General features: G+C 40.3%; 2 protein-coding genes across 11 annotated transcripts; one reads left to right on the forward strand and one right to left on the reverse strand.

The window, feature by feature from the left end:
* Positions 1-43861: 43861 nt before the first annotated feature.
* METTL4 (methyltransferase 4, N6-adenosine) lies at positions 43862-69932 on the reverse strand. Of its 7 annotated transcripts, none has more exons than XM_038390110.2 (9): positions 69882-69932; positions 68347-68841; positions 65771-65836; positions 61143-61509; positions 59629-59698; positions 55880-56054; positions 55523-55629; positions 54358-54449; positions 43862-44925 (listed from the first exon to the last, which is right to left on the reverse strand). In XM_038390110.2, the coding sequence occupies exons 2-9, from the start codon at positions 68761-68763 to the stop codon at positions 44756-44758; spliced, it is 1464 nt and encodes a 487-aa protein (XP_038246038.1). In that variant the 5' UTR covers positions 68764-68841; positions 69882-69932; the 3' UTR covers positions 43862-44755. The 7 variants fall into 7 exon arrangements, with proteins under 7 accessions (XP_038246038.1, XP_043363965.1, XP_038246034.1 ...); XM_043508030.1 differs by lacking the exon at positions 69882-69932 and adding an exon at positions 69705-69842; XM_038390106.2 differs by lacking the exon at positions 69882-69932 and adding an exon at positions 69666-69801.
* On the forward strand, positions 69823-98187 carry NDC80 (NDC80 kinetochore complex component). Of its 4 annotated transcripts, none has more exons than XM_038390103.2 (17): positions 69823-69962; positions 73168-73278; positions 74786-74872; positions 76900-77023; positions 77165-77334; positions 79128-79230; positions 80123-80209; positions 84464-84557; positions 85959-86065; positions 89523-89667; positions 90775-90980; positions 92204-92356; positions 92893-92982; positions 94668-94760; positions 96261-96391; positions 97017-97119; positions 97540-98187. In XM_038390103.2, the coding sequence occupies exons 1-17, from the start codon at positions 69958-69960 to the stop codon at positions 97660-97662; spliced, it is 1932 nt and encodes a 643-aa protein (XP_038246031.1). In that variant the 5' UTR covers positions 69823-69957; the 3' UTR covers positions 97663-98187. The 4 variants fall into 4 exon arrangements, with proteins under 4 accessions (XP_038246031.1, XP_043363963.1, XP_038246032.1 ...); XM_043508028.1 differs by having other exon boundaries at positions 69851-69988; XM_038390104.2 differs by having other exon boundaries at positions 69940-70073.
* Positions 98188-121896: the final 23709 nt, after the last annotated feature.

A 121896-nucleotide genomic window follows, 5' to 3' on the forward strand; every position in this document is an offset into this window, starting at 1 on the left:
GACCTTGGGGATTTTTTGCCTTCTGCAGCATGTGGGTGTGGGTCACTTGCCACAATTATCTGGGTGTATCTGACTAAATTATTTCTCTGCCATTGCAGGACCCTCAAGCACTGGTGCATGTTGGTCCCTCCTTTTCTCTACCCGAAACACATCATAGTCTACTCTCCTGTGGCCTGTAATACTTTGGTCTCATTTCAGTGGTTGGGTTAGTGTGCAGGTCCTGGGTGGTGCTGATGTCCTGCAATATATAGGAGGTCAGACTAGATGATCTGAGAGGGAAGGGGTCCCTTCGTTACCGTTCTGACTCTTCTTGTGATTATTGATAGTTGTCACATGACAGGATGTTCTTGTGGCTAAGGCACAGGACTGGGAGCTGGCAGATTTGGGTTCTATTCTTCACTCTTTACATGGATTTTCTGTGTCACCTTCAGTGAGCCATTCAATATCTCTATGGTTGTAAATGCACACCTAATGAAGGATTCACTGTGCACACAGGCATGGTGGCACAGTGACAAATGTGGAGCCAGGGGATTGAGGCAGGGTTTCTGATACCACTGCATCTATACCAAGTGCATAAAAGCCCTCTCCCAGTATCCACACACTTTGCTTCTACCCCTGCACACCTAACACAGAGCTTAGGTTTCCTGGACAATTCATAAAGCACACAGAAAGGAGCCTCCCTCTGATATACTTTGTGAGCTCCACTGCTGGAGAGAGTGCAAAGAAGTCGTGGAACAAGATCATGACTTAACACTGTGGGAAGAGAAGGCTGAAGGTGGAAAAGACAGAAGGTATTTGCCAATGTGAAGTGACTGTCCCAATGGGAGAGATGTGACCATTCAAGGACTGCCTCAGGCTTCAGCCAGCAGTAGGCCAAGGGAGGGACTGAAGAGGGTAAAAGAGTGAAATACAAACAAGAGTTGGAGCTGCTGAGGACATGTGGAAATCCCTACACTTGGGATTCAAAACCTCCAGCAGATTTAGCTTTTCTCCCTTGCCATCTTTTCTCTCTATCCCACCATTTCCCCCCAAGCATGAGGGTTCTGAGTGTTCTGACTGCCCGTAGTTCTTTGCTGGGAGTTTGCCCCTCTCCCCTTTGCAGACCTAAGCAGCCTAACAACATCCTTATCCTCGCTATACGTTCCTGGGTTTTCACTCAGATTCATGGGTCAGAGCACTTGCACTTCCATAATTCACCATTGCTCCTGTCCCTCTTCCCTCCCCACTTTATCCACCCTCAAAAACAAAAACTTTTGGAAATAACCAGAGCAAAAGAGTGACCAGACAGTCTCCTCGGACACAGTGAGAGTTAAGCCCAAACAAATTCCCTACCAAATGACAGAGACAAGAATCACATCCCATCGTGACTCAGACTCAGGGTCGTGGTGGGAAGGGACGTGGGAGGCGTGCCCCCTCCAATAACAGAAGAAGAGATTCACTGTAAGCTCATGCTCTCTTTGCAACTCTTAAAAAGGAAAATAAAACTGTCTACAGCTGGGTAAGAATCACAACATCAAATCAAACTTTGCATGCACACACGCTGCTACAGATCCTGTACACACCACATGCTAGCTTCTTCATGCTGCTTGTTTAGGCCAGTAGTTCAAAACAAGAGACCCTACAACTTCGGTTCTAAAATACCCTGGCCACTGGTGTGTTTTTAACCATTTCATTCTCAGATTCCTGCTTTTAACGATTTCATCCCTGGTCACAGTATTAAATTCTAATCATGCATACATAGTCCAGCTCTGGCCAGTCATTTTAGACTGAATAATGCAGGTTTCAAAAATTCATCTACATTTCTTTTCATAGGTATTTTGTGGAGCAGGCACCTCATTAGAGGAATCAGGTAACTTTGTTTTCTACCTGCAGCCAGCAGAAGTTGTTCCAGTTGCTCATCTGTGAATTCACATCAGAGGGCTTTCTATGGCATGGCACCCTTGAAGTTTTGATCAATAAATCAACTAGATGCTAGTTTGGGAGTGGAGTCTCTCTTTATTTTTTCTTACTTTTTCTTACCTGTTGAGTTATAGGTAAAAGAAAAGTCTTTCATCCAGTAGTAAACCAAGGAACTCAGGGACTACAGTGAGTAAGAACCTAGACAGATAGGTTAGACTAGTAATATAAAAGCATGTGATTTTGTAGCAGTGGGGCTCAAACTATGACTATTTAAATTCATTAGGTTTCACACACACTGGTTTTCTAGCTTGCTAAGCCTCTGTTCAGACTCCTATTTAAATTCTACTTGAGAGCTAGAAATGGTGTGCCATTTACCAAACACATTATCAGAAACAAAGTATAAGCAGGGGCAATCATGTGGAAGTCAATAGTATACTCTGAATGTGGCTCATTCCTTGTTTAGTATAAGGGCTAGTACAGATTATAACTATAATTTAAAAAAAAATACAGTAATTAAAATGAACCAGTACAAGAAAAATCCCCACTAACATAACATGCATCCTGAATCCCTTTTCTTAGAAGCTACTCTTTGATTACTGAATGAAGTAATGTTGGCAAGAAAATAAATCATAATTGTCTCAAGTTCTGTTTAATTCTTGCTGGTAAATACTGTGCTCTTAAGATGGTTAATAATTCAACTTTAGTACTTTGAAATAATTTCATTAGTGTATAAAAGGTTACCTTCGGGTCATATTCTAACTACAGACTACATCCTGCATAAAAATATGCAAAATTATTTCAAAATGTTTACTATCCAAAGCCCCAAAGCTGTTGCTCATTTTGCAAGAATGGTTTAATTGCAACGTATTCATCTACCCTTGTTTAGTTTTCAGATGTTGACATTAAGTTATTTCATCTGTGGATTTTCTAGAAAGGAGGTCCCTACCAGGTGGCTGTTAGACTAAGTTCTGCTTGAGAGGACAGTATTAATCAGTATATTGCAAAACACTTAAGAACTGAGTCCCACATTAAATCCATGCTTAGTCTCATAAGACACTCATTATGAAAATGCATTCATATATTTCAATGATATTAGTTACACATCCAGATCTGCCTCAAATGAAACAAATGAAACATTAAAAGAAGTCTTTACTGAAAGACAATCAAAGATGCATGTTAAATCTATAGCTTCTGCTGGTTTGTGAAATAGATGCAACATTGCAGGCTTGCAATAAATATAATGGATAGTTATAATAAAACCATAATTTTCCTGCAGCTGATCCACAAGAATGCAAACAGATACTAGCCAGGTTTCAGCAGTAGTTCTCAAGGAAAATAATCTCGCTAACAGTATTTTTTCAGATGATTTTTACCCTATTTAGAGTTTTACAGTAGACCCACCATTGTCCTAGCTGCTGTTTGTTTTTGTGATTAACAGTTCACTGGCAAGCACAGTTCACTGGCAAAATAAAAATACTTAAAATTCAATTATAACATTTCTTTATATTATATAAGTAGATCCTATTATATATCATTAGCATACCTACAATATATCATTCTCTTTGTATAGATTTGAAGTCACTTGCCGATTTAGTGAAGAATCAGGTAAGTTAATAAATTATGGCATAGTTAGTTTGATGATGATCAGCAGAATCTTCTGGAGCCCTGCCTCATCTATATACACCTTCCCTTATCATAGTCACTTGTTAAAGGGTCAGTTTGATACCCAGTACAGTCAGTGGAAAGACCCACATTGATTTTAATTGGTATTGGATCAGGTCCAGAAAATGAAATTCCACTCAATTAATATGCTCAGAGAATGCTGGCAGATCATTAGTTTAAAAGAAGAAAAATGTGCTATATTGCAGATTATTATATTGTTGCTATTATTATAGGGGGTTGATATGAAAACATTTAGCACAAAATTGAGATACTCAGAAAAAAAATTAAAGAAGCAAAGAAGGTGAAGAGAAGAAATTTTGTAATTGCGTATACACCAATGCTGGGGAGCATGGGTAACAAACAAGAGGAATTGGAATTGCTTATTTATGAGCATAAATTCAATCTAGTTGGTATTACTGAAACCTGGTCAGATGAGCAGCATGACTGTAATGTTAAAATCAATAGTTATAACCTACTGTATTTAGGAAGGAAAAAGTGGGCAAAAGAGGAGCAGGAATGCCACTCTGCCAAAAATGGTATTACTATTTCTGAGTCACTGATAACTCACAAAAATATGGTCTTAAATTCTTATGAATCAATGTGCTAACAGGTAAAGCACAAGATGGGGTGTTATTCATTGGTGTGTGCTACAAACCACCAGATCACACTAAGGAACAGGATGACCGACTCCTTGAGCCCCTATCTGTAATGTGTAGGGGAAAAAAGCTATGTGATCATGGGGGACTTCAACCGAAGTGACATATGCTGAAGGTCTCCTGCTTCCATACTAAAACATCCTTGGAATTTCTAAATGTTGTAAATGACAATTTCGTAAATTATAAAGTGTTGTATCCAACATGGGGGAATTCTATAGACTCTGTCTTGACAGATAAAGAGGAACTGATCACAGAACGAAAATGTAATGGTAGCTTAGGTACAAGTGATCATGACCTGATCACATTTGTTATGTGCAAACAGAATAAACTCCAAACCAGTAGCATATTTACTTACTTTAAAAAGGCCAATTTCACAATGCTGAAAACAATTATGAACTAGAAGGAAGAATTTAATCAGAAAAATGTGAACGATAATTATAAATTGTTTAACACTTTACTGGGTGTCCAAAAAGCAGCAATTGAAGAAGGACATATTGGTTAAAAAACTGACCTGGTTTAAAAGGTGACGGCACCTGTAAAAAATAATATATATAACAAATGAAAGAAAGGAGAATTTGATAGTAATGAATATAAATTGGAAGCTAGGAATTGTAGAAAATTAATGAGGAAAGCAAAGGGACAAAAGGAGAAATCTATGGCCAACAGCGTTAAGGACAATAAGGGATTTTTGTTAAGTAATTAGGAACAAAAAGTATCCTGACAATGGTACTGGTCTATTACTACATGGAAATAATACAATTCTGGACCACTAATGTTGATTTTCAGAAAGTCTTTGGAAAACCGGAAAAAAGCTAATGTGCCAATAGTTTAAAAGGATAAAAGAGATGATCCGGGTAACTATAGGCCTGTCAATGTGATATTGATCCTAGGCAAAATGAGGGAGTGGCTTTATTCGATGAATAAAGAATGAAAGGAAGGTACAATATAATGCCAACTGATGTGTTTATGGAAAATAAACCCTATCAAACTAACTTAGTTTTTTAAATGAGATTACAAGTTCATCTGATCACAGTGATAGTGTTGATGTGCTATACTTAGACTTCTGTGAGGCATTTGAGCTTGTACTGCCCTGAACTTTGATTAAAAAACTATAATGATATTAAATTAATATGGCACACAAGCGGAGTAACTGATAGGTCTCGAAATGTAAATGCAAGCTTGGAATCATCGTCATCAAGCAAATGTGTTATACAGGAAATTATTAGACTAGATGATCAGTCCCTTCTGGCCTGGGAATATATGAAAAATTGCTGAGGTGCTACAACTATTTTAAATTAAAGAGGCAATTTATTTTTTTTTAATAACAAAAGAGGTTTTGTCTGTTTGTTTGTTTCTTCAGATTTCAAAATGTCTGATTCACTTTTGCTCAAACCTAAAAAAAAAAGTCATCTTGACTGAGATCAAGTGTGTTCAATTTCAGCCTGAAAGGTAAATGTTTGACAAAGTTGTAAGCAACTGAGAGAGACCCTTTCAAATGACATTGCTATGCCTGTAATTACTTTACATCCACCCAGTTGTTTAGCCTCATTAGCAGGAGTGAACCAGAGGCTGTGGAGCATGGGCAAGGGTCTGATCTGCAACTAATATCAGAATTTTCAGGCCTAAAAGATATTTGTAACAAAGACAGAAGGAGTTCAAATGTATAAACTAGAATGGAATCAGCTTGTTCAACCTTACCATTGTCATGACTTTCTAATAAGACACATACTATGTCAGGAGCTGTGGAGCTTTTCCCTGGTCCAAACTGTGCCAGCACAGTGAGAGCTATTCCACCTTCATCAATCTGTTGTTATGCTGAAGGTCACTTGTTCTTGCCTGGTAATTGACCCTAAAGTTGTGGTGCACAGTCTGCAGCCCACTACTGTCTCCTGTGGTCTACTCATAATGACAGGTTTCAGAGTAGCAGCCGTGTTAGTCTGTATCCGCAAAAAGAAAAGGAGGACTTGTGGCACCTTAGACACTAACAAATTTATTTGAGCATAAGCTTTCGTGAGCTACAGCTCACTTCATCAGATGCATGCAGTGGAAAATACAGTGGGGAGATTTTATATACACAAAGAACATGAAACAATGGGTGTTACCATACACACTGTAATGAGAGTGATCAGGTAAGGTAGCTTTCTGGGCCTTAATCCCCATGTCAGTGGAGCATCTGAGAAGATAATGGAAAATCCAATCAGCAGGACGTTGACACCTAGCAACCAATGACCCAGAGGGATAGGGACTTCCCTGCCTCTCCTTAGGGAAGCTGAACAATAATTCCCCAGCTCCACATCAAAGGACTGGGAACATGGGAGGTGGGGGATAAGAGTTGGCTGCTGGAAGAAGTCAGGGCTCTCAGATGGAGACAAAGGAGGTCAGATAGAGAGAGAGAGAGACAGAACTTTGAACTAGAGGGTTCACTGCAGCTTGGCTAGGCTATGGGCTAACCAGAATTGATGCTTTAACCTTCATTTCTCCAGACCACCCTATGGACTTTGTATGCTGTGTTCCAGTTAACAAATAAACCCTACTGTTTTAACAATGCTGTGTGAGTGTCATTGCAAATGCTTGGTGAGGTGCATTGATCCCTGAAGAGTCTCCATCAGGGTTCTGTCTCAGTTGGACTCGCTGAATGCAGCTTATGATGTGAAGGAGGAGTGCTGCAGGCCCAGAGGGCAAGTCTAAAGAGGCAGTGAAGCTGCATGATTTACCCTGGAGGAAAAGTGAGACCTCAAGAGTCCGGCACACACCATGCCAAAGCTTGGACCAGAGCACTAATCCTGTGGCTCTGTGACAAACACATTATTTCAGATACATAAATTTCCATTGTTCTGCTGGGGTTAAATCCTAATTAAAAATATAGGGGGACAGATTCATTTTGGGGAAATCTTTTTCAATAATCCAATGTCCTAAATTCAGAAGTACTAAATATTTAGCCCCACTTATAAGGGGTATATTTATTTCTAATTTTTATTTTGTGAAGTTTACTTTATAGGTTGGTGTCTTGCTGCCTGATGGGTGCCATATTAATAACAAAATATTAATAATTATTAGTATAAATTATATTTTATGCACGTGTATGTCCCATTCTCAGGAGCCCAATTCTCCCTCACTTACACAAGAGTTACTACATTAATTTCAGTTGATTTACTCATAATGCTATTGTAAAGGAGTGGAGAATCAGACATAGAGATGTTTGTAAGTTTACTGTAAGCCAATTCTTTATTTCCTTATTAAATATTGTAAACAACTTGGAATGCTGGGACTTGAATTGCAGTGTCCAGACTGGTTATGTGGTGGTTTTTATCTGACAGTTTAGTCTTCACTTGGGCATTTAATTACACCTGTCAATGGACTGGAAAAGAACTTCTCCATCCAGCCTTATCTTTTAACACAATATCAGTTTGCTTTCAACTATAGTCTGTCCATGTTCCCAGTGTCTGACCCTCATGTTCTTTCTCTCCCTATTTCTTATGTGACCATTACTGTGGTATGTGAGCACCTTTGCAGGAGGAAAAATAACTTTGAATATTTTGAACAAGAAAATACATATTACTGTTTCTTTAACCTTACATAAAATTTGTGATTCTATGGATGTTGGTAAGGGCATGGAGGCCGTGTCTTTAAAATATTCACTCTGGGCATGCTCTAAAGCTCACTGAAATCAATGGAAAGACTCCCACTGACTTTCCTGAGGTTTAGATGAGGCCCTAGATTAAGGGTTGCCAACCCTTCAGGATGGTATTGGAGTGTCCAGGAATTAAAGATTAATCTTTAATTAAAGATTATGTCATGTGATGAAACCTCCAGGAATACGTCCAACCAAAATTGGCAACCCTACCTAATGCCTTCCAGCCATCATTTTCCATCATGTTTTTGTACTTTCATGCTAACTGGAGATGTGTGCTTACCAGAGGAATATAAGTGTGTGTCAGTGTAGAGCAGGAAAAAAAATACATTTTCAAAGAATAGCTTCTACTAAAAAAAAAAAAAAAAAAGTGTTCTATTAATATTTTACCATTAAACTGCGACACTGTAGAAAACAGCTTATGGAAACCTTGAACAGTGACATAAGAAATCTATTAATTATATCTATCCTAATTAAAGTGCATTTTGCATTATAGCAAGCCTTGGTGATGGAAGTAATCTACCCAATACTATTAAATGCATTTGAGAATTGAGAGGTAAATTTGTAGTCCTTAAAAAAAAAAATCAGGATATAATTTAATTCATGCGGGAAAGAAAATTAACAGCATTTGACTCACCCAATATTTTAAGTTTGCCCGAAATTATTCATTAGTTATGTAAGCAGATGCTTACTACAATTATTATTTCTACTGTAATAGTGCCCAAAGTCACCAATAAGGCTTGGAGCCACAGTGTGCTCAGCACTGTACAAACATATGGAAAGACATGATCCCTTCCTTGAAGAGCTTACAGTCTAAGGCCCTGAACCTGAAAGCCCAAGCCCTGGTCTACACTTGTGGGGGTTGGGGAAATCGATCTAACTTACACAACTTCTGCTACGTGAATAACGTAGCTGAAGTCGACGTACTTAGATCGACTTACCGTGGTGTCTTCACCACAGTGAGTTGACTGCTGCCACTCCCCCGTCAACTCTACCTGCGCCTCTCACGGCAGTGGAGTACAGGAGTTGATTTATCATGTCTAGACTAGATGTGATAAATAGATCCCTGATCAAATCCAATATATTGGATTCAATGGGACTTCTCATATATAGAGACAAAGGGTGGGCAAAAGGGGTAAAACAGAAGCAAAGTCATCAGAGTGATTATAAGAATTAATGGGACATGTGCCTTTTAAAAAAATATATAAACTAGACACAGTTACTCATATATTAAGTTATTGTTAGTTAATTTTTTTTAATGTATCTGCTTTACTTTCCCTGTTTTTAAAAAACAGATTCCAAACATTACACATCTGCCTTTTTGTTTATTTTTGGAGGTTTGACAGGGGTTTTTTTTAAATAGAAAAAATAGTAAATTTCCTTCCAATGCCAAGGTCTCCTCTCTCAAGACTCTGCTCAATGTCCATTGAGGCAGCAAATCTTCTCCTCTCTAAGGGTCCTTCATAAGCCTCCATGTCAGCAGCAATGCCATTCCCTCCACATAATGGCCTGGGCATTCCTGATGTCCAAGGGGGAACTCCGAGGATTATGACAGCGTATTCTGCTCCTCATCCTGCTTCTCTAGCAACCACCTGAGTCAATCTCTGGCTTGCCAGGGGGTCTGGGCTTCAGCGCAGAGGGCTGGTGGGAATTTTTAGTGTACATGGCTATCCTGGAGGAGATTGGGCATCTAAGGTCTATGTCTAGGATTCATGAATGGCTTAGAAAACTTCTCATACCTGAGCTAGCACATCACAGTCACACATAGACAAAAGAGAACACTGTTTACTTCTTTTTATAAAGGGTTACTGTATCCTTGTGAAGAAACGTTATGAACAAGGAGATTTGTAAGTACTCTGCCAGAGTCAACACTTTTTTCTAAATCTTGAGCCTTTGAAGATAGCAAGAGTCATAAATATAAAGGGAAAGATAACCACCTTTAAATCCCTCCTAGCCAGAGGCAAAACCTCTGGTTAAGGGGTTAAGAAGCTAAGATAACCTCGCTGGCACCTGACCAAAATGACCAATGAGGAGACAAGATACTTTCAAAGCTGGAGGTGGGGGAACAAAGGGTCTGTCTGTCTGTGTGATGACTCAGACTCAGAACTCCTGTAAAAAGTTAGTAAGTAATCTAGCTAGAAATGCATTAGATTTCCTTTTGTTTAATGGCTGGTAAAATAGGCTGTGCTGAATGGAATGGATATTCCTGTTTTTGTGTCTTTTTGTAACTTAAGGTTTTGCCTAGAGGAATTCTCTATGTTTTGAATCTGATTACGCTGTAAGGTATTTACCATTCTAATTTTACAGAGGTAATTCTTTTACTTTTTCTGTAATTAAAATTCTTCTTTTAAGAACCTGATTGATTTTTCATTGTTCTTAAGATCCAAGGGTTTGGGTCTGTGTTCACCTATGCAAATTGGTGAGGATTTTTATCAAGCCTTCCCCAAGAAAGGGGGTGTAGGGTTGGGGGGAAGACATCTCCAAGTGGGCTCTTTTCCTATTCTTTGTTTAACACGCTTGGTGATGGCAGCATAGGGTTCAAGGACAAGGCAAAGTTTGTACCTTGAGGAAGTTTTTAACCTAAGCTGGAAAGAATAAGCTTAGGGGGTCTTTCATGCAGGTCCCCACATCTGTACCCTAGAGTTCAGAATGGGGAAGGAACCTTGACAGCAAGCATGATCATAATTTTCCTTTGGCTATAAAAATCAATGCACTTAGGGGGTGGCAAAATAGCATGCCACATATCATAGCTAGAGAAGAATTTCTTTATTTCAAAACATTCATCCTCTGAAGAGGGTAAAACAGATAACCTAGACAGTCAAACCTTTGACAAGCTGAGAAAGAACAGCTTCCAGAATGGCTGTGAATTCAGCAAATTATCCCGAGCCCAAGAAGAAGAGAGCTGAAAAAGACATCAGCAGGATTTCATGACAGTGCTAACTTTAAGGCCCGCATTTTCAAAAGTTTCAATGTACATCCATAAACACTGGTGCACAGGCTAAAATCTGCCTGTGCACTTGTCAAGGTTCCTTCCCCGCTCTGAACTCTAGGGTACAGATAGGTACAGGTAGGTACAGATAGGGTACAGGTACAGTGGGGACCTGCATGAAAACCTCCTAAGCTTACTTTTAGCAGCTTAGGTTAAAACTTCCCCAAGGTACAAACTATTTTACCCTTTGCCTTTGGACTTCCACTGCCACCACCAAATGTCTGGGTTTATTTTTTGAGAAAGAGTTGTTTGGAAACGTCTTTCCCCCCAAAATCCTCACCAAAACCTTGCACCCCCCTGCCTGGGGAAGGCTTGATAAAAATCCCCACCAATTTGCATAGGTGACCACAGACCCAAACCCTTGGATCTGAAGAACAATGAAAAAAAGCATTCAACTTCTTACAAGAAGAATTTTAATATAAGAAAAGGTAAAAAGAATCACCTCTGTAAAATCAGGATGGTAAATACCTTACTGGGTAATTAGATTCAAAACATAGAGAATCCTCTAGGCAAAACCTTAAGTTACAAGAAAGACACAAAGAAAAGAATATTCATTCTATTCAGCACAGTCTAATTTCTCAGTCATTTAAAGAAATCATAATCTAACCCGTATCTAGCTAGATTACTTACTAAGTTCTAAGACTCTATTCCTGATCTGTCCCTGGCAAAAGCATCACACAGACAGACCCTTTGTTTTTCCCTCCCTCCAGCTTTGAAAGTATCTTGTCTCCTCATTGGTCTTTTGAGCAGGTGCCAGTGAGGTTCTCCTAGCTTCTTAACCCTTTACAGGTGAAAGGATTTTTCCTCTGGCCAGGAGGGATTTTAAAAGTGTTTACCCTTCCCTTTATATTTATGACAGAACTTATTAACCGATCAAGGGGGGAGGGGTTCAAAAAGTTGGAGTGTGAAAACATTTAATAGTTAGAGAAAATACAGCCATAGGAAAAATGGGAAGGCCTCCTTTTACTTGATTAGGCACCTGCCCAAGTGACATAGCTGGCCTGACACAGTCATATTTGAAAACACCCTGTGGAATTGCAAAATATACCTTTAAGTGGGTTTTCTTCTCAGACAGAAATCTGGGGGAGGGGTGCTACAGAAGCCCCTTGGGCTCAAAGTGGTTACTGACCACGACACCCCAGGTAACTTGAAATGGTGGAACAAGGGAAAAGGCCATAGAAGTTTCAATTCAGAGCAGCAGAGTTAGGTTATTCAATACTATTAAATACCTATACTGTGGTGCTCCCAGGTGGTGTCACTCAGATGCTTTCGGATTCAACCCAGACCAGTAAGGAGTACACTTCCTGTACTGTAGCTCTGGACATTTTTATTGCTCTGCTGCTGTTGATTATAGCCTTGACATCAACAGCAAACAAGTGTGCAGATCACATCCTGCCTTCAACTGCCCAGTTACTTTATGTAGGGAAACCCCAACATTCTCTGTCCCAAGTTTCCCCCAAACTGCCTGCCTTCTCGTTGAACACTTAGACAAGTTATAAAGTTTGCTGCTCCCCTTCAGAGACAGTACCCAGCAGCTTATTACCTTAACTGGGATTAACACTCAGTTTCTTTCAAAGCACTTAATTGGTTTACAGTAAAAGAAGAACAACTTTATTTAATAAAGAGTCACATTCTATCAAACAGAAAAGGAGTACTTGTGGCACCTTAGAGACTAACAAATTTATTTGAGCATAAGCTTTCGTGAGCTACAGCTCACTTCATCGGATGCATTTGGTGGAAAATACAGAGGGGAGATTGATATACACACACAGAGAACATGAAACAATGGGTTTTATCATACACACTGTAAGGAGAGTGATCACTTAAGATGAGCCATCACCAGCAGCAGGGGGGGAGGGAGGAAAACCTTTCATGGTGACAAGCAAGGTAGGCTATTTCCTGCAGTTAACAAGAACATCTGAGGAACAGTGGGGGGGGGGGAGAAATAACATGGGGAAATAGTTTTACTTTGTGTAATGACTCATCCATTCCCAGTCTATATTCAAGCCTAAGTTAATTGTATCCAGTTTGCAAATTAATTCCAATTCCACAGTCTCTCGTTGGAGTCTGTTTTTGAAGCTTTTTTGTTGAAGAATAGCCATCCTCAGGTCTGTAATTGAGTGACCGTAGAGATTGAAGTGTTCTCCAATTGGTTTTTGAATGTTATAATTCTTGACGTCTGATTTGTGTCCATTTATTCTTTTACGTAGAGACTGTCCAGTTTGATCAATGTACATGGCAGAGGGGCATTGCTGGCACATGATGGCATATATCACATTGGTAGATGCGCAGGTGAACGAGCCTCTGATAGTGTGGCTGATGTGATTAGGCCCTATGATGGTGTCCCCTGAATAGATATGTGGACAGAGTTGGCAACGGGCTTTGTTGCAAGGATAGGTTCCTGGGTTAGTGGTTCTGTTGTGTGGTGTGTGGTTGCTGGTGAGTATTTGCTTCAGATTGGGGAGCTGTCTGTAAGCAAGGACTGGCCTGTCTCCCAAGATCTGTGAGAGTGATGGGTCATCCTTCAGGATGGGTTGTAGATCCTTGATGATGAGTTGGAGAGGTTTTAGTTGGGGGCTGAAGTTGATGGCTAGTGGCGTTCTTTTATTTTCTTTGTTGGGCCTGTCCTGTAGTAGGTGACTTCTGGGTATTCTTCTGGCTCTGTCAATCTGTTTCTTCACTTCAGCAGGTGGGTATTGTAGTTGTAGGAATGCATGATAGAGATCTTGTAGGTGTTTGTCTCTGTCTGAGGGGTTGGAGCAAATGCGGTTCTATCATAGAGCTTGACTGTAGACAATGGATCGTGTGGTATGATCTGGATGAAAGCTAGAGGCATGTAGGTAGGAATAGCAGTCAGTAGGTTTCCGATATAGGGTGGTGTTTTTGTGACCATCACTTATTAGCTGATTTAAGAAACCAGAGTCTTTTGTTCAAAGAAGAGTTTCTCACCAAGTCTCTTTTCCAGCATGGCTGGCCAGGCACTCTGGCCAGGACCCTTCACAGAGCTCAAAGTGCTCAGGTCCTTTGTCTCCTCAGGTGAAGGATAATTGTGGGGTTCTCTCCCTGTAAAACTTAGAAATGTATTCTTTGAAAAATAAGCCCAAAGCTTCTTTCTTTGTTTATTTGATATGTAAAGTGACCTTCGTTGTCTCTGAAGACCAGGCTGCTCAGACAAGCAAATACATATTCCTTTAGCTAGGGCAGAGTGTCTTTATGCATTGTTTGCCAAACACATCAAGAACCTAATTTCAGCACGTTTATAATTCTTTGTACACTACCCATATATACATCATGCAAGAATATTAATGATCAGTGAGTTATTAGTTTTCTAATAATATATTACATGCCACCTTTTGGGTATATCATGACAACAGTGTGTCAGATGTAGTGAGTTTGTCAGGCCTGACAGAAGTTGCTGACACAGAATAGTGAACTATCAATGGGCCTCTGTGTTACAGTCACCCAATGCATGATCAAGTAATAATTTCCAACCAAGATCTTATTTTCTGCTGCTTTCTCTCAAGTGTTGTCATTGGCACCTGTGCAAAGTTAGAGTAAAATGTCACCAACTCAGAATTGTTATGGTGATGAGGGCTATATAAGTACCTAGACTGATTCCAGGCACCTGAACCAATCGCTGAAAGGCCAAAAATATCTACTGTAGACCAGCCCCTATATTAGTTTCTGGGTTAACAGGGAACTGAGTAATGTTGAAAAAAAAAAACACAAGAAGGTAGGATTAAATGAGGTAGGTAGATAAATTAGTTAAGTGTGGACATCTTGGATTTGATATACTGTGGTCTTATTAAATAATGTATATTCGGGATCTGAACTGCTTTCTACTTTACTTTTCAGACTCTTTCTACAGATCCCCATCTCAATTCTACTTCATGATTGTTCTACTTCATGATGATTCATATTCTGTGGTGGCGGTATAAAAGTTTTTATACCGCCACCACAGAATATACCTCTCTAAAGGAGGCTCTCTAGCCAGTGAGGAGATAGCATAATAACTCAATATCCACCACCCTCCCAGTTCCATGAGCCTGTCAGGACTAGCTGGAACCAGAACTAGGAGGGGGGGACCAAGGGACCATGCCCCCCCCCATATTTTAACATGGGTGTAGCGTGGAGGTGGTAGAGCGACACTGGGGAGAAGGGGCACAGAAATCCACTTTGGCCTTGGCCCTCCCCACCCCACATCTACAAAGGTTCCAGCAATCTTGAGGAAGCGTGGTCAGCTAGCAGCACGCTCCAGCTATTCTGCACCAGCATAATGTGCTATGGTGGGCTCTAAAAAGCCAGCACAATTTAGAACAGCCCCAGACATGGTGCAGAATTAGGTTTGCTCATTTTGTGCACCTCAATATCTTTCAAAAGATATTGGGGTGGGTTTCCTGTTAAGGTCTTTTTTTAACCATTACACAATAATCTAGCTGAAAGAGTACATACATTTCAATACATCCTTTGGTTTTCTCCAGATGCTCTTCACACAGATGGCAATGTTTTATCTATTTTTATACATGTATTTTACTTTGAAGTGGTAAGAAATTGTCACTAATACTATAAAAATATTTATTTTGGTATGCAAAGTTATTTTTAATCCTCTGATTGGTTTGGATGCTTACATATGTCTTCTTAGAGCATTGTTTTTGCAGACCTAATGGAGAAAAGATATGCATTTGGGCAAACTAATTGGATTCTAGCTAAGAAGCAACATTTCTGAATACAATCAGTAAAGATTTTTGTCATCTAATATTTTAAGTTTTGTATATTGTGCATACTGTAAGTCAGTGTACAATTATTAAAAGTTGATAGAATGCCTCTTGAATGCCTTGGGATATCGTGGAATGACATGAAAGACATTGCCTAGGAAACCAGAGATGAACCTTTCAGCATCTTTAAGTGTTTTAAATTAATAGCTATGTTCTATTGAGATTATCAGACATTATAATACAAGAAGTAGTCATGGAAATGAAGTTCAGTAAGTAGTTAGTGAATAGCCAAGTTAGACAATTACTGGAAGTGGCAATGTCAAAACCAGTACAGAATTAAATAACCCTGAAAAATTTCAACCCAAAACTGTGTGGTGTTTTTCCCCCTATGCAAGAAGGATCACTGCATGGTAACAGACGTCTTAGGAAAACAGTCAATAAATACATTTCTTTTTAATCTGGATGATAATTTTCCTGCACCAAAACTCCTTGACTGACACCTGGAAACTGCTCTATAGCCAGAACCCTGTTTTGATTATTTCAGGTTCTAAATATACCTCTGTTCTGTTATTGCTGTTATATTGAGCACAATGTTTGGTATGTGATATTTTTAAAACTAGATTTCTTGTCTTGATTGGTCTCTTCTATCTGCCAAAGTTTGTTTTGTTGTTGTTGGGGTTTGGTAATTCCCTGTGTCCCCTCGCCCCTTAATCATGTTTTCCTGTTGCAGTTACTTTAATCCCTGTAGCTCCTGTGGCAGAGCATATTGATTGCTTCCCATCACCACCCTGCATAGGGAGTTAGCATTTTATCTCCCTTTGTTGTTGTATTTGAATGCCTCCATTTCTCTTTGCATCTTTTCCTCCCTCTTTATTAGGAAACATCTGTTTCTTAGGTTTACTCACACTGCTATGAGGCTCTGTTATAACTCAATACTTTTATAATTGTAGCGATCAAATTCAAAAAATCTGCAATCTCTCTTCTTCATAATTTAAATGAATCCTTGGCATTGACACACTCAGGGAGGCTGGCTGACATAAATACCACAGCTGTAGGGGTACAGAGCACACATTAATTCTGTCAGAGACAAATAGGGTAACATTTCCACTTGGAAATTCTTTTCCCAAAGCTGCTCATGATTTACAGTAATTTTTGTTTCTCAACAAACAAAATAAATTAATCTCTTCTTTAGCTCTAATATTAGTCTGCTAGCAAGTTTTCCTCTCAGATCAACTGTTTCAGAAAGACACAGTATCCCAGTTTCCATAAAAAATGCTGATTGCTACCTTTTAGAACTAGCACTGTTATGTTAGTTGACAAATACAACAATTTACTGAAAAAAAAGTTCGTTATTTTCATGTGTCTACTAATACCAATAATTTTAATTCACTTATATTTAAAACCGTACACTCTTTTCCCTTGACCTTGGAGGCTCCAGGCAAGACTCATCCCTGCACGGGGATGGAGGAGGCACAGTTTACTATATAGAGGGCTGCAAGAGACCCTACAGGGTGTTAATGGGTAAAGGTTTTCCCTGACCATGCTTCCACCCCCACCACAGAACGCTGCTGTGCTGCCGAAGAAATAGCTCAGAGTTGGTGGAGCTTCACCTGCACCTCTTAGGGAGCCAGACTAGGCCATCTGGCCCCTTTGGCGATACTGCACCAGCTAAATTGATGCAAGCTAAGCTGGTGCAAAGTGACCACAAAGCAGAGGTGAATTCCTCCCTCCCTGTATCCCACCTATCCATTGCATTCACAGCCTCCTGTCCATTCCCTCATCCTACCTTTCACTGATCAGAAGATGTGCTAATGTAAAACTGGTCTATTAAAGTAGAGAATCAGGTCCAAAGATTGCAAAATGTTTTAACAAGACAGGGTGTGGTTCTCCAGCCATGTGTATTCTTTTACACCTGTGTAAAATGCTAGGAAATTAGTTGCAGCTTTCTACACCCTCTTCACACTCACTTTGCACAGGTGTAAAAAAGGCTACACAATTGTAAGGCATCCCCAGTGTTGGCAACTCTGGTTATATTTAGTCTTTCCTCAGCTCCTGGAATCATATTACTTCATAAGGCCTGGTCTACACTACGAGTTTGTCAGATTTAGTAATCGAATTAACCCTGCACCTATCCATACAACAAAGCCGGTTTTTTCGACATAAAGGGCTTTTAAAACCGATTTCTGTACTCCTCCCCAATGAGGGGATTAGTGCTGAAATCGACATCGCCATTTCGAATTAGGGTTAGTGTGGACGCAATTTGAAGGTATTGGCCTCCAGGAGCTATCCCACAGTGCACCGTTATGACTGCTCTGGACAGCACTCTGAACTCAGATGCACTGGCCAGGTGTACAGGAAAAGCCCCGAGAACTTTTGAATCTCATTTCTGTTTTGCCAGGCGAGCTCATCAGCACAGGTGACCATGCAGTCCCAGAATCAAAAAAGAGCTCCAACATGGACTGAACGGGAGGTACTGGATCTGATCGCTGTATGGGGAGAGGAATCCGTGCTATGTTCCAAAAGACAAAATGCCAAAACATTTAAAAAAATCTCCAAGACCATGAGGGACAGAGGCTACAGCAGAGATGCAACACAGTGCCGTGTGAAACTTAAGGAGCTCAGACAAGCGTACCAGAAAACCAAAGAATCAAAAGGACGTTCCGGGACAGAGCCCCAGATATGCCGTTTCTACGCTGAGCTGTATGCAATTCTAGGGGGCTGCCACCACTACCCCGCCCCTGTCCATGGACTCCAATGATGGGGTACTCTCCACCATGCCTGAGGATTTTGCGGACGGGGAAGATGAGGAGGAGGAGGATGAGCTTGAGGAGCACACACAGCACACCATTCTCCCTGACAGCCGGGATCTTTTTATCACCCTGACTGAAATACTCTCCCAACCCAACGAAGCCAGAGAAGGGACCTCTGGTGAGTGTACCTTTTTAAATATAATACATGTTATAAAAGCAAGCATTTTTAATGATTAAGTAGCCCTGAGGACTTGGGATGCATTCATGGCAGTACAGTTACTGTAAAAGTCTGTTAACATGTCTGAGGATGGAGCGGAAATCCTCCAGGGACATCTCCATGAAGCTCTCCTGGAGGTACTCTAAAAGCCTTTGCAGAAGGTTTCTGGAGAGAGCAGCCTTATTCCGTCCTCTATGGTAGGACACTTTACCATGCCATGCTAGTAGCAAGTAATCTGGTATCATTGCATGACAAAGCCTGGCAGCATATGGTCCCTGTGTTTGCTGGCATTCAAGCAACATCCGTTCTTTATCTCTCTGTGTTATCCTCAGGAGAGTGATATTGTTCATGGTAACCTGGTTGAAATAGGGGAATTTAATTAAGGGGAGATTCAGAGGTGGCCATTCCTACTGGGCTGTTTACCTGTGGCTGAAAAGAAATCCTCCCCGCAGTTAGCCGTGCGCTGGGACATGGGGGGCCATTGGCACTGAGCTGTTCACATTTGGCTAGCAGAGATCTTCCCTGATACTAGCCACATGGTGGGGTGAGGTGTAAAGCAATCATCCCAGAGAATTGGATGGGGGGGTGAAGGTTAGTTTGGTTTCTGCTGCTGCACGTTAACAGCACTAAAAAACCGCAGCACTAAATGGCCAACTCAACATGCTTTGCTTGGTATGTGAGAGGAGGGGGATGCTGTTATGAAGGTTGCAGAAGCCAAAAGACTATGGCTTACCATGGCCACCTGCAAGCTGAAATCTGTTGCCCAGCACTGCATGTGTGATCTCTTAATACCAAAGCCGCAGGCACTCAATATAAGATGCAAAATGCAACCTTGTACCAAAATCACATGTGCTATTTAATGTGAATAGTGTTGTTCACTGTGAAAGAGTATTGCCATTCTTCTGTAAAATGTATCTTTTTAAATACTTCACTCCTTTTTTTCCTCCAGCAGCTGCAAATGTTTCAAGCCTCCCTCCTCCGTCCCAAAGGCTATCTCAGATAAGGCAGCGAAAAAACCTACGCGCAATGAAATGTTCTCTGAGCTCATGCAGTCGTCCGGCACTGACAGAGCTCAGCAGAATGTGTGGAGGGACACAATAGCAAGAGTACAGGAAAGTGGCTGATGAACATGAGGAGAAGTGGCAGCAGGAAGATCAGAGGCTGCATGAGGCAATGCTGGGGATACTGCAGGATCAAATGGACATACTCCAGCATCTGGTGAAGATTCATGAATGACAGCAAGCTCACAGACTGCCACTGCAGCCCCTGTTTAACCGCACTCCCTCCTCCCCAAGTTCCATAGGCTCATCACCCAGACACCCAAGAACGCGGGGGGGAGGCTCCGAGCACCCAACCACTCCACCTCAGTGGACAGTCCAAGCAACAGAAGGCTGTCATTCAATAAGTTTTAAAGTGGCCTTTTCCTTCCCTCCTACCGTCCTCCCATACCCCATCTGGGCTACCTTGTGAGTTATCTCCCTATTTTTATAATCAATTAATAAAGAATACATTTTTTAAATGATAGTTACTTTATTTCCTTTGCAACCAAGCTGTGATCGATGGGGGAGGGTGGGTGGCTTACAGAGAATTTAGAGTCAACCAAGGGGGCAGGTTTTCATCAAGGAGAAACAAACAGAAGTGTCACACAGTACCCTGGCCAGTCATGAAACTGGTTTTAAAAGCTTCTCTGATGCACAGCACTTCCTGCTGTGCTCCTCTAACCGCCCTTGTGTCTGGCTGTGCGTATTTAATGGCCAGGTGATGGCTCAGAGGCTCAGCCTCCCACCCAGCCATACATGTCTCCCCCTTACTCTCACAGAGATTGAGGAGCACACAGCAAGCAGCAATAACAACGGAAATATTGGTTTCGCTGAGGTCTGAGTGAGTCAGTAAACTGCGCCAGCGATCCTTTAAACATCCAAATGCACACTCTACCACCATTCTGCACTTGCTCAGCCTATAGTTGAAAGCTCCTTACTACTGTCCAGGGTGCCTGTGTACGGCTTCATGAGCCATGGCATTAAGAGGTAGGCTGGGTCCCCAAGGATAACTATAGACATTTCAACATCCCCAACTGTTATTTTCTGCTCTGGGAAGTAAATCCCTTCCTGCAGCTGTTTAAACAGAACAGAGTTCCTGAAGACGTGAGCATCATGAACCTTTCCTGGCCATCCCACGCTGATGTTGGTGAAACATTCCTTGTGATCCACCAGTGCTTGCAGCACCGTTGAAAAGTAACTCTTGTGGTTTATGTACTGGCTGCCCTTGTGGTCCGGTCACAAGATAGGGATATGCGCTCCATCTATAGCCCCACCACAGGTAGGGAATCCCATTGCAGCAAAGCCATCCACTATGACCTGCACATTTCCCAGACTCAATGATTGCGCTGGCTACTTGCATCACAGCAACCCCCACAGTAGATTTGCCCACTCCAAATTGATTACCGACTGACCGGAAGCTGTTTGGCATTGCAAGCTTCCACAGGGCTATTGCCACTCGCCTGTGAACTGTGAGGGTTGCTCTCATCTTGGTATTCTTGTGCTTCAGGGCAGGGGAAAGCAAGTCACAAAGTTCCATGAAAATGCCCTTATGCATGCAAAAGTTTCAGAGCCACTGGGAATCATTCCAAACCTGCAACACTATGCGGTCCCACCACTCTGTGCTTGTTTTCCAGGTCCAGAATTGGCGTTCCACAGCATAAGCCTGCCCCAGTAACACCATGATCTCCAAATTGCTGGGGACCGCGGTTTTAGAGAAATCTGTGTCTTCATCACAGCGCTACGTCGCCTCCTCACCTGGTTTTGCAGGTGCTGGTTCTGCATAAACTGCACGATAATGCGTGAGGTGTTTACAATGGTCATAACTGCTGCGGTGAGCTGAACGGTCTCCATGCTTGCAGTGCTATGGCGTCTGCTCGGGCAATCCAGGGAAAAGGATGCAAAATGATTGTCTGCTGTTGCTTTCATGAAGGGAGGGCGGGAGGGTTGACTGACGACATTTACCCATAACCACCTGCGACAAATTTTTGGCCCCATCAGGCATTGGGAGCTCAGCCCAGAATTCCAATGGGCAGCGGGGACTGCACGATAGCTACCCACCGTGCACCACTCAGAATGTCGACACTTGCCATGGTACTGTGGACACACACTGCCGAATTAATGTGCTTAGTATTGACACCTGCATTCGACTTTATACTATCTGTTCCCAAAAATCGTAGTGTAGACATGGCCTAAGACTCTCAGCTTTCATTTCAAAAGTGTCTAGCCCACATAGTTGTGGAGAAAAGTTTAAGAACATGACCCAAATGCATCCTAAAGCTTCAAAATCCAGAAAGAAAAAGAAAAAATACAAAATGCATTATTTTTAAAAATATTCCATGATGTTGTGGGGGCCTGACTTATGATTTTTTGAATGGTTGGGTTTGGCAATTTTGAAAATCAGGCCTATAAATGTTGCACATTTTTGGCATGAATGCATGCACTTGGACAAGACACTTGACTTCCTTTTGCCTTGTTCATCCCAGCAGAAAAATTGAATAAAATGAGAACAATACTGAGTATCTGATGCCATATCTGTGCTGTGTAGGCTAAAATAAGCTAGAAAAAAAAAATCACTCATTGTCATTACAATGCCATGGTTAAGACTACCTTGTCATCTTGAATGTATTTTGCAACTTGCATAATTCTGTAATCGCACAGCTTTGTGTTAAGCATAATAGAACAACCTTGAATCATGATGTCTGACAACACAGTCAGTTTAACTATTTACATGTGAACAAATGCTTAACTATATTCTATTGCCTCTTGATGGAACCTTAAGCTCCTTTCGCACATTGCATTCAATGAATTCAAGGCTGTTGATTGTTCCAATGCATACATGAAGTTAAAGTACTCTTGAGGAAGGGCACTTGCCTCTTATGCATCAACATTTTCAAACTCTCTGACCCTGGATACTGTGGAGATTTACTTTTAACTTTAACTTTTAACATCACATTTAAAGCTAAGAAGCTTGGGGTTTTTTAAATGTTAAAGTTTAGTGTGAGACACTGAGGAAGGGCAGCAAACCAGTGTTCAGGATTCAAAGGAGGTTCACAGGTTTCAGAGTAGCAGCCGTGTTAGTCTGTATTCGCAAAAAGAAAAGAAGTACTTGTGGCACCTTAGAGACTAACAAATTTATTAGAGCATAAGCTTTCGTGAGCTACAGCTCACTTCATCGGATGCATTTGGTGGAAAAAACAGAGGAGAGATATATATACACACACACACAGAGAACATGAAACAATGGGTTTATCATACACACTGTAAGGAGAGTGATCACTTAAGATAAGCCATCACCAACAGCAGGGGGGGGAAAGGAGGAAAACCTTCCATGGTGACAAGCAGGTAGGCTAATTCCAGCAGTTAACAAGAATATCAGAGGAACAGTGGGGGGTGGGGTGGGGGGGAGAAATACCATGGGGAAATAGTTTTACTTTGTGTAATGACTCATCCATTCCCAGTCTCTATTCAAGCCTAAGTTAATTGTATCCAGTTTGCAAATTAATTCCAATTCAGCAGTCTCTCGTTGGAGTCTGTTTTTGAAGCTTTTTTGTTGAAGTATAGCCACTCTTAGGTCTGTGATCGAGTGACCAGAGAGATTGAAGTGTTCTCCAACTGGTTTTTGAATAGCCAGACAGAGACACATAAGCCTATGGACAAAAAAGGTTCAAATGGACTTTGAAGCTTTTTTGTTTGTTTTTACCTTGGAAACATCAGAACTGTTGGGTCTTCCTTGGTTTTGCTTGCATCTTACAAAGGTCCATTGTGAGCTTTCCATCCCCTTTAATTAAGGTCTCAAGATGTGCGGAATCTTAAACAAAGTGAGTCTTTCTCCACAGGGTTTCTAAGATGTTAAAATTAAATGGATGTTAACAAAAAGCAAAAGGTCTAGTTGGGAAAACTTTATTCACACTGGTGATGAGCACTTACACAAGCAAGGAGTCCTAATGATATCAATGACACTACTTACATGAGTAGCTGTTCACCAATGTGAGTAAAAGTTGCACAGCTTGGCCAAAGCATTCTTAAAACTGTATAAAAACCACTTTCCCTCTTAGTTATTAAGGTTTCAGTTCCTTGGTACTCATAATATAATTATGCTACCAGTTTCCAGTCATCACTATGGAGTCTTTTAGGGTAGATAAGGCCTGATTTTCTGTATAAAAAGAATGGGGGGGGGAATTCTTTAATAATAGGAAAATGGTTAGTCCTTCCTCATGTATCAGACAGAGACCAAAAAGGATACACCCCATTTCTTTCATATTTCTGGGTTACATTGAGCCCAGGGTTTGAGGTGCACAGGGTCTGTACATTGGGGTGAATTTCACCTTTAGGTTGTCTCTATTTCAGCTTGCAAAGCCTAAATAAGGAGGGGTGTTGAGGAAATTCTATTCATAGAATGTCTAAAGAGCTGCCAGTTTGGTTTCAGATTAATCAGCACAGTCTTTAGCTGAGAATCAGATATGGGGGTGGTTTTGGTTTTTAAATAAAATTCAAAGCACAATCCAAAGACACACACAGCTGCTTCTGCAACTTGAAAAATAAGCAAAGAAAACAATGCACGATCAGTTCCCCCATTCTCCACCCACCCTAAGGATATGATACATTCCATACCATACCAGTGAGCAGTGCAGAATTCACATTGATGCACTGTGTAATAATCAAAACAGACATTCAAATCATTTTGCTGTTAGCATTCAAATGGTTGCTTGCAGTAATGTGGAGGAGTTGTCCCTGTGCAGTCTGAATTTCAGAGTGAAATGAAAAGTCTCTAAGATGATTGATGTCTTGGTGACCTTTTCATAAGGATTCATTCTTGAGAACAGATTAACAGGACCAAAGGCTGTCTTCACTGCCCTTTGCAGGGACGTGGAATGCCTAAAAGGCAGCAGAATCACCAAGGTTCCATAGAATGAGGAAGCCCAATAGGAAGATTCTACATGTCCCTGTACCCAATACCTGGGTCTACCGCACAGGGCAGAGGCTGTCTGCACCTGCATGCAGGAAAGTTAGAAACAGGGTGAGGTGGTAGAGTAGACACAGTAATGCTACTCCAATGATCCTAGTTGCCAGAATTTCTACTTGGCGGTTGGGAAGTTCCCCTTCACAAGAGTCCCATGGTTAGACTGTCATGAAAAACTATGGAGAGACTACTCATAATCAAGTGAAATAGTTTTAATTGTTATTGCACAGGATTTTCTCAAGTGTCACAGAGATCTGCTAATTTCTATTAGATTAACATCACAGCTAGAGCAAATACTGAAAACAAAAATTGGAGCTATTCATTTGAATTTTTAATCCAGTTTGCTTTATCTTTGCTTGTATTAGTCACCGGGTAAGATGTCCCTTTAAGGTTTCAGAGCAGCAGCCGTGTTAGTCTGTATTCGCAAAAAGAAAAGGAGTACTTGTGGCACCTTAGAGACTAACAAATAAATGTGTTAGTCTCTAAGGTGCCACAAGTACTCCTTTCCTTTAAGGTTTAGGGCTCAGCTTTACCTGTAACAGGTTTGGCCAGCCTCCCCAGGTGAAGGGAATGGCACCAAGGGACATGTGATGGTAGCAGGTGACTAGAATCCAGGCTTGCTGGAGACTATAAGTGTGGCCTGCATTCCACTAGATAGGTTGAGGGTAGGGGCTTGGTGTGGCCAAGCTGGGAAGCAGATGTGCAAGGAAGCCTGTTGAGTGATAAGCCTTAGCTGAATAGCCTGCAGGGTGAGAAACTACAGATAGGAGGGCTCTAAAGGACCATGCACCTGGAGGGAGGACTATAATAAAGGGGAGGACTTTGTAAAGAATTGTCTAGTGTTTTGAACTAGGGGAACAACTATATGAATGCTGAAGGCAGTTGTTTCAATTTATAACAGACTGTGCTAGGGGAAGAGGTTTGGAAGGGTCTGAGTGTTCTATTATGGTAATAAACCAGACCTAGTGTTCTCCAAGTAAGAGTCCCCTCCTAAGTGTAGTGGTTTGTGTAATGTAAAATGGAAGGTAAACTGAGGCAGCAGCATGGCCTAAAGCCAGACTAAGTCCTGTGACAGTGCCCCTCTTGTGTTCATGTTCTATAAATATTCTAAGGAACAGACTTCACTTGTGTGAATACTCAGAAAAAGTGAATTTTAAATCTAAATGGCTGAATAATAATTGAAAGCAAATATCTGATTGTATAACTAAATGAGAAGAGTTCAAATTTTACTCTTGAATATGCATTTTAGAACTGCTACTATCATTGGTCTTTAGATAAATCATCCTGTCATGGAACTAGAAGTAATACCCTAGGCTTTGTGTAACTAACTAATACAGTATGAACTTCAGATTTTGAATATTCACAGTGAACTCTTTGCAAACTTCTGTGGGCCAAGAATTATTCACTGAAGAAATACATGAATAAATCTAAGAATATTGCAACTTGTTTGTGTACAAAAAGGCAAAATTCCTCAAATTATTCATTAGGAATTATCCATCCAGCTCTAATCAGGACAACTGAACGTTTAAAAAAATCAACAATGTAAATTTCAAAAAGAAAAGGAGTACTTGTGGCACCTTAGAGACTAACAAATTTATTAGAGCATAAGCTTTCGTGAGCTACAGCTCACTTCATCGGATTTGTTAGTCTCTAAGGTGCCACAAGTACTCCTTTTCTTTTTGCGAATACAGACTAACACGGCTGCTACTCTGAAACCAATGTAAATTTCAGTTAGCATAATTCTCCAAGTGCGATCATTCATGTGTTTTTATTCTTGACAAATAGTCTGAGTGTTCAGAACAGTGCTACCTTCCCAGGAGGTATGTATTAAATGATAAACATAAAACCAATCACTTCCAGGCTCTTCAAACCAGGAGCAAAATAGAGGAAACTTGCAGTTGCTAATCAGTACATTGGAATTGATGCTTCAGCCCATTAATATTCACTTGTGCAATTTCAAGTGTTTTGTTTTCTGTGTTATGTGTCATTCAAAGACTCCATAGAGGAGGAGAAGTCTAAAATAGTTCATATGTAACACCCCATTAGAAAGAGTAAGTTTAGACATTCAATCTTGGTAAATAAAAAAAGGAACATTAAGGTTGTGCACCAACTCATGAAAGAAGGAATTTTTCACAATGAAACAGGAATTTATCACACATTTCCACAACATAGAGGCAAATCTTACCATTACTTCCATACCCCTAGAAAAGCAGTGTGATTCTGCAGCAAAAGGGAAAGGTTTAGGTTTAGTGAGTAGGTGTGCAAATTATTGTACTCCTTGCATTGTGTGGAGCCCTGCTCTGCAGGAGATCTTTCTGCAAGGGGCTAGAAGAACCAAGCTCAGCAAAAGGTCTGGGTGGGGCCAGAAGATCTGCTGATAAGAAGATTCCTCCAGTCCTCCCCTGATTCTCCCTATAGGAAAGTCCTGTAAGAGGTGTCATAGGCTACCCCAGCCACTGGGTTACAGTAGGCTCCATTGTCACTCTACCCTCTGAACCACAAATTCCTCCCTGCTTCCTACTTGTTTCCTGTCTCATCAGCAAAGAAGGACATCCCTTGTGCCAGCTCAGCTGCATTGGCACAGTAGTTTGGGAGCAGGGCCACAGCTCTGTACATTCCCTCACCCACTTGCTCCAAAGTTAGTAAATAGGCATGTAGTGCCCGCTATCCAGAGTGCCTATATCCGAGGTCTGAGTAGCTCATCTAGTATGTTCTTATGGCTCTGCAAGAGCACATGGTCCATAATATAGGCCTAGCCATAAGCCATTTATCCAATGCCATCTGGTATCTAGGATTTGAAGAAGATATAGCTTGTTTTTCACTATGTGTTACTTACTTTTAATGGCTTGCATCAATACTGTTTCTTCCAATGTAGCACGTGTATGTGAATACTTTCAAGAGAGAGGTCTGTATTGAATTATATGATTCGTCTGGCTCACTGGGGCTATTTGAAAAATGTAGGCGGATGTAACGGGACACAGACTCACCCAGCGGCACCTCCTGCTGGCTGGCTGGGAATTAGCTCTTTTTACCAGCTCTGGAGCACCCTCTGCCGGTGTCTCGCTGTCGCTGGCCCCCGTGTCCCTCCCAGACCCCAATGCCCTTTTACCTGGGGTACTGCGCCTCCAGGTTATACCCCACAGATCTGGGTCTCCCCTCCCCAGGGAACCCCCCACCCTCTATCCCCACCTTGCCTCAGCCTATGGGCTACTGCCAGTCACCGTCTAGCCCCCTTTCATTGCGGCTGACTGCCGTCTGTATAAGCCAGACATCATAGGCAAGAGGGGTTTGGACCTGCTGCCTCTGCCTACCCTTGGGCTGCCCTGTTGCAATCCCAATGCCCTGTCTTAGGCCGTCTGCCAGGCCTGCAGCCTGGGGCTTTTCCAGGCCAGAGCCTCCCAGCCCTGCTTCACCTCAGGTACCCTGGTACACTCCCCAGCAGCCAGGCCCATCTCCCTCCACCACTAGAGGAGACTCAGTGTGCTCTTGGCCCACTGCCCTCTTATAAGGGCCAGATGGGCCCTGATTAAGCCAGCCACAGCCTGATTGGGGCATGGCCCCCAGCTGAGGCTGCTTCTCCCAATCAGCCCCGCTTTTCCTTCCCTCCACAGCCCTCTCCCCTGGATGTTTTAACCCTTTTAAGGCAGGAGCGGGTGACCAACCCACTACAGCGGGTAACAAGATAACTTCGTCTAGCTTGTCCCTGGAAAACTGCAGGTTTAATGTGCAGCATACAAATTTGGTGTACTACCATATTTTTATTGTTCTAATTTACAGTCTCTAGCATCAAAGGAGGGAAAGAGTGAAACAGAGAGAGGAGATGAAAAAAAGAGAAATGTGCATTTTCTTTCTTCCTCCTGATAATCCTTGTGTCAAAAAACACATGATATTTTTGGAGATGGATCAGCAGTTCACACATGAAATACAAGGTCCCTGTTTCTTGTACATGCCATACATGTTCAAGATTGTAGTTTTCAGCTAACCAGTTGACAGTGTTGGGTGGAGGGAACAGGACAGGGGGTGTCAAAATCACGCAGTTTGTTTATGAAGGAGAAAGTACTGGCCCTGTCCAAAGTCACTAATTATAATAATAACTTAAAGCAGGCTGAGGAGTGAGCTTGAGACACTTTTCTCAATTTCCTTTCCACTCTCTTCTCATTCCTCAGTGTCAGATTCTTTAACTTTTGCCACAACTTGCTGGTAACTAGTCTGGGCTGAAATTAGATGTTACCATCTGCTCTGTGTCACTAGTTCTTGATGGCCCAACAAAAGTTATTTTTGAGGCTGTTTGTTGATTTCCAGGGGATGAGGATGAAGGGCCTGCCGTGCCACCACCAATAGTTTTCAATATTTGCTACTTTTCTTAGGTTGACAGTGAGCATTGCCATAATGCTGTTTTTTACAAGAACAGTAGCCCAGCGACGCGCATCTCAAGCGCCAATAGTCAAAGAAGAGGCAGTAAAATACCAATCGAGTTTAGGTTTGTTTTATGACCAGTGTGTCTCCCTTCAATATAGCTGTGGATAATTTTCTCCTTTGTGATTCTTCCTTCTCTCTCTTTCATTATGTTTGGCACTTGAATCAGAGCGTGGCTGGTGAGATGAAATATCACTCAGACTGAAGCAAAATATATGCCAGTTGCAACTACAAACTTAGGCTGACAGCGAGTTGTTGATGTATGGTAGCCTAGGTAGCTTGTTGCATGCTAGAAAAGATAGCACATTCAAGCAAAATAATAGTTGTTCTGTTATATTAATTGTGAGGGTTCCTAGATCTTTTTTGTTCTGGTATTTTTATTGTTTAAATATAAAGAAATAAAATAAGTAAAGTATTCTTATTAACACAGACTGCATTTTCAAAGGAGTTTGAAGGAATTAGATGCCCAAATCCTATTGAAATTGAATGGGATTTAGACACTTAAATCCTTTATGCTCCTTTGAAAATCCCAGCCGCAGTGATTTGATCTCTAGCATGAAGTGGTAACGAGATCAGCTGCTATGCCCAGTGTAGCATGTTGCATGTTTTCGGAATGTTTCATTAATATCTAATGTAATGTAATCTCTTTCAGTTACTTTTAGGGTATCCATCATTGTAGCATCTAGGTACAATCATCCATGCTTTTTGTCATCCTCATGCTCACCAGCATTAAATTTAGGGTCACAGGATATCTTAATTGACATCTGACTTGGACGCTCTATTTTCATTCTCCCATAAAAAGCATCTCCAGCAAGGATGGAGCAGGTAAATCATATAAATTGCTCAGCATATCTGATTATAATCCAGCTAATTGGCTCTGATAATGTAGGAGGAATTCCCTTTAAAATGTCCTGAGCCCTGAGTTACCTTTCTGACATCTTCCATCACACATGGCTGAGCATGTTCTACCACACATGATTGAGTATGCTACCCACTTAAGCTGGTGATTCATTCATCTACAAATGAATTAAAATGGTATAAATTAGGGTAAAATTTTCATTAGAAGTGAAATGTATGAAAGGTTCACTAAGGTCAGCAATTAAACGAGTTGGGGAAAGTCTATATCTATTGTGTTACGATCAAACTTCCAGTTATTTAACTACCATTAAATTCAGGATTCTTGTCCATACCTTGAAGCCCTACGCAAGTCTGCCCCTCTTTATATGTCTTCTCACACAGCATCCCCCACACCTCTGCTCTGTGACTGATGCCTTCTTTGATTCCTCATTGGTCTGCTCCTCCTAAACCTACCTGTCTCCATGCTACACCTTATGGTTGGAATGATCTTCCTGGGCCTATCTGTAGGGCAAATACCCTCTCCTACAAAGTTCTCCAAAAGACTTCTTCCATTGCATCTACATGAAATATGCAGCTCATAAGGGACTGGTTGCAGGGGTAGTCAAGTACAGTTGTCTACAGTCTCTCCATTAATGACCCAGTGAAAAAGCTGTGATTCTCTTGGATACTGAAATTAACAGTGCCCTTCACAAAGAGATAAGGCATTCTAATACTATAGAGGACAACCTCCCAGAGCAGATAAGATTTAGCCCAAGCCTGACTGATTTCAGACCGTGCTGCTAAACTCAAATTCCTGAAACAGCAGAAGGCAAAGAATGGCAACAACACTAAATGTGAAAAACCAACTAAAATAATAAAAAGATACCAAACCAGGGAGAGGCAAAAAGGAAAGAGTCAACTATTGAGTCCTCTGTTAACACCTCTGTGCAAAGGTAAATTAATATGATACTTAGAGTATTATACTAATGGCTTCCCTAGGAACATCTAAGCTAGATATGAAATATCTGCAATCACAATAAACTTGTGTTTCAGATAGATAGGTAAGACACTTTTATTTATATGGATTTCTAAAAACTATGCTCATCCTTGAAAACTAGGCATACATACATTAAACGTGAATAAATCACATTAAGACAGATGAGATAAAATTAAGTGGAAACTGTTCATAGGCCATACAGCTGCAGTGAGAGACAGGTGGACATGTCCAGTCTATTCTGTAATTCACAGGCCTGCAACACTGGATGCTTTAGCCTTACACAAAAGGCCATCCTTTCTCAAGAATAGACTGGCCTGCTAAGGAGCTTTCCATAGCCTTCTACAGCCTGAATATCTCAGAAGGCCATAGAAGTGCATGGAAAAGGGAAACATTAGCATGTACCAAATTGGGGCCACATCCTCAACTGGTGCAAACCAGCATAGCATTATTAACTTAAATGGAGATCCCTTGATTTAAACAAACTCAGGATCTGGCCCCAAGAACTGTCACTACATTAAATCCAGAAAGACTAAGGGTGTCACAAAAGTGTAGTCTCTACATACAGTAGCTACTGAGAGAGAGGAAAATAACTACCCATACCCATCAGTCTCACATACACAAAGTAAGCAAAATGATAAGCTCTGTTTGCTAATCCCTGACTATTGCAAATGAAGCTAAGTAATCTTCTCTAATCAGATCTGTATGAGGTTTCTATTTTTTTCATAATAAAGCATTTATGTTACAGATGCCCTGACAGATTTACCATCTTGCCATTTTATTGATTCTTAAATAGGAAAGCTATCATAGTTCTGACTGCTTCTCATGAGGAGACTAATTAGATTATTTGATTGTCTGGTTCATCAAAGCAGGAAATACTTAAGTGTCACAGCTGGTCTCAGACTAAATAGCTTGTACCAAGATTTTAAATGAAAACAATTCTATCTTCACTGGATAAGCATTTCATAAATGACTAGACAGTAAAAATTATCAAGACAACAACAGATATCATCAGATGACTGCAAAGGAAGTCTAAACAGCACCAGAGCTCATGGATTTATTTTCACTTGCTCTTCTTATTACTATCATGCAAAAAGATTTTGTATAATAAACAGCCTTTAAAATATTCAGACAGCTATTTATGTTTCCAGTAAAGATTTAAGATTAACTTTTAAAGACTCAGAGGCAATTTTTACATTTTAATTGATTCACCAACTCCTGTTACTGTTGCAACCTTTGCAAATTGTGTCTATTACTACACAAGGCCCTGCTTTAATGAAAATGAAACAACCTCCACAGATTGAACCCAACTCCATCATCTCTGCTTCTCACCTCCCATCTTTCTCTCTCCAAATTTGTAGACCTGGACGGATCTGGTTCACTCTTTAGCATACACACATCTCTATTGGTTCACAGTATAAAAATCAAACCATGGTGAAAAGAAGAAAAATCTAGATACTTAAATTGTGCACCCTAACCCAGTTAAAACAGGCCTTGTCTTACACCTATACATGTGATGCCAATGGGAAATTTGTTCATTTAAAGGAAAAGTTGATCCCATTGGCTCATCTCAGCAATCGGCTCATCTCAGCATTTGCAACTTTTCCTTTAATATGGAATGAAATCCCCTCCCTCTTCTTCCCCCAGGGCCAACACAAAGTTTGTGCACTTATGATCCACTTTAGGCCTCAAAATAGCTGTGTGTGACCTTGGACACATCATTTCTCATTTCTATGCCTCATTTCCCCCCACATGGGGATAATGGTTTGCATCTTCCTTTGTAAAGTACTTTGAAATCCATAGACAAAAAGTGTGATGTAAGAGCTAAGTATTATTATTATGTAATAACTATGCTATGGAATGATGATACAACCCTAGTCTTTACAGTGCTGTAACATAGTTCTGTAATATGTTTACAGACAACATCAAATTATGTTGTAATGCTGTTCCCTCATGGTAAATGTTACTGTTCATATGGGCCCTGCAGCACTGTAAGAATTGAAAGGTTGCTCCATTGACCTTTTTTCTTTAACTTGTTGATTCTACCCTCTCTTAGTTGTTTTGGTTTTTGTTGTTTGCCTAGAGAAGAAAATATAATAAAGGCTCACCATGCAATGCAATTTATAGCTGTATTTAGATTGGTGTTCTGTTCTTCCTCTCTTTGTCCTTTTCAAAATCCAGACTTCCTTGTAACTTTGCTCATCAATTGGCACAAATTGCCCTTTCTAATCTAATCCAATCCAATTTATTTGTCTTTAATGAGTTTGGCTATAGGCCTCACAGCTTTTGGGATAGAAAGCTAGAGCTGGTCTCTTTGATGTGGGAAAGTGTCATTTTTTATTGCAGAATTGTCTCTTTGAAGTGAAAGGAATCAGTAGATGAGTTATGAACTATAAAAAACAGCTGTTTTCTTTCTGAATTTGGCCTAACTTCAGGAGTATTGTAGTGTAAAGCAGGTGTTCTCAAACTGGGGGTCATGAGGTTATTACATGGGGGTTGTGAGCTCTCAGCCTCCACCCCCAACCCCGCTTCACCTACAGCATTTATAATAGTGTTAAATATTTTAAAATGTGTTTTTCATTTATAAGGGGGCGAGGAGATCGCACTCAGAGGCTTGCTGTGTGAAAGGGGTCACCAATACAAAAGTTTGAGAAAGTTTGTACAGAATAACAAAGGATACAAAGTTACATGGAATACTTTGAGGGGATTAGCATTGTCATAATGTTATTTTCAATGAACTACCTCTTGCAATAATAGTAATTACTTAACCTAGTATATTTACTATGTATCTATTCAGCATCTCTGAAAATAAGCCAATTCTTAGATGCTTAAATAAAGACTTAAGTGGCTACCTTTAGACACCAATTTTTGAAAATTATGATCCATATGTCTGGCTGATTTTTTGTTAACCAATGGTTGTTATAAATAACACTTAACATGACTGTACCTGAAAGAGATTTGAGACAAAACACTTCATGATTCTGTTGTCATTTATTTCCTCGACATTTGAGAGTAGTTTGTCAGTTTCCTGTTTTGGCCACAATCCTACAATCACCTATGCAGTTCACATGAATAACATTACTCACACACATTAGTGTTTGCAGATTGAGACCTTTCTTTTATGTGGGCCTTTCACTGAACCAAATAGTTTTTTTAAAAAAAAAGGAGGTGGTGGAATATGATTGAAAAACCACACGAATTGCCAGGAGTACTCAGAGGTCAATTTGTACCTAAATCTTTTTTGACTAGATTTTCAAATTGAGAGTGTCCCTTGAATTGGCAGAATATTACAATGTGCCGGGATGGGTTGTTGGCATCAGTGACTGAACTTAGGATCCATGGATCTAAAAACATAAAGCTTTTGTTAAAAGACAAACCTCTGAAGTCTGTAGTGACTCAACCCTGCATGTGGTGCAGCCATTAGTGGGGGCTGGAGAGCCACACTCGGTAAATAGGTTGTAGTAGCACTTCCTGTATGCTGTATTGTAACCTTTGTTATTCCTCAGCATGCTGGACCTCTGCTTCCAGCTTCACCTTTCGTTTCCTGCTGTATATTCTCCTTTTCTTCTATATTCACTTTAATGAAAGAACTCCCTAGGCCAAAGGTGGGCAAACTACAGCCCATGGGACCATCCTGCCCAGCCCCTGAGCTCCTGGCCGGAGAGGCTCACCCCTGGTCCTTCCCCTGCTGTCCCCCCTCCCCCATAGCCATGCCGCCATGCAGGAAGCATGGCTTGCACCCGCCCACCTCCCAGGCTTTCCAATAAGCCTGTCCTGCCACTCTAAGTGGCATAGTAAGGGGGTGGGAGGAGTGGGGTTGGATAAGGAGCAGGAGATCCTGGGGGGCAGTCAGGGGACAAGGGGCAGTTGGATGGGGCGGAGGTTTGAGTGTGATGGCGTGTACAAATCATGCACTGGAAAGGGAAGAGTTAAAGAGCTATGTTGGTCCTTGGCAGTTCTCATGCTGCCGCACCTGCAGAGCATGCAGGACGAGCTTAAAAGGGAGCTGAGTAACCCAGTAATAGGCAGAAAGTGGAGATGAGTTCACGTATGCTCTGAGTTTCTGGGAAAGAGCACAGCACCAGCATGGCCCTACTGCCTGGCTGTGACAGCTTGGTCAAACTCATAGAGAAGGGACTTGAGACTCTCAGGTCTGAGACTTTACCTTTGATTTCAGTTATTTATAGTCTTTACTTTAGCCACTGGGAAAAGAGGGTACTGGCAGGAAGTGATCCAGGAGGCAGCAATATTGCACTTTGGGTGAGGGATTTAGTTGTTTTCCACTAGACCCTGGATTGGAAGGTGGAGAAGAGGGTGGGCCAGGTTCATTTACCAACCCCCAGGCGGTGTTGGAGACAGTAGCCTACCCCTGATATGGAGAATCCAGTTGAGACAAGATGCTGCAGGAAGAAGTATCAAGATCATGAGCTCTTGATCCACTGGCAACCCAGAACTCCTTGCTTAATCCAGAAGCCTAAGCACATTGCTGGACTCCTTATATATCCCCAAAAGGGATGGACATAAATATGTGGCCTGGCCAGATGAATGAGTCACAGAAGGGCAGACCACTGAAGGGTGCAAGTAGCTATGAACACGGGTACCCTAAGAGGCTCTGACCTTGCCTGACCAATAGGCAGTACCTGTGGTGAGTGATTCCATCCAAAGGAGATTCTTTTTGAATGTATGACACTGTCTCATAAATGGTCGGAATAGCCCATCAGTCCAGTGTGATTACAGAATTTGCCATTTCCACCAGCTTCATTGTGGTGCAAAAGAGAAATTGATTACAGCACAAAATAACTTTTCTTCCCTTCCCTCATCTGAAAATTCTCTCTCTTCTCGTGAAAAAGAGCTGAGGCAAAGGTGAATTATATTTTTACCAGTGGTGTAGATGGATTATTATTAGTATTATATTGGTTGGTTGTTTTTTTATGCACAACTGTAAGATGAGTTGCATAAAGAAAAATGAAAAGGAGTACTTGTGGCACCTTAGAGACTAACAAATTTATTAGAGCATAAGCTTTCGTGAGCTACAGCTCACTTCATCGGATGCATTATGTCACTAAAAATATCTACCTCTCACCATGGGTCTGAGTAACAATAGCAAGTTAAACATGAAGATCATGTTCTTAGATTTGAAATAAATGATCTGTTTGCAGTGTCTTGCTCATCATATTCCTTGTGGTCCCTGGATGATACCTTGCTTTGTTCTTCTGTTAGCACAGAGCATTGCTCCTGGTATTTCATAAATTAATTCCACCTCATTGCATGCATTCATGTCCTATTTCCATTGAAGTTTTTCTACTCATGTCTTAATTACTGGTGGTACTTTTCAATTTCTATTATTTCACTCACATGGAGATGGTAATACATAGCAAAAATTCAAAGGCCGAAGAAACATATGGCTCAAGTATTATTAAGCATTGTAGTAGTACTTAGAAGCCCAGAATTGAGACAGGTCCCACTGTGTTTTGGCACTGTATATCACAGAAAGAGACAGCTCTTTACTACCGTGAGTAGTCCAATTGAAATGGTAATAAAATTAATGTGGATATTTTCAGGATCCATGCCTTAATAACAGTTTTTCCTGTACAGGAGAGATTCTTACTTTCAAAGAAGGTACCTATCTGTCCTTGGAGCCTTTGAAAATCTCCCCCAGATAAACTCTTACAGTCCATACACTCCCTCAGTAACCCCTTAGGGCCAGGATTATACCCCAAGTGTGAAGTTAACAATATGTATAACTCAGTGGTTCTGAATACCTTTAAAATTATTTTCTATTACACAGATAAAAGTTGGGTGAGGAAAACTGCAGGGGGAAGGTGTTCATCTGGTTAAGGAGGAGGACGGAATGGAGGACAATGCTTATAGAAAGCTATAATTTATTTCCAGATCAAGTCCTTTTTGCACTACTCCAGTGGTGCAAAGGGGATTTAAATCTGCCTTAATGGGGTCATTGGGTATTCCCTTGATGGGGTTGGAAGGAAACCACCTCGTTGCCTAGTTACTTATATACCACCTGCTCTCCCATGGGAAAAGGGGACAATGGGGACAAGGCCACATGAAGGAACCACAATGCAATGATGGTGTCTGTGTTGCTCTTTACATTACAAAATATCAATACCAGAGAGATTAATAAGACTGGGAATTTTCAGCTTGGAAAAGAGATGACTATGGGGGGATATGATAGAGGTCTATAAAATCATGACCAGGATGCAGAAAGTAAATAAGGAAGTGTTATTTACGCCTTCTCATAAAACAAGAACTAGGGGGTCACCAAATTAAATTAAATTAATAGGCAGCAGGTATAAAACAAACAAAAGGAAGTATTTCTTCGCACAACCTGTGGAACTCTTTGCCAGAAGATGTGGTGAAGGCCAAGGCCAGCAGCCAGTGCAGCTCAAGCAGATCAGGCAGCCCCAGAGCCAGCCGCACCAGCTGGTGCTGGGGCAGTTTGAGTGTGGGAGGGGACAAAGGGCTAGGGCAGAGGATTGGGGTGTGGGGTGGCACTTACCTGGGTGGGTCTCCCCAGAAGTGGCAGGCATGACCCTGCAGCTCACAGGTGCCACTCCCACAGCTCCCATTGCTTCCCCAGAAGCAGCAGGCATGACCCTGCAGGGGAGCCAAGGAGCTTTGAGCACTGCCTCTGCCCACAGGTGCCACCCCCACAGCTCCCACTGGCTACAGTTCATGGCCAATAGGAGCTGTGGAGCCAAATCTTGTGGCAGGGACAGTGCGTGGAGCCCCCTTGGCCTTCCATCCCCCAGGAGCTATAGGGACATGAGGAACTGGGTAGGGAACCCGCCAGCCCCACCACTCCTCCCCCATCCCCCCCAGCACCGCAGAAGAACCAGGCCATCCCCCCAACCCCATCCCCTGAGCACCAATGGGGGTCCCCAGCCACGCACAGCCACCTGGCCCCTCCTCTCAGCACCAGCGGAGGTTCCGGGCCACCCCCTCAACACCCACGGTGCCCCTGAGTGCCACCCCAGAGCACCTGTAGCCCCCCAGACCAAGTTTTAGTTAGGCGTATATAATACAAGTCATGGACAGGTCATGGCCCAGGAATTTTTGTTTACTGCCCATGACCGATCCACCACTTTTACTAAAAATACCTGTGAGTAAAACATAGCCTTACCTTTGGGGCACCTGGCATTAGCTACTGGCAAAAGACAGTATCCTGAGATAGATGGACCTCTCGTCTGACCCAGTATAGCCGTTCTTATGTTACCATTGGTTTAAAAAAGTACAATGTGAAACATATACCCATATCTTATAGTCTAGTCAAGAATATAGACTAGGTTTGCTTTCAGGGTATGGCTAATCGAATAAATGCTTGTTTCCTTTCAAATGTTAACATTAAAAACATGCATCTGATGAAGTGAGCTGTAGCTCATGAAAGCTTATGCTCAAATAAATTTGTTAGTCTCTAAGATGCCACAAGTACTCTTTTTCTTTTTTGCGAATACAGACTAACACCGCTGCTATTCTGAAACCTGTTATTAAAAACACTGGAAAAAACACCTTCAAAAGGATGCAATTTTAAATAGTGCACAAGCACTTTTGGCTGCACCTGATTTAAACAATGTAAACTGAACTATAATGTTCCTCTCTGAACCCAGATTTTCACGCACAAATAATTCTCTGTATGTACAAAGCAGGGGTTATACACTGTCACAGATACAGGGCTAGCTAGAATCCTTCTCTGGATCCTTCAAGTGCACCCCTCCAGATGGCGGGGCCCCTGCCTTTGCCTCCCTCAGGGTGGAATCTCACAATTCGCCCACTCTTGTACAGGATTCCCAGGCTGCAGCCTCCTGCTTATTTCCTGCGATTACTCCACAGGCCTGACTCCTGGTTTCTCCTTTGGCACTATGACCAGCTGTTAACATGCAGTGCCCAGGCAGCCTTCTCCAAAACAAGGATTGCTTATTGCACAAGAGTGAGGAGTTTCATGTACTGTGCAGTACATACACACACCTAGCTTAGTCTTGCTCTCCTCTCCCCCCAATCCTCCATAGCAGCCATGAAGGCCCAAGTTAGCCAGATCCACCTCGAAATCTGTCTCTCTAGCAGATCACTTTTTAACTGTTTAGTGTCCATTTGATCTTTAGGTTCCATCCTTGGCAGGACATAGGGGTAGCTGTAAGTGGGCCATTTACAGTTAATTGCTCAGCCTTGTTTGTTGGGGAAGTAGTTTAGCTGCACCCAGTGTCTGGCATTCTTGGTTGTTTTTTCTAACCCTCTGCTTTTAAAGTAACCTAAGCATCTAGTTTCCACTCCTCCAATATAGCTACTTCCCCTACCCCAACTGGACCATCACAGAAAATATATAGTACTTAGGGCTGTCAATTAATTGCAGTTAACTCAACTCAAAAAAATTAATCACCATTAATCAGAGTTTTAATTGCACTGTTAAACAATAGAATACGAATTGAAATTTATTAAATAGTTGAGATGTTTTTCCATATTTTCATACACATTGATTTCAATTACAACATGTAATACAAAGTGTATATTATTACAAATATTTGCACTGTAAAAATGATAGAATAGTATTTTTCAATTCACCTCATACAAGTACTGTAGTGCAATCTCTTTGTTGTGAAAGTGCAATTTACAAATGCAGATTCTCGTTACATAACTGCACTCAAAAACAAAACAATGTAAAACTTCAGAGCCTACTTGTCCACTCAGACCTATTTCTTATTCTGCCAATCACTAAGACAAACAAGTTTGTTTACATTTACAGGAGATAATGCTGCCCTCTTATTTACAATATCAACAGAAACTGAGAACAGGCATTGGCATGGCATTTTTGTAGTTGGCACTGCAAGGTATTTACATGCCAGATATGCTGAACGATCATATGGCCCTTCATGCTTTGGCCACCATTCCAGAGGACAGCCTTCCATGCTGATGACACTCATTTAAAAAAAAAAAAGTGTTAATTAAATTTGTGACTGAACTCCTTAGGGGAGAACTGTATGTCCCCTGCTCTGTTTTACCTGCATTCTGCCACATATTTCATGTTATAGCAGTCTCGGATGATGACCCAGCACATGCTCATTTTAAGAACACTTTCACTGTAGATTTCACAAAATGCAAAGAAAATATCAATGTGAGATTTCTAACCGACCCAAGGTTTAAGAATCTGAAGTGCCTTCCAAAATCTGAGAGGGACAAGGTGTGGAGCATGTTTTCAGAAGTCTTAAAAGAGCAACACTCTGATGCAATTACAGAACCCAAACCACCAAAAAAGAAAAATTAATCTTCTGCTGATGGGATCTGACTCAGATGATTAAAAGGAACATGCATTGGTCTGCACTGCTTTGGATTGTTATGGAGCAGAACCCATCATCAGCATGGACATATGTCCACTGGAATGGCGGTTGAAGCATGAAGGGACATATGAATCTTTAGCGCATCTAGCGCATAAATATTTTGTGATGCTGGCTACAACAGTGCCATGTGAACACCTGTTCTCACTTTCAGGTGACATTGTAAACAAGAAGCAGGCAGCATTAGCTCCTGAAAATGTAAACAACCTTGTTTGTCTTAGTGATTGGCTGAATAAGAAGTACGACTAAGTGGACTTGCAGACTCTAAAATTTTATATTGTTTTATTTTTGAATACAGTTATTTTGTACATAATTCTACATTTGTAAGTTCAACTTTTATGATAAAGAGATTGCACTACAGTACACGTATTAGGTGAATTGAAAAATACTATTTCTTTTGTTTTTTTATAGAGCAAATACTTGTAATTCAAAAATAAATATAAAGTGAGCATTGTACACTTTTTTGTGTTGTAATTGAAATAAATATATTTGAAAATGTAGAAAACATCCAAAAATATTTAAATAAATGGTATTCTATTAACAGTGTGATTAATCAAAAAAAATGTTTAATTGCTTGACAGTCCTAATAGTACTCACAGATTAATGCAGAGCAGCTCCAAATCCCATACCCACCCACTTGCAATGGAGATGATGTACATGGAAAAATATAAAAGTAGCTTAATTTGGGAAATTTTGGTAATCAGAGCCCAGATATAACCTCCTGACACAAGGTCTTACAGAGAGTCAAGCAAGGCTCTGCCACTCAATAAAGATCTGCCAATTGAGTCATCATGACTCTTATAACAGTTTGATAAATATGATCTCAGATCTTGCCCACCTCTATCAATTTATATTTAAATTCAGGTGTAAAATAGTAAGTAGTCTCAAATGATGTGTTAAGGTTGATGAACACAATACCCAGAGCATATTTGCAGCTGTCATCCCTGTATCTCCTGAATTATCACAACGTCTTGGAAGTAATTTTTCATAGCTTGTTCTTTACTGTCCTTACCATCTACATAGACTGAAAACTTATGGAAAGAGAAAAGCACATTAGACTGCTACTTCACTTCTAAATAAAGTTTTATCTTCTCATAACAGAAGCTTTGTAGTGTTAGTGGATAATTTCAGAAAGAGCTCATATCACAATCAACACCTAGAAATACAACTATTCCAGAAAGTATCTTAACAGTGTAAAATATTTTTATTTATTAGATTTTAAAAATAAGTAAAGGTCATATGATAATTTGATGTTTCAAAATCATACTCAACCCTTCAGCTTCATAAAAATGGTTGATAACTCATTGATAAATTCTAAATAGGAAAATAGCTTTAAATGACTTAATATTGCCTTTATGAGCCAATATTTTAATGTAATTATATAATTCTCTAAGGATCTTAAGCATTGAGCGTCTACGATTCTTCATCCAATAAACCTTCATATTTTGATAAAAGGATATGCCAATTTAAAAATTTCACTTGTGTCTGAAAATGACCTATTGGACTTCTGAAGACCTCATATTGCAACAAGTGAAAATTAGAAACATTGAAGAATATTTTTCTATGTTTTGTTCATTAGACAGCACTCTGCATTAAGTCAATGTTCCTTGTTGCTGCATTAAGAGACCCACACAAACAACAAGAAAGAGGAAAACCTTTTTAAAATAGGAAAATGATGACAAAACAAGATTTGTCAGGAAAACCAAGGGGCACACACAATACATAGGCTGCTGCTGTGTATCACACTGATCTGAATTAAACTAAATATCATCTTGTGCTCCTTTATATATTTCCAACTGTTCTGTCATTTTATGTCTAAGATCTTTGGGCCAGGGATTGTCTTTTTATTCCATGTTTGTATAGGCCCTGGCACAATAGGCCAGGGAATCTTTCGTTATGACCACAATACATAATAGAACCTGTAATTTTTATTTTTTTTTAAAAAGAGATTAACTAGATTTCAGGTAGACAGGAGTCCACTTAAGTTCATTTGATTTTATTCTACCCTGAATTTTCAATGTGCATCAGATATTTGTAGGGACAACACAACAGGCATTATAGAAAGATTTAGCAGCTGGTAAAAGACAGATGGAAACTTTTTGCAGCCAGGAAAGTGTTGGAAGCAGTTGGGGATTATGGGACAGACATAATAGCTGGCTATTCTGCTAAAATAATCACTGACAATATCAGTGTCATTAGGTTTCAGAGTTAACTGTTCATTGAAAAAATGAGGGCAACTCATACCTTGTTAATGCCATTGTTTTAGATTGGTTGCAGACTCAGAGGACAATACATCTGTTTACACTGGTTCATGTTTGGAAGTATTTCTCCACAGCCATAGGGACCAGGAATATAGTAGTTTTTTAAATAAATTTTTGACTCTGCCACGTAAGACCTGATCATGGATAAATCACTTAAGCCTAATCTTTCAACTTTTGGCAGACCTGGTTTTCAAAGATGAGCTCATGGTGCATCTGCTGAGTTCAACTGGAACTCATCTTCTAAAGATCAGGTCCCAACTCTCTTCAGATGGAACCCTGAAATTGAGACACCTAAAACTAGTTGACATTTTAAAAATGAAGGTGCCAACTCTGTGCAGGTGGACTTAACAGGTTTCAGTGGTATCCCTGTTGGCCCAGAGCTCTGCCTGCCTGGAGCCAATAGGAGGATTAGGCCCTCAGACTGTAATCTCTATGGGTGAAAATATGTGCTGTGTCTACAAGAGGTGCAGCACAAAACTCAACCTCTGTGGGGCCTATGGTGGCTTTATGCTACTTCTGACTTCTCCATATTCCAGACTGCTATGGCACCCAGAATAAGTCACACAGCCCTGGAAAGCAGCCTAAATTATAGCAGCCAGTTGCCAGCTGCCTATGGGTGGTAGCGGCACCTCAAATCCCGAAAATACTAGGTGCTGTAGCCCTTCCCCCAACACACCCTTCTCCCCACTAACTCCATGGCACCACACCCCCTTGCTGGCACTTGCAGAGGAGGCTTTTTAGAGCAGCACAAGATGTGTTAAACAAAGCCCAGAATAAGTCACACAGCCCTGGTATTGTGAAGGTTATGTAATTACAAGTTTATAAAAAAAAAACAAACGTAGTGAGATCCTCAGTTTGGGAGCTGCTCTAGACGTTCTGAGTTTTATATGGTATTTATTTTCCTCTTGCAATCCATGACATTCAACTATCTTAAAACGATATTCTACACTTACTCTGTAAGCAAAACTCCCATGATATCAATAAAAGTTTTGCATAAACATTTTTCCCCCTTTATGATTGTTCTGTGTTAATGTTTTTTAACTACGAGTTTAGCTTCCTAAGGGAAGCCTAAACAAACCCAGGAAAAACGTAATATATACACCCAGACATATTAAATGCAAATTACATATATTGTACATACTTAGCTTTTCCCCCCTTACACTTTGGACAATTCAAAAACCCATAACTATTATTTAATACTATAGCCAACAGGAGGTTTTTGCCCATTGGTAGGATTATAACAGTTTGCACTTCATTGTTGAAATATTTGTGTACATTTTTTGTTTTGAAAATGACCTATCTAGCGTAAAAACCACCATTATTTCAGCTTTGATAACTCTGCTGCCCAAATAAAGAAAAAAAAAAAAAAGGTGAACCACAATATAAACTATAACAGAGAAATTAAAAACCCGTGCATAATACACTGACAAAACAAACTAAATTTAAAAAATTTGTGTTAAAGTTACAAAAGAGACAACTTGTGAACATCAGGCTTTGGTTAAAAACAATCAAAAGTTTATTTAATTTGAGGTGTACGATTTATTTTGCTTCTTATCAATAATGGCAATTTATCTTCTGAGGCTCTCGTTGCTTCCAATGTTGCATACAAATAGCAATGTTTTATTAAAAACAGTTATCTTTTTCATAGTAAAACCTAAGGGAAGCAAAGGACATATGCAGTATATCATTCTAAAAATAATTTAATTGCAGAAACAGTTATCAGTTCAAAAGAAAAGATATAAAACTTTAAATAAATATTTTCCAAGAACATTACAAGAAAGAGGAGCTAAAAAAGTTAGGTATAAATTGAAATATGAAGCATAGCTTAGTTTTTAAAATGTTTTCAAGAATGAGGAAAACAAAATGTAGAAGATATTTATATTCTGCTAAACTTTTACAATATACATATGCCTTAATATGCAGAATTTGTAAGATGCTGAGACCATACTCAAAGTATTAACAGCATTTAAAAAAAGATTGAATTGTTGACTATTTTAAAAGTGTAATTTTTAGAAATATAGAATATGTACCAGTCAACGTACCTTCTTCTCAGCGGATAGAAGGACACATGACTATGTGGCAAGATATGCTGTATTTATACTTATTTATTTCAGTTTTCCTTGTTTTCTGATTTGTCACAGATCCAAAGTAGTATTTTCTTTCAGAAAAATCAATCTGATTCAGAAGCATGTACTTCAAGTGATCTTCCCTACTTCTCAAGGGGAATCAAAATACAGGAACACCTTGTGAAACTGAAGACACCACCATAATCTAATCAGAAGGCTAATGACTACAGGGATTGCAATTTAAGTGACTGTTTCATTTACATTGCCTTCTGAGTGCACCCCTCATAATAAAATAGTGTTCTCTAGGGAGTGGGGGAGTTTTCAAGTTAAGCTAAAAGACCCTACTTCATTTTCGTTGTGCAGAGCAATGAAATAATCAATGTGTTGGAATTTAAGAACCTCATTTCCCCAACTGGTCCAACCAGGCTGCAGGCAGCGAGCAAACAACTCCAAACATTCTGCATCAGGTTTGATATATTCTGTCAGAATCTCTGTGCAAAAGAAAAAAAAAAGAAACAAAAGATGATGATGAAAAAGGAGAAAAAAAAATCAATTTCCTCTGAGCTGTTAGGAGATGAAAAAAGGAATGTTGCATTAAAAAAAAAGGCAGCAAATTAATTTCAAGGATTTCATCAACCAGCTTGACTATTTATAGTCAGAAAGTCATTTGAAATAAGTGCCCTTGAGATTTTGAACAATACTGTCAAAGCCTTCAATAGCCCTGATTTATTGGTTTTCATTTGGAATCAGGGAATGAGTATTTCACTGCCTACACTGGTGACTTTTCAATTTTTCAATATTGTCATCGTAACATCTCCCGAGTACTGACTTGACTCTCTTTTTAAATACATGGACATTTTAAAAAAAAAAAAAAAAAAGCAGTTTTCCTTGTTAAAGAGCAATTGCTTTTGATTATTTATTAGGGCTGCAGTACCCCCCACCTTTTGCAACACAAAAAGGATAGAGCAATTCATGATGACATCCTATAAAAAGGTGAAGGAGAAACACCAGTTCAAGCATCTAGTAGATAGTTAATACAGAGACTACTTCTTCATAACACTGGAACCATTCTATCCTGGAAGCATGAGGAGAAAGATATATTAAAGTGTTCTTTCCTTTAGTGATACAAATATAATCATATTTCTTCTACAATTTAGTATTTTTTTTAATGTTTAAATCTAAATAAATTGGTATTTTTACAGAAAATATCTATTACTTCACTGATTATGAGGAATATTTGGTAAGGGGGGCAGGGAAGGTATCTTGAGTCATTGATTTTATCTGAAAGGTATTATTGCAAATATTTCTTACATTTTTGAATGGGATACTTGTCAAACGGATCAATATAGCTCGCTGCTGGGTCAAAGGGATTCTTAATTGTTAGGTTTCAGGGAGAAGGTTTAAAGTACAAAAAAAGCTTACTAAATAAAAGGTTTTAAAAAGTGACACAGTATGTAGGAGTGGGAAAGCCTGAAAAATACCTCTAGAACAAAAATATGTCCCAGCAATGCAATTTTTACTTCTAACTATGACTGACTACAGAATTGAAAAAACTCCCCCTTTCTCAACTTTCCTCCAGAACTCATTCAGAATTTTCACTATTCCTCATGAAACATGAGGTATAGAAAACAGTTCATTATTATATCAGGCATTTTGTTACCTGAACTGATCTCTCCTCTCACTATCATTTCAGAAAGCAACATCTGATCAGCATACATCAGAGCAAGAGTGGGAACATTTATGGTTAGAATCCATTGTTTGATTTTCAGGTCAGAGTTGCCCATCAAAGAATTACACTGTTCAATCTCAACTGTTCAAACGCACATCATGAAATGCTCCTGCTGCTGGAAGATAAATATTCTCCCAAAGATCTACTGTGTGGCAATCTTACCACATGCTTTTTCTACCCAAACATTTTCCCTCCTCTGAAAGCTGCAACCCACTTTAAACTCATTCTAATATTGTATTTTAAAAGTTTTTTTTCCCCGTTAAAGTTTCCATACTTCCCACATTTTGGTACAAGCACAGGGCATGTAAACCTGCCTCAACTCTTTTAAAAACAAAAAATTCTATAGATGACTTATTCATATTGGGGTTTTTTGCCACATAATACTGCTATTACTAATAATCTCATATTGGAAAAATCTATTCCTTTTAATAAGCAGGCTAAAAAACCTAATCCAATCTAACATTTGCATAAGAGTCTGGCAGGTTTAGAACAAAATGTGCATTGTGACAGCAAGCCTGTAATACTGAACAGTGCTTTTTGGTCTCACAAGAATTTCCCTCTCTCCACCTAATTAGACAGCTAGATAGTACTCCTTGAAAAATGTGCCTGTACCATTTTGCAAAGCCATCACCTAACAAAAAACAAAAACAAACAAAGTAAAACCTGTCATTCTTTTCCATGCTTTCTTTAGTTAAGGATTGTTTGCGTACTGATATGCTGCCAGTATTCTAACAAACATCTCCCAAAAATCTATTCCCCCAATCTAAGAAAGAAAGCCCATCTAGTAGGGATATGTGCCCTTCCAAAAGAGGCAAACTCTAAAGCCCCAAGCTTTCAATAAATTCGCCCTGGGAAGAATTCTGCTCTTTTGATCTCAACAGGGACCAGCACATCCAGCGCTTATTGAAACATCAGAGCTTTAGTTTCTTCCTCTCCATTTAAAAATAAAACCCACTTTTCATAACCTAAAAATCCAATACCATTTGGCCAACAAGGTTTTATTAAATATAAATTTTGGAGTACTTGTATTTTGTTTTATATATTTATATAAATATATATATTAAAAAGAGAAAATATTGTTGCCGCAACAGGAAGTCCAGTGGCACTAGTATTACTAATTATTGAGCACCAAAATTTCCATCTTCTGAAAAGAATTTTAAAATACCTTCTATCTGACACAGCACAAGGGAGAAGTTACTTCTTATAGGGATTACTTAGCTGTAACCAGAGGTGTGACGCAAACCTTTCCATCAATTTTGGAAAATTTAACCAGGGGTTCCTAGGAGTCTTTCCCACTTTCTCTTCCCCTACAGCCCCTAAAGGTCCCACTCCAGTACATGATTACTGTGTGTACAGATGAAACCAGATTATATATTTATAATAATTCAAGCTATCACAATATAATTTTTCATAGCTTGGATTGGGTATTTACATAATCACATCAGGCAGTAACCCTCAGTGCAATGAAAATTAGCATATATAGAAGGCAATAACATGGCCATATTTTGTTGATATAAAATCTAATGCCACCAGTTTACTTGAACATTAACTTATAGCTTAAAATAGAATGTTATAGTAGTATCTTTGTTAGGGTCTTATGGCCTTCCTACCTTTACAAATATATGTTAACATACACTTGGGGACTGATCTTCAGACGTTAAGCAAAACTCTAAGTTTTTCAACTAAGTAAGGACTGAAGGGTCAGACCTTTGATACCAAAAGATAAAAATATTATTTTCTCTAACAGCCACACATTAAAAATACTTTTACTTTTTCAGTTCTATTTACTATAAACACAAATGTCACTGAAAATCAATATTATTTTAACTTAAAAAGCCACTATCAACTTGCACATTTTGGGCCAAGTGTATTTTAGAACAACACTTATTTTAAATAAGAATTCAAAGAAAGGGTCGGTTTTGAAACAAGCAACCATTCCCCCCGTAGTGTTTGAAACTCAAATATTGAAGTAGTAGGAACCTAAATAGGAAATGGTCTATATAAATGCAAGTGAAAAACTTCATTGATTCATGGTCTGAAATGTAAACATAAAACATAAATAGTGAAAGGAAATCAAATGACTGAAACTCTCTCATGTTTAGTAATAAATTAGGAATATTGTTCACAGATTGTTCACAGTAGGCCAGATTATCTGTGCAGACTGATTTTCGCTTAGCACAGGACCAGAAAAGGGTGACGAGGGAGTGTTGGAGGATGGGCAAAGGTGGCATTATGCCACTTAGCCTTTGTCTAAGCTCCAGTTGGCTGAGTTCTAATTTATGCCTGGCTGCCAACAGCCCCATAGACTACTGCATAGCACAGTACCACATGGGACATAAGGACAGGTTTCAGAGTAGCAGCCGTGTTAGTCTGTATTCGCAAAAAGAAAAAGAGTACTTGGGGCACCTTAGAGACTAACAAATTTATTAGAGCATAAGCTTTCGTGAGCTACAGCTCACTTCATCGGATGCATTTGGTGGAAAAAACAGAGGGGAGATTGATATACACACACAGAGAACATGAAACAATGGGTTTTATCATACACACTGTAAGGAGAGTGATCACTTAAGATAAGCCATCACCAGCAGCAGGGGGGTGAAAAGGAGGAAAACCTTTCATGGTGACAAGCAAGGTAGGCTATTTCCAGCAGTTAACAAGAATATCTGAGGAACAGTGGGGGGTGGGGTAGGGAAATAACATGGGGAAATAGTTTTACTTTGTGTAATGACTCATCCATTCCCAGTCTCTATTCAAGCCTAAGTTAATTGTATCCAGTTTGCAAATTAATTCCAATTCAGCAGTCTCTCATTGGAGTCTGGTTTTGAAGCTTTTTTGGCCCCAAAGTATGCCAACATTTTTATGGCTGACTTAGAACAACGCTTCCTCTGCTCTCGTCTCCTCTTGCCCCCACTCTACTTGCGCTACATTGATGACATCATCATCATCTGGACCCATGGAAAAGAAACCCTTGAGGAATTCCACCAGGATTTCAACAATTTCCATCCCACCATCAACCTCAGCCTGGACCAGTCCACACAAGAGATCCACTTCCTGGACACTACGGTGCTAATAAGCGATGGTCACAAACACCACCCTATATATCGGAAACCTACTGACCGCTATTCCTACCTACATGCCTCTAGCTTTCATCCAGATCATACCACACGATCCATTGTCTACAGCCAAGCTCTACGATATAACCGCATTTGCTCCAACCCCTCAGACAGAGACAAACACCTACAAGATCTCTATCATGCATTCCTACAACTACAATACCCACCTGCTGAAGTGAAGAAACAGACTGACAGAGCCAGAAGAGTACCCAGAAGTCACCTACTACAGGACAGGCCCAACAAAGAAAATAACAGAACGCCACTAGCCATAACCTTCAGCCCCAACTAAAACCTCTCCAATGCATCATCAAGGATCTACAACCTATCCTGAAGGATGACCCATCATTCTCACAGATCTTGGGAGACAGGCCAGTCCTTGCTTACAGACAGCCCCCCAATCTGAAGCAAATACTCACCAGCAACCACACACCACAAAACAGAACCACCAACCCAGGAACCTATCCTTGCAACAAAGCCCGTTGCCAACTCTGCCCACATATCTATTCAGGGGACGCCATCATAGGGCCTAATCACATGAGCCACACTATCAGAGGCTCGTTCACCTGCGCATCTACCAATGTGATATATGCCAACATGTGCCAGCAATGCCCCTCTGCCATGTACATTGGTCAAACTGGACAGTCTCTACATAAAAGAATGAATGGACACAAATCAGACGTCAAGAATTATAACATTCAAAAACCAGTTGGAGAACACTTCAATCTCTCCGGTCACTCGATTACAGACCTAAGAGTGGCTATCCTTCAACAAAAAAGCTTCAAAAACAGACTCCAACGAGAGACTGCTGAATTGGAATTAATTTGCAAACTGGATACAATTAACTTAGGCTTGAATAGAGACTGGGAATGGATGAGTCATTACACAAAGTAAAACTATTTCCCCATGGTATTTCTCCCCCCCACCCCACCCCACCCACCACTGTTCCTCAGATATTCTTGTTAACTGCTGGAAATAGTCTACCTTGCTTGTCACCATGAAAGGTTTTCCTCCTTTCCCCCTCCTGCTGCTGGTGATGGCTCATCTTAAGTGATCACTCTCCTTACAGTGTGTATGATAAACCCATTGTTTCATGTTCTCTGTGTGTGTATATCAATCTCCCCTCTGTTTTTTCCACCAAACACATCCGATGAAGTGAGCTGTAGCTCACGAAAGCTTATGCTCTAATAAATTTGTTAGTCTCTAAGGTGCCACAAGTACTCCTTTTCTTTTTATGGGACATAAGGACTCCCTGTACATGCCTTCTTTAATTCCCTCTCCGGTATGTCTCTACAACATGGCTCAAGGGGCACGGAGCTACTACAGGAAGCAGGTTTTCTCTGGGCTTCCAACTGTTTTGCTCTGCTAGAGCTGGGTAAAGTGGCTGGGGTAGACCCAGGAGGCCCAGGATTTTTAAGTTGGCCGTCTTTTCATAATTAATAGCTTCTTTACAAATTGAGGAAGAAATCTGAAATCAAGAGCCAGTATATGAACCCGTACAGAATAGTTAAAAAAAATTTACAAAAAATCACATTATTTGAAATTCAACTTTGCTCAGTGTCCTCCAAACCTAGCAGCAACAGTGAATTGGACTAGAAGGAAAACCTGCTGTTATTTGAATCAAAATCATAAGTGATAAAATTTCATTTTAAAGTATTTGCATAAAGCAGTTTAAGTACATTTATAATGACATATTAAAGCTGTGAGCACTAAACACAGAACATGTATCACCAGAAATCCCTACAGTCATGATTTAAAATAGTTAAATACACTGCAGGAACCTGAATGTCTCCTTTTGATGGCTTGCTTTAATTTGCATCTTCCTCTTCCCTCAGAGAAATAAATTGTTATAATCAGTCATTAAATGGCTACATATGTACCAACATAAAACTTTACAATAGTAACAAGAAATCAAGTGCCAGATAGTAGCAATAAATATACTTTTGAATAAAATAAATATTTTTGGCTTTGTTGCTACTTAAACAAAACCAGAGAGAGAGAGAGAGAGTGAGTGCGAGATCAAGTTTCCTTCTCCCCATCCCCAAACTTCAGCTTCTGTTCATGTTGTTCTAAATAATCTAGGAATGTAGATCAGCTGCTCTCTACTGGCAAATCTAGAATACTGACTTTAAAACAATAAAAACCAACCACCCTGTGTAATACTACTACTAAGAACATTTGCAATATTTTTAGACAGAAGCAACACCTTTATTCTTTAATTTTTGCTGTTCTAAGAGTAACCTTTACTTATTGAAAATATATATTTACATTAGAAAAAAAAGTGTAAATCACTGTCCAGATGATCTGTTCTCAGTGGCAAATTTCTTCTTCCAGCAATAAAAATGAATAAAGTACAACAGGCATGCAGCAATTCTCCAAAAGAATTTTTGGCATGTAATCTACTCATTCTACACACATCTACATCAGATATTATGTGAAAGCTTATTTTATGTACTGTTATAGGAATATGATGTGGAGCTGTCAAGTGGTGCGGTAAGGCTGAAGGACACAGTGAAGCAATGGTATCCAAAATGAGTGTGTCTTTTTTTGCAGTTCTGGAAACACTACATGACTGACTATAGTTTTTACAGTTCATGTTAATGTCAAAACTTAATGTGGTGTTTATTGATCAAAACTACCAAACATCAATGTATTAAAGTATTTTTAATGGTTTTGCATGGGCAAATATTTTTTACAGCAATGATTAAGCTATTTAGCACCTGGCAAAAATGGCAAATATCAATATTTTGCAATATACTAACGTGAAATGTTTTCACATCACATTCTTAATTGTCAAAGTATCTCATGAGTGATAAGTTTTCTATATTTTCAGTTGAAATTTGCTGAACTGATCAGTCTCACACTGAAGATAGTGCACCAGTAACAGTAGATTGTGTGCCTGTAGTTTGTACTACATAGTGGGCAGATATAAATGTACAATATGAATTAACATAATACTTCTCCATTTGTAAGCTTTTGTACATACAATGCCTCTAGTCTGCCTGGTAGACTGTTTTAATTTGTAATTGCCTATGCATGCACTACTAACCTTTGAAATATACTAGAAACTAGCTTTTTAATTCAGTGACATATATGCACAAGTGAGTGTTAGTGATCATAATACATACCTTCATATTATGAAAATGCAAAAGCTATGAGAGAAAGCAGCGGCCTAATGAAATAGTGAAAACAAAGTCCACAAACAAGTCCTTGCCTCTAAACTGCAGATGAAGAGCATCATACAAGAGTCTCGACTGAAAACAGCAGATGCTGAAGTACAAATGGAAAGATCTCTGTAAGGTGCACTTGATTTTCATGGGACATGAATTTAACTCAAATTTAACAGTAATTTAACTCAAGCTGATCTCGTTTATGGTGGTTCAAGGTGAGAGACGCAGTCTCTCCAACAGCCAAGACCCAAACCAGTTAGAGCTTTATAAAATCAGTCAGTGCCTGGATTTACAACAAAACCTAATATGGATTCAGTGCAGTGGCCAGAGAACAAGTCTAACGGGTTTCCTGTGGTTACTGGCACCTCCTGCAGATAGAACATGAAGAGTCTTCAAGTATAGCATATTTCAATGATACAATCTATAAGTTGATAGATTCCAAGGCCAGAAGGGCCACTGTGATCATCTAGTGCAGTAGTATAGGTCCACATTAGATTTGGGTGAACCACAGTTTTAAATTAAGTTGGGATATTAGCATGAGCAATGGGCTCAAAGCACGTGACCAAAAAGAATGAGTTCACGTGAAAGAAGAGTTGTTGTGTTAAACTTGTAGTGACCCTTCAAAATATCAGTGTTATCTTAAAGTATGGGCTGACGTGAGAGAAATAAAACACAGTTAATTGGATACCAAGTGCAGTAAGTAATTTGCTATACAAGAAACTGCTTCATCTGGCCTTAACTGAGGTCTGAGAATTGGCAATGCCATCGCTTGTTTGTTAAAAAGAGTATAAAGTCAACTCTCAAACAGTTCACGGCTAATACCTGCCTGACCAAGTTGAAGCCAACCAATATGGGTCTAAGCACTCCTGGAGTTTAGCCCATTTATAAGTATCTTGATCAAATGCTTAGAAGTGTTTTGTTACTGTTTGGATGTACTAAATTGCTTATTATTTAGGCACGTTTAGAGCAATTATAAATAGCATTTGGCCTTTCATTTTACCCGGCATAAATAATAATAATAATAATAATACTTCCAAAACACTTAGTCTGACCTCCTGTATAACACAGGCCATAGAACTTCCAAAAAATAAATTCCTAGAGCATATCTTTTTGAAAAGATCCAATCTTGATTTGAAAAATCATTGATCTGCCAGAGCCCCAGTTTGCAGACCCTTCTGGCATTGTGAAAGGTCAAGGGATTCTTCAGACCTAGCATGAGCAAGGGCTTGGGTGGGAGGCACCTTTAGTCTAACTGATTGGCTGGAGATCAACTCCTGTAATGTACAATGGCTATTAGTAATTAATATGGGTATGTTCTACTTGCTGTCAAGTACTGTCATTTTATTAAAAGTTATTTTAATTAAATCTGTGGTTTTAAAAAGATATACAACATACCCAAGGTTTTGTGCTATATATACACATATTCTGTGTATGAAAAAATAAATCAATCAATCTCTTCCACAATTAGGTGTCCCAGAAAGAAGAGACTGGTGGTTTTAATTAAGTAAGCAATAGTCAGTCTATTTTATGTATTCCCAGCCATGGAAATGCTGCTTAACACACAAAGGAAAGAACTCAGGTCATCTGGAACTATTTTATACAGAATGTAGGAACAGAGCAATTTTGAAGTAACTATAAAACAAATGCAACAATTTTTTTTTTTTAATTTAAGACCTCTGTCCAAAAATTTCAAAACAGAGATGCCCAAATTTTGGCGCCTAGCACCCATATTTAAGGAACTAAATGTTGAACATTTGTCATTCCTATTGACTGCATTTGCTTGACATCTCTGAAAATCAGGCCACTTATTTGGCACCTATATATGGATTTAGGTGCCTAACTTCAGACATTCAAGTTTGAAAAATCTTGGTCTATAAAAACACTATATTGTAGAGAGGTATTCAAAGAACATACCAGTAAGAGGAGGTTTGTGTGAATGAAGAGTGCAGGGTACGCTGACAATTAATTTGTGGTCTGGAATTGGAAGTACTTCCACGTCTGATTTCCTGTTATATAAAATCATAAGAAAATAAATGAGATTTCTCAATCAATACAGTGATACAGGTACACGTTTTCATGGGGTTTTGTCCCAAATGTGATATAAAAAATACAGAATACTCATTCACTATCAGACTTCACCGCAAGCCTTGGGGAAGCTAAATATCTAAATGTTGAGTATATTTGTTTTCTGAAAGATAAAGGGCAGTTTATGACATTTCAATGGCTTTGGAGAAAATATAGGTAATAAAGGGATAAAACAAGAGGGGGAAAAAATCCTAACTAATCAATAGCTCTGTCACTTTTCAACTGCAGAATATCACCAACTTTAACCAAAAGAATCCAAACCACACCCCTACATTATGTGCATACACAAATACATACACACTGGCCCTCTGCTATGGTGAGGAACGCACAGCACAACCCCACCTACTTTTTCCTCCGATTCTGGGCCACCTGTTCATTTGACTGGTCCCCCAGTGAGAGAGAGAACAGACAAAGGACTGCTCTAACTTCTGATGGCAGTCAACAGCCCCAGGCAGGTAGGACTGCAGCTGAGAAGTGCCAGCAAGGGGAAGTCATGTCCCCTTTCCCAGAGCCATGCTCCATACACTGGCAGCTGGGAGAGGCAGGAGTTGCTTTGGTCACTCTGTGCCACTGGAGAATTGCCCTTTCACTGGGATGATGCTCCCAAGGGTGACTGTGCCAACTTTAGGTGCAGTGTGCACCAGGTGAGGGGCAAAAGGTGACTGGCATGGCATAGATACATGCCTTAGTGTACAGGTACAGTACCACAAGTGTAATTTGTAGAGTCAAAATGACTAAGAACTTAAAAACTGGATTGTAACACATCACAAATCCCTCTGATGATTACACCCCTCGTGTTATTCTGAACAAAAAAGAGCTCTCAACCTTGCTTATAGCTGTTTCCATTGCTTCACACTGACTAAACAGAGATTCTAGGCTCCAGAGTGACACATAGTGACAACCCTGAAAGCTTATTATATAGCTTATATAAGAATGACACATGCAAAAAGAACAACCACTTAGAAAAATACTTACTAAAAATAGTCTCTCCTACCTTAATGGAAAATCTATAATTCCTTGAACTCTCCCCAACACAAGGACTTCATAGGGTTTCTTGTGGGAAGAATCTAATGGAAATACAAATTCTCCAGATCTGGTAATCTGACAAAAAGAAATGAGAAATACATTTTGCATGTGACTTGGTATACAACAGGTACATTTTTTCTATTAGTAATTATTAATCTCTTCTCCCCTCTCCCCAAAATGAAGATATAAAATTTCTGCATCCCAGTGAAGATGTAATGATCTTTAAACACAAAAAACACTAAGGGACAGAAAAATTACAGAAATATGCAGAAAAGCACCATGTTGCATGCCCCACCCACCAAAAGCAAACAGATTCAGAACTTACTTTCACCCAGTGCCACTCAGCAAGAGTCTTCACAGACCAATGAGGATAAAGTTCATCCTTAACAAAACGTAGGTGCTTCTGTCTATTGGTCACCCATGTGACCACAAGACAATTTTGAGTAGCTAGTGATGGTATGGGAATTTGCTTGATTTGCCAGGAAGACAAGTGGTTGTATCTGTACCTCGATATATTTCAGAAAGTGCATTAGCAAATACAAAACTAGTATAAAAAAACAACAGTGAAAATATATATATATAAAAGCCCCAACTCTGACATTCTTTAAGAAACATTTCCTGAAAACAAATAAAACCCCACATTTAAATAAACTTAAATACGAGTCAAGAGTGACATCCAGTGGCCAAATATGTTGGATGCTTTAGAAAAAAACCCACACATATGGATTTTATTTATTTATATATATATATTGTAATTTTTATCTAAATATTTCTCTCACTCCCAAAATAGATCAGGTCTGTAAGAATTTTACTTTTGAAAAAGGCTGAGTTCCAGTCTTAATTTTGATAAAGATTACTGCTTTTAATCCAACACTCTCATTTGTACACCAGAATAAACTATTTGATGACACAATAGTTTCTGTTTATACTGTAACTTCCACTCAAGTCAATACCATTCACTCTCGAATAAGAAATCTCCCATATGAACGAAAAGCAAATGGAGTAACCTACAAGCGCAAGAGCGATGCCAACTTGATTGTCAGGTTAAAAGGTCGAAACAGTAATCACTTCTCAAACCATATACAAAAGTAATTTATAATTTTAAATTAGTATTTCTGTTAGAGGTATAGTAGATTGCTCAAAAGAAATCTGAATACTGTAAAGTTAATTTTACTCCAGTGTGAAGAATATAGTGAGGTTTTCAGATCATGTCTCTAACTTATGGAGGTGGTTCTTTATTGTTTTGAATGCCATGCTATCTACACTAGTAACAGTAGTTTTCATGGAACTCATGAGTCACTTAGGATGCAGTCTTCCTATAAATGTTGCAGAATTATTTGTTTTCAGTTAAACACTAATCTCAATATGCACTTCTTCTCTAGCTTAATTATTTTTAATCATACAGACCAAGATCCTCATGTTGAATGGGATGCTAAACCCCATTAAACAAGATAATCCACTGATCTGCAATGAGTAAAAAACTTGAAAGGAATCTCCACTGAAGCCCTTGGCTGGCTTCCAGCTCAAATATTAAGCACTTACACTCATTGTGGAAGAGCATGCCTTTCTCAAAGGGGATAGAATAGAAAGGTGTGTCCTATTAAGAGTAGTGCAGCTATTTCAAAATACAAACCTGTATCACATTCAATAACAGAAATAACTGAGTTTTCTGCTTTGACAAAAAGTTGGATGTTTTATTTAAGGGGGAGGGGAGGGACGATGGGGATGTGTTTTTTCTTACTAAAGCCCTTAAAAAAAAAAAAAAAATACTGTAGATTACGTGTGACCCTGGTAAGCCAGGTGCCAGCTCTTGCCGAGGCAGTAAGCATCAAGTGACAAATTCATAGCTGGAAACCAGACCAGCTCACCTACATGTTACTATTGTTCAAGATAGGTGTTAGACTTTTAAGGATATTTAGAATGTATAAAATGCTGCAGGCATTAATCTTACTTGTAATGTCTGTATTCCATGCTGCAATGTAAAATATAAATAAAAATCCCTGCTCTGAATCTGTAAACTCAGACAGGAAAAGTGGCTACCTCTACCCAACCAGGAGGGCTATCAAAATTAAGTGGGCCATTGTAGGACATAAGCTTTGTTGATTGCCCCATGGAGAAGTATGTGCAGAAGACCTCGTCCCATTGTTTTGAAAGCTTGAAAAGGGAAATAAAGATAGCTGATATGAAGATTTTTCATCTCTTTACAGTTTGGACTCTTACTGGGGCTGGAGCTAAGAAACAAAGAGCACATATCCTCTGTGTCAACCTAACTTAAGCCCTGAAAAGACATTCAATGCTGACAGATTGCTACAACACTGTCACCTTTTGGAATCATAGACTGAACTCAATTGTGCATATATGTTGTGTGCTTTAACCTGTAAATAAGGATTTAATAACTAGAGAAAAAAGTTAATTAGTTTACTATAGGATTGGCTACCAGTCTTGGTTTTAGTGTGAGATAATTGATCTGGGGTAAGTGACTGGTCTATTGGGATTGGGAGCAACCTGAATATTTTGTGATCTTTGATGTAAGTAACTATTTATCACTAAGTCCAGCTTGCCTGGGTGGCAAGATAGACTGGAGAGGCTAAGGGGGACTGTTTGTGCTCCACAGTAAGACTGTTACAGTAATCCAGGAGTTCATACTTGTTACTGGGTTGGTGAAATCTAATTATTGAACATATTGCCAGTTTGGGGTGTCTGCCATGAGGTTGGCACTCATGGTTGTGAACCACTCCAGACAACGTGACATTACATACAATTTTTTTTATTTTATTTATTTATTTATTTATTGTAAAGAGAGTAGCTCCTGTTTCCCTCCATTTCCCAATGCTGCACAACCTTAACTGACTACACCAACATGTCTTACTGACAGACACAATTCACTTTAAAAGTTTGTAATATGTTATTACTATTTAAGAATACCTGAAGAGAGTTAATGTTGTGCATATGAGTGTGATTTTCAGGATTGCATTGGTATGTATTGTCTGTGACTGTATGCTAAAGCAGTTTATTTCAGAAGAGGTGTCTGGAACTCTATTTGGATTTTATGATTAAGAGACAAGGCATGGGGTGTGGATATTAATGTTCTAAGTAACAAAATTATTTTTTAAAAAAAATTGCACACAGACAGGATAGAGTTGAAGTTAAGTATTTCCTGAGTTGGCAAATATTTTGGTCTGGGTTTCAAAATTAAAAAACACCAGACTAATCCTGTGACATTAGAAGTCTGAATTTTTTTTTAATTGCAAGCTTCTAGAACTACAGGAGAGAAACTATATCAACATTCACTTTGGAAAGTTATTCTCCACCATTTTCACCACTTCTACATGGTGGTGAGTCTATGTAACAAACTGAGTCCTGGTGGAATAAAATTTATATAGCTCACTTAAGAAATAGGGCCATAAATTCTAATGTTATGACTTTACAAAGGAGAGTTCTCAGCAGCTGATCCCATTATCCTGAGAATTTCAGTACTGTATTATTAAATTTTCTACTTCTACCAATCAAGCAGAAAAATCAAACGGACAACAAAAAATTTTTGAAGTTTCCAAAATTAGGCCCCAGTCCCGCAAACACTTATGTATACACTTAACTTTGAAATCAACAGTAGTACTCAGGGTAGTAAAACTGAGCACATGCTAAATATTTGCAGGATTGGGGCTTTGCAATAAAGTTGGCTTCAAGCTCTCCTGGAAAGTAACTTAAGTGCCAATACTGTCAACCCTTTGGCACATGCTTAATTTGAAGCATTTGACTAGTCTCAATGAAATCCCCAAGATTACTCACATACAAATGTGCTTCACGTTAGGCAGATGTCAAAGTGTTTGCAAGATTGGGGCCTAAACTAGCAGTTATCAATGTGTTGGATTGCATTACCATATTATAATCAACTGTATCTGTGCGGAGGTAAAAAAAACAAAAATAAACACAATCAGAACTTTGCAGGAACACTGGAATAGCACATGAACAAAATTAATTGTGAGGTTTGGTGGGGTTTTTTTTGTTTTTTGTTTGTTTTTAAAAACAAACAAAACAAACAGTACATTATATATAAATTTACAAAAAAGTTACCGGTTACTTCTTTTAACAGACTTGTTCTGCCATGGTGGATCTATCACAATTACATCATATTTATTCTTATCTAGAAAGAAAGTAAAATTGAAAGACTAGTTTTAAAACAAAAGCTAAAATTGTTCCCCAAAGTTTAAGCAACCTAATTACAAAGGCCAGAAGATTAGACTGTGCAGAAGAGGGGCGATATTCTATTTTGCTTTTAAAAATAACTAAAATGCTTCTAACTACTTTAACTTACTACACTATAATTATCATTTTGAGGACATTGTGTCAGACTAAGATATTTTTCTGTTATGATGGTTCACTGGGTCAGATATTAATGATTTTTAAATGGCTGATCAGTTAGAGCTATGGTTTTAGGCCACGCTCAGACTCTGCTATGCTTTGTCATGTTGACTACTTATGTATTAATGTTTCAGCTATTATCTTGCCCGTACTGCAACCACCACTTTAATGGTCATAAGAGGAAAAAAACCCTTAAAATTCTTTATCTAAATTCAGATATCTTTCTGACAGAATTTGGCTTAGATTACAATTTTATTCAGTTAAAAATACTAAATGAGATACCCAGTGTATTTAAAAGGCACAAACTTTAATTATTCACCGTGGAAGGGTATGTGTAAAGAATGATGCAACAACCCATCATTCTAAGTTTTTAAGAACAGATTAGTCCAGGCATGGGTAGACTATGGCCAGCGAGCCTCGTATGGCCTTTCAGACCTTTTATTCCAGCCCTCAAGCTCCCAGTGATCTCGCCCCACTCCGATGCTCCAGCCAAGGAGTGGGATCCGGAGTTTGCCCTGCTCTGCGCCATGGCTTCCAGAAGCAGCGACATGTCCCTCACTCCAGCTCCTACACGTAGGGGCAGCCAAAGGGCTCTTGCATGTCTTTATCAAAACATGGATGATTTCTTTTTAATTTTAAGATGGAATACTGGAGAATGGGAAATAAAAGTAACTATCAAGTCACAGGTTATTGGTTACAGCCTAAGTAATTTATTCTTTTGGTAGTACACATGAAGGAATTCATGCTGGGGGAAAAAAAATTCTCTCTCTCTTCTTAAATACCTTGTCATATTGTAGTTATAAATTATTCAAATGAGTAAACAACACATTCATTTAATGGATTATTGGGGGAAGCACAGAAATAAAGTGCTTAGCTAATTAAAGCAGCATTAGTCTATTGAGTTTCACACAATACACTGCAGTTGAGATTTTCAAAGGAGCCTACGGGATTTTGACACCTCTCAAAAAATTGGGCAACTAACTTCCATATGCATCTTTGAAAATCCCAGCCAATCTCCATGAAGAATAGCTCATTCTCAAACTTCCAATGGTAGCAGCTTGCTAATATGTTCCCTACTACCAATACTTCAATCCACATTGAAGTCTAATGTCAAGATGATTACTTGAGAAGTGGCTCTGTGGCTTAACAGACAACATATTCCATCAGTGAGCAGATTGATGGGCTACTGACAAAAAGAGGAAATTTTAATGACTAAAGATACTTACAATTCATAAGTGGTTGCATGCAGGAAATATCAGATAAAAGGAAACGGCTTTTTGGCGGAACCAGGTACTTCTGCCCCATTAAATTTATTATCTTTGCATAGTCTGTATCGTTCTCTGTAACGCATGAAAGCAGATCCTGCTCTGGAATGGATGTTTCCTCATCTATAATTTGTGCAGATCGATGGTCATTTTCATTCACAGAAGGAAAATGTTTTGCCATTTCACATAATTCAGCCATCCCACAGCCAACATGTCTTGTAACAACATTCTTGATGCTACTTGGTTTTGCAGAAATGGGGTGAAGAAAACCACTTTTGAGTCCTTCTTCGATTAAACACCTGGTTCCTTCCAATATCAGCCCCCTAATCTGTACAGTAATAAGAGATACAAAGCAGAGGGAAAGGATCTTTGAAATGTCTGGTTGATATCTCTGGAGAATTAAACAGAAATTTCATACATATTTGCTACATTGCAAATCTGCAGATCATCATCAGGACCCATATTGAGACAAACAAATTTACAATCAGGAAAACTGAGGATGTCAGTACCCAGGAATTTTAATATGGTATCTTTCCAGAACCTTAAACACAACAGGTTTTATGCATTAAACTAAGAATGATAAAAAAAAAAAAAGTTAGTGAGTCAAATTATTATAACTTGTTTTTAGCAGCCATCTAAATGACACCCTCTTAGGCCCTGATCCTGGAAGTCATTCATGCAGGCAGATCCTTGAACTTGCACAGATCCCAGTGACTTTAATTGAGAATCTGGTTATGCACTTCTCATTGACGATTCCGAGCCTCAAATTACTCCCTGCATCCATCATCATCAAGACCGCACTATTTTCAATTACCGTATATACTCGTTCATTAGCCCATTTGTTTATAAGCCGACCCCCCAAGATGGATAGGTAAAAATAGTAAAAACTGTATGACTCTTTCCTAAATTGACCCTATATTTCAGGGATTGGCAAATTTTGGTGTCCAGCCAGTCAGAGTAAGCCACTGGCGGGTCGGGACGTTTTGTTTACCTGGAGCGTTCACAGGCACGGAGCCCCTCAGCTCCCTGTGGCTGCTGTTCGCTGCTCCCATGGGCTGGGAACGGCGAACCACGGCCACAGGGAACTGAGGGGCTCCGTGCCTGCAGACGCTCAGGTAAACAAAACGAGAATGTATTAGATATTCAATTCAATGATTTCAGAGTTTAAAATCATCAAATTTTGGTGTAGACCGTTTATAAGCCGACCCCCGCTCCTTGATGAGTCACTTTTTTACCAAAAATATTTGGCTTCTGAACAAGTATATATGGTATAAACCAAAGAATACTGTCCATTTATCATTGTTGCCAACTATCATGAATCTTACAGTATTTATTATTGTTTTTAAAGCCCCAGCTCCTGGAATAATGAGATTATGTGGGAATCTTAACTTTTAAGTAAATTTCTAGCCTTTATGGTTACAATGAACTTTTAAAGGATCAAACATGAGAAGGCAAATAACAAGAACCCCTTATTTATTATTTTTAAAATCTCACGAGTAAGCCAATCTCAATATTTTTGAATACTTGGGGTTGGCAATATTGGAATATAATTATAGTCTTAGCATACACACATTCAGGAATACCAATGAATGAATAAGGGGTTCCTAAAAAGCAAACAAACCAAATAAAGAACACCTTAAAAAAAAAATGCAGTTCCTCTGTTCCTACAACAGCTATGGATAAATGCTAAAACAATTTGAACTTACTTATCCTACGGAGAGGAACAACCTGGGGAGGTTAGCTTTTGCATTTAGAGCAGTAAAGTTTAATTTTCTAATGGGTTAAAAAGAGACTAGTAGAGGCTACTAGTGTTTCGTGAATAGCTACTCTTTGATTACACCTTCAATAAAAAAACCCCAAAGTTGGGCACATAGCTAGTATCGGCAACCAAGAGATTTTATCACTTGTCCGTCTTTCTCACTCCCTCATGCACTGTTTTTATTTAGCCCCAATCTTGCAAAGTGCTAAGCACACATTTAACTTCACAAACAGTGATCTCATTGAATTCAGTTCATGAAGTATGTGCATAAGTCTTTTCAGAATCAGGGTCTTAAACTGTAAGCAATTTGGAGCAATGCATTTGTATAGCACCTAGCATGCTGAACCCCTAATCGGACTCAGACCCCTGGATCACATTATATTATAAAGATAACCAAAGTTTAAAGCATTTTGAGATCTGTAGATAGGTGATGTTACCTGCATAAACAGGTCACAATGTTTGGTTGGAGTATACAATGAGAATCCTATACAAATATTGTGATGTAGTATAAAAATTATGCATCTTATTTTAAAATACAATTTCAAGAGAAAAATAAAAATTAATATATAGTGATTATTACCAATTTCAGGAGAAAGGAATGCAAATACACCTCTCAATTGAGGAAAGTATTACTATTCAGAAAACACATAAGCACGTGCATAAGTGCTTTCCTGAATTGATGCCTTAAAAATCTATTCCTTTATGCATCTGGTTTATTTTTTTTTTAAATTATGTCATATGAAAGCGCCAATGTTTAACCACAGAATCAGTGTATACTCGTTACAAATATAATCTAAAAAAACCCCCATGTATTTCTAGTAATGTGATTGTGTATAAGAAATATGTCACAATGGTGTTAATGAATCCATCTGACACCAAATATTAAATGTCTTCTCCCCATCAAAACTGTGTTCGATAATTCTTTCAATATACTTTATCTACTTTTAAAAACTACACAACTAATGTTCTACAACTCTGATGTATTTTTTTTGTTAGTAATAAATTATTTTGACGGTCTATATGTGATATAGATCGTTTGTAATCAAACAGAACTGAGGAAATTTTAAAATTTATATAACATTTTCTTGCTATTTATAATCAAATTTTTACATGAATTAGATTCAGTGTTGGATAGAATACAAACCATCACTTTACTGTGCATTTGTACTCTTATAAATGAAATGTCAAGACTAAAGATTCCTACTCAAAAAAGAAATTAAACTCTCTCACACACCCTCCCAAGTCAACTCACCTTGGAAGACTAGCAGAATTTTTTTTTTTAAAGCCACATTTAAGTAACTTCACATTTCTACAATAATAAATTTTCCATTTACCTGACTGACATGTTTAAGCTCAAATCATTTTACAAATGTTAAAAAAAAAAAATTAAATACAAACTATAAAGCTTCAAAAACTAAAGCAAGGAAAATTTTGGAAACATCATGGGCCAAATACTCAGGTGGCAGAAATCAGAAGTCAGGAAGGTAGAAATCTGAGAGTACCGGATTAAAGACGACTGTAAGCAGATCAGAGACAAAAGTCAATGGAGCAATGATGATTTACACCAGGGGCATATTACTTGCCATGATGGAGAAAGGCTGCTATCACGTAAAGCAGTGGAGGAATCAATTATCCCAACTTTATGGTAGTTTTGTGATATGAACAAATATGTACTAGAATAAGAATATTAAATTCTATTAATTAAAACATGCACAGAATTCACAAGAAGGGAAAGGCTAACATTGTAAGCCACTCCATCAGTGAACATCCAAAAAGGTGCCAGAGAGAGAGTTTTGAAATAAATGGGGATCTGGTCACTGAGCGATTATGAAGTTCTGAAATGTTTTGTCCTTTCTCCAACCTACACTGATTCTCCATTTCTGCCACTGTTAGTCCAGAAAGGACTAAAAAGGAAGAAAAATAAAATTTTATCACCAAACTAGTCACCAAAAAAATTAAAATTCCTGTTATCAACATCCCATCATGCTTCCATGCCAACCCTAATTAGTCACTTTTACATAAAACTATACAGCACAAAGGGGAGTTATTTGTATCAGACAAATGTTATCTTGTCTAAGACTTTCTTGCTACATTACATGACACATTTTCCAAAACAAATTGATAAACAGAAGTGTTCAAAAAGGCTCACTTGTCCAGAGATTCGATTTTTAGATTCCATTAGTATGTCTCAGCTGGTAGTAATCATATCTCTAAAGGTCATGGCTTCAAACCCACATCAAGACATGGGCTCTAACTCATTCCTAACACTTTACTGTAGCAAACAGGATACTATATAAGATGTTAAAGAATGGGTAATTCTGCCCCCTCCAGTGGATGTGACACATCAGAGCACCTTTGTAAAGGAGTTGGGGAATAATCTCAGTTCAGGATCCAATATACACATCATTAGAACTGTTTATACAGCCCAGGCTCAAAACCAGCATCTGTAGCATTTGCTTGCAGCTATTACCTAGCTAGCTAACTCAGTGCTTACTCCAGGAGATTCAGCTACCTAGAATATCGAAGGTATTATGTGAAACCAGTTTCTAGCTCTTTGAAATTTCTCAGCTGCAGTTTGATTTTTATACAAAAACAAAACACACACACACACACACACACACACACACACACACACACACTTAAAATAGTCCCAGTATTGAGTCCTCCACTTGCGGACTGATGAGACCAAATATTGCTTTAGCTGTAACAAACTGAAATTACAAGACTCATGCTCCATATATTTTGGAATAGTTTCAGAGGGTTTATATTAAATAAATTACCTACAGATACATACTGTACACTTGTCATTGTTACTATTGCTAAGGCTTACCTTTGTATGGTATTCTAAAGCATCCAGTTCACCTTGATTGAACACACTACACTTTCTTTTACGTTTCTGCAGTGAAAAAAATATGGCAAAAAAAAAAAAAAAAGTCAGCTGTGCTACTACATGGCAAAAATATGCTAGAGAAACATACATATGCCTTCAGAGCTTGTAACAATTTGCCATACCCTTCTTTATTATGAACTTAAGTCCTTTATCAGTCATCTTCTGTTGGTGCCAGAGTAATTTTAAAATAATCTAGGCTGATATAGGTTCTTACCTCATATGTTTGCCAGTGCTAACCTATGCCTATGATACCTATGCCACCTCACAGCTCATATTAACTCTAATCTTCACTGCTTAGTTTGTCTGTCTCCCTTGGGATAATACTATGATATCTTTGCTTATTTGCCAAACCCAGGCTACTGGCAACAAGAAAGCGTCACCTAACTCCAGAAAGCTACAATTATTGATTTACCCCATACATCATATATGCAAAATTTAAAGGGAAGACACACCTCATATTTCTGTATTTCAATGAACACTACATGAAGCACATCAGTAAAATTGTCATAAAAACTTCAAGCCCAGGCACAAAATATATTTATCCACCCTTACCATGATAATTAAAAAAAAAAAAAAACCACCCTCAAAATTACTTAATCATCCTTGGCAAATAAATTTTCTTTAAATACAGCCTTGCAAAAGTGTAAGTATAGTCCTGCAGTTGTAAAACAGTATTTGCAATTAAAGTAAAAAGAAAAAAAAAAGTTGGGTTTTGTTTGGTCAATAAACGAAGTGCAATAATTGGCAAAGTCCAGAGATCCATTGTTTTGCCCATCTTCATTAAATTTTCAATACAGCATGAAGAGTATTTAACATGCACAGTAGAACCTAGGAGTTACGAATACCTCAGGAACGGAGGTTGGTCGTAACTCTGAAATGTTCGTAACTATGAACAAAACATTAAAGGTTGTTCTTTCAAAAGTTTACAACTGAACATTGACTTAATACAGCTTTGAAACTTTACCATGCAGGAAAAAATTCTGGTTTTAACCATCTTAATTTAAATGAAACAGAACTTTCCTTTTTTTTTTTCCCCTTTTTTAGGAGTTTAGGTTTAACACAGTATGTATTGTTTTTGTCTTTTGTTTTTGGTCTCTGCTGCTGCCTGATTGCACACTTCTAGCTCCAAATGAGGTGTATAGTTGACTGGTCAGTTCATAACTCTAGTGTTCATAACTCAGATTCTACTGTATACACCCTAAACCTATTCAGTTACTCCAATGGACATACACTCTTCTGTGTGTGCTTGGATATGCAGTAACAGCTTCAATATAGAATAGCAAACATGCCAACAAATGCTGTAAAAGATGTAGTAGGGTCAGAAAACAGTGTGTAAATGAAAGGTGCCTTCTTAACAACATATCTGCACCAAGAGCATTTTCAGAGATGTAGCTGTTTCTTTGACTAACAATGAGTTGTTATTAATTTAAAATCAGTAGTGAGTTGCATTCTTTTCAGTCTTGCATATAAAATCAACAAAATTGTGAAGTTTCACTTGCAGCTTTGTTACTGATGGTTAGGCGTTAGCCAAAACACAAACAAACAAAACCAACAACTTGACTCTCAGATCTGAGACTGAGTTTTGTAAAATATAGTTGTTAAAAAAAAAAAAAGATATGCAAGTTATTTATAAATTGAGCAAGTTTACCAAGGAGTCATTCAAAATTATTTTTTTTACAAAATATAACTACTGTAAGGTTACCTAAGCATCTGAAGTTCCATTACAAATCTTTGTTTTCAGTCTCTCTTTCCTAACATTGCTCTTTTGGGCTGAAATGGTTGATGATGGATTTCAGCCAAAGGTACTCTTTTTAAACAGTTTGAGTAGAAACCACCTAGCCATTTTAGAAATGTTATTTACAAGAAAAAAAAATAGATGAGCATATCCTCAGATATCAACATAGTTCCATTGAAATCAGTGAATTTACACCATCTAAAGATCTGGCCACAGATTTATTTTAGAACGGAATAATTTTGGGGGGAGGGTTAAAATAATTTTAAAATAGCAGAACACAAAAATTCCAACTTTGTATGTGGATAGTTCTCCCTCAAGAAGTTAGAAAACATTAGAAATCAAAAACAACCAATTCACTTCTAAGCTTGCTGAGTAGGCATCTGCTAAGCAGATTTTCAGTGGGACTGAGCAACTCACACTGAAGTCAGCTCACCACTTCTGAAAATTCAGACTAAGTATTTAGCAGATGCATGCTAAATGATACAGGACCAATGGCTTGAAAATGGGGTCATGAGCTACAAGGCCCTGACATCATCTTGTTAAGGAGCTGGGTAAATCCCTGTGAGTATCTAGCAAAGGCTTCAGTTTCACACAATTTTTAAGTGCAGACCTCTTTCACATTTTGAAACCTGCTTTGGATATACTTCTCCCTCCTGCCCCCCAACAATTTGTGCTTTAAATTATTTCAGGAAGCAGCAAGACAATTTGAAAGAAGTTGTTATGGTAGACTGTTCAATGCATAGTTATTTTATTAATTGTTTGTTTTTTCTCTATACCATACCTTCCTAGCACTGGCAATGGAATCCCCATAACTGTTCTTGGCTCCTTCGTGCTGCTCTGTTCCATTGCCACTGTCTTTCCCCTTCCTTGGGCCGGCATCAGAGCTTCCTTGCTGGGGCTTCTGTTGGGAAGCTGAAACTATATGGGGCTTAAAAACATGAAAGAACTCTTCCCGAAACACATATTTTTTCTTTAGCGTTGCCTCTGCTCTCTGTACTGCAGCTCCAGTAGAGTAAGCAATATCAACGGTGGAAGGAGCAACAAGATCCTCCGTGGAAGGGGCGGAAGAAACAGGAGCAACACGAGAGGCTGAGGGAGCAGGGTATTGGTGAGAGGGGCAAAGCTGGTATCCAACCTTGTTGATGAAGGAAAGATGATCCAGTAGCCACCCAACTGACAGCTGATGCACCACAGACATCACATTCTCTCCTTTTCAAGGACAGTCTCGGAGAAATTGGAACTGAAATTCACACTCGCTTTCCAGTTTAGATGTTTCCTATAATTAATACAAAAGCAGGCTTTATTATTCAAGTGTATTAAAACAATGCCTAAAGTGTGCTAGGCATTTCAAATATACAGTCTGTTGCTGACCTCCACCAGGCACTGTTAATAATTCAGCAGAAACTCCAGCCTTTAAACTCCCTGGCCATAGTACTCGAACTGTATGTCTATTTCTCAGGCGTCTGTATAAAATACAGACTAAACGCCTGTTGTAACATGCCACAATTCCCTACTCCATGATTATCCCTTTAGCTTAGCAGCTCTGACAGCGTTTAGGTAAAATGAGAGCTTGTGCTGGACAACCCCCGACACAGGAATGCGCGACTCGCCCTTTGAAAATAACGCGCCACGAATTCACACGCAGCTTGGCCAGACTTCTGCAACTTTCCGCGTGGGCTGGGGAGGGGGCTGATCCTACAGCCCCCAGAGGGGGTGTCGGGTCACCTCACACCTCGAAGGGTCAGGCGGGGCTAGTCCTGGGCTGCAGCGCCAATCACAGCCCGCCCTACAGAAGCCCCGACTTTGTCCCGGGTCTTGACAGGGCCTCGGCCCCCCGCGGGCCTGGCGGCACCCGCCCGTTTCGCCAGCCCGTGACCGAGGCGAGGCGCCGCGACAGCGCTTCAGGCCGTAGCTCGCAGCCCGCCCGGCGCCACCTCACGGCAGCACCGTGACTAGGGCGTGCGCAGCTCGGGGCCGGGCAGCGCCTCTGGGGTGAGAGCGAGGCAGCTAGCGGGACCCCTGCTCCGGTCCCAGAGAAGCCCCATGGGGGGCCTGCCTGTGTGAACCCTCCCTACGAGCCCCGCATTCTCGGACACTGACAGGCGAACGTCCGGTTGTGGGAAGAGACGCTCCAGTCACCAGAGCGATTAGAGCCCACACTGAGCGCCGCCATCTTGTTGTACGGACACAACGGCTGTGCCAGGGGAACGTTCCCTAACTGCCGCTGAAGCGCCACAGCTAAGACTGCTCGTAGACCCGATGCTAATGAGGGATTTTTTTTTTTTTTTTAAACGCCGTAGCTATTAGAACAAATACCGTCCGGAGGAGAACGGAAGTGAGGTCACCTCTGTGAGACGGCGCTCCTCGCCAATGGCAGAGTCTCCCAGCTCGAATGACGTAAGACGCTCGGCGGCGCGCAGTGGGTAGGACGCCGAGAGACGCAGGTGGCGGGTGGATTTGAAATTGGGACGGGAGGAAGAAAAAGTTGCGGCGGCTGTAACGACAACAGTGAGTGGGGGTGGGGCGGCCCCGGCCAGCGGGTGGAAGGGAGCCTCTCGGGATTGCTGGGGCGGCCGGCTAGAGCCGGAGCCTCTCGCTCTGCAGGCGTCCTTGCTGGTGGCTCCCGCTCCCGCTCCCGGGCGGGGCCAGGGCAGAGTCCCTAGGGGCTGCCCGGTTCCTCAGGACTAGGGTTGCCAACCCTCCAGGGTTGGCCTGGAGTCTCCTGGAATGGGCATCGAACTGCCGGTGACTATGGAAAGCAAGCCAGGAGATTTAAGAGGGTATTTTAAGAAAATAGCATTGCGTCATGTTGGGGGGGACCTCCCAGAATAGCTTCAGTCAGAGTTGGCAACCCTACCCAGGAGCTCTCTGCCTGTGAGAGAAGGAGGTGGGGGCGTGTGTCACGTGGAGCCCCTGCCCTGCCCTGCCCTGCTAGAGGCATGGACAGGTCTTACTGCCAACTAGCTAATCCGAAGGCACCACTCCCACCTCCCCCCATACACACCCCAGTAGGGCAGGCCTGCCCTGCACTAGCTATGCAGGCCTTGGGGGGCTGGGGAGGGTGTTGGGGGTAAAACCAACACGTGCCTGGTTTGGCCTGGATTTTGCAGCTGTCTCTGTGCAAAGCACACCTGCTGCAGCAAAGAGATCGCACAGGGAAAGGGTTAATCTCAGTGCAATATATTAAAGTGGGGTGCACCTCCTCCACTGAGCCAAAAGGCTGGTGTGTACACTGTCTCTTTGGTGATAGAGGACTTGGTAATTTCTAGAAGTGTCCAATGACAGGGTCTGGATATTGCAAGGGAATGCTCTTAGAGGGGGTCTTGAAGGTTGGGGTGCACCAATGTTAACCTCTAAAGTAAGGATAGGATTACCAGAGTCCTGAGGAGAGTGCCTAAATTGTTGAAAGGCTGGTGTTGCAGTGGAGCTGTTGCCCATCTATAATCTCATCCCCTCACAAACCCACCCCAGGAAACTTCTACATACTTCCCAAGATACACAAGCAGGAAACCCAGGCAGATGCATCATATGTGGGGGTGATATTCCTTCTGAAGCAATATCAGGACTCCTAGAACCTGTCTTTAAACCATACAAAGGTCAAGTTTCCTCCAAGATTCAATGGACTTTCTCCAGGAACTTTGCAACTTTAACAGTTTCCCTCAGAACACCACCATGGATGTCACCTCCCTATACACCAACATCCCTCACCGTGAAGGCATTGCTGCCTGCCTCAAATATCTAAAAGACAGAGGGCAAAACACACACATCCATCCCATGGCAAAACTCATCCATTTCATTCCCCATAACATTACATTCGATGACACACACTTTGTCCAAACTATGGGAACAGACAGTGGCTCCCGAATATGTCGCCCATTTCATGGGCCACTTCAAGGAAGAATTTCTGGAAAAATGCATCATGAAATCAATGGTATACCTGAGATGTATCAATGATGTTTTCATCATCTAGATAGACAACCTAAATTCCCTCATAGATTTCCACCACAACTTCAACAGCCACCTCCCATACATCAAACTTTCTCTACAACACTCACATATCAGCATCAACTTCCTGGACGTCATAGTTAGCTCCATCAGTGGAGCTATATATAACTATATATAAGAAATCCATGGATCACCAGATTTAACTTCTCAGATCCGGTAGCTACCCCAGACATGCCAAAAAATCTTGTATCTACACCTAAGCAAGAATATGCTTGGAGGGGAAAAAGCTGGGATACACACCTTAACCCACTTAAAACCTCCTTCACCAAACAAAGACACTGCACCAGAGAAGTAGATCACATCATGGAATGGGCCACCCAAATAGCCTGAGAGAACCTGTTTCAATTCAGAAATAATAACCCAACTGACTGCACGTGCCTAGTTGTCACCTAGCATCCCACACTGGAGCCTGTATGAAACATCATCAAACAACTATAACCCATACTTGATGGGGACCACATCCTGAATGATTTCTTTCTGGAACTCCCTTTTCTGGTCTTCAAACAACTCCCCGCAACCTTGCCATGCTCATGAGAAGCAACCTCCCTACAGACTAGGACATACCAAGTCAAAGCAACCCAGACCCTGCCAGAATAACAGATAAAAAACTTGCAGACATACCTCTCCTACTACAATTATCAATCACCATTCTCACCCATAACACATCTTTCAAGATCCATATGTCCTACAGATGCCTATCACAATATGTGGTGTACTTCATCCAGTGCATCAAATGCCCCAGCAACAACTATGTGGGTGAAACTAGGCAATCGCTACTCTCAAATGAATTCTCACAGAAAAATACCCTATCACCCAGAGGTGAACACTTTTCACAAAGCTGTCAATCCATATCTGATCTCTCAGTCCTCATCCTCAGAGGAAACCTGTACAACACCTTAAAAAGATGAGCTTGGGAGTTTAAATTCATAACTCTGCTAATACCAAAAAAATCATAGATTCATTAGATACTGGGTTTTATGTTTCATTACAACATTCCGTAACCCAATAACCCTCTTTTGACTTATGGCTCAGAAGTGTTAACTGTCTACTTCATTTTAAATGGTCTCTTGCAACATGTGTTTAACTCCTCATGCTAAACAATCTATTCCTCCTTATATTCTACTGTGACACTCAGATTAATTTTCCCTGATCTGAAGAAGAGCTCTGGGTAGCTCAAAAACTTCTCTTTTTCACCAGCAGAAGTTGGTCTAATAAAAGATATCCTGGAACTAACACTGCATACAACACTGGTGAAATAGTTCCTTTAAATGTTTAATGCTGTTATTAGTGACCTTCAGAGTTAGAGCATCACTAAGGTGAATCAGGCAGGTCAAACCTTTCATAAAGCTTTAGTTTCAGTGTCTATTTGCAGTTCTCAGACAGTATACATTTGGGAGGTTTATTTACTATTTTTTTTTATTATACAAAACTTCAATTTCTTCAGGAATGATAAGGCCATCAGATAATTGCTGGTCCAAGATACCAACCCACCCTAGTTCAATCCAGCCTCTGCACATATTGGCTGTGATGTTACAAGAAGGATGATGTTCCTTGACGCTGTGACTTTCCTCTAATACCAACATAATTTGCCTTGTAGTTTAATCATAATGCGGCGCAGCTCGAGTACCACTGGTAGCAGTGGTCGACAATCCATGATGCCTCTGAGAGTGCAGGATACCAACAAGATGGGTCTTCAGACACCACAGGCGTAAGTGTCACTGATCAAGTCATTCAGAGTGGATTTTCACAAAGTTAATTGTTAATCCCAGTGAGTTAAGCATGTCTAAGTCTCTGTAGGGTCAGATCCATAAACAACAAGTTGTATGATGGTGTTAACTTTAATGCCATAATTTATGTGTGCATGCAAATATGGTCAATGTATGATTCTTTGGGAGCTAAAACTTTAATTTCCTGGCTTTCATGTGACTAAAATGTCATATTTTTACTTTTTGTTGTTGTTGTTGCATTATCAAGTACAGAACATCTGGCAGCAGTGATTTTATACAAGTGGCAGTCTCCAAAGAATATATTTAATTGGTCAGCAGCACCAAGAAGCTGTAATTCTAAAATGCTTAATCTAGCTCAGGGTGGATAAAAATGGGTGCTTTTTTTTTAAAAAAAAAAATCTGATTTTTTTAAATTTAAATACAGGTTTATTTTTTAAAAATAAACCAATTTAAAATTGTCAACCTGTGCTAATGCCTTAATTTATTATACTCTATTACAATCATTTAAATTAAATGCAAAAAATAATTCTAAACAATATGTGTTTGTTGCCAATTTTTAAAGAATGTTCCACCAGTTCTGTGGTTTGTCACTGGGTAAGTACCCGGAACCAGTGCTTGTTGAAGTAACAGTTGCCTTTTCTGCAGGTGCACTGTAGAGAGAATATTTTCTTCATTTCAGTTTATTCAACTAGTTCAGCATTAAGAAACCAGATGGGCACTCAACCCAGAAAGCTTGTCTTCCTTTCCCAATCTAAAAATAAAAGCTTGGTGTGAGAGAATATCTATTAGTTCTAAAATCTTGTAGGACACAGTGACCAGAAACAATCAATTCAATTCATTAACTACAGATATTTCCTTTTTTAATAAGTCAGTTTTAAACACAAATCATGTTAATATTTTTTGATAAATGTTTTTTTTTCTTGTGTACCCAGCATATTTAAAGTGGTTTTATTTAATAAAAAAGTGAATGCCGGTTTTGTGCATTTTAAACTGAATTTGAATTTACACCCAAGTAGACCTTGACATATATTGCAAGTACAAAGTTCATCTAATAAATATCATTCACCATTTCTAACACAATAAACAATGTCAAATTTAAGAATCTGAGCATCTAAAGCTATATAATTGCATAAATAAATGTATATAGGCATTTTTTATCCTCCTGGTAACAAAAAGCAGCAGCATATTTATTGTAAAGGTTATATTTAGTTATAAATCAGTATGTTTTAATGGTTACCAATCAATGAAAATCAGCCTTTCTTTAGGACAGTAATTAAAAAGTACAAATGCAAAACACAATTAAAATTGATGATTTAAACTGAGGTTTGCTGTTTAAAATCATGATTAAAATCGGTGACATAAATCCATATGCCTTGGTCTAACTTGCCTTCTGTTATGAATATGTGCTGTAGTTTTCTTAAGTGAGCATAAAGGTGAAATTATTGTAATATCAGTAACTTACACAAACTTTTTTTTTTTTTTATTTAGGCAAGACAGAACAACCTTTGGGAAGCTGAGTATGAGTAAACCTGCATCTGGTACCTTAGAAAGAAAAGTCAGCTTCTTTGGTAAAAGGTATTGATGACAGGGCTCTGTGCGGTAAATTTAAAAAGTAATTGAGCCGCTTTTTAAAGATCTCTGCAATTTGTTTTCCCTAGAAAGATTTCTATTGGGGAAGAATGGATTTGGGGCACTTTGGAGCAGGAGCAGCTTCATAGCTCTATCTCTCCTCACAAGGGTTGAGCAGTACAGAGATCATGTACCTGTGCAGATCACTGGCCTCCCCTCAGAAGCCACAGCAAGGGGAGAGGCAATGGGAAAAGTCTTTAGTGGGCTGTACTGCTCTGCTCCCACATGAATTTTTTTCTCAGTTAGACCTGAGTTGGGGTTAATAAGGTAGAGCAGGGGTCGGCAACCTTTTAGAAGTGCTGTGCCAAGTCTTCATTTATTCACTTTAATTTAAGTTTTCGCGTGCCAATAATACATTTTAATGTTTTTTAGAAGGTCTCTCTCTATAAGTCTATATATTTTATAACTAAACTATTGTCGTATGTAAACAAGGTTTTCAAAATGTTTAAGAAGCTCCATTTAAAATTAAATTTAAAATGCTGATCTTACACCACTGGCCTGCTCAGCCCCCTGCTGGCCTGGAGTTCTGTTCACCTAGGCTGGCAACAGGCTGAGTGGGGCCTGCAGCTGGGACCCCAGACCAGCAGTAGGCTGAGCGGCTCAGCCCGCTGCTGGTCTGGGGTACCATCTGCTGGCTCCTGCCAGCCAGGGTCCCAGCTGCCAGCCCTGCTCAGCCCGCAGCCGGTCTGGGGTCCCGGCACTGTCCACATAGAGTAGGTATCTATCTTCTCCCTGTTCTAGCCAGTCTCCTCCTCTCTCTGCACTGAGCTGAGGGTGGGAATGCGCTGAGAACAGGGCTGGGGGTGAAGGAGCAGGCTGAGGGTTGGGGTGCAGGGTCTGGCCAGGAACTAGAATGAGGGAGGGGGCTCAGGGTTGGGGCAGGAGGTTTGGGTGTGGAGCCTTACCTGGGCAGCTCCCATTTGGTGTGAGGGGTGCAGGTGGGAATGTGTGTGGGGGGGTGCAGGAGCTCCCATTTGGTGCTCAGGGTGGGGGTGGGGATGGGGATGTGGGGGATGCAAGAGTCAGGGCATGGGGTGTGGGGGGGTGCAGGAGTCAGGGTGGGGGCTGGGTATGTGTGGGGGGTCAGGGCTGGGGTTGTGGGGGGGCTGCAGGGGTCAGGGCAGAGGGCTGGGTGTGTGTGAGGAGGGGTCAGGGCAGAGGGCTGGGTGTGTGTGAGGGAGGTACAGGGGTAAGGGCAGAGGCCTGGGGGTGTGTGAGCAGGGGGCAGAGGGCTGGGCAGAGGGCTGGAGGGGTGCAGAGGTCAGGGCAGAGGGCTGGAGGTGTGGACTGGGGTTGTGGAGGTGCTCCCAGCCCCCTGCCCTGAGTGGCTGGCTGGGCAGGGGGCTGGAGGGGATATGCCGATTCCACCCCCTTTCCCAAGGTCCCCGGAGCAGAGAGCGCACAGGGAGGGAGAGAAGGAGGGGCAGGAACCCAGCACGCAGGGGGAAGAGCTTGCCTGCTCTGAAAGGAGAGAGCGGTGGCGGAGAAGAGCGGGCCGGGCAGGATTTTTAATGGCACACTGATCTCTGCCGGGGTGCCTGGCAGACAGCAGCATGACATTAAAAATTGGCTCGTGTGCCGTCGGTTGCCGACCCCTGAGCTAGAGGATGGGGACCACCAAAAATTTCCGTGACAGGATGAAGGTAAGGAAGATGAGAATTTATTTTTTAAATCTAAGGATAAGGTTTATATCTGTTTGTTTTGGCTATTAGTCCAATTAACTGTTGTTATTCAACTAGTATTAAAACTAAGGCTTTGTCTAAGTAGAGACATTGACTAGTATAGATAATGCAGAATAACTTATTCTGCAATAACTATTTCAGAATAACTCCCTGTGTGGATAATCTGTTCCGGAATACAAATGACATAGCAGAGTAATTATTCTTTAATAAAAGTGATTAAGTGAATAGAAGCAAATAAGCTTAAGAACACTACGATTATGGTCTACCGGTATCTAAACTTTTTGTTTCTAGAACTAGTGGTCCCGGAGGTTCACGTAACAGTCAGTATGGTGTGTTTGGTACAGAAAAGATCAAGGATCCCAGGCCACTTCATGACAAGGCATTCATCCAGCAGTGTATCCGACAGCTCTGTGAGGTATTTTGCTATTTTCTTTAAATGTTTGGTTTAAATCATAAATGGGGTTAATCAAAATCTACCTTTTTCCTTTGCCTCAAACCTAGCTTTTGTCTAGAATCTACCTACCCACACTAGTAATATGCATGTGTCTTTTCTCAGTTTCTTGTAGAGAATGGTTATGCCCATAATGTCTCCATGAAATCACTCCAATCTCCATCTGTTAAGGACTTCTTAAAGATCTTCACTTTTATCTATGGCTTTCTGTGCCCTTATGAGCTTCCTGATTCCAAGTTTGAAGAGGAAATCCCCAGAATCTTTAAAGAGCTTGGGTATGCATCAGGAATTCATTCTTGTCAATTTCTTATTGTAAAGGGAATGGTAAAACTTAAAATTGTGTAGTTTAAACTCCCTCCCCAGTATTGTTATTGGTCCTGTTTGTTTTGTTTAGGAGGTGGCTCGTTGAATGTAGAGGGTTTTTTGGGGTGCGTTTCACTCAAGCTGGACAATTAGCTATTGTAATAGTAATCTTAGGTGTTGCTTGGAAATAGTAGTAGGTCCAACATTTTCAAAAAATCTTAAATGTTGGTAGTCTCCGGATTTCCAACTTTATGGGGAAGTGTGAATTGCATTTAACTCATCCTGTGAGGTGCCTTGTGCTGGTAGTGAGGTGATGATTACCCTCAGCTCATATTGATATCTTTGAGTCAAGCATGCTCACCATGTCAAATACGCAAGGTTTTTGGTTTCTGTTATCTAGTGGAAATTTTGAAAAGAAGGGTGCTCTCTAATGGCCTTTCTTTGTGATACTGAGAAACTGACTATTTTACTACAGACCAGGTAACCAGAATACAATCCTGGGTAGCTGTCAAAACATGGCAATGATTCTCGTAATGAAAAGACTGTTTGAGAAACTTGTCTCCAGAGCTGGAAGATGGATTTAAATAATTCGTTTTTTAAAAAACTGAATATGGGTATTTTAAGAACATTTGCATTTAAAACACTTTGGCACACTTTATCAGCAAAACGTTTTTAGCTCATTGCCCTATAAATCTAAACTAATTTTGTGTACTGCCATCCAAAATCAGAACAAAATGTGCACTTTTCCACTCATTGAATTTCAGAAGATTTCCCAAGTGTGTCTATAGTTAGCAATGCAACATCCAGGTGTTATATATTTATGAACTTTCTCAGTAACTTGCATGTCAAATTTGGTCAGATTACAGATGTTTTATTTATTTAGCTCCCAGCACTGTAAGTTCAACCTAGGATCTGAAAACTATGCTATTTCTGCCTCATATCATATGATCTTAAGTTCACAACCACTTTTAAAAGCAGTCTTGAATTTAGAGAGTCCCAGAAGTGAGAATTTAATTTAGTGGGGATTTGGGTGCTCTTCCTCTGTGTCTCTTGGCCAGTTGGTTAGGAGCGGAGGGGCTTCAGACCTGCCTGCACCATTACCACATTCCACAGTGAGGGAGAAGATAGGTCAGTACTTCACATGTTGGAATTCTTTTTTCCTTCCTCACCTCATCACCCTCCCTTCCAGGCCTCTCTGTCTCCTTTCCTAGCACCTATTTAAATAGTTCCCTCTCCTGCCTTCTAGCACTGATGTGCATGTCCCTCTCCTCAAAATAGTCTAAAAAGGAGAAAGAGGAGAATCATTAGGAGTGGGGAGATGTCAGGTAGGGAGGCAGAGCAGCAGAGGAGAGTCAAGATCAAGAGTTGACCCTAGCACCAGACTAAAAAGAGGAAAAAGGGAGAGATGTGTCTTGCAATCTGTTGAGCAAATGGGAGTTGTGGGAATAGTTTGAAGACATCCCTTCTCACTCCAGCACTATCCTTGTCTATGCAACAAATCTCCACCTCCTCACTCCAAGAAGACATTAAACTCCTGTCATCACCAGCTGAAATATTCTGCTATTGGAACTTAGCTGATTTTTTTTTATGCATGATGTAACATAGAATCTATTCTTCTCTTCTGTAGCTGCTCCGTAGAAGCACATCCTTGCTTTTATTGGTAAGGTGCGCCTCAAAGTGTATGTAAGAATGCCATTTTGTGTAGTCAGGGAATTTTTACCAGAACAAAACTTTTGAGAAATGCTCTAATTCTTTTTCATTGTAGGTATCCCTTTGCATTGTCAAAAAGCTCTATATACACAGTGGGGGCTCCACACACCTGGCCTCAGATTGTAGCAGCTTTGGTTTGGCTAATCGATTGTGTCAAGGTACTATCTGACTTCACTGAGCAGAATAATGTTGTTTTCATGTATGGAGTGTTGTTGTCGGGTAGAATGTTAGAGGTATCTTAATAAGTGACTTTTGAAGTAGCCTAAACACTACAATAAGAAAGCAAAAAAAAAATTGCCAGATAACATTTTTAGTGATGATGTAATGTAAGAGCTAGACTTTAGCCTTATTTTTATAATGCTATATCATATGGCTTGATTTTAATTTTATATTTACACTTCTTGTTAAGCTAACTTGTGATGTTGATTAATACCTACACTAAAACAAGGTACCTACATGTAAGTAAAAATGAAATATATGAACACTTAAAAAAAATCTGGACTGAATTCAAAGAGGGTATGTAAGTTAGGGCTTGAAAAATCCACTTGCTTCTGAGGAACTTCCCTTTTGCTCCTGTTGACCTTGGCCATCTACTTCAGTTTATTAAATTTAAATGTAAGGGTGGGATTTTCAATATGCAGGACACCTGTCCCACAATGGGATGTGTGTGCCTGTGTCTTGAGCACTCTTAAAAAGCCAACCCTAAAACTTCCAGTATTTATGGCTGCAAAGATACATTTGGCTTACATTGGTTAAATGATACAATTTTGTTATATGGAGTCTCCAGACAGTTCTTTTGCCTCTCTTGCGAGACTTAGCTTGGCAAAACATAACAGCAGAATTAAACTAACAAAACTTGTTATTTTCACTGCTGCTATTTAGAAACCACCACCAAAAAAAGGAGATACTGGTCCAGTGATGCTAATTCTGCATCCATGGACTTTTTCTTAAAATTAATGTGATACTCTAATCCAGCAACTGGTAGAGGTCTTCACAGACTGCATTCTCTGGAGTACTATTAACTTCATATACCATTAATTCCCCTTCTAGTTGTATTCTGCCATGAGGGAAAACACACCCTTTGATGAAGGACAGACCTGGGAAGGAGAAACAGAAGATGGAATTGTACATCATAAGGTACCAAAATAATTTACCAGTGACTATAGTAACTGATCATCTAGAGCAGTGGTCCCCACAATTTTCAGGGTCGTGTCTCCCCTACCCCCTCGAGCCAGGGCCGGCATGGCTGTGGTTCCGGGGGGGGGCAACAGGGATAAAAGGAGCTGAGGCTGGAGGCAGCTCTGGGGCTGGGGCCAGGAACAGGACCGAGGCTGGGGGCAGGAGTGAGGACTGGGGCCGGGTGCAGAGGTACAGCTGGATTACGGTTGAGGGCTGAGGCTTGGGATGGGGCTGGAAGCCAGGGTCCTGGCTCGGGGCAGGGCCAGAGCAGAGCTAGAGTGGAACTGGACAGGGTGGCACTCCCTCTCTTCCCCCTGGCCCCACTGCGCTCCCTTGAATGTTTTTCCGCCCCAAAGGGGGCATGCCCCACAGTTTGGAGACCTCTGACCTAGATTCTGAAGTATCTGTCATAAATTTATGACATTGTTCTGTCATAAAACAATGTGTATAACTTAAGCTAGTTTAATTCGGCTTTCAGTTTTCTTGGTCAGTCTTACATCTTTAATGCTATTTTCACAAAATCATGAATACAATGTAAATTAGCTTAAGAATGCATCCGATGAAGTGAGATGTAGCTCACGAAAGCTTATGCTCAAATAAATTTGTTAGTCTCTAAGGTACCACAAGTACGCCTTTTCTTTTTGCAAATACAGACTAACACAGCTGCTACTTTGAAACCTAGCTTAAGAAAGTAACAGTTTGTACTAGTCTCCTTATTTTTTTAAAATTGTAAGATTGTACTATGTTATGTTTGCAGCATAAGCTTTATTGTATTTTCTCAGTTATTGGCTGGACTGTTTACCTCAACCCAAATTATTTTTTAAAATAAAATACATTTCTTAGGAAAGACACTCATCCTCCTTTTGTCTGGGCACTGGTAAATTACATCTAAAACTACTTCCCTGAATGTGGATCAACACCAGATTAATAGTCTCAAGTGTTCCACTTCAGGATGGAAACTGTTTGTTAAATTAAAATAGGAATCCTTTATTTTTATGATTCTGTCACACAGTGCTTCCGCTCCTCAGGAGGGGTGGGGAGGAGGGGAGTGTCATCCTGCTTTTCGTTTTCCTCTCTTGGCAAGGTCTAAAAGATTTCCTCTATTTGGAACTTGATTCTTTTCTTATTAAATTGCAATACTGTTCTGAACAGTAACTCCATTTAAAAAAGGTAGGGTTTCTTTCTTATGGGGGTGACGTTTCACAGAATCGTGTGGCACCTCACCACCATCTGCCCTTAGCATGACGTAGTCTTGTCTGTGCCTTATGTAGATCGGTTCCCTCACTCAGTCATCCTCTGGGAACACACAAACTGCTTTCCAGGCCTCCCTAGGCCTCAGTTTCTTTGCATAGATTAGCAATTGTCACATGCTAACCCCCAAGTCTTCCAAGCATCCCTCTGGAGTGTCCAGCCCCTGTTCCACTGAATACTCACAGAACTATGAGATTCACTGCTCCCAAGGGAATAGTATACACCATTTTACTAGTTTTAATTCAGGATTATCTGCCTTCCCACTTAACCCACAGCACTCAGATATATGTATAGGAAAAACAAGAATAAGTTTGTTCTCTGATCATAAAGATTCAAATGATAGTAAGAATATTGGAAATATGACAGGTTTCAGAGTAGCAGCCGTGTTAGTCTGTATTCGCAAAAAGAAAAGGAGTACTTGTGGCACCTTAGAGACTAACAAATTTATTAGAGCATAAGCTTTCGTGAGCTACAGCTCACTTCATCGGATGCATTTCCGATACACACAAAACAAAATCATAACAGGCTTTCTAGACCTAAACCTAACTCATAAGACAGTCTCTTTCTGCTGTGGGAGAGCTTACCCTAAGTCCTTTTAAGAATTTTCAGCCAGGATGGCTGAGATCTCCTTTTTATAAAATCAAGCCCACTAGCAGCTTGACTTCACAGATTAAAAGATGCCAGGGTGTGTGTCTACATCCCCAAATATACCAGACCAAACCTTTGATTTTTTCACCCGAAAAGAGGGTGCCTCATCCACCGTGCTTTTCCATTCCCCTCCTCCCCCCACACCTGTCCATCCCCATTAGGGTTGCCAACCCTTCAGGGTTGTCCTGGAGTCTTCGGGAATTAAAGATTAATCTTTAATTAAAGATTGTCAAGTGATGAAACCTCCCAGAATACATCCAATCAAAATTGGCAACCCTAATCCTCATTTACCTCTTCCTGTTAATTCTCTTCTAAAGTCTCCATAAGTTCTTCATTAGCATTTGAATCAGTATGCTAATAGACTTCTATTGTGAGATACTCGATACTGAATGGTCCACCAGGGAGATAAGTGTCTCCCATCTTCTATCTGGAGAACTTTGTCTCCAGGTACTGTATCCTTGAGTGATCTGCCTTTAACTACCAGACCTATTACAACATAATTTTCATCATATATTCATAATTCCTCACGTATATCTGTCAATGATTATGATGACCAGTGGACTGGCTTTCATTAGAGACCTTACATGACATTCTTTTGGTGAACCCCAGGGATCCCTTTATCCCAGGCCCTCTGCCAGTTGGCATCAAGAGATCCTTTAGTCACAAATGTTTCCAGTTCATATCTTCATTTTTACTTTAAAACTGACTAAAACTTTTTTCTAGCTGCTAGCCCTACAACCTAACCCTAGATCTAGAAGCCAAGCTTCATTCTTTCCTCCTCTTATCATCAGTAATAAAAGTTCTGCCCTGAGTTAAAGCTATGCAGTACCTTTCAGTGGGGTTGCACAGTTTGACAGAGGGCATAATTGGACCTATAGAATTGTTATTAGCAGTGATGTACAAGCAAGAAAGAACCTTGGATGAATTTTGGATCCTGGGGTGAGGTTGCAGGGCTCGCAGTTGCAATGGAAAAAACTGTTTTAAAAAAAATACCTCTATAAATGAACAAATATGAGCTGGAGTTAACATACAAACAAAAGACACACAATACCACTTTCAGTTGCTCTTGAGAGAACTGCAGTTTAAAATTGTTAACAGATTACAATCTTAGGGGATTCCTGGATTACATGGACACCCTCCCCAACAATATAGGCTACATCATCTGTCAGGAGACTATATCAGATCATCCCTCATACATCTTATTTTTAAAACAAACCACCACCAAAAAATAGACTCTTTTGACCGCACTTACCTCTGCAAATACCACTTCATCTTCTTCCCTTCTCCTTTGCATCTAAATTCAATTGAATACAGAATCTATTCTTTCTGTCTTTAATTCCCTTAAATCCAGTTCTGCCCCACCATTTAAATGTCTTATCAAGGTCACCAAAGACCTCATAGCAACACCAAAAAGCTGCTTGCCTAGACTCCTCTTTTGTTAATGCGGTTGATTACTCCTCTCACTTGGATTATTCACTCTTATATGTGTTTTCTCTTCATGCTTTGCTCTCCATGCTCACTTCTTGTTTTTTCCAAAATTTCTTGAGCATTTTGGTTGATGACTATTACTCCTGCTCCTCTCCCTCTTCCGCTCAAACTGAACTCATCCTTTTGCCTCTAATTTTTCCTCTTCCCCATTATGTACCATTGAATCCTCATCCATTCTGCCTCATTTACTGTACACCTTGCTGGTTTCTCTCTTTGTTCTCCTCCTGGCCATGCAGAATGCTGCTTCAAAAAAATTTCCCCTCAAGCCTCTTATGTACCATATAAGTCCCTATTTAAATCCTTTCATTTGCTATATGAAAGTCAAGTGTTTGGACCTTGCCTTCAAACTTCTGAACTCTGATCTGGCTTACATCACTTTATTTTCATCCTGTTCTTGTTTTCAATCCTTTGCCTCTCACCATTCTCTTTATATTCTTCTGCATTCTCATCTTTGTACCTTCTTTTTTATACTTAGAATACTCTCTTTCCTATGCACCATATAGTTATGCTATTTTCATTCAAACTATTTAAAAATAACCTAACAGGATTAAAACAAACAGTTCTAAGAGTTAATGGTCATCTGATCAGTTGATGTATAGTAAGTATGAACTGTATTCTGTTTTTTAATTTAGAATGTAAATCTCTTGGGCTGGACCCTGTTTGTCTGTATTGTAAAGAGTTGAGCACATGGACAGTGCTTAGTAAATAAACTGATAACAGATCTTTTTGGTTAAGATGTTCAGTTTAATTCCACTTGCGGGGATATCCAGATGCTTAGAAGCTTTTGGCTTTCCTTTATGCAAGTTTTTTAAATTGTATTTTCAGCTCTTTATGGACTACACGGTAAAGTGCTATGAGCACTTCATGAAGGGTGGAGACACTTTTGAGGAGTTTGATGCAGAAGTGCAGTCAAAACTAAGTAAGTTTTGTGGGGAAGGGAGGGGAGGAGGAAAGTTAGTCTATATTTGGCCATAAATTTTTTCAATTAAAAGTGAAATTCTTCTCTGTAAAGTGCCTAGTAGTAACTAAAAGGTTGATTCCATGTTTCTCTCTTGTTTGCAAATTTGATATGAAAATAAAAGGATGGATTTTTTCCCCCCTCCAAACTTCCAACCATGCAAACTCAGCCTGGGCTCTGAGAGTCAGATGAGGTTGTCTTCATCTTATGTATCATCCCCAGTAATACAGGCTGGTCACCCTATGCCCTCAGCAATACTCGTGCAATCCTATGTTATCAGTGGTGTTGTATGGGTGTAACTTATTGGAATGCATTATGCAATGCTGTTGATGCACAGATGAAATAGCATTTGCAGCTCATTCTTACCTCTGGCTCAGCAGGGCTGACAAATAAAAGGCAATACAAATTTCCTTTTCTCACTGAAAGGTGCAGATGTGACTGAATACATACAGACAGCAGATCAGATGAGTAAGAAGGTTCCACTTCTGCAGTCTCTTTTCAGGGCCTGTATGGTTCCACAGTGTATTGCAGAGCTTCTCAAACTGACCTGTGGCGTACTTGCTGATGGTCTGCAGAGTGTTGGCAAGTTGTACAGTGCAGCTCCTTGTTTTCACTTGCTTCTACAGGCAACCAAGAGAGAGCCTGTTGAAAAAGCTGAAAACAAGGAAACAACCCCACTCAGTCCCTCAGTGGCTGTTGTTTACATAGAGGCCACTCTCAGACTAGAGCCACCAATAGGACTGGAGTTGCCTGCTAATGGAGCCTAGGAGTTAGTAGGAGAGGAGACATGAGTTATCAGTGAGAGAGGAAATTTCAAAAGGAAAGAGAACCAGGCAGCTGTCCAGCATTTGCAAGGAGCAAGGGAAGGGACAAATCAAATTGTTGGGAGGCACCTAGGAGGAAAAGAAGAGTATCATTGTTAGAGGAGCAGAGTGAGTAAGTAACCATTTCCCCCCACATTTATCACAGTTTTTACATAAGTAACATATTGCACAGTCACAAATGGGGCTACACTTGAGAAGTTTTGTGGGACTTGGTTCATGAGGTGAACATTCTACTACAATTATGTGATCCACATATCAAAAAGTTTGCGAATCCCTGTTTATTGGAACTTGCCACATGGTAGAGCTTCTGCATATTCTGACATAGGCAAGAACTCACTTGGATTACTTTTATTTTTTTTTTTGTCTGTGTTCTAGATTGTGTGATGAGAATTGGATAAAAATTGTAACCTTTTGATAAGTGTGCCTATTCAAAGACTGGGTGTCTGGTGTGCTATAATAAAAGCAACTGCATTGGTATTATGCAGTATGGATGTTGATGTTTTACGAGAGCAGTCTAACCTTTTTTGTTTCCTTTCAGAGGACTTGTTTAATGTAGATGAATTCCAGGTGGAGGCTCTGGCAGCAGAAAATAAAAGGTTGCAAGAAGAGATTGCAAGACTAGAAAAAGAAAGGGAAAGTGAGCCGGTTAGTAAATATACCCATATACGTGAAGGAGAGCTGTTTTTGAACTTGATTTATATTGATATTCCGGGTGCTCTCTCGCATTCCTTGGAAATAATATTTCCATAGCAAGGCATTGATAACACAACAGTAAGACGGGCAAACTGATGTGGCTATTTCATGCTAGAATAAAATGTAAATATTCCTTCAGATGTTCCAAGCGACTCACGCTGGCCCTGGATATCATTTGCTCTATATCAATGCAATATAAAACATTTTATTGGGGAGGCTTGAGTCACAGTTGGGTATTGTGTAGATACTTTCAAATAATGGAAGACTTTGCAATGTTCACAGTTTAGCCAATGTAATTCTAAGCACTGTTTATCCAACAGGATTTCTCTCCAAGGACTTAATATCCAGAGGGTTTTGGGGGGAGAAGAGTATGGGACAAGTGGCAGCAACTTATCAAAATGTTTGTTTTGTAAGAAAGCATTACGTATTTGAAAAGTCAGTTTAAGTACTTTAAATTTATATATACTGAAATATAAATTGGCTCAGTAGCTAGGTAACTGGCAAACTGAGACTACAGTAACTCCTCACTTAATGTTGTATCAGAGGGGTATCCGTGTTAGTCTGGATCTGTTAAAGCGGCAAAGAGTCCTGTGGCACCTTATAGACTAACAGACATATTGGAGCATAAGCTTTCGAGGGTGAATACCTACTTTGTCGGATGCATGTAGTGGAAATTTTCAGAGGCAGGTATAAATATGCAAGCAAGCAAGAAACAGGCTAGGGAGAACGAGGTTAGTTCAGTCAGGGAGGATGAAGCCCTTTTCTAACAGTTGAGGTGTGAACACCAAGGGAGGAGAAACTGCTTTTGTAGTTGGCTAGCCATTGACAAAAAAGAAAAGGAGTACTTGTGGCACCTTAGAGACTAACAAATTTATTTGATACATGATGCATCCGATGAAGTGAGCTGTAGCTCACGAAAGCTTATGCTCAAATAAATTTGTTAGTCTCTAAGGTGCCACAAGTACTCCTTTTTCTTTTTTGCGAATACAGACTAACACGAGAGAATATGCTTCAGGTTGGCAGGTTGTCTGTGGGCGAGGCCTGGCCTGCCTCCCAAGGCCTGTGAAAGTGAGGGATCGTTGTCCAGGATGGGTTGTAGATCCAGGAACCAATCCATGCAACAAACCTCGATGCCAACTCTGCCCCCATATCTACACCAGCGACACCATCACAGGACCTAACCAGATCAGCCACATCATCACCGGTTCGTTCACCTGCACGTCCACCAATGTAATCTATGCCATCATATGCCAGCAATGCCCTTCTGCTATGTACGTCGACCAAACTGAATAGTCCCTACATAAAAGGATAAATTGATACAAATCAGAGATTAGGAATGGCAATATACAAAAAACTGTAGGAGAACACTTCAACCTCCCTGGACACACAATAGCAGACTTAAAGGTAGCCATCCTGCAGCAAAAAAAACTTCAGGACCAGACTTCAAAGAGAAACTGCTGAGCTTCAGTTCATTTGCAAATTTGACACCATCAGCTCAGGATTAAACAAAGTCAATGGCTTGCCAACTACAAAAGCAGTTTCTCCTCCCTTGGTGTTCACACCTCAACTGCTAAAAGAGGGCCTCATCCTCCCTGATTGAACTAATCTCGTTATCCCTAGCCTGATTCTTGCTTGCATATTTATACCTGCCTCTGGAAATTTCCACGACATTCATCCAACGAAGTGGGTATTCACTCACGAAAGCTTATGCTCCCATACGTCTGTTAGTCTATAAGGTGCCACAGGACTCTTTGCCGCTTTAACATTGTAGTTATGTTCCTGAAAAATGCTACTTTAAGCGAATCCAATTTCCCCATAAGAATTAATGTAAATAGGTTCCAGGGAAATTTTTTTCGCCAGACAAAAGACTATATATATATATATATATATATATATATATATATATATATATATATATATATATATATATATATATATACACACACACACACAATATAAGTTTTAAACAATTTAATACAATACACAGCAATGATGATTGTGAGGCTTGGTTGAGGTGGTGGAGTCAAAGGTTGGAAGAGGAATATTTCCCAGGGAACGCCTTACTGCTAAATGATGAACTAGCACTAGGCTGAGCCCTCAAGGGTTAACACGTTGTTAATGTAGCCTCACAATCTACAAGGCAGCACGAATGGAGGGAGGGGAGACAGAATGGAGGCAGACAGAGACACACACCATGTATGAGAGAGACATGTGCATTGCCCCTTTAAGTACGCTGACTCCACTCTAAGTACATTGCCTTTTTAAGTAGATCAGCAAGTTGAGACAGCAGCTGCTGCCAGCAAGCTCCTTGAGCCCTGTCCTATCGTGTCCCATCCCTTCTCCTCCCCTCCCCCACTGCACGATCTGTGGAGATGGCCCGATGGTGCCCGCCTCCCCCCACTGCTTTACCCCCTGACATTAGCACCCCACCCCCGCCCAGCAAGCAGTAGGCTCCTGGGAGCAGGAGACAGGGCAGGAGCAGCACATGGCAGTGGGGGGAGGGACAGTTGAACTGCATGGCAATTGACAGCCTGCTGGCGGCTGCCGCACAGGGAATTTAAGGGGGCTGCCGATCCACCCCGGTTCCAAGCCGCTGCCACTAGCTCCAACGGGCTACTCTTTCTGCAAGCAGTGGACAAAGCAGGCGGCCGCCAAACAACATTATAAGGGAGCATTGTGAAACTTTAAATGAGCATGTTCCCTAATTGATCTGCAACGTAATAAGGAAACAATGTTAACCGGGAGAACTTTAAGTGAGGAGTTTCTGTACTTTTCCTGTTCAAAATGTGCTTGTTTTACTGTTGTCCCCTCTCCCCTGTTTCCACCATCTGTTGTGTCTTGTCATAACCCTAAACTGCAAGTTCTCTGAAGTGGAACTAGCTTATTGTTTGTTGTTCAGTGCCTAGCACAACTGGGCCCTTATCCTTGATACAAGCTTCTAAGTAAAAAGAAAAGGAGTACTTGTGGCACCTTAGAGACTAACAAATTTATTAGAGCATAAGCTTTCGTGAGCTACAGCTCACTTCATCGGATGAAAGCTTATGCTCTAATAAATTTGTTAGTCTCTAAGGTGCCACAAGTACTCCTTTTCTTTTTGCGAATACAGACTAACACGGCTGCTACTCTGAAAGCTTCTAAGTGTTATTGTGATACAACAAAAGTATCAGAGGCTTTTGGATTGAAATGTTTGAGGTTAATAAAGCTGTTGGGAATGCCTAAGGCTTTAGGCAAGTTTAAGTCAACTGCTAAAAAGAGGGAGGGAGTATAAAGGAAAACTTCATCAGCCTAACAAAGCTTCTTGTTGTCACGGCACAGTCCTGCGTAGAAAGTAAAAATGATTTTATTTCTACAAATTCTCTAAGTAAGAGGTTGGTGTTTTTTTTCCCCTCCCCCCTTCTCCCCACAAAAGGACCGTTTAGTGTCATTGAAAAAACTGAAATCTTCTTTGCAAGCAGATGTTCAGAAATATCAGGCTTACATGGTTAATCTGGAGTCTCATGCAGCCATCCTTGACCAGAAAGTGAAAGGAATTAATGGGGAACTTGAAACAGCAGGTGAGGAAGAAGCACTGTTCACAAATGGTTGACCATGCTAAAAACAACTTAGTTCAGCTTTAAGAGTGTGAAATATTTATTGTGCGTATTCTGATCCTACAGAGAAACTTTCCTATATAGGTTCCTAACAAAACAGATTTTATTAGATTTGTAGCCACTCTATAGGCTCTGAAGAGGGTGTGGTGAGGAAATGGCAAGTGAGTGATTACTTCCCAGACCAATGTATATATCACTTTTAAAAAATGCATAGGCTGATAATTAAGAACCTATTAGTTGATCCTGATTTTTTTATTCATTTATTTTAACATCTAGAACACAGGTTCTCAAATTGGTGGTCATGAAGTTATTACATGCTTTAAATTTATAAGGATAGCTGCACTCAGAGGCTTGTTGTGTGACAGGAGACACCAGTACCAAAAGCTTGAGAACACTGGTCTAGAGCTAGGTTTACTTCAAAACTGAGTGAAAGCATCCCTATCTTGTTTGTAAAGCATTTTGGGATTCTTTTTATACAAAAATAATCCTTCTAAATGTAAGATTCTATTATTAATTTTAGTGTATACTTAGTGATTTCCTTTCCATATTTATATTTAATTGGCAAAACATCTGATTCTAACTTCTGAAACAATCACCTCTTTTTTTGCTAATAGTTATAATATTGCTAATTTAAGTCACATTAGAGATGTTAGCTCCAGGGCTCAGAAATGTATGTCAGGTATTAAATTAGGAAACTTTTAAGAAAGCAAAATATGAACTAAATATGGAGTAGTTATAATGCTTACACAGCCATTAACTAGTCTGAAGAAAAGGAGTACTTGTGGCACCTTAGAGACTAACAAATTTATTAGAGCATAAGCTTTCGTGAGCTACAGCTCACTTCATCGGATGCATTTGGTGGAAAATTTTTCCACCAAATGCATCCGATGAAGTGAGCTGTAGCTCACGAAAGCTTATGCTCTAATAAATTTGTTAGTCTCTAAGGTGCCACAAGTACTCCTTTTCTTTTTGCGAATACAGACTAACACAGCTGCTACTCTGAAACCTGTCATTATGCAAGTAACTAGTCTGAGTTTCTAATAGATCTAAAAAAAAATTTTGTAAATTCAGAAATGGAAGTTGAAGCGATGAAGCAGGAGAATGCACGCCTCCAGCACATCTTTGATAACCAGAAGTACTCAGTTGCAGACATTGAGAGAATAAATCATGAAAGGGATGAACTGCAGCAAACCATCAACAAGCTGACCAAGGAACTGGAGGCGGAAGAACACCAATTATGGAATGAAGAGATGAAATATGCTAAAGGGAAAGAGGCGGTATGTGAAAGCACTACTATCTGTGAGAGGCAATTGTCAGTTTGCATCCTTAAAACTTAATTCAAGTTTAGTCAAAAACTGAAATTTAAGACACTACTGCCAATTAGTTTCCTAAATTAATTTAACAATAGCAGTAATGTCTCTTATCATTTTTAATCTGTTAAAAGGGTATGTATTTATTCTTATCTTGAACAAACACTTTTTTTTCTTGCCTACCTCTCCTTTCAAGTGGAGTGGAAACGTCTTTGTGATGCACAATGATTTGTGCATCATCTATGGGATAGCAGGTATGCACCACTGTCAACCACTGATGTTGATGCAGAAAGGGAGTTTTCAGAGTTGCTGGCTGTCTAAATCACTTTCTTGGAATTAAATATCCCTAATGTAATTTATGCCATTTTAGCACTTTAATTTGCATCAATATTTCTCTGAGCTTTTAAGACCAAACTCGTCCCTCAATTCCACTGAATTCAGCCCTAATGAAAGTATGAGTTTGATCCTTAGTATTCTAATTTAAAATAGCAGTTTTTTAAAGTTGCTGCTTGTTGGGCAAAGCACACCAAAAAAAATAATTCTGCTCAAACACTGTATAACTTTACATGTCACTTGCTTATAGCTGTAAAATTCAGAGCTAATGCGAAATAAAAACAAAATAGATGTTGCACTGTTGCTAAGTAACACCAGGGGATCAGGAAACAGGCCAGTTTTGAAACTCTCTAGGTATGTAATATTAAAATAACTTGCTAGGTCATACAGTTGTGTATGTGCAGTGTCCATAACTCTTGCTCCCTACATTAGAAGCATTGCAGTTATGACAGATGTTTGCCTTTTTTTGGAGCCTTACAAACTACTCATAAGTATCCATCTCCTAGCTTTGAGAGTCAGTACCCAAATGAAAACTGGAGAGTAGTTATACTTCATGATGAGAAAATACAATAAGTCAAATAAGGAAACTGTTCAATCTCACCTGTATACATTATGAAACTTCTGAGAGCCAATCTACAAGACTCGCCGTGGTTAAACCAAAAACGCTAATTGGTAAGTTAACAATACCTAGAACTCTTGCATTTCCCAGAAGTGTGCGCGCTCGTGGAGCAACTGGGCACTCTTTTACTCATAGTAAGAACAATGAGCTTGCTGCAAGGCTTTGGAGTTGGATGCATGCTTGGAATTTCTGTTAATTTTTGGCTTTCCCCCCTTCTGTCTCCCCCGCAACCTAACAGATTGAAACACAACTGGCAGAGTATCACAAGTTGGCTCGAAAACTGAAACTAATCCCAATAAGTGCAGAGAATTCCAAAGGCCATGATTTTGAGATTAAGTTTAATCCTGAAGCAGGACCAAACTGTCTAGTCAAATACAGAACTCATATTCATGTAAGTGGACACCTTTTTATTTAAAAGACTAGTAATTTTATTGCTGCTTCACTCCTAGGAACAGAGTTAGTACTTCATTTATAAGCAACTGGGTTAGGAAGTTTTAAACTACCCTTTATGTAACATCAGTACAGTGCTTTGGGATGTACTGATGGGAATGGCAAAAGGAAATAAACGGTAAAGTATAGATGATCTAAGAAAAAAAATGTATAAGGGGCGGTGGGATTAGTAAGTCATTTTGGGAGGGAGGGGAGAATCAGACATCACTTTCAGGGTCTTTTTTTTTTTGGTCTCACACACCACCCCCAAGTCATCTTTTTTGCTTATAAAGTGGCTTGGTTGAAAGCTTGAGTCTTGCTGAAGAAGTTCCAGATGCCCATCCTTTGAAGTTTTAAATTGTGGTGGGGCTTTTCTCTGAGCAATAATGGTTTTGTTCAATTCTAAATTATTGTAATTCTGGAGGTTTCTGGGACAATTTCCTTATTGCAACAAGCACCCCTTCTTAAATGGCTATTTCTTTTGTATGTGCATTACAGGCTCCCCTTATGGAGCTCATAAATAGGACCGAAGAAGAAATTAGAAAAGCTACCCACAAGAAAATGGGTTTAGAGGATACATTGGAACAGGTGAGCTACACGTGCTTATGGTGTCTCGATATTAAGCTTTGCTAGACCATTACCAACACTTGATCACGTACATATTATAAAAACATTTTATTTTTATTTTTTTTATTCTGGGGTAGTGCTCAAAGGCCTTTGCCAGGGTCAGTCCATCCCCCACCCCCCATTGTACTAAGCACAGTACAAAACAAAGGTACCTATGGTCCATGCCTCAAAGACGCAAAAGTGATTAACAGAAGAGGAAGTTGGGTGGTCAAGGGTAACAAAAATAAGATGCAATCACATAAGTTTGCAGAAATAGTGGAAAGCTTTTTCTTGTTAGACAAACAAGTAAAATGAGCTTTCTCAGACTTCTGCCCAACCTAGCCATCACTACCTGGCTGATATCTTGTAGCTTTCAGAGTAGAACTGGGCCTAGCAGGTACCTGAAGATGGATTAGTGTGGGGAAGGTGTTCCGTGTTTAGAGGTTGTTGATTAATATTATAGCTAATTGATTTTGACTATATTTTCAGTTGGATATTAAAAATGCTCATGAGACCAAATAACCAAGCTCAGCCAATTTGTCTATATACAAAATAGCGTGCTACAATATGAAAGGAAGACATATATACACCTCCTGAGAACAGCTCTTTTTTTTTTTCCTCTCAGCATGACTATCATACAATAGGTGTGCTTCAAAGATGCCGCCCCAAGACCACTTACATTTATATCATGGCTGTTTACCAGTTAAAAAGTACGTTAGATGTCACCTAAGATCCAACCCACCAGTTCCTTAACTTCTTGTCCTATACCTCCCCTTATCTTTGTTTTGGATACTACATTCCAAGCCTGTGAAGGTACCTCTACTGGGACCTAGAACAAATGTATCTTGCCTTTAACAGGCTTCCTATTTTCTAATGAGTTTCTGAGCTCAACTTTACAAAGTGTTATGGGATACTTGACACGGGTGAACAGAATTGTGGAAAGAATAGTATAATACATTCAGTTACTATAACTTCCCAACACATATATATATATATATATATATATATATATATATATATAATGTATATGAATACTGAAGGCATAATATCCATTAATGTGGTGATACTACACATAATATATATGTATTAGCTAACAGGAGCAGCATTTAAAAAAAAAGTGCAGACATGTCTGGAGGAGGAGCCAACAAATGAGCATTCAAAACTGGTACCGCATCAAATAGAAGAATTGTTCTTGAAATTTCTGATGAAATAACACACTGCTAAGTTTGCTGCCACTTTTAAGAAGCACACCTATTACAAAATTCTCTTGTTCAGGAAATGTTTTGTACACAGAAAATATGGCTTGTCAAAGTTTATATTAGTTTTCTAATAGTTATTCATATTAAGAATATTAAGACCTGTTTTTGAAGTAGTTTATTTTCACCTCTTCCCTCAACCTCCATCCCCCACTTAATCAGAGGTAATACTGAAGGCAAAGGGTACAATTCTCTCTGTATACATAGTTTGTGTCACTAACAATTATTCCCTAAACTGGTACATAATAGGAGTTGATCTAAGTATTCATCTTTGGGAGTTGAAATAAGAATCATGGGGGGATGTGGCTTCTGTGTATATATTTTCTGTGAAGGTGGAAAGTACTCAAAATTGCAGGTTGGAATTTTTGCAGGACTACTGTTGGACTTTTTTAACCAACTGTGTACTTTCAGGTGAACACAATGGTATTAGAAAAGAAAAGCAGTGTTAAAATGCTTAAGGAAGAGGCCCAAAAGCTGGATGACCTTTACCACCAGAAGCTTAAGGTAGGCACTATTTATAAAGTGAGACAAATTAAATGAAGGATTTGGATAGTGAGAATCCAAAGTTGTGTTCTGACTGGCCATTTGAGTCTTATTGGTGCTGTCACAGTCATATACAAACTGATACAAAATTGAGACTTCAGCGCTGAAGAAAGTCTTGATCTAACATCCAATAGAACATGTTTGGTAACAAAAAAGAGCTCTCCTGTTGACTGAATGGTCCCCTTAACATCCCCATTGCTGCTTTGGCACCTGTCACCTTGCATAGCAGCCCTTTCTCTTATGTTTGTTTTTGCCCTGAGAACTATATTTTTGAGAAAGAATGATGCACAGGAAAAAATGCTACTTCAAAATAAGCTAGTGTTAATTTTAGAGGTATAGGTTTGAAAAAGTTAGTAGAGCTGTAAACCACAAAAAGGGTCTGCATTACTTGGCTACTGATGCACTAATTAAGAGTTGAAGGCAGTTGACCATCACACTCTTACCTCACAACACACCTAAACTTGGCTATTGACACTGCTATTACAGTAAGCTCTGGTCTACACTGGGGGGATCGATCTAAGTTAAGCAACTTCAGCGACGTGAATAACGTAGCTGAAGTTGACTGACTTAGATCGACTTACCGTGGTGTCTTCACTGCGGTGAGTCGACTGTTGCCGCTCCTCCATCAACTCTGCCTGCACCTCTCGCGGCGGTGGAGTACAGGAGTCGAAGGGAGAGCGCTTGGGGGTCAATTTATCGTGCCAGATAAATTGACCCCTGCTGGATCGATCACTGCCCGCCAGTCCGGCAAGTAGTGTAGACATACCCCTAGTCAACAAAATATCTAACAGCTGTGATATTGGTAATAATACTTATTCATATAACTTTCAGAACACTATACAAACCTTAGAAAGACTATCAACAATTTTTGAGCAGAAGTATGACTTATCTGCTATTATGAGTAACATTTAAGTTTACTAGAACTGAAAGCTCTGGAGTGCAGGAATTCTTTTTGTTGGTTTTGTGCATTTGATAGCACTATGTGTATTGCCAACTTCACTCTTTCCCTGCATATAGTCAGTCATTCGCCTGTCTTGTTTGAGCCTTTCACAGAGGAACAGGGGAAAGAGAAACTTGAAAATGGATATTCTTGTAAAATCACAAAAATTTGCAGGAGTAATCAGGATCCCAGAGTACTCCCACTGTGAGAGAGGGTGAATACTACTGCCTATCTTAATTCTTCAAATGACTTTTTTTGGGGGGCGGGGCGGGGTGTTAGACTTGGAAGGGAAGGCTGGAGCAACCCAAGCCTTGAAGGGTGGAGTGGGGGTTGTACTCCAGAGTAGTACAAAGGGACCTCCTTGAACTCTCTCATTTGGTTTCCAAATAAGCTGCAGCATGGCATTACAAGTGTGTTGATTTACTAATTCTAACATGAGTATTGGTAGTAAATTGAGAGAAAACAATTTATCTCTTAAAAATAAGAAATATAAATACTAACTTACGTTGTTACCATTACAGGAAGCAGAAGAGAAAGAGAGAAAATGTGCAACTGAGCTGGAATTATTGGAGAAGCATAAACACTTACTTGAGAGTGGAATCAATGAAGGCTTCAGTGAAGCTATGAACGAGTTGCATGATGTTCAGCGGCAGTAAGTCCGACAACAGCTAGGGATTGGTTTTTGAGATATATTGCACACGTCATTCAGTGTTAAGTTTTAACATGTCTAGCATTATATGATGATATTTTTATAGTTCTTCGAGTGAGTAAGTACCCATTTCAGTTATTTTTCATGAGACTCATATCATTACCCTCCTTCTGCAAGCTTAGAGTTATAAAATATTTTCCCTCCACAGTAAATGTGCTTTGCCAGGATATTTAACCAGTCTGCCCAATAGTTGTGTTCAGTTGTCTTCTAGTGTACCTTCATATCATGTATTTGGTTATAGTGAGAGTGTAAATCCATCAGAGTTCAGTAAAGACATACCTGAGTGCAGTAATTCATCCAGAAAAATCCAGGAAAGCTGTATTTTGATCCTGATAGACAGGGTTTTCTCAGTTGTTCTTCTTTTCCTTGTGATCCTTTCCTTTTTATTGACCAGCATAAAAATTATCCTTGTTTTTCAAAGTTAAGTTTAAGAAAACAAGTCTGATCTAATTCAAATAAATTATCCCATAAAAAGTTGTATTACTCTGATGATCCATCAGCCAGACTAAAGTGATTGTTTCCACTGTGTCAACTTGTATAATTAAGGAAAGGGTTTTTTATTCTTTAGATACCAGGTTGTTATGCAGATGACAACAGAAGAGAGTAGGAAAGTGGGTGATAATTTGAACCGACTGTTGGAAGTGATTGCTACTCATGTAGTATCAGTAGAGGTAAGTCAAACTTGTTGCTGTCTAAAATGAAATCCTTCTGAACGTGGGACTTTCAGAAGGATAACTGTGCATCTGTATTAAAGAGTTTGCTCTTTTGAATAAAATACCAATCATAGTATCTATAGTCCTGTTAAAAAGAGCTTGGAGCTTCTGATAATAAAGTTGATGAGTTTAATCCTTTGTTCAGTAGAAGTGAGGAATGGTAGCTGAAATTTAGTAGTCCGTCCTTGTCCATTTTAATCTCCCTCCTCCTTCTGTGTCTCCTTCAAGAATAGGATGACTTAAAATATTTCACATTTAGAAGTTGAGATTACTCAAAACACATGCAGCTCGCAAATCCCAAATGGTTAAGAAGAAGCCATCATTCAACATTATTAGAGAAAGCAATAATTTAACTAGTTTGCTGTAACTCTCTTTTAGAAATATCTGGGTGAGCAGAACGTAAAGGTTGATAGAGACTTTGAAGAATTCATGTCAGAAGATTTATTGGCAAACTTAAGAGAGATCCTAGACAACTATAAAAAGAAGGCTGATGCAGTGTAATTCTCAAAAAGGATGAAGAAGATAAAAATTTTGAATTTGCAGAGCTCTAGAGGCATCCATCCTTCAATGTAGGCATCACCTGTCATAGATTTCCTTGTTAGCTGAATTGCAGTTATGTTTCATAGTCTCTTTTACAAACGTACATAGCTTTTTAGTTTTTAGTATGTGCATCATTTTATACAACAAATTAAGAGGTTAATCAAATTATTTGCAAATAAAGTAATGGATTTGTTTTTACTTTCTTTGTTATCTATTTACACAACTATGGCAAGACACAACCCAGAGAACAAATTTAATTTTAATCCCTCTGTAACTAGTAGGAGGTGTTCATGTTACTTGTGCTCCTCCTAGAAACATTTAATGGGATTAAGATACAGCGCCACCTGTCTGAAAAATGACCTGGAATGGATTTATAGATGGGACATCAAGTCGCAGTACTTAAAGGGACATTGCCAACTTGAAAATCTGCCATCTGAAAACTTTGTATTGACTAATGTTGCAATAAACCTATAAGATTATTAATAACTGAGATGAAAGGGTTTTTTTCCCATTTTTGTGTTTACTGTGCATTTGACAGTATATAGCAAATTTAACTGTTTCTGTTGATGGTGCACATCCTTCCCCACACCTGCAAGAGACAGTGTTTTGGTTTTTTAACCAGTGGCAGCAGCAGCACCAAAAGAGAACAGGCAGTGGACAGGGGAGGAGCACTGTGCTTGAGCATGTTTGCTATTGCTCATAGACCTGCTGACACACAGAGGAAGCCACCTGGCAAAGGCTTCACTGTACTTTACAAGCAACTCCTGTCTCAGACCTGACAAACTGATTACACCAGTACCTCTCTTTCATGGTATTTATTCATAAAGGATAGCACGTAAGGTCTCTACTGAAAGCTTGTAATTTATCAATACTCATAATCATTGGGAGATGTGGGTACAGGTAATAATTAAGGAATAATGTAATTCTATTGAAAATTATGCCTGATGGTCTTGAATTGGAAATTAGTCACTGGGGAATCATCTGTCTCAGTGATAGCCTGTTCAATCAGGAGAGAGTTGTCACCTCACCCTAGTTAGCTGGTGATATAATGCCAGGCTCAATAGTCTATCGTGGCCCCATCTCTTAACAGTCAAAATCATCAAAGTCCATTGCAAACATTCAAAGCCAGGTGGAGATAAAAAGGGAATATTATTCACAGAAATGGCGATATCCGGTCTGTTATAAAGACAAAAGACTGATTCAGTATGTCACAGGGTGGAGAAAGACCCTCTGCATCCATTCACTGAGGAGACATCTTCTTGAGTGAAGATATTTCATAAAAGATTGGTTCCTGGAAAACCAGCCAGCTCCCTATCAGACTGATCTTTTTAGGGGGGCTACTTTATTAAATAGGAAGGGTATCTATTAATAAGTGTAGGTCCTAGTTTGTGTTTTATTATTTTGTTTTATATTGTAACCATTTGTTTCCATGACTCTTGTTTCAAATTAACTATCCATTCTTGCTTAAAGAAAACCTTTTGTTTTATTATAAGTGCTGTGTGTTATATATCGGACCCTACCAAATTCAAATTCCATTCTGGTCAATTTCATGACCCATAGGATATGAAAAATTAGCCAATTGCACATTTACAGCTGAAATTTCACAGTGGGGGTCCCAACCCAAAAGCGGGTCTGGGGGGGTTGCAGAGCTGTTGTGGGCTGTTACCACCCTCACATCCATGCTGCCCACAGAGCTAGGCTCTGAAGGCAGCAGCCACAGAGCTTCCTGCCTCTGAAAGAGGCTTCCAGAGGCAGAGGTGAGTCTGATCTCCCCCATGCTGCTGGGAGCACCCCATCCGGGGTCTTCTAACTGCTAGTCCCAACCAGTGGCAAATTAATGCATGGGCGCACAGGGCTCATGTCCAGGACCCCCAACCAATTTGGGGGCACCCTGGAGAAATTGGTGCCCTAAGCCCTGGAAGACGCCGCGGGGGCGGAAGCCCCAAGCCTGACTCCTGGCCAGGCTGGGGAGTGACAGAACTTGCTCTTCCCCAGCACAGCTACTTTCGTGGGGAGATCAGACTCATGTCCAAGTACCTTCCTTGGCTGCAGGAAGTTCCGGGGCTGCTGCAGTGCAGAAGTGAGAGTGTACTGCCCTCACTTGTGCATCGCCTCTGAAAGTTTGTCTGATCTCCCCACTGAAAGCGACTGCTGGAGAAGAACAAGTCCTGTGCTTCCACAGCCTGGCTGGGACTAGCAGCTAGGAGCCTCTGACTGGAGCATTCCCAGCAGCACAGGGGAGATTGGATTTCACAGGGAAGGACTTGTTTCACAGTCTGTGAAATATGTTTCGCAGTCTGTGAAATTGGTAGGGTCTTAGTTATATAGGTGCGATGATTCAAAGTAAAACTGGTAAACTTGGATACACTTAGGAGCAGAGAATCTGGGATTTCTGGATATCTGGGCTGGATATCACAGGGGAATGATTCAATAGGACTTGGGCACTTGTTAATCTGCAAGGTAAAGACAGGGATGAAATAGCCCAGAGTAGAGTGCTAGAGTGGCTGGCTGGTCGGTGGTTTTATAGAGCTAACATCTAGCTACCTCAGGGGATAACGAAGTAACTCGAATCTGGGTACCCCAAGAACTGTCACACCTGCCCAAAGACCCTTCTCACCATAAACCAGAGTAGAAAAACCCTTAACAATTTTTAAAGAAGGTTTTTTGGGGGGAAATGAGGACAATATAGAACCTTTTTAAATAGTATAGAAAAAGTGACCTTAGTCTTTTAAAAAGTCAAGTTGTGTCCCTTTAAGTGGTCCACATTCCCAGAAAACAACCTTATCTTGCTATTATTGCTATCAGATATGTCTGAATCAGAGACAGATGTAGGCAAGGCATGTTATCCTCTCTGGCAACATGGAAGCTACTGTTGAATATACTATTATTTTTAAAGAAAGCTATTTGGGTTGTTAAGCAAAGGCTCTCATTATAGCTTACTTTAGCACCTCTTCATCCTGTCTTCCTTAGAGGGGTTAAAATCAGTGTCTATAAGAGAGGCTCAAGCCTAATAAACAGGAGAACATGGGTAGCTATCTTTTAAATCCAGTCTTGTTTCTCTTTTTTGTTTCCTACTTTATACAGTGGACATGGACTTTTTTTAAAATCAACATATATTGCCCTTAGTAATTAAATGTACCACAGTATCTCCCAGCTAGCTAACAGAAAATACTTCAGTCAATATTTGGATTTTTTGATGGATCAACTTGTATAGTAATAAATAATAAAATATCATTGATGCTAATGAATAAGTATAATTAAAACTAATTACCCCATTGTGTTTTAGTGTTGCTGCTTATGCTTTCATCAAGTCTCTAGAAATCAGATGACAAAACACAGTCTGATGTGTAAATCTACCTGCAGCTAGGTAGTGTTTGAAACACAGACCCACACAATAAAACAAAACCTGAGCTCAAATCATCTCTCAACAAAGATTATGCACAGCTCTGAGCTGGATGTCTCTTTAATATCTTATATACGGCTTATATTGTGCTTTCAGATTATAGAAAATAGCCTGGAATTAATATGGTATGTATGAGATCTTCTGGCTCACAAATGGGTATTCTGCTTCAAACATTGTCATAGGGATGGTAGCTTTAAATATTAGGTTCCTAATTATCCATTCTCCCACTTTACACTCCAATAAGTTATCCCGACCATACAGACTGTTACAAAAGTTTACAAGTAGCTAATACTCCCATTTCTCCTCTGACTCAAGGCTCTCTGTTCCCTGCTCTCTCGCTTGCCATTTTTAAGCTGTCCTCTTCTGCTTGAACAGCCTCCATCTTCCTGTGAGCCAGACAAATTTTCTTCTTTTCAGAATGCATTTATTTTGGTTCATTTTCTACTATTTATATGCTCGCCAGAGCCATATACTCCTACTCTAAGTATAAGGAAGTAACAAACAAATATACACAACAAAGCTCCTCATATGACCTGCTATTATTAAATTTTAAAAAAGCTCTCCCAAGGGCCATGTTCTCTTTTATTGCTTACGTCTCTGTCCTCCCCTGCTTCCCTAACCAACTTGTCACTAGGTGTTTGTCTAATTTAAGGCACAACTTGCAATCTTACTCTTAGGAGTTGTCTACTGATTATAGTGAATAAAATCAGAATAAGATTACATGAGTAAATCTCATTTCAGTGGGTCTACTCATAGGGGTAAGGGTGAGGAGTTGGAGAATCGAGGCCAGAATGTCTTGCTCTCAAGTATTCTGTAAATTTCCTGCTCAAATATTAAAGCTGCTTGAATAATGGAAAAATTTCTACATTTGAAATTAATATTATTTGCAACAAATTATTTAATCAGCTATGATTTTTGGGCTAGATCACCAGCATGTAAACTATATATATAAATATTTTAAGTTAATGGAGCTGCACTGACTTCTACACCAGTAGAAGATTTGACCCTCTGCTATCTACACCCATGCCACAAAGTAAGAAATGATTACCAGCTGAAGTTAGTAAAACAGGTTGCAATTTAGCTAATTCTTCTAGTTTCTTCAAACTCCCAGACTGTTTTTGGAGTGTGGGTGCTCTTTGTCTTTTTCTGAAAACCAGGCTTCTTTAAGATGTCTGGAGTTGGGCACTCAAAAATTGAAGCATTCATAATTAGTCATTTCTGAAAATCTTGCTCACAGAATGAGGCTTCTTCCCAACATGAGTTTGTAATCTAATAGGTAATCTTTCTGTTATTCCAGAGGAGAAATATGCCTTCTTGAAATGGAATGTTGCTCTTAAACTGCTGCACCAAAGACAACAGAACATTACTACTTTGAATCTATTTTGCTACTAAAGTACATTGTCTTAGTTGGAAACAAATACATCTGCTACTGGTTATCTGTATGTAGCAATTTGTAATTGGTTCTTTGGCTTTTGTTTGGATACAGTATACTGGTCTACTAGTTTATCATAGATATAGCTATTGTACAGAATGTGATTGCTTAGAAGTTCCTTAGATTTTTGGGGTATTTTATATTGAATAAAATGTTAAATACCTTGTTTTCCTAAATGATTCTCTTATGAGAAGGGTGGGATAAACCACATAAAGAATGCACATGACACTGGAGTGTGGCTGGAGAAACTTTCTGGTAGATAAGGAGTGCCTCTTTCAACAAAAACTAAATGAATTCCCTGACTTATGTTTTGGAGCTGTATTTGTCTCTAGGAAATGCACATTTTGAATGTAAAAATATTTTCAAAAAATGGATAGATTTCTTAAGCTGTTTAAGACAGAAAAAATAATAATAATCCTGGAAAGTATAAACTGACCTTCCTTAAACTTTAAGGGGGGGGTTTAAAAGCACCACCAGGGTTTAGATGCACACATCTAATTGACCTTAAATAGGACTTGTGTGCCTAAATCTCTTACGTGCTTTTGAAAATCTCTCTCACTAGGTTTCCTGACCCCTTGTTATAGTTGAAGCATTAGAGGTCCACCTAACTTAAATCACACTTCAGTCTGAAAGTTTTTAACCTAATATAGTTACAAGTAACACCTCAGGTTAGTGAACTGAAAAATTATAATTTTTTTTCCCAATGTACTTTGTGCGTTTGACAGCACTTTACAATTTTATTCTTTCCCCTATGTTGTCAGTCATTTCCCCCTGTCTGTATGGCCAGAAACCCAGCAGGGAGTCTTTGGGACCAGTCTGAAATCTGGTCTGCTTTTTATGAGTAGGGTAAGTTTCAAGTTGACTGTCCCCTTTTATGGGCCAAAATTTAAAATTACATCAACTATGTATGTATAGCCATTATTTCATATGTGCCTTATTTCTGCAGGTGAGCTATCACCTCTTTTTTAAGAACTGACATTAAACATAGATTTTTACTTTCCATATACATATTGTATCTCACAAATTAAAAATATTTTTAAAAATATGGTTGTAAAACCACAAAAATTAGTAGGGGCAATATAAGAGCAGGTGAATAAGCAGAAACTTTTTTTAAAAAGCATAATTGGGATATCTAACATCCAGACAGCAATCACATCAGGCCCTATCTGAAGGATTCATATCTAGTAAATTTCATGGTTCTCCCTTTGTCTCCCTTGGAGGGAAGAAGGGCCAAATCCAAACTGCTGGAATATAGTGGTTCTAGGTAGATGAGTGTTTCCCAAACATTTAAAAATGAAAGGGTTTTGTGATCCAACTTCTTTCCCATTCACAATCATGTAACATCTCTTGGTCGTTTACAGCAATTACTTGAAAAGTAAAATTGGTAAGTGTACATTTATCTGTATTGTAATGCAGTTTAACAGCTGGAAACAAGAAGAACCAACACTGGATGAAATCCTGACCCACTGATTAATGATAACACTCCCATTGACTTCATTTGAATCAAGATTTCACCTATGTGATCAACTTGTTCTTCAAGGACCGCCCATTGCCCATATACTGTAGTTTGGGAAACTGGTCTAGATAGTCTAAAATGCCAGTTAGACCACTAACTCATCCCATTTACTCAATTCAAAACAGAACACAGTGTTAATAGCTAATAATAGGATCATCCATTTAACAACTCATGATTATCTAAAGCACTGAACAGCTATATGCAGCAGCCATCCTGAATTTGTATTAAAAAATTAAAATAAACACCTTGTCTTTATCCAGCTGCTTTTACAGAACAATACTATGATTGAACACTTTACATATTAGACATATATTACCAATCTAAAGCAGGAAAAAATGTTGCAAAGAAAAGCAACAAAAAAGGCCTCATCTTTTAATAAGATTCTGCTCTACAGCTGTGTGCAGTGTCACTGGGGTACCAGGCCTGCTGAAAAGAACAGCACCATAATATCTCTCCTTATGTACCAGCCAGAAAGACTCAGCAATGCTACAGATCAGGATGGCGAGATATTCTCTTCCTGGATATTGATGGGTATATTGCTTTGTAACTGTTGGTGAAAATCTTAATGATATTAAATATTTTGAAAAAAACATGAGTAGTAGTTACATTGGACACAATCTTGTGAACTTTTTTCTGAAAGGGCAGTAAATTGATTTTATTTAATGAAGTTATTTTATTAATTTATGAGTGCCTTTAACATCTTTTTATTCAGAGAAGATTTTTTGCCAATTAATTGTTCTCAGCTACAGGCTATATTATACAATGATTCCCAGGTTCTTTTGGTTGATACGAATCTGATTTCTGTCTCTTTATAATATGCCTTATTTCTGCTACATGGTCATCCAGTTCTTGCTGGTTGATCTGAAGTGATCATGAGAAAACACTTCTGAAATTATTTCATCTTCCTTTTTGATTTTATACATGTTCAAAAATTATTTATATAGCACTTTTCCTTCTGAAGATTCCAAAAGCATGATCACTTCACCTACAACTGAATGCAGCCACCTCCACATTGAAAATGTGGTAGCAATTCTTTGCCAGAAACATAACACCAGTTTTATTTGTTTTTAAGGGGAAGCAATTAATAGTTGAATTTGAAGCTACAGTGAGAGTTTTATGTAAATATCCAAGTTGGAATTCTGTTCCCTTGATACTCATGTTTAAAAAAAGTAAATACTGGTTCTCTAAATATTCAATCATGCATACACCAGTATCTTCTTTCTTAGGAGTAATTTTGTTGAATTTGTGTATGGAAACTGCTGCATAATAACACACACCATAATTGTGTATGAAAACTAATATTAACAATTCTACTTGTATTTGCTGATGACCATTTTGTGTAGTGGAATTCTGCTAACCATGTCTACAACTCAGATTTGTCCTCTGTTAACTTTACTGAGGTAGAATTAATTAATTAATTAATTAACGGTTGATAATTGAGTGTGAGCTTTGTTTGAGAAATGCAACTTTAACTCTGCACGTTCAACAGTTGATAGCTGGTGGTAGTTTTTTTAGTTATTTTTCAAATCCTGAAAGATAATATGCACTCACACCACTCATAACTTTCTCCAAACTAAGTTTTTTGTGTCCCGTGTTACAGATTTTCCCTTCGAAGACTAACTTAGTCAGAAACAGTACGCAAAATTAAGGAGACCAAATCTGCTCCCTAGGCCTGATGTAGCTTAGCTCCAGAAGACACAAGAAGCCCTTCTGTTTTAATGGAACTTTTTCAGTCCTGTAAAAAAATAATTAGTCTGTCTCTTGCCCCAACCAAACAGCCTTCAGGAATTCTGTCCTTAAAAGCAGAAACAGTTAACTAGCCACTCAGGCTTTGCTTCACTACCCTCCAGATAGCAACTTCAATGCCGCATCTGAGAACGTCACTTGCCAAATATATCTTTTATTTCCCCTTTATCTTCCCATCCTCCTACCTTGTCCTGTGCCCTTTAGGGAATATCTATCTGTCATTTCTTAGTGGCATGGAGGAGAATTATTTCAGACAGAGTGCTAGAAGTGATGGAAAAAAACCGTGCTTTCAAATTCCACTTCATGCTACCCTCCTATCCTTTTTTTCTCCACCTCTTTTGAGGAATTCTTCAAATGAGAAAACTGTTGACAATTATTGTAAAGTCATAGAAAAAGTTCCATACAGAATTGAGGGAAGGGATTCCCACTGTTTCCTTATCCCAAAAAGGAAGAGAGGCTACATCCCATAATGGGCTTGAGAGATTCGAACATTCATCAAGAAATTTCTGTTTGATGAGTAACATCTATCATCCCTTCTTTGCCTTCAGATGACTGGTTTAAAGGTCTTGATCTGAAAGATGTGTGTTTGCACATCTCAGTCAGACAGTGTCATCAGAAACACCTTCACTTGTGTGTAGACCATGATCACTTACCAATACAAGAGCCTTCCTTGTGGACTAGCAACAGCACCATATATCCACAGAATTCCTAGCTGCAGCCCATCTAAGGTATCAGAACATTGATTTACCCTTATCTTCAAATATATCAAGTCTTAAGCTTATCTCTGAAAATGAATTGTCAGTTATCTGAGAACTGGGGCTGCAGATTAACTAAAAATTCCACCTTAGTGGAATATGGAAATTGATGCCTGATGATGTTTTTGTTTTCAGAGTAGCAGCCGTGTTAGTCTGTATTCGCAAAAAGAAAAGGAGTACTTGTGGCACCTTAGAGACTAACAAATTTGTTAGTCTCTAAGGTGCCACAAGTACTCCTTTTGTTTTTGTTTTGTTTTTGCTTTTGCTTTGATACAAAATATAGATTACATATGTTCAACTACGAAATTACACTAGTCAGAGAGATGGATTCAGGTGCAGAACCAACTTTAATGGAAATACATTCACCCTCTAAAAAGAACTACATCACAACTAACAACAGAGCATTTCTTTTGCAATCTAGCTATATTTTAAACATAACTTGTTAGACTGAAGAATCACTATATAGTGTTTTTTAGGAGCAATGTTAAATGTTTCCAATTAAAAGCCCTCCTGGCCTAAAGAAGAGGTTTCACAATATTCCAGATTATTAGTTATTAATCCTGTTTATTATGGTAGTACATAAGTACCAACCAAGAATGCCTCTCACATCTGCTCTCATCAAGAATCCAATAGCTCCAAATTAGAACATTTTTACATCTGTTGGGGCTCCAGGTGTCCCTTCACATAACACACAGTCAATCTGTAGAACTCATTGCCAGTGGATGTTGTGAAGGCCAAAATTATAACTGGGTTCAAAAAAGAATTGGATATGTTCATGGAGGATAGGTCCATCAATACTATTAACCAAGATGGTCAGAAATGCAACTCCATGCTCTGGGTGTCCCTAAGCCTCTGACTGGCAGATGCTGGGACTGGATGGTAGGATGGATCACTTGATGATTGCCCTGCTCTGTTCATTCCCTTTGAAGCACCTCCTTTGTCAGCCTTTTTGATTATGATGTCAGAGTTGTTTCTGAGGCTGTGGATGGCATTGTGTTCTGCACGGCTGAGGTAATGGGGCAAGTGATGCTGCTTTTCCACAATTTCAGCCCATGCATGTCGGCAGAAGCACTCTGTGTTTACCTAGATGCTTACTTACTCTATGCTTACCTACATGCCTCCAGCTTTCATCGAGACCACACCACACAATCCATTGTCTACAGCCAAGCTCTACGATACAACCGCATTTGCTCCAACCCTTCAGACAGAGACAAACACCTACAAGATCTCTATCGAGCGTTCTTACAACTACAATACTCACCTGCTGAAGTGAAGAAACAGATTGACAGAGCCAGAAGAGTACCCAGAAGTTACCTACTATAGGACAGGCCCAACAAAGAAAATAACAGAACGCCACTAGCCTTCACCTTCAGCCCTCAATTAAAACCTCTCCAATGCATCATCAAGGATCTACAACCTATCCTGAAGGACGACCCATCACTCTCACAGATCTTGGGAGACAGGCCAGTCCTTGCTTACAGACAGCTCCCCAACCTGAAGCAAATACTCACCAGCAATCACACAACAAAAACACTAACCCAGGAACCTATTCTTGCAACAAGCCCATTGCCAACTGTGTCCACATATCTATTCAGGGGACACCATCATAGGGCCTAATCACATCAGCCACACTATCAGAGGCTCATTCATCTACACATCTTCCAATGTGATATCTGCCATCATGTGCCAGCAATGCTCCTCTGCCATGTACATTGACCAAACTGGACAATCTCTATGTAAAAGAATAAATGGACACAAATCAGACGTCAAGAATTATAACATTCAAAAACCAGTCGGAGAACACTTCAATCTCTTTGGTCACTTGATTACAGACCTAAAACAACAAAAAAAACTTCAAAAACAGACTCCAATGAGAGACTGCTGAATTGGAATTAATTTGCAAACTGGATACAATTAACTTAGGCTTGAATAAAGACTGGGAGTGGATGTGTCATTACACAAAGTAAAACTATTTCCCTCCCCCGCCGCACTGTTCCTCAGACGTTCTTGTCAACTGCTGGAAATGGCCCACCTTGATTATCACTACAAAAAGGTTTTTTTTTTCTCTCCTGCTGGTAATAGCTCACCTTACCTGATCATTCTCATTACAGTGCGTATGGTAACACCCATTGTTTCATGTTCTCTGTGTATATAAAATCTCCCCACTGTGTTTTCTACTGCATGCATCCGATGAAGTGAGCTGTAGCTCATGAAAGCTTATGCTCAAATAAATTTGTTAGTCTCTAAGGTGCCACAAGTACTCCTGTTCTTTCTACAAATACCTCTGCAACAGTAGAGATCATGTTTGCCAGTTCTGAGATTTAAGAACACTGAACATGTCAGGGAGTCAAAAATACATACCAATGTCCTGAAGTTAAAGGTATATGTCATACTAATGACTTTTCTGCCAAAGATGCAACACTGAGTGGTTCAGGTTCACAAAGACCATGTAGCTGCAATTCCTTAGTGAATTACAAGAGTGTATCAAGTCCCATGCATTCTGTTAGGAAGGTCTTTTTTGAAGAGGGCTTCTATCATACTGTTTTCCTATTTCTTGTTCACCTAGCAGGAAAGAAAAACGTGTTAGCAGATTATCTCAGTCACGAGCCTTAGGATCAACACAAGTAGTCTGTGAAGGAGATGTTGGTGAACTTCACCCTTCAGAAATAAGCCATCTGAAAATAGATGTTTGCAAAAGAACATAATACCAAATGCTCTCTGTATTGTATCAGGGCACGCATGAACACAAATTGCCTTATGGAGGATCCCCTACCAGATTGAAATGGATGCTGTAGATAACACTGTTATATGCATTCTCTGTGATTCCACTGGGATCTTAACTTTAGATAAAGAAAAAGACAAGACAAGGGTCACGGAATTTTAGTAACCCCAGCTTGTCAGTGATGGTATTCATATCTTCCTGGTCTGAGAAAAGAGTTGCTGCTCTGAATCGTCATAGAGTAGCCAAACTTTTGTCTCAACAATGAAGTCAGATTCTGTATCTGAACTGAGGCTCCCCCCAGTTAGAGCATGGAAGCTGACACTCTCATATATGGATGGCTCACATAGCTCACCATAAGTGCAACAAATACATCTCATAAGAGCTAATCATACAATACTTATATGCAGATATTTGTCATTACATGAATTTAATGCCTTCTATATCTACTGCCAACATGTATTTGTCAGATACATCCACTTGTCACCCACTCATTCAAGGGTAATTTATGCTTCCTCATCCTAATATGAAAGGTATGGACCCATACATATTCCCAAAAAAGACAATCACTGGAGACCTACATGAGACCTTAATTTGGTACTCACAACACAAATCAACACTCTGAACCATTGCCAGACTGTTGTTTATTTCATCTGTGCATTAAAACAGCATTTCTGATTGCTATCACTTGAATGTGTTGACTGAACTGCAGGCACTTATGGCTCATCCACCCTTCATCATAGGATAAGGGGGTTCTTCACCACAACCGAGTTTTTCCTGAAAGTGGTTCAAGACAATTGTAGGGACATAGAATTGCCATACTGAATCAGAGCTCTGGTCCATCTATCTAATATTCTGTTTCCAACAGTGGCCCACCAGAGTCTTCAGAGGAAGGAGTAAGAAATTCCTTCATAGGAAGATGTGGATTCAGCCCTCAATGCTGCCAACAAGTTGCCACTGCCAGGACCATCTCCACAGCTGTGGTGATATGACAGGCATCATGGCTTCACCTCTCGAAGGAGGTGTAGATCACAGTGGAGGACCTCCCCTTTCAGGGGATGAAGCTCTTCACCAAGAAGAGCAATGCCTCTCTCCACACCTTGAAGGATTCCAGGGCCACTCTCAGGGTCACTGGGAATCTACAAAGAGATGTTTTGGCATTCAGTACCAACAAAGGCCTTATTCATCCCAATTCCTGTCACAACGGCACTATGAGCCTCAAAGGAAAAAGGGGAAATTCTCAAAATGGAAGCCTTCCAGCTCCCAATCCTTGACCCAACCACCTGGCCCTAAGCATCACTTTTGACGGACAGGTCAAGGTGCTGCAAGACCTCTCCCCTCTACTACCAGTGCCCATGCACCTATTTGGCCACCCTTTGGCAGCATTCCACAGTGCCTGGGAGTGCATACCGTTGGACAGATGGGTCCTAAATATCATCTGATCTGGTTACTTCATCCACTTCACTCTTCCTATCCCTTCCACAGCACTCTTCTCTGTCCCTCTTCAGGTACCCTTCTCACAAAAGTCTACTAAAGCAGAAAATAAATTTCCTCCTGCAGTTAGGAGCCATAGAACCAGTATCTCAACATCTCTGAGGCAATGAGTCCTACTCTTGTTACTTCCTAATATGCAAAAGAAGGGAAGGTGGAGATCCATTCTGGACCTCAGAACTCTCAACAAGTTTGTCAAAGCTCAGAAGTTCAAGATGGTCATCTTGTCAACAATAATTCCATCACTGGAACAGGGAGACTGGTTTTTGGCCCTCGACCTACGGGACTTTTCACATTTCAATGCTCACAGACCCTTTCTCAGGTTCACTCTGGGACACGACCACTATCAATACAGAGTCCTCCCCTTCGTTCTTTCATCAGTCCTGAGAGTATTTTCCAAATTTCTCTCAGTGGGGCTGCCCATCAACGATCACATGAGATAATGATCTATCCTTACCTAGATGATTGTCCCCTCAGAGCCCGATCACTTCAGGGGGCTTGTTGAGCCACCGAAGCCACAATATGCTTGTTCATGGAACTGGGCCTACACATCAGTTCCCAGGAATTCATAGGGGCCAATCTAGATATGGTATAGGCCAAAGCCTTCCTACCTCAAGACTGGTTTCTATCCCTGGTCTCACTTATAGGCACAGTTCAATGCAGCCCTCAAGTGCCAGCCAGCCAACTCCTGGGGCATATGGCAGCAAGCATGGAGGTGATTCCACATGCCAGACTCCACATGCGATGCCTACTGCTGTGGTTCAGCTCAGTTTACAGACCGAACAGAGACAAACTGGACATACCCCTGTTACTGCCCACCAGGATCAAGAACTTCCTGGACTGGTGGAAGAACCCAGCCAATGCATACAAAGGGATCCCCTTCTTACAGGTTCCACCTTCGTCGCTCCTTACCACAAACACATCCCATAGGCTGGGGCACGCATTTAAACAGTCTCACAATGCAAGGCAAATGGTCACCTGTGGAGATATCCCTGCAAATTAATCTCCTCAAGTTGAGAGTGGTCAGGAATGCCTGTGTCACTGATAACAGGATCATGTACGAAAATCCTAAGAGACAACATAGCCCACATGTATTATATCAACTATCAGTCAGGAGCAGATCATCCTCCCTATGCATGGAGGCAATGAAACTATGGAACTGGTGCATCTCTCATAACATTACCTTGTCTGTGGCTTACCACCCAGGCATGCAAAACTCAAGAGCAGACAAGCTCAGTCTCAAATTCCCACATGAGTGGGAGATGCACCCATGAGTACGTCACAACTTTTTCATATGGTGGGGAACACCATCCACAGATTGCCACTTTACCACTCCTCCTCCTGTGGGAAAAGGAACTTCTTTTCGCCTTCCCTCCATTTCCTCTTTTGCTGAAGGTCTTGATAAAGATAAAGATGGATGGAGCTTATGTAATTTTAATTGCTCCCATGTGGCTGGGACAGACCTTGTACCATTACCTGTCGCGCTTCATGATGTGCCACCAATCTCCCTTCTGGTCACCCTGCACCATCTCTTTTAGGACAAAGGGCATACCATACATCCCAAATTGGGGATCCTCTGCCTCAAAACATGGCTCCTACATGGTTCCAGCACCTAGAAAACTCATGCTCAAAGGAAGTGCAAGAGGTTCTACTACATAGTAGAAAATCCTCTACATGATGCACTTAACAGCAGAAATGGTCCAGGTTCTAGATTTGGTGCATGTCCCAATAAATCTCTCCAGTGTCAGCAAGTCTTCCACATATTCTGAAATATCCCCTAATCCTTAAAAGATCGGGGTTATCCCTGAGCAATGTCAGGGAACACCTGGCAGCTATTATTGCATTTCACCAATCCATAGAGGGGTACTCAGTACTTTCATACCCAACCACTAAAAGGTTCCTTAAGGGAATAACAAACCTCTTCCCTCAACCTCAGCTTCTTTACCCCCTCATGTGACCTAAACCTAGTACTGAAAGGATTGACCAGGCTCACTTTGAACCTATGGCCACCTGTTCGCTAGCATTCCTATCGATGAAAAAGGTTGTTCTGATAGCAATTATCTCAGCTAGAAAAATTGGGGAAATAGCAGCTCTGATGATGCATCCCCCATACTCAGTATTCTTCCCAGATAAGATTACACTCAGGCTGCATCCAAGGTTCATCCCTAAAGGGACCTCCTCGTTTCATATGAATCACTCAATTCACCTTCCTGCCTTCTACCCCAAACCTCACTGAGACAATAGGGAAGCCATACTACATGCCTTAGATGTTAGAAGAGCCCTTGCATTCTACCTCAATAGGACAAAAGCCTTCAGGAAGTCCCCTAGACTACTCCTCTCTATGGCGGAAAGATCTAAGGGCTCAGAGATATCAGTCCAAAAACTCTCTAAGTGGGTCTCAAATTGCATCAGACAGTGCTACCAAATTCATAACATGACCTCTCTGGATTCGATCCATACACATTCCACGAGATCACTGCCTAATCTGTTGCCTTCTTTAAGGATGTCCCCATCTCAGAGATATGCAGAGCAACGACGTGGGCATCAGTCCACACCTTTGCAGAACATTATGTGATCACTGGGGACACTGCTTCTGATGCCATCTTTGGCTCCACAGTACTATCATGTATGACTAACTCAACTCCAAAGTCCCAGCCCTCCAAGCGGGGTACTGCCTGGGAATCACCTACAGTGAAGCACCCATATGGACACTACTCGAAGAAGAAGAAGAAGAAGAAGAAGTTATTCACCTTGTGCAGTAACAATGATACTTTGAGATGTGTTATCCCTATGGGTGCTCCATTATCCTCCCTCCTCCCCTCAACTTCGGAGTTCTCGCTTATGATTCTATGGTGGAGAAGGAACTGAGGACCGTTAGCCCACGCATATGGCCCAGCATGAGGGGAGACATCGCATGTGCAGGCAAAACGGACACTGCTATTGAAGTTCACCGATCAGCAGCGCACAGACGCAGGAATACCTAGAGTAGAGCACCCATAGGGACACACATCTCGAAGAACCATTGTTAGTACACAAGGTGCGTGACTTCTTTTAAGGCCTAACATCTATATAACTAAAATCTATTATTTTTATGCTCTCTTAACTTTTCATTTTTCTGTCAGTGTCCTCTTTCCATGAGGATTTCAAATAAGTATCCAATTTATATTTAAATATAACAGAATTATAAATCATGCTGAAAAATGAAATTCCTGGCAATTACAGTAACTCTTTTAACAGGCGTGGGGACAAAGTGAATAATGAGGCATAATTTTAATGCAAATAAAAGTGCCTGAGCTGTAGATTATTGTATAATTTTTCTTTCCCTCCTGGCATATTTATTCCAAAGCCACTTAAAAGAAGTCAGGAGGTTCTCAAATAAGTAATTAATGATGATGAAAGTGGAATTGCTCTGTTTCACATTTAGGAAAACTTCTAGGCTAAACAACTGTTGAGTTGCAAAGATTATGCTACAGGAGACTGAAAGACTCATCCTTGATATAGCTGAAGCTAAAGAAATGTCAAGCTCAATTGTAGAGGAATGTTTAAAAATCTGTGCCTTTTCATAAACTGTGAATGTGTAATGGGCAGCCTGGAGGGCCAGACAGCCTAGTGGTTAGAGCATGTGGCTGCAAGCCCCCTACTTGGTCTTTAAGGCCCGGGTTCTCCCTCTCCGCTAGGCCCTGTGTTTGTCAAACCCTGAACAGGGGCAATCCTCCCAACAGGGAGTCTTAATTTATTGCTCTGGGCTACTTCCTACCAATCTGTTCAGTTTGGGGCATGGAACCTCTAATTCACTTAGTTGAGCTGCCTGCTTCCTGTAGGGTCTTTCTCATGGATCTTGAGCGGTGGATCATCATGGTCCCATGCTCCTTTGGGTAGGCAGCTGCAAGCTGGGGAGGCCAGACCCACAATGTCCCTGGGCTTTGCCCACTCAGTTGCCTCCAGAGCTGGAAGCTCCTAGGTCTCCTCCAGAGTCTCCTGCAGCTGGTGTGGAGAGAGTTCTTCCTCTCAGGTGACTGCCTTGGGGAGCAGGTTAGTAGTCCTTCCCTTCAGTTACAGAGGCGACTAGATCTTGCTCCTTTGCCAGTCAGCCTCAAACTGAGCCAAGTTGTTTCCTTTTCTCCTCCCTTCAGGCCTGGCATTGCTGCAGATATAATGGGGCTGGGCTGGCTGGGCTAGCTGGGCCTGGCTGGGCTCTCTTTAACCCTTGATGTGCTGGCTGGAAGTTGCTATGCTTCATCACATATTTCCCCTCCTCCACAACCCCATTTGGGGTCCAACCCCCATCAGCTCTCCTCATTCCATGAAAAGAAGTCAACGTTCAGGTGGTCTTTTCCAGACCATTGCTGAATGTGGAAAGAAAAGGGCTGGAGGGAGAGGTACCATCTCATAATTCAGGGGTTAGTATCTTTCCTGGCATGTAGCCATCATGGGGGGGCATGGTTTGTGACTAATGTGAGGTACATGCCCAGAAGGTAGTAGCAGAGCGAGTCCATACCGCACTTTACTGTAAATGCCTCCTTTTCAATTATGGAGTAAGCCTTCTCCCTTGCAACTAATGTACCAGATCGTGTGTTCATCATTACCCACTACCTGGGACAAAACGGCTTCTAGGCCTACATTCAATGCATCAGTATATAGCAAGAACTTTTTGGTGAAGTCAGGGCTGTACAAAACAGGTCCTCAGCAGAGCTGGGCCTTCAGGGCTTGAAAAGCCTCCTCACAAACTTTGGTCCACTGGATCATCTTTAGGCTACCATTCTTGAGAAGATCAGTCAGAGGGACGGCAATGATTGCGAAACCAGGAATAAACTGGTGGTTGTTCCTGAAAAATTGATGTACTCGTTTCCTTAAAGAAGGTGTGGAGAACATCTGGAGGGCTTGGGCTTTATTAATCAAGGTTGCACTGTGCCTTTTCCTAAAGTGTATCTGAAATAGATTGTTTCATCCTTGCCCTGGTGGCATTTAGCAGGATTTGCAATCAGGTTGACCTCGTAAAGGGATCGTAGCATGGCCATCCCATGTTTTAGTGGTCCTGCCAGTTTCAACTGTAGACTATGATGTCATCTAGGTACATGGCAGCATACTGGCTATGGAATTGGTGGATCCAATCCATTGGCCACTGGAATGTGCCCAGGGCTCCATGCAGCATGAAGGGCATTGTCCAGAATTGAAAGAGCCCAAAGGGAGTGGAAAAAGCTATTTTTTCTATGGACTGTGATGTGAGGGGTATCTGCCAATATGCCTTTGTCAGATCCAGAGTGGTGATATACTCTGCTTTTTCCAGCTGGTTGAGCAGTTCATCCATGCAAGTTCACATCAAATTTTGAGACCACTCTGACCTTTCGGAAATTGATGCAAAACTGGGTGGTCCTATCAGGCTCAGGGACCAACACTACAGGACTTCTCCAGTCACTATATGATTCTTTGATTACTCCTAGTTTAAGTATTGATTAGAGTTCTCACTTCATGGTTTCCTTCAACTTCTGGGGAAGGGGTCAAGGATTTTCTCTGACTTTAAGCCCAAGCTTCATCTGGATGTTGTGTCTTATTAAATGGATCCATCCAAGTTAGGTAGAAAATACAAAGAAGAAAGTGGCAATCACCTGTCGAGTCCATGTCCTCTGGTCTAGGGGTAGGCTATTTCCAGTTTTGACCAGCCCCAGCTCTGAGGCTTCAGCAACCTGCAGGCCTAATTCAGGTTCAGGGGGACTAGGGAGCTATTAGTGGGCTTTCTCAGTTTTTCCACAATTTTAAAAGATTCAAATGGTATATTTGCAGTACCTTCCACTTGTCCAGCTGTGGGATTTCGTAATTCACCTGTTCCACTCACCGCACCACTTCATAGGGTCTTTGCCATTAGGCTGGGAGTTTTGATTCAGAGCTGGGTGGTAACAAGAGAACCCAATCAGTGGATTGGAATTCTCAGAGGTAAGCCTTTTTATTATAGGCTGCTTCCTATGTGCTCTGAGCGTGTAAGAGGTTTTCTCTGGCAAACAAGCCAAGAGGATCAAGCTTCTCTCCAGGACATATTGAACAATGTTATAGGCCTGAGAGGGTTGGTCCTCCCACATCTCTCAAAAGAGGTCTAAGATCCCTCGGGGTTGCCTTCCATATACAGCTTGAATGGCAACAAGCCAGTGGAAGACCTCAGGAGTTCTTGCATGCTGAACAGAAGAGGAGGGAGTAACTGGTCCCAATGTTGAGCATCCATGATGATACATTTTCGGAGCATCATTTTTAGCGTTCTGTTAAACCATCCCTCCAGACCATCTGTTTGGGGATGGTGAACAGATGTCCTGAGAGCCTTGAATTTCAGCAAACTGCACAACTGTTTGGTCATCTGGGACATGAAGTTCATTCTCTGATCTGTTTAGATCTCCCATGGCATCCTGACCCGAGCAAAGATTTTCATGAATTTAGCAGCCACTGCTGTGGCATTCATTGTTTAAAGGTACTGCTTCAGCCTACCTGGTTGCATAGTCTACTATCACTAAAATGAACCAGTAGCCTACCTCGCTCTTTTCCAGGGACCCGACAATGTCCATTCCAATCCACTTGAAGGGCATGCCAACCAATGGGAATGGGACCAAGGGAGCTCTCTCTGTTGGCCACGGAGATGTAAGATGACACTCCGGGCATAAATCATAGAAATCTTGAACATCTTTGTATACCCCAAACCAAAAAATTAAAAAAAAAAAAAAGGCAAGAATCTGGACTGTCTTCTCCTTTCCGAGGTGTTCTGAGAAGGGTATGGCATGGGCAAGCTGCATCACCTCCCTCCAGTAGGACCAGAAGCTGACTCTGGACTTCCCCAGTCTGTTGGTCCTTCTTGATATGGATATATGCAGTCACTCTGAATTTCAAAGCGTGGGAATGTTTCCACTTGCAAGGGCTTGACTATCTCCCCATTTACTACCACCATTTGGGTGTACACTCAGCTCAGCATGTTGTCTGCCTATTGTTCCTCTACAAAGTTGGAGAATTGGGTCAGTATTCCCAGTCCAGACCATCACTGGGCCCCATCTTGGTAAGCCTAATCAGGGCAGCAGTTACAGCTGGAGCAGGGTTCTCTGGCTGTACTGGAGCTGATGGCTACAGGATCGCAAGCACCTGCTGGACCAACTGTTGCAGCTGGGCCATTAGCTCATGGATCAACTGCCGAAGCAGTTGTTGCTGTTGCTTCTGGGGTGGGGTTTGGTTTGGTCATCCATTTTAATAGCTGATCCATTTCCATTTAGTAGATGGGGTTTGGGTGCTGGCTGTTTGGGTTCCCCACCCCCTGCCTTCAGTTCCCTTATCCAGTGACTAGGGCATCTGCTCACATTCTCCACTAAATCTGTAATGGGAGTCTGGAGGGCCAATGACCTAGTGGTTAGAAGGAATGGCTCCCTGCTTGGTTACAGTGTCTCAGTCTTTAAGCATTGGGGAGTGGTAGGGGGACCTGGGACTTCCCGCTCCACTGGGTCCCAGCCCAGGGCCCTGTCTTTGTTAACCCTTGAGAACAGGGGCAGCCCTCCAACAGGGAATCATAGAACTGGAAGGGACCTCACGAGGTCATCTAGTCTAGTCCCTGCACTCATGGCAGGACTAAGTATTATCTAGACCATTCCTGACAGGTGTTTGTCTAACCTGCTCTTAAAAATCTCCAATGATGGAGATTCCACAACCTCCCTAGGAAATTTATTCCAGTGCTTAACCACCCTGACAGTTAGGAAGTTTTTCCTAATGTCCAACCTAAACCTCCCTTGATGCAATTTAAGCCCATTGCTTCTTGTCCTATCCTCAGAGATTAACCAGAACAATTTTTCTCCCTCCTCCTTGTAACAACCTTTTATGTACTTGAAAATGGTTCTCATATCCCCTCTGTCCCCTCAGTCTTCTCTTTTACAGACTAAACAAACCCAATCTTTTCAATCTTCGCTCATATGTCATGTTTTCTAGACCTTTGATTATTTTTGTTGCTCTTCTCTGAACTTTCTCCAATTTGTCCACATCTTTCCTGAAACGTGGCACCCAGAATTGGACACAATATTCCAGTTGAGGCCTAATCAACGCAGAGTAGAGCAGAAGAATTACTTCTCGTGTCTTATTTACAATACTCCTGCTAATACATCCCAGAATGATGTTTGCTTTTTTTGCAACAGTGTTACACTGTTGAATCATATTTAGCTTATGGTCCACTATGACCCCCAGATCCTTTACCGCAGTACTCCTTCCTAGGCAGTCATTTCCCATTTTGTATGTGTGCAACTGATTGTTCCTTCCTAAATGGAGTACTTTACATTTGTCCTTATTGAATTTCATCCTATTTACTTCAGACCAGTTCTCCAGTTTGTCCAGATCACTTTGAATTTTAATCCTATCCTCCAAAGCACTTGCAGCTTGGTATTGTCCGCAAACTTTATAAGTGTACTCACTATGCCATTATCTAAATCATTGATGAAGATATAGAACAGAACTGGACCCAGAACTGATCCCTGACTTCAGGACCCCACTTGTAATGCCCTTCCAGCATGACTGTGAACCACTAATAACTACTCTCTGGGAACAAAACTCCAACCAGTTTTACACCCACCTTATAGTAGCTCCATCAATATTGCATTTCCCTAGTTTGTTTATGAGAAGGTCATGCGAGACAGTATCAAAAGTCCAATATACAGCCTATGAAAAGAATTGTCTGGGTTGGGCCAGGAGTGGCAGAAACTCCCTAAAAGTGCAAAACCGGCTCCAGGGAGCACAGAGAAATGTGTCCCAGAGGAGAGCCCAGAGAAGGGGCAGGGAATCTCTGAAACCACTAAGGTGGGCGGGTGAGCAGGGTGCTTCCAAATATGGGAGGGGCTGAGACTAGCTCCTATCCAGCAGAAGACAACATGCTCGCAGGCACAAGGGCAGGAGAGGTGTTGTCTGTGATTAAGGAAATGTTGTAGCAACCAGGCAAGGTACTAACAAACTTCAACAGGACTTTATTTTTAAAGTGGAAACCTCTTTACCAAGCTGCTACTGCACCCTCGGTAGCTCTCACTCTGCCTCCTCAACTCCTCCCACCTCCTTCCTGTTTCCTGTCCTTTCAGACTCCCAACAGCCAGTGCTCTCCCAGTTCTAATAATTACAGCAGCATCTAAACACCAGATTCCCTCCTCTCTTAAGAAACTCTCCCAATTAAAATAAACATTGTTGTTCTAACCATAGGAACAAATATGAAACAAGACACTATACTGTTGGCAGAAATATTACATTGAAAACACTGTAGATACTACATAACATAGTCTCTAGTCCAGACAGGTGGTAGTCTGGGTCTGACAGAATGTCTCTCAAGTCCCAGTTCCAGTGCAATGTCTTGTTGTGTTGATACTATGTTGAAGTCATCCAATGCAGACTGGGTGTTGGCATAATCTCCTCTTGGTGCATAGGCAGGTGCAAGATAAGAAGCATTCCATACCGGCTGATCAGAAAGTCGATAGACGTAAGGTCCCTTATTCTCTATGATTTAAAGAGGACCTGTGAATTTATGATCCCCTTTGCATAAAATTCCAGGTTTTCATATTCTAACGAAGGAACCACACTCAAACTTCGGTTCCTTAGCACCCCGCCGCTTGTCTGTGAAAGCCTTATATTTTGCTTGGTTTTGTTCAACTGTTTTTCCTCACATGATCCTCGGTTGGGGCCTCGGGTCATGCCTTTAACAATCCAGCAATGTTCAGTTTAGTATTCATCTGTTTCCCATGCAGTAATCTTTGTGTTGTTGCATGTCATGTAGCCTGGTATGCTTGCAAGAAATCCAGTTTAGCAGTTTGCAAACTCTTTCAAACTTCTGTTAAACCGTTCGATTTCCCCATTGGCTTGAGGGTAATATAGGGATGACCTTCTATGTAAAATGTTCCTCTCTACTAGAAAAGTTTCAAACTCCAGGGAAGGAAATTGACTACCATTATCTGAAACCAGTTCTTTGGGGTTACCTTCCCTGCTAAAAACTGAAGAGAGGAACTTAATTACTGTAGCAGAAGAAATTTGCAATGTAAACACTACCTCAGGCCATTTACTGAAATAGTCTATTAAAGTGATGGCATAATGGCAATCACTTGGAGCAGTATCAAAGGATCCTACAATGTCAGTCTCCACTTTTTCCCATGCAGATTCAGGAAGAGGAATAGGCTGTAATGGAGGGGTTCATGTCACTGCTATCTTACCATGCATTTGGCAAGTGACACAGGATTTTATGAGTGCTTCAGTTTGAGAGCTCATCCCTGGGCACCAATACAGATCCCACAGTCGTTGAGTATTGATTTGATGAGTATTGTGTGCCAGGTGTATGAATTTTGACTGTAATTCTTCTGGCACAAGTAGCCGGTGTGTACCTCATAGCACACAGCCATCAAGCAAAGAAAGTTCATCCCGAACTCTAAAATAAGACAGCAAAACTGGGTAAAGGTTTTTAGGGTTACTGGGCCATCCCTTTGTCAGAAATTCCCGTAGTTTTTGTTGAATTGGACACGCTGAACAAGCAGCTTGAAATTGTTCTTTTGTAACTGCAGTAAGAGTGCTTGTAATAAGTGCAACTACTATATCCTCATCCTCCGGTGGACCATCTGGTGAAGGCAAAGGCAGGCAAGAAAGGCAATCAGCTACCACATTTTGGTTTCCAGGCTTATATTCCAATTCATAATTGGAAAAAAAGTAGTCTTGCAGACCATCTAGCAATACGCTATCCTGATCTTCCCAGTCCTTTTGTGGTGAGCAACGTCGTCAAAGGGCTGTGGTCTGTGCACAACTTGAACGTGCGGCCCCACAGGTAGGTTCTTCATTTTTCCGTAGCCCAGACACAAGCAAGTGCTTCTTTTTCGACTGTAGAATATTTTCTCTCAGCATTACTTAGTGTCCTTGAAGCAAATGCAACAGTCCTCTCTGTATTGTCCTCATGAAGTTGTGTGAGGACAGCCCCAAGTCCATAATCAGAAGCATCAGTAGTTACAATTGTGGGCAATGCAGGACTGAATAGTGCAAGTACTGGACTATGTACAATCAACTCTTTCACCGTTTCAAAACTAGCTTGTGCATCCATTGTCCACACTAAGGTTGAACTTCTCCGTAGTAATTCTCGTAACAGTTCAATGACAGAAGCATAATTGGGAA

This window comes from Dermochelys coriacea, chromosome 2 (assembly GCF_009764565.3).
Source record: "Dermochelys coriacea isolate rDerCor1 chromosome 2, rDerCor1.pri.v4, whole genome shotgun sequence".
NCBI lineage: Eukaryota > Metazoa > Chordata > Testudines > Dermochelyidae > Dermochelys > Dermochelys coriacea.

What these genes read in the sequence shown, in the direction of transcription:
- NDC80 (XM_043508028.1), top strand. Translation starts at nt 69,936, where the DNA reads ATGGCAGAGTCTCCCAGCTCGAATGACGTAAGACGCTCGGCGGCGCGC. An exon ending in CGCTCGGCGGCGCGCAGTGG is followed by an intron (nt 69,989 to 73,167) that starts GTAGGACGCCGA and finishes TTTGCCTTGTAG; the next exon opens with TTTAATCATAATGCGGCGCA. An exon ending in ATGGAATTGTACATCATAAG is followed by an intron (nt 80,210 to 84,463) that starts GTACCAAAATAA and finishes TTGTATTTTCAG; the next exon opens with CTCTTTATGGACTACACGGT.
- METTL4 (XM_038390110.2), bottom strand. Translation starts at nt 68,763, where the DNA reads ATGTCTGTGGTGCATCAGCTGTCAGTTGGGTGGCTACTGGATCATCTT. An exon ending in CATGCAACCACTTATGAATT is followed by an intron (nt 59,699 to 61,142) that starts GTAAGTATCTTT and finishes CTTTCTTTCTAG; the next exon opens with ATAAGAATAAATATGATGTA. An exon ending in ATTATAGATTTTCCATTAAG is followed by an intron (nt 54,450 to 55,522) that starts GTAGGAGAGACT and finishes TTTATATAACAG; the next exon opens with GAAATCAGACGTGGAAGTAC.